This window comes from Atractosteus spatula, chromosome 15 (genome assembly GCF_055471065.1).
Source record: "Atractosteus spatula isolate fAtrSpa1 chromosome 15, fAtrSpa1.hap1, whole genome shotgun sequence".
In the NCBI taxonomy this organism is placed as follows: Eukaryota; Metazoa; Chordata; class Actinopteri; order Semionotiformes; family Lepisosteidae; genus Atractosteus; species Atractosteus spatula.
The window spans coordinates 10150556-10294734 of record NC_142720.1 but is presented as its reverse complement, the minus strand read 5'-3'; the positions used below and the strand labels follow the sequence as shown (position 1 = coordinate 10294734).

Sequence of the window (144179 nt, the reverse complement as noted above, 5' to 3'; positions counted from 1 at the left end):
GCCAAAATAAATTTGGAGGGACAGAAATACGCAGATACTGTAGATACTGTTTCTCCCCTGGCGTCACTCATTAATTCAAAAAATACTCTTTGATATATTTCTATACAGAGTCAAGAATTATACAAAACCAGTGATCCAGAATCTTCCTCAACATTATTGTCTGCAGAGCCACTACAACTCCACCAGGTCAGTCTAACTTTATTACTTATGCTGTTCATTGTACATGAAATGTGTCAGCAGCAACATACAGCCCACATAAATTCAGCTTCTGGGGGCTGTAGGACAGCTGTTTCATTGCAGATTGAAATTGCAGGTGTTCCCATGAGCTGTGCACATATCTGAGGGAATATTGATGGTGGCATACATTTTACATTTTAGATTAGTTGTCTCAACAATCTACTGAGCATACGTGTGTGGGAAGAGAGAAACTTTACCGAGGTTTTTTGCCCAAAATTGGAATTTGCAGCATTTTCTTAAGAGCACCATAGTGTAGCATAGTGCGTACTTAACTAAAAAATTAAACACTCAAGGAGAGCAAGGTGAAAATCTATATGTTCTCATAATGTCAACATTTTGTAAAGTGTGCAATGTATATATATGTATTTTTGGAAACTTTCCAACAGAAGACTTTGGAGTCAACTCAGTTTCTGTACTGTTGGTTTGATTGAAAGGCTGGGAAAATTTCCTTTTGAAAGTGGGCCAATAACTATTCTATTTTTTACAAATATGAGGTTTCAGTTTAAGCTATATTTATTGTAAAAGTATGATTCAGTATTTTTGTAAAAAAAAACAACTAATAATCCCCAGACATTATAATCCAGTCCACATGAGATCATACAGGCAATTTGTAAACCAATAAATAAGCAGGTTTACCCTTGAATAATCAAAATCACATAGTGGGTTACATTATATAATTTTCCAGATGATATGCTTTTTTTTAGTCCCTCATGGAGCTCTGATTTATTGTAGATGTTCTGAACCTGTAACCCCAGTCAAATTTAAACAGTAGGACCACACAGCTACTCTGTTGTCTTATGAGTGGCTAAGACACTGAGCTTGGGTTTGTTACACTGATTTTCAAACTGCCGCCTGCAGTTAAAAACAAAATCTATCCAGGCTGCTCTGGGTAGGAGAGGAGTGTGCTGTCACTGCAGTTGATTTTCTTGTTCTTTTAAGCTATGGATGAGGTTTAGCTAGATTGTGGTACTAGTAAAATCCACTCCCCCATCCCCCTGTTATGTGGTTGTCTCAGCTGTTTCATTTTGCTGCTGTGGCCTCCTTCAGCTGTGCACGATGCTTTAGAAGTGATGCAGCCTGTACTGGAAGCTACAGCCTCACAATGCAGGTCAGCTGTTTTGGCATTAGTACAGTAAGTGCCTGTGGGAGTCCAGGACACCTAGGTTTTCCTACTGTCTATTACAATGAGTGCATAAACAGAACGAGCCCCTTTAAGCCCTTCACGTGCAGTCCTGCGGCCACGTTCTTAGCACAAAACCATCCCCAATAACCAAACCAAGCACAACTCCAGCAAGTCTGCTAGAAACAGTGTTGCAAATTTTGAACACAAGCTTTTCCTGACCAGGAAGAGAATGCAATGAATGCTTTTTGAAGCATGTATCTGAATTCCCATACGATGGATGATTTTTTATGCTATAGTTGTATAGATTACAAAGTCCAGGAGATGAGTATGTGATTATACATGGAGAGGTTTATTATGGCAAGTACAGCTATCTCGGGTTTGAAAGCTTTTAAGATATACTGTAAACTAACACTTGTGTCATATTATGTCTAATAGTAATACAAATACTAGCCTAACATTGTTTTTCTACATATACAGTACAGCTCTAATAATACAGTATATGTACAACTTTTTAATTATACAGGGATAAAACATCCAAAACATCAAAGAGAAATTAACTAAAATTATGCTCTGAGAACCTCTGTAACACGTTTTATTCAGATATGGCAAATATTAATTTTCAGTTTTAATTGCAGTTAAATGCTAATAAGAATATGATCACTAATGAAGGGAAGAAAAAGGGTATAAGGAAAAATTGATAAGTCAATTCACTGGGAAATTATTTTCTTTATTTACCATGACAGACTGATTATAAAAAATGTTGTCATCTTTTCACATGTACCGGTAAACATGTTTGTCGATGAATAAATATTACAATATGTTGAGCTATGTACGAACAGAAAACCTTTTTTTCTAATTTTTGCCTCACAGATAATGCTTTCCATCACCACCTTGCCAAAATTGTTCAGAACGTCCTGTAAATATATCATACCTTGCTTTTCCATGATTGGTTTATGTGTCTTGGCTGAGATAAGACTGCATTTCTTTGATTTTTGTTTGAAGAAAGTTGCCCAAGGAAATGATTTGGTTAAGCCCAAGTCTGTGCACATTTTTAGTTAAATAAGGGAAGTGGTCTGATTGTCTTATGCTATTCCAGCTATTGGACCATATTAACTCCATAATTTTGTTAAACTGAAACTACTCATAGGTGTATCACATATTTCTATGCTTGATTGTAGTGTGTTATTTTTTAATTTAAAATAATGACAAACTCCTCTGTGGATTTATTCTATTTACATAAAGACTTAAGTTTTGAGAATTTTGACTGTGTGTGTGGGAAGGCTTTATTTCAACATACAAAAAGAGACTTAAGAGGTACCTGAAACATGAACTACGCACTGCTCACGAATATCTTCAGCTAACTATAGGAAAATGTAACGGTTCCAACGTAGAGTGGAAAACGTGTGTGCTGTCTATCATAAACTGCCTCACTTCTTTTTCAGTTGCTGAACCCGAAAAGATGAAGTTTCCTGAATGGAATTAGCAGGCCTGTGCCCATCAAGATGCGTTATTTGTTTGCTTGCAAATCAAGCCTTGCTACATCTGCTGTTCATTTCCAGATAATACTAAAGAACACACTCTAAGCTGTGTGAAAGATTGCGTGTCATGAATCCCAGTACGATTATGCGATGCAGCCCTGTGGAGGAAGCTGTGATGGGGCCCTATTACATAGGAAGAGCAGAGTAAGGACCTGATCCACATACTGTAGGTGACCAGTTATCTACACCGGCAGACGAACACAAGAACAGAGCAACTTTTAATGAGATGATAAGCTCACGGGCAAAGCTTGCAGCAGCTGTGGGGACAAATGGACAAACATGGTTGCCACTTAAAATTTACCACATGAAAAAAAGGAGTCCATAAACCTCTAGGTAATCCTATGGAGGTGCTTATTATGCAGTCTAAAGTTGGGGAGCATGTGGCAAAAATCAGACACACACAGACAAATCCCTGAGCCAGACATCCCCTTTTTATTTCCAACTACAGAGGCCGGGTGAGCTCAGTTTTCAAGTCGAGATGCTTTGAGTTCCAAAGGGGTACACATGAAAGAGCTCCTGCTTGTAAAAAGTGCCCAAGGATACACAGCAGCTCTCAATGTGAGGACAATTTAGTTCTGATGGAAAACCTGGATCAAAGGATTGAGCTCCATAATTGCACATTCCCCAACAAATGCTGTACTATTAGATGAGCAAGCCAGACTTAGGAGCAGTATAGAAATGTGGTGGTCCTCAAGGAGCTTCGTTTTTAATGAACTTGAAAGATAAAATGGTCAATTCAGCCATAATCCTAAGATGATTCATTCAGGAATGTCACTACATGCTCTTCTGAATGGCAGATATAGCTGAGATGCCTTGTGAATTTTTCTTTAATCCTATAATGAGCTTAAAAAAAGACATACCGAGGTAACGCACTACATCTGCATGCAAAGTGTTTAGTGAGTTTTTCCTACCAGATGAATATCAAAAACAACTAGACACTTAAAATTAAAATAAATAAACTACAATAAAGCTTTTATTCTTCATCTGATGGCATTTTTCTTAATAATTTTGTTATAAAATCACATCCCATGTACTATTTAACCAAACATAACTAGAGGGAAGCCCAAATTAAAGTGCAAAGATCATAGTATGACAACATGCCATTTATTACCTGATCATGATCCAGCGATCACTTTCAGAGAAAATACTGTAGCAACACCCGATGTGAATTTCCATTGGCTGAATTTTTTATTAAAGCCAAGAAATACAAGTCAACCTAAATTGTTTTAGAAACATGTTGACATAATAATACCAAACACACTTTTTAAAATTGCCTCTCTTGGCCACGTAACCAACAGGAAATAAATATTATTGGGCTTTCTTCTGAGGAGGGGAAAACAATTTATTATTGTAATGGCTAGAAAATTGTTCAGCATACTGCAATTTCATTTCCATCACTGAGATTATGTCAAACAGTTTAAACATTACACTTTCCTAGATGATAAGTCTAACCTAAGCAAATTCAGAATGTAGCAGGCGTGGGGCCTTTTAAAAATGACAAACATTTTTGGCTCTGCTGTACAGTTAATCCTCAGGAAACATAAGTATCTATGGGGGAGGTAAATAATCTATATAAAAAGGAAGAAGGACAAATAGTGTTTTTGGAAAAGAAAGCCTATTAAATAGGTTTGGGAAATAGAGGAGTATCAATTTCTATTGTGTGATCCAAGGTCCACCCTAGAAGGTCCGATTGCCCGCACCACATTCAATTCTCCATTGTCTGCTGAAACACTCCTCTCTGTCTTTCGTTGCAAAAACGCCAATTGCAAAAGAGCTCTGCTGTTTGGGAAATAATAAGCTGTAAATGGTCAAAGTAACTCTGTCTGAAAAGATACTTTTGAGTACTATTCTAAACTATTTCAAAAGCATTTTGAGAAGGTGTAGTGGTGCTTTAGCAAAAATGGGCAGCATTTCCAGTAAATCTTCAGGAAAAATAAATATAAATACTGACGTTCTATACTGTACATAGTGCAATATACTGTACTTGACTATTTTTTTCTAAGTCTGATCAATAAAATGCATAGTTTAAGTTGAGTATGTGCATGTGCAGTATGCATATGAGTTTCCATTTTCCATAGAGCTCACTGTTACCAAAAGCAATTTGCATAGTTTAATGTTGTGTCTAGACTGTTGTAAGATATTGTTTTTTCCTGTCAGTCTTAAACGTACTAGAAAGCAAGGAATAAATACAGCGCATCATCAGGGTGAGATGGACTTTATAAGGAGCAAAACATGAGGAAGCTGATAAGTACTGTAGGCAAGTGTCAGGAATCGTGATCAACAAACAAAATCAAAATGTTTAGCATTCACTGACTTTTAAACCTTTTTTTCTCTTTCTTTTTCTAGCTTAAAGTTCAGATAAATACAGTATATGAGGTTTCCAGACACACAAGCCGTGCTCCAGGTTTTTGGCCTTGAAAGTAGAAATAAAGTTTTCTGGCAAACTATCCAAAATCACCCAAGATCCTGTTTCTAATGCAGACATTCAAAACTTCATGTATAAACATTGAACACTGAAGGTTATGCATATTTGCATCCTTATACAGTCTGTTTGACAGAAGTTTTATCTTCATTTTTTAAAGAAATGGATTACTAAACATTTCTAAACAAATCAAAATGTCCATAAATCAAGACCAACCTAAATTACCAACTGGCTGACCACGTATTCAGACTTAAGGAATCCTGTGGACCACAAACTTAACCCTGGAGCAATGTTCACATTTTTGGAACAGAACTACTGGCCTTTCACAGTCTTTTTCAGAATGCTCATTTTTGTATTGAGTATATATTCAGGTACAGATTTTTGCTGTAATTGACAGCTATAGCATGGATGTTTGCTAAATTGTCGCATGAAATAAGTAGAAGTATTAAAGCAGTTTACAATGTATGAAAAATACTGTAGTAATACCATTTTACCATTTAATGCTATTGTCCATTCACCAAGTGTATCCTACACACTCAACATTAAGATGAACTGGTGTGATAGGATTTAATCAAATGAGTTTTAATAAAGAAAGCAATGAGAGGTAGTGTAGGTGGTTTGGGAAGCTTCCACTCAGCAGTGACCCTATAGCCAGCCATAAGGTTGACATCTATTCTCTTCTGCATCAATAGCACAATTGTTAACAGGCCAACATTTTGTTACGAAGGAAGCAGATACAACCCAAAAGAACTAAGATTTCCATTGTTCTAATTTAAATGTATGTCAAGAGAATTGTGATATTTCTTTCAATGTCTGGATATGATCCAGATATAAAAATTATTTTTTGTCGACCAGAAACCATAATGACTCATCAAACTATATATAACATGCTCAGGGGTCTAGATATTTTGGATGCTCAGGCAAAATAACCAAGTTTAAACAAACAGCTCAATATAATTTATTTCCATTGCGCTCTTTTCTTGCTACATGCAATACAGAATTGTACATTTTTATTCTGTTGTATTGAGGGACACAAGAAAAAAACTTTCAACAGCTGAGTTCTATATATAATTTGTCAAAAATTGTGAAAATTGGTTTCTGTGTCCTTCAGGTGGTTCTCTTGATAACAGGTTATCAAAATATGATGTTCCAAAGATAATCAATTTATGTTATCAACATATTATGGGTTCTGTTAATAGCAGGTTATCGATTTGATGTAAATTAGATGCAAAGTATTCATTATTTGGATGGTTATTAAAATGGAGTTTCATATTCACAATGGCAGTGGAATTGTTGTCTGTCCAGAAGCAGACTTTCATACATTTGGTTGAAAAAGAAATAAGGGAAATCATGTTTCATGTGTGAGGGCTATAGAAGACCTGATGATGAGGTTTCGACAAATCTAAAGTTTCCATTTCAGTTGTCAAATCAATCAATGAGAAGATCAAAAGGGGAAATGACACAAACACTTTAATGGTGTTAAGCTAAGAATCACTGAAAGACATGGGCTTTAGAAGGGTCATTAGCTTCGAGTGTGGCTATCACTTCTATTTCACATCAATCCTGCCGAAAATTTACCAAACAAACCTTGACAAAACTAAATGAGTCTCCATGTCGGGTGGCTTGAGTTTCACATTTAACCTTTTGGATTGAGTAAACCTGAGAACAAGCCCATCTGTCACACAATATTTGCTGGTGTCCCTGAAATCCCTTATGTTGTGTTTGTAAACAGATTAGGACCAATTTCAAACGTCCTAGTGCTTAATACTAATTCCAAATTAAATACTTAGTGTTTCATCCCAGGGGCAGAAACAAATTCTTTGTGACACAGAAAAGTACCTACAGTACTTTTGTCTATGATAGTATGCTTAAAGCAGGTAGATTGATAGGCATGGTTACAGCAGATAAGAACCCCTACTGTAGCCTCTAGACCTGATTAATAGAGTAGTCTAAGATATCACCATAACTAAAACGTATTAAATACACAGGCATTTGGTAGTTTATTTTAGAACTTCTGTTTCACAAAGTTCTTAATCTTATTTCATTCAAAATTTGCACCATCAGTAATTTATCTGACAAAAACATCATACAGCATGTTGTTCTGGTGACATCTACTAAAGCTGTCACATCAAAAAATATCCTGTATACAAGTACATGTGTACATAAGAACATTTCACTTGGAACAAGGTGACAGACAACGCCATTGTTATTATACTGGATTTTTCAAATAGCAGTAGTACTGTGACCCAAATGTACATTAGCAAGCAAATGGCAAAAGCGGGTTAAAAAATCCATGCAGCAAAGTATGTAATGTTATGTGTGATTACAATTTGCGATTACAATTTTACACTAAGCTAAAAACTTAAAACTGAGGTGTTACAAAACATGTACTAACAGATTAATATGGCAGTGAAGTTTCAGAAGTGCTTGTCTTAACAATTTCTATTTTGTTTGAAAGAACGAACACTGGAAAAATAATTTTCGTGCATGTGCTAAATATTTGCCAGACAATTACTGCTTTCACTCTTCCATTCCACAGTGAACGCTGTACATATGAGCAACTCCTGAAGCTATTTAGCTGAGCCCTTTCTCTCTCCTCAAGCAAAATCTCAAAGAAAGGGACAAGGAAAACAGCTGTTAGGAGTTAGCGAGTGGCACACTTTTTTCTTTCTTCTTCTCGTTTTGTCTGCAACGTGCATAAATCATTTGAGCTGTCCTGTGACAGGCCTGTGTTGGCCCTGTCGCTCCAGCAAACAGTCTGTCTCTCAGTCTCTATTCAGACAACTGCCTGGGAAACAAGGGAGGGGGCTTCAGTCGCATGGCCTGCATCCCTGTAATTCAATTAGAAAAGCAAGCATAAAGTCTATCTACACTCGGTGGCCCGTTGGGGTTCCAGAGCCTAATGAAATTATAATGAGCACGCTGACAACGGCGAGGGGGCTCATTGATACGTGTGGCCCTTTTTTAAAGTTTCAAAAGAAGGCGTAGTAGTGTGCGCCCTTCATACATATATACACAGTGGGAGTAAGGAAAACCTGGCTCCGGGATATGATTTTCCACCCCCACCATAAGCACACAGACAGCACATCGGGGCAGCAAGGGAATCTCGTGACATGCAGCCAAGCCTGTACCGATCTTGGGTCCCTCTGGACTTTTTCTTCTTCATTTAACGGAAACAATCACTTCGCACACAGTACATCTTCTCCCTTTTTCCCCACTTCGCACAGTGAAAGAGGAGAGGAAAGAAAGACACCAGATGACCCTTTCAGTGCCTTAAATTATTATGCAAGCAGCACAAGCCATTCTTTCACACACAGTCGAGATGCCAGAAGAACCGATGAGATGGGTGCCCAGACTACAGGTTTGGAAAATAAACACGCCATGTTTGTTTTTAAACATATTACTGCCTGGTGAATGAAAAGCCTTAAATGCACAAAGACAGCACCACCATATGTTTGTTTCACAAACTAAACGTAAAGGAATTGTGCAGACTGTACTGTACATGCACATCCTACAATGAAGAACACCTACAACTGGAGAACAGAAGCTTGTATTGGCGCAGTTATTTTTATAAAATCGGCTGAGCTGTCCTCTTTTGTTGCAAGCTCCAAATAATGGCTCCCAGACCATGACTGCTGTGACTTCACAATTTTCTCCACCTCTAAAAAAACACTCTTCAAAAAGAGACTCTCTTTGCTAACAGTCCCAATCACTGTAAATCTAAAGCAGCTCAGTGCTGTAGCCTCTGCATGTCAATCAGAGGTGTTTGTCTAAGATTTTAACACCACTTCCACAAGCAGCTCACACGACTGGTGAAAACAGCCTGTGAAGTGTTAATATGTTTATAGTCTCACGACTGCAGCTATGAAGTGCTCACAATTTTTGCCATGCATTTGATTCTCAAATTGATCCATTATGTGAAGCCAGAATGTTATTTCATTTTAAAAAAATCAGGAAATGCGAATGCACTATAATAAGTGCATTCATTAGCTTTTTGGTGACATTTCATTAAATTCACTCATCATGTGAAAGAAAGCGAAGATCAGTGCTGACAGATGGCGACAAGATTGTCTGCAAATTTTCTTTTGCGAGCCCGTTTGAGATCCTGCGGGTTTGTGATTGACACCAGGCTTGAGAAATAAGACAGTGAGTGAAATCAACTAAATTAATCACTAGCAGAGCTTGATTTCTGACATTTCTTTTTCATCTCAGGCAGCCTTTTTAGCCAAAATGGATATACATTTGAAAATGAAAATCTGAGCACTGTGCAGCTTTTAATATTATCCCTGACTAAAATAATTTAACTTTATTAGTGTCAGGTTAGTGGTTAGTTGGTTATTTATGCCATCTCACAATGTATGAGGGTTTTATTAGCTGGTGCAGCTCTGACAGAAGTCTTGGAATCTGCAAACACTGTAGAAAACGTCTGTGACCTTTATTTTAAGGTTATTTTATGGTATAGGTGTCTTTCATTTCTTTTGACATCAGTGTGCTAAAGCATCTACTTAAATTCCAGCAGCCAGTCTAGTCCTTCCAAGTTTCACTGAAGGTGTTCAGCACAGACCTCCTAACATGAAAGCCAGAATTACAGTATAAGTCTGGTACTCCACCTAATTCCCGAGTTACATTACTTCATTGTTTATGTCCGTGCTGGATAAGGCTAAAACTGTCCTTTTATTTCTTTAACGTTTAATAAATTCTAAAAATCAATAGGACAAAAATTGCAGGCCTACAACTGTAAATCGCTTGCCTAAAATAAGAAAAAAATTTAAAAATATATCTCATTTGTTTTAAAACAAGATGACTGTCATTTAATCTAAGAATGATTAATCACAATTGTATGCCAGAATTCCATCCCTATCACTGCATTTATATATTGTAAAGCTAGGCTGAGAAAGCACACTGTTAGGCTGCAATGGGCTGTTTATAGATAGATTTTACTTTCAAATTATAATGTTAACATCAGTGGGATGCCTGAATAATCTTTACATTTTTGTTTGGATTGCAAATATTGTAAAGATATGTTGTTTAAAAAGAACTGTCTGGTGTTTGCTCATTTTGAGGCATGCTTCTTCAAAACACTGGTCAAGAAAAAATCCTACATGGGAACTAAAATGTTTTGCTTGATGTTGCTGTTTTACACATTCCTTTATGATTCCAGGCTCTCTTTTGTGAGGCCAGAGCAAACTGTATTTTCTTTGTCTGTCAGTAATTGAAGAAATTACTCAATAGTGTCCTTCCAAATTGATATCTGATTTTCAGAATTCTGTTGATCTAGACATTTTTCTGCTTTTCAGAAGAACAAAAAGCTATGAAACTAATAGGAGACATGCCTTCTCATGTCACCACAAAGTCAGCCTGTATGCAAATGTCTCAGATAATCAAATGACAAATTTCACTCCACTTCAGTGTTTCCCCACAACATAAGGGATTTTTCTCCAAGCACAGGATATTGTTAACAATTGTGAAAAATGGTTTTCTCATTAAAGATTGAGCGGGTCACAGCCAATCCAGTTTTCTAGTTTCTTGGATTTTTGTATTCTTGGATGACGCATTAAAAGTCTACCCCCCCCCCCAAAAAAAAAAAGATTGTCCTGGCTCAGTACTTACATTTTTCCCTTAATAAAATAAATCTGAAACTCAACCAAAACAATAGCGCTATCTCTAAAAACAAACAATAGTAGTATTACTGTTCAGAAAACAGGAATCAGCTGTGCAAATAGCTCTACCTCAGAAGACACTTTAATAGAAAAATAAGCAGTAAAGCCCTGCAAACAAACTCATACATTCCACATTTCCTCTCGTCCCTATATCTTTTTGATGCCCCATCAAAAGGTTTTAAATGATCCCTTTAGCCATACCAGAACTCTGCCTGGGCTATCTTTTCCACTGTCAGCAGTCCAGATCTGAGCTGGCTTTTTTCCTTGGTGGTTTCTCTGCTCTGTGTCATAGTAAACTGACCAGTTTGCAGGGCCACTAAGGTCAAGGTGCTATCAGGAGTAAAGTTTCTTAAGTGCAATGTGTGAGCCACCATCTGACATTGTTTATAGATATGGTGAACCTCTTATTAACCACAGGATGGAAGTTAAAAGCATTGCTGGCCTGGTTTGGTGTGTTACTGTCTTAGATGATGTGTGAAATGAGAAATATACAAGACAAGCTTTATGTTAAACATGCAAAGGCATGCATTCAAGCTAACAGTCTTTCTCAGCAGTGTTATGTGAGCCATTAATTAGATTGTAACAGATAACAATCATCTTGATTATCAAAATGCTCAAAGCTTTAATATTTTCTAGTGCATTAATGATTGTCCTACATTTTTATAATCATATAGAATGATCATAAAATAGAAGTGATGGAAGTAATTGAAGAAACATTAGATTGCTACTAGAAGTTTAACAAACATTCCAAATCACTTATGTAGATCTAACAATAAAGCAATGTTAAATACAGTAGTAGTTAAAAAAAGCAATAGACTTTAATAACATTCCTATCAGCCTAAAACATAACGTGATAACAATTTCATCTGAAGTATAACAAGCCCAGACAGATTGCAAATGTTGAAATGTATTGTTTACCAAAGATGTAAGATGTATTCCGCAATGTACAAGACTACTACCCATCGCAAACAGCCACAATATATTCCTGTATAAAATATATATCCTAACATCTATACAAAGTATCTATATCTATCTTATATGGGGTAATAACAAGGATGTCACTGCACTCTGTCCTTCTTCAAACTAGGAAGCTCCAAAGTCATCCCAAGTATATTTTTGTCCTACTGTCCATAAATGGAACTAGTCATTTTATTGTGTTCCTTGAGATCCAAGTATATAAAAATTCCCACCTAACTTATCCTAGTCACAAAGACCTACACCAACCAGTTGTCAATCTGATTTCCCCTAAAAAGCATGCATAGCACACACTTCCATGCTTTCTAGTCTCCCAGAATGCATGCCAATGTGTCCTGCTTTTCCCTGGCATTTGTGTCACACTTGGTCTCATACTGATTGGTCTCTTGGCTCTGATACACAACACAAAATGTTGTCCATACAAAGAGCCTAAAAGAATCCAACCCAGACGGCCAGCTGCCCTCCACTGATTATCATTCTCTGAGGCTACACAAGCGGCCCATCTGCACATGCCTGTGGATGCCATGAGGTTGACCACATGGGCCCCTCACTGTTAGACCTCTGGGACAAGACTGAAAGACTTGACACAGCACACTGACCAGAAAATCTTTGAACAGAAATTCTTGCTGAGGGTGAGCATCAGACATCTGAGAAACACAATGAAGAGCAGATTCTTTTTCATCCTAAATGCAAGTGGGATAGTCCAAACAAGCACAGACCATGCAAAAGTCTGGACAGCAGGGACCCCTGGGATGTCACCATTTATTCTCTAAATATCTTAAATTAGATTTGGAGTTCTATGAATTATACCAAGCATCAACTTATCACTTATAACTGCAACCAAATCACAAAGATATTATAAGGAAAATTATGAAATCTTTTTTTGCAGCAAGTGCAAAGACATTTTATTACAGGGTTCTCTAACACTGGTCTAAAGAGACCCAGTATAGCAGGTCTTATAGGTCACACCTAAATTACCAGTCTTTAAAGAATTGGAGCAATTTGATTGTGATCAAACCATTAGGCCATTTGTTATATTAAATATTTGTAAGATCATCTGTGATCAAAATCAGAGCACCTTTACCTTCTCTTAATTTTAAAGACTTGTGTAATCGATCATTATCTCACAGGTATTTCTAATCTTTACACACAGGTTCCCTATAGGACTAACTGGAATGTTCCTTTCCAAGACCAGGGTTGTCATGTCATGTCAGCTCAATAAATCCCTGCTTTATTGAGCTGACATGACATAGTTAAATTCAGTATTCTTATTAACATTTGTCATCACCAGGTTGGTCAACAGGGTGTGTGCTGTGAATTTTACAGGCTGGTACCATGGATTATCACTCCTGGAAGCAATACAAGCTGTAAAGGTGCAATGCATTCTCTGCATCAGGTTATAGATGCTCTCCTGCAGGAATTGATCCCTCTCAAGGAGCCTGATGAACATCTACTTGTACAAAGGTCTCTGAGCCCTACATATGTCACACATCATCCCAGCTCATCCTGGGAAAGATCAATGGGTCTCAAATCTGACAATTAGTGGATCCACAAAATAACCAATGCATTCTTGTTTCGCATGGCAAATTGTTGTAACATGAAGAGCAGGAGGACATGGATTGCCTCACTGGGAAATTGTCACATCAAGGTGTGCTTGCAGGAAGGACAATGGTACGGTCGCAGGACGTGATCAGTGTAGTGCTGTACTATCACTTTGCCATCAATCCCTACAAGTGGAGCTCTCTACCAACTACATACTCCTGTTCAGAACATTACACTTAGAACTCCCCATAGATGGGTATGTTACACACAATAATTTTCATTTATCATGTCTGGACTACACTACACACTTTCTGTCTTTCAAAGTGATTTACACAAAACATTGATTCATAGAGAACTTGGCACCACTGCTGATGAGTCCACCTGAGTTGACTTATTCCAGCTTCCCACATACTGATGGGCACTAAAGTTCTTCTCTTATTAAGTGGGCATTTTGTTTCTTGATTTTCACCCAGCTTCATATTTGCAGGTCAAATCATCTCATCATCTATGCCCAATTAATTCTCTCAATAATGAGTTAATGTACACAATTGTGTATATCACTTACAGTACATGTAGTATGTTAATGATAAACCATTCAAATTAATGCCAGAAACATTTAATTAATCTCATATCTATATGTTTTATTTCAATCAAAACATGCAAACATAAATAGTGATAAGTATGATGTTGGCATACTAAAAGAAAGAAAACAACTTATTTCAGGGAAATCATATGTAAACTGAACTTCTGATACATCAAATATATTTGAAAAAAACATCAAAGGATAGGACTTTAGTTTGCAAGCTATCATAGTTTATGTTTTTATTTCTTTCAATTACAGGAAAGTGCTGGATGTGGACATTTTTCAATTATAAGAGTACGTTCATAATGTGTCAATCTAAACATATCAGTACATATTGTATATCATCAGCACATTTATCAAGTATCTGATGATAAAATTGCACAGTATCAGAAGAAAACTGGATAAGCATTGAATACACTTGCTTACTGAAAACATGCGCAGTTGGCCATTTAAAGTACAAAGTACTCATCCAATATGCCATTGCTTTTGGATTATTCCCTACTTATTTTCACCACCACTGCCATTGTTTGTTAAATTCTCTGGGTCTCCTTTCAATCATCAAAGCTATTGAGTTTATAGTTCTGCATATCACTCTGCACGGCTTCCAACATTTAACTTGAAATACAATCCATCATTACTGGAGCCTCTGTGTGGTTAAAGAATCACACCCTTCTCCATAGCCATATACCCTGTGTCTGAAGGTCATTTACAATTCTCCTGTTACACAAAAGAATCCTTCAAGTAGCTGTGATGATCAACTTCAGATCGTTAGACCAGAATGATTAGTTTTGAATGCAAACAGACTTAGAATTAATTGAAACAGTTCCTTCTAATGAGCACAATAATGAAAAAAGAAAGTTGAGTTCTATTTTGTTTTTCAGTGAGTGTTTATCATTTAACTGTACTGCAATAAGAGAAATAATAAACTCATTTACACTATCCCACTACACAATAAATGGCATACATACTGTATACCGGTAGACTTAAAAAATTTGGAAGGGTACCTCACAGCCTTAAGCCAGCTGGTGATGAAATGTAACCTGAAACGTGCAATTCTAACAGGTTTCTCAAAATTCATGGCTTCAGACTCAGTTTGGAGAACTAGCATGTTCTGAGACACATTTTTAAGGTGGAGAACAGCAAATTAAGAAGCATACTGTATCCCTTCAAACTTTGCAACATAAAACAGTTTCTTCCCAGAAATTTGTGCAACCTCAAGACCTCTCCGAAACTATTCACAAACAAGTCCCACAAACTGAAATGGAAAATCAGTTTTATCTAAAGGGAAACGAAATCTGGCGACAGGCTTCTCACAACAATGGAGATAAAGCCTTTCTATGATTTGTAATTAAACATACAAGTGAATAACAGCCAAAAAGCATCCAGATTTTTTTATGTTGTGATTGTATGATACCATTGTTATTTTGGCAGTTTAGAAAAGGCTTTCACATTTTTATGCTCACCTCCTCTTTAGAAAAGCATAAGATTTGGGGCCTTCTTTCTGTCCCACTGTGAATCATTTCTTTTTTCAGGAACAAAAGATGAGAAAAAATGAACTGATTGTGCTGTAAACCTAACCTTTTTTAAACTAAAGAGAAAATTGCAGCTGCTTATGTTCAGATTTTCACACTACATATCCCTTCAACCCCATGTGTTATTTTATCTCAATTAGTTGCTAATCATCTCACTTTGCAAATCCTCTGTATTTCTTTTTTACTTCCCACCCAGGAGTATCACTGCAGCTAGTCCTGAGGTTGGCAGCTACCCTGCATTTGTTTGTTACAGTCTTTCAGGAAACTCTTAAGCTGTTTTATCTCACTGGCTTGCTTTAATGTCTTTGAGAAACACTTTGAAAATGCCACAGGATCTCATAAATGAATATTCCTTTCCCAGAAATAAAGTTTGGCTAACTGTCTGAGTCTAGTCTCATATTTCATCTCACTAATTTCTTGGCTTCTTATCAAGCCTGGAATATTGTGATGATTTTAGTTCCTACTTTTCATTTCTCATGGCAAAACACAAAGTCCACAGACCAAAGTGTTTTTTTCCACATCATTTCCTCTAAGAAATGACAAAGCCCAAAACAATTCTTTATACTTATCGGAACCTTCAAATGTTAGCTAAACCTGAGACAGTGAAATCCTGATGAATGTGTGTGGGACTGCCTCTTCAAAGTTCTACAAGGCAAAAACATCACACGACAATTACTCATGAGAAAAAGGGATCATCTTCCGAGATGGACTGTCTATGTGTTTTATATTTCATAACAGTGCTGGTATGGTTATGTTTCAGGAAAAAAGACCACAAAACCCACCTGTGACTCATGAGGTCATCCATCTCCATACTAGGACAAACATACAGCAGATTTAATAAAAGCAGCAGGACTAAATGCATTCCCATTTAGGAAAATCTTACTCTCAGCACCACCCTAATTCCTGTTTCCCTAAGGTCTCTACAACAGTACTAAGTAAGGTTTGGATTTTAAAATATTTTCTGTAAAATAAAACACACAATGCATGCCAAAGACTACATGTGAACCAGTCCAAAGCTTGTACTGCTCGTTTGATAAAAGTTATAGCCAACTTTGTGAAAGGCAATCAAAACATAACATTGACATGGATTTGATCCCAATTCTTTTCTAGATCCTATACTTCATTTTTCTGTCTTACTGCAAGATCAATCAGCAATTTGTCTTAAGTTTCTAACTTTTTTGTTTGCTATCATTTAACTTAAAATGACAGACACAAGGCACATTATTTCTTATTATCTTGGAATAAAGTACTGCTGTATAAAAGTCACAGTTACAATTAAAATATTAAATAATTTATGTGTAAATAATATATTAATAATCCAGCTTTCAAGCCATAATGATTATTTTAAAAGGTAATAAAAACTTCAGATTGTATGGCCCTAGAGTGAATGGTGTTCATAATCACATACTAATGCCTATTTATAATAAAATTTTGGTGACGCACCTTTTTTTAATCTGTCTTGACTAGAACTAGACGTTTTCTAATCTTCCACTGTTTTTTTTTTCTTAGCATAAGAAAAATGCCAGAATTTCTTAAAGGAATATTTTCTTGACCCTTGACAGGTATAAGAATATTCCACCTGTTTTTAGTGACCCAAGTTCAGGGAGGCTACTGTATAACCAGAGATTAAGAATTTTTCAGTTTTTTTCAGATAATGACTGTGCTTAGTAGGACTCTCACAAACAACCTGTAGTGCTCTTTTGCTGGGATGATTATTTGAGCATGCTGTTGCCAAAGGAACAAGACTATGACACAGGATGGGTCAAATCACACAGCAGGACAGAACAGTGATGTGAATGTAACATGCATTCCTCCTTCCTTTATAGAAAACAAGGCCATTGGCACTGATTATTATTTTCAGAGCTTTTGTGTGTACTGTATAAGATATAAAATAAGGGTTTGTGTGTAATTTTACACAAAAGTATTTTTAGATCATGCTTTCGACACAGAACTAGAGGTGGTTATGTTATTTCCCATGATAGAGAGAGTTCCAAGATGCCAGTAGACTTTTCACTGAATAATTATCTAATTAAACTTCAAACTGTGAGCGAACTTCAAACTGGGTGTGTGAATTAAGATTTACAGTATTTTTACACCATACTTTTGTTTTGAAATCATGCATAATTTTTAGTATAAAATGGTAACCATTTTAGTTTTCTCAAATTAAAATTATCGGTTTAATTAAAACATTATCATTAAAAAAAACCACATATAAATGCAATAACATGTAACACTCCTGATTCAACATAGACGTTTCTGGGGGTGAAATAATAGTCTTGATCAGGAGGCAGGTAGAAGCTTGATGAAACCACAACGCCTACTTTTTATGGAGGTGCTGTTTTGTTTTAAAGGAGCACCACGAAAATGTTTTAAACACTCAATTACAGCCTGACATTACGGCTGTGCTTTTAAGTTGCCCTGAGAAAGTCCTGTTTTTACATCCTGCTGGGTCTGTAATTACTTGTCTACACAATCTAACTGCAATCAAAACTCAAGTGGAAGGACAAGGCAGAAACACAACACACTACCAGTGGTAAACCATAATTCTTCGATATTCTATACAGCACATGTACATTAAAGAGACAGATTAGAAGCAACAGAATGAGATCTCATTATTCTGCTAACACCATAGAACACAGGTAATGTTACAGTCTTAGCGTTCAGATGTTTCTGGGAAGCAGCTGCAATGCTACCCTGTTATGGAATTCTGTGCACTAATCATGTGTGACGTCCACATTTTCTGCACTTTTTAACATTCTGTCATAAAAAAAAAATGTTTCATGGATATTTTTAAGAAGGCTCGAAAATACAAAATTCTTCTTCATTGGGTGATTGTTGTTGTTTTTTTTTAACAGCAGCAAATACCATTCTCACGGCTGGATGGTCCTATCCATTAAGAGCAGAAGATTTAAAATCAACATTTCAGTAGCTTTAGACAAGCCTGGATTGAATAATTGATGTTAGAAGGTCTTTTACTTTAACCTGCTTGGCCAAAGGGGTGATACCTGGCTAAACAAACATGGTAATCGTTGTGAAAGGGAAGGAGGTACAGGTCTGCTGAGCAGTGATCACAGTGGGTAGGTACAGTAAGCCTGAGTTGTATTTATAGTTATGTGGTAACATGTGATTGTGTGCGGTGGTGAGGTTGTTCGTTTCTTCCCATACTTTCGATATTAACTCTATTTAAAATATAGACACCTATGAACAGCTAAGCTTGCAAGGTCACTCTTTGTCTACTATTTATTAAACATCCTTATCTCCATCATTGTCATCGTCATCATCATCATCATCATCATCATCATGGAAAAGCATGAGAAAACTAGATTGAGGGCAGAAATATTCAACTACTTCTTAGATTCATGGCTTTACTGGAGATTTCAATGAGGTTTAATCATGAAGTCTAATGAAATGGCTCTTATCAAATGCAAACGTACTGTAGCGTGGTTCTTAGACAATTCTGTTACAGATCAGACTAAAAAAGGAACAAAGCAGGAGAATCAGCCATACCTCCCATCTCATTTTTAATTAAACTGATGACTATTTATTTTAAGATGGTTCCAAAAAATAGGACAGGGGCAGTCTGTAGTTTGTCCATATTAAGCAATTATGTCAATGTGCTATTGACTGAAATGTTTTATATGTAATTAGGGGCATACATTTTTTTATCCTGGCAAATTACACTGCTTTTATTGCTGTTTTTAAAGAGAAATCCACTGTTGAAAGTATAGTAAGTGAATGTCATCCCTGAATAAAGTATTGTTTTTTACTTGGCATCTCATCATATATTTGATAAATGCACTATTATTAAAGTATCAGTAATAACAATACATAAAAGGATACTTTTTTCCACAATGAAATACAAGTAAAAATTATTCCTTATTACCTCCCAAAACAAAGAGCGACCTACAGTTTTGTTATTTATTCCTCAATGATAATAGAAACTTTAACATTAGGTATTGGAATACGTCTCAACGTAATCTTATCTTCTTATGTTGTTTTTGAAGTAATATCAAACTGTTGCATAACTCAATGTAATAAAGAGAGATTTATGAAGACTGAAGTGTAGTGCAGTTTTATAAACCCCACAGTTTTTATAAGATTAGTGTTACTTGAAGCAGAAAAACTGGCTCATTTGTTGATCATTAAAAACCAGTTTATTTGTCACATCTGAATGGATTCAGTTCTGGGGAAATGTTTAACTTTAATGTACTACTACAAAGATGGTATGTTTGCACTTGATTAGCTTGCCCTGTGAACCTGACGTTTGCAATAATAATAACATAAGGGTGGTCTCAAGCCTGTGACCCTTGACAGCGAATCTCGTGAACATACTATTCAGCAAATATCCTTTTGCAAATACAAAAGAAGCAATGTTTTTAATTACACAATTCAATCCGAAAGAAGAAAGCTCTTCATATTGTTAATGATTTACTTGCAGAGAAGTAGAATAATATAAATTCAGCTTGAACATAACTGAGAAGGTGCACCCGAATCGAATGGTTAAGCTTCAACAGAGAGGCAAGGTAAATTAAGCAAACATCTTACTTGTAATAACTTAATATTTGCCTTTAGTGTGGAAGCAAGCAAGTACAAGGATCATCACATAGAAAAAAATATTCAGGATAAAGTCAGTGTGTGTCAAAATACTGAATATATACCTGTATACAGAAAAGCAATAAGTCGAAAGTCTGACACATTAAGGTTTTTTTGTGTTAGTTGTGACAATCAAGAGTCAAACTGCAAAACAGTGAAAGATGTACTCAAGTGACCTTGTGACCTTCTCCCCAGGAGACATTTCACCTTTTTAAATAAGTGTAGTTTTTAGATATTTAGTGTGTTTGTGAATCACTTTGAACAAAATTCAAAGTTAAGGAAAAAAGAGAAATCCTTATGGCAGAACCCTTGATGAACATCCTTGAAGAAACACAAACAAAAAACAGAATCTGATTCCTGCTTCAAAGAACGTGGATTGTAATCACTTTTATTGCCATTTAGACAAAATGCTACAGGATAAAGAGTCTCCTTGAAATATGTTATCCACATATGCTGTGTAGGTTGAATCAAGCTAGAGAATTCTGTTTACTTTACAACAAAGTGGAGGGCTGCATATGATATTATTAAAACTGACAGGAGCATTTGGAAACAATCATCGAAGTGTCATGGAAAAACCGCTACGTCATGAACTGCAAGAGATTCATATGTTGCCAGTATCAATATTTTCATGCAAAGCTCATAATGTGTTTCACTTGACAACATATTTAAGCTCTCTTGCAGGCTATAGACATTCTTTCGGTGATACATCCCTTAGCATAGCACAAAGAAAGGTGATTCACACACACTTTTGCCTGCATTATCCTTTTAATAAAAACCTTAAGCACTGCCAAGAGAACAACACGTTTAGTACAAGACAGCAGTTCTGTTGATATTTGGATGTGCTTTTTTGAAACCTTCAGGAAACAAACGTAGCTGTGAATTAAACCCGTGCTGGAAAGAACTTCAAATATGTAATCTAGCCTATATGCTGAATGTTTTCTTTATAACATGCCTGTATGTCTTAGTTAAATAATGTAGGAATGCTAAAAATGAAATAGAAATATCAAAGACTCTTATTACAGAAAGGATAATTTTAGACTTCAAGTACTCTTCCATCGCTGAGGGCTATTTAGCTGCAAGGAAAGGGGGGAAGGGGACTCGTTTGTTTGACATTTCACAGCCAGTTTCTCACGTTTCCCACAGCTGCTGTACGTAGGCTGTCCTGACGGCACAAACCACTTCCCTGAGGGTGAAAAGCGCCGAACATTTCCCCTGGCGATCGTTGACTGGACATGGCAACAGACAGCCCACCAATGAACAGTCCTTAATGGACCTCCTAGGTAATCGTGAAGATTTTCATCTTTTCATTTCAACAGTGCTCAACGGAAAGCCAATCCACTGTTCCTCCTTTAAAAATGAATCTTTGCTTTTCACACCAGTGAGATCAGTTTTATAAGCAAATGTTGGGTATCGACAACTCCATAAATTCTTTCAGCAGTGTAGCAATGTAGTAGAAATGTGGGTCCCTATCACATGTCATGTTGCCTTTCTGAACCCTTATACACTCATGACAGTGAATTGGATGGATAATAAATCAAAGCTCTGTGATGGTGTGGTGGCTTCCCTTTATGTCTCCTTCATTGACACAGCTAGGCCTCCCTCGTAGGCTGGAGGACTCCACCCTGCAGGGCTTTTAAGCATTATTAAATATGGTCTAGAGTGAAAAGTCAAAGGAAATGAAGCCAAGTTCTACCGCCAATGAAGAACCTCCAAACCGCTTTCTAAGAGGCAGCCTACTTCCAGCTGAGAGAAGGACACTTTTACACTTCACTGGCATCTGTCACACATTGCAAACAAAGCGCAGAGATTCAGAAAAGAGTTACTGCCTTTCCCATCAGCAGGGCCAATGAGGTCTTTGTTGTTTTATGATAAAGTGCAGTAATGGTTTTTTCTGCGTTCTACAGATCTTAGAGCTCAAAGCTATATGGATGTGTACTATGAGAACAGTCTCAGCCGCATTTTTAAAAAACTATTAACTCTACTTCTGCTATCGTGTTGTTTTTTACGTAAATTGTCTTTCTGAGATTTTTTGCCCTTTGAATCATGAGCAAAAGCAAGGGACATGAATTAACAGCAAAGCTGGTTTCCCACACAGCTTTATTAATATAATTATTCACGGTTTGCCAGAGCACACAAAGATAGCACTTATCTTGATGAAGTGAATATATGCATTGAAATAGCTGCTCATCCCAAGGGAAACAGTATGTCATTTGATTTTTTTCTCTATTAAGTTAACATTTCTTTGGCCCCGGCTGGGAGATGCTTTTGCTGACTAACCCTGGGAAAAGAAATAACACTGCAACTGTGGAATTAGTATCCGAGAAATAGAACCTTTCTAAGATGAGCAAGGAAACAAGCACTGATACCACAGTTATGACAAAAAAAAAAATATACAGGGTTGTTCTTGACACAAATGTACAGAATTCAAGCAATGTTTCAAAACCAGAAAGTTATCAATATTTTTGATGTCATTGAAGTTTACCAGGGAAGAAATGTAACCTTGCACACCCCATCTTCCATAACAAATATATTCAGCTAGCTCCCACTATCACGCATCCCTACAATCTGTAGATTCCTTAGAAATATTCCACCTAAAGAATCATTAAACAACTTTGGACATGACTGCATTTACAGTCAATTGTAGATAATTGGTCAGAAAGCCCATGGACGAAATTGAACTGACACCAAAAAAGGATTAAAAGGGACAACATGACGCTAAGCCAGGCCTCATTCACAGTTTCTCCTTCTCAAAATTGTTGATGACATGATGATTACTTTGGAAATGTTTATTCTGTATACTCTCCGTTTTGTTTTGGTTTTTTAAGGTACTTAATACTGCATATGTAATGTTTGTATATATTGCTTAGATTTGTTGCATTGAGATAATAGTACATCAGTATAATATCCATTTCCTTTTAAACAACAAAAAAACTATTAATAAGAATGGTACATCACATATAACCTGCAATATTGTTTTTGCCATATAATGCTTGGGTATTCATCCTTTCACAGAACACAGTTCTCAGCTGGAATTTGCATCAACAAAACGTGACAATTTACAGGTACCTTGCTTTTTGAATACCTTAAAGCTGCAGTCTTGTCTCACATTCTAAATTTAGGCACCCCAAGGATATCCTTCACTTCACACTATCTGACCCTGTTCCCACCAAGGACTTGTTTACAGAATTGGAATATCAAAGATTTTGGAAAGGAAACCCTCAGCATTTGAGCTGCAGTAACATGAAGTCAAGCACACAACTGAAGCAACCCACCCTGGTATGTAACTCTGTTCTCCCAGACTAACAGAATGTAAAAGGCATCAAATTAGGTCTAAATTTAAGACCATTTATATAACATTATCTCCTGACCTCACAGCAGAAGACTGGGATACAAACAAAGCTACTGTGTCCTTTCTCCTCAAAGACTGCAGCAGACATGTTCATTTAACCCCAAATGACCTCATAAATGTCTTTGTTCTTTCCCATAAGAAGATAAACTTTTGCCAAAAGGCACAGAAGTTAAACTGCCCAAAACACAGCTTTAAAATGTGCGGTTGGAAGTACTTTGGTGTTTTCTGCCTCGTCACAGAGGACAGGTCTTAGACCATAATTAAATATGATATACAATGGTTTTTATAGCCCATTCTCCACACAGTGTTTTAATTTGAATGATGCCTAACTAAACTGTCTTTATTAGATGTGTGTCCAATATGGTGAGCATCTCCTTCAGTGCAATATGCATTCTTACACAGCTGTGTAGTTGTGTCAGCATGCAGGCTGCTAAAGAACAAATAAGAATTCATTACATGGTAACGAACAGAAAGAAAGACAAAAATTCAATGTTTTGACTGCTCAGTCAGCTTCACCTGAAAAAGGTTCTTTTGTTTTTTGTTTTGAAAGTTTGGGCTCCATTTTCACATATTTGTGGTTTATTACTAGCACTAAACCATACCCATGTTAGTAAATCAGCAACAGTAATGACAGATTCCAATTTGGTACAATAAAAGAGCTCAATATTAATCCCCTTCCTGTATCACATTTCTAATCTGTCATCTTTAAAAAGCCACAACCTGCAACAGCCAGACTGACAAGTTTTAGCCATTTTTGTTTTTACACTCTTAAACTGCCTTGATTTCTCTGCAAAGAGTTTCCGGTACAGAGGGGAAAATAAATAAATATATAACTGCTTAGGACAGAGAGAATTGTATATCGAATCCCTGAAAGGAAATTTCCCAAGGACACTTGAACAAATAGGCATTTTTAAAAGAAAAGGGAACCTAACAGCAACACTGAAGTCTTCTTGACAGCTAGATCGGTGGCATTCACTTCTGCTTTAATTTCAAAGAGACCATTGTTGTATTATTTTATTGGAATTCCACCTTCAGTTTAATATACCATCCTGGTCAAGCACTGTTTAAAAGAAAAACCCTTCTCAGCAAGACTTCCAAGTCACCGTAGATAAGGCACATTAGGCTTAGTCCCATATATGTGCAGCCCATCATCATTAACATTTGCCCCCTTCTCCATTTAAAATGCGGGCATATTTAAGGGAGGTTCTTTTCTTTCTCCAATCACTCATGGGGCCAAGAGTGAGCCAGACATTGATTTTCATTCATCTTCCCCGAGACCTTCTCTATTGTTGCCTCCCCCGGGGAGATTTATTTTTGTTGAATTAATTAGGACCTTCACGCAGAACTATTTGTAATGTAACACATTGTAAATTTAGGCTACACAACATAGTGACACATCTGGACTACTGTTTACTGGTTTGCTTTGGTACAGTTTCCTGAAGATTTTCCACACTTTTAACAGGCCTTGCCCTTATCATTCTGCTGCTAACAAGTTCTTATTCCTGTCTTATCCTACATCCTTCTCTTGTCTCCTTCTAATGCCACTGTTTGTGAAGTAAGTGATGTAGCAACTTATATTTCCCAGTGTTTATTGTTGTTGGCCACTAAGCCAGTCAGCAGACGCTTCTGCCAGGAATAATGACAAAACTTGTAAAGCCTATCAGTCCCCTACAATTTTCGTTAAAAAAAGGCAGCTTTTAAAAGAAATGTGACATAAGCTGTGAAACATGCCAGAAAAACAAGCCGTTTTATTCTCTTGAAATTTCTATACCTTATTATCACAGTGCAGTACTCCAAATTACCCAGAAGACAATGAACAGTGTCCACTTATTATGTTCAGTGCTGGAAAAAATGGTCAGTTACAATTTATGGATGTTAAAGGTGTGAATTTGTTTCCTGTTTAACATCCTTTTACGCTGATACTGGAAGAATACAGGCAAGCCAATAATATTAAAAAACAGAAACCAGGCTTGTTGCACTTACAATAATTTATTGCAGACTAAACCTTCTCTGTTGTTTTTTCAGTGACTTCATAAAATGTTTTTTAAAAATAATATTTAAGACAAGAGTCTGTCAGATAATCTCTATCACATGCTTGATATGTATTGAATTGCCATTAAGTAACCCGACGGTCTAATGTTTTAGGTCATTAGTAGATTGACTGGCAGCATGTAAAAATAAATAATACATATTTAATTGCTTATCCATGTCAGATGTTTCTTTGGTTTGTTGATATTTTTTCAGCTCTCTATCAACCAAACTGCTATAACACAGGGTGACCTGCCTTGGACTGGACTAAATGTTCAAAAGTAAAATCAGGCACACACCACACACTGTGAATGCCAATAAACCATTTCCTGTCTCAATTCTTCTAAGGCATCCATAGGCTTCTCATCAGATTGGAAACATTAGATAGTGCCCCTGCCAAAAAACACTTATTATAAACCACAAAAGTGTCCTCATGTGATTGTGCACAATCTGAGCTTTTTGTATTCTTTGATCACGCTTTGCAACAATGGCTCAAGCCGCTTGCCTAGGTATGATTCTGATTTAGCTTTTTTTAAAAAAAAAATAAAACAGAATAAAGATTCAACCTTGAGGGGAACCATCTCATTAAAGACCTAATCTGTTCCACTACATTCTTGTGAAAGAGAATGATCCAGCATTTGAGCATGCCTCAATAGTGAACGCTAATGAAACTGATAGAAACAGCTTAAGTAATAGGATTGGTATATGGTATTGAATGTCTGACAACAAAAGATATCAATCTCTATTCCGCCATTGAATCTTTGTTCCTGGCATGAATTTATTTAGTCATGCACATGAAGGCTTGTGGTCCCTGCTGGAGGAATGACAGACTGGGGACACAGAAGCAGGGCCATCTGATGAGCACAGAGAAAGCGACTGTGCCATTCAAAGAAGTTAATTACAGTGAACAAAAGCAGCCGACTATGACTTGTTGATCATTACCATAATCACATTACAGCACTGTTCTCCTGTTCCCACAAGATGAGACACTCTGCTGCTCTCCAGACCCTGCTTGTGCAGAAATGCACACACATTTCTTTCCATACACGACAACAGCACTCTCCTAAGTGCACAACATTTAATGTTGTTCTGTCAATAAGTTAATTTCAGAGGGCATGCAATGGGATGCCATTTAGCACGTTTAACCAGCAGAGCCTAAAAGCCTTAGGAGTTGGCTTGAAGTTGTGTTGCAAAGCTTTTCTTCGCTGTTGGTTTAGCTGTGTTGCCGAGATCTTGCAGTTGTCTGGGCTGCAGAAGCTTCACAATAGAGAACCAGGCAGGATATCAGAAATAATTGTCTTCAATTAATTGAAAGCTAATCATCAAACAAAAGGTTAAAAGAGGGATTCTGTTTCACCCTTCAGAACTCTGCAGGTGTCCTATTCTTGCTATGCAGTATGTAATACAAAATGTTTATTTAAAAAATCAACAGAGGTGGCTGAGTCAATATTTGCTTCATTTTAGACTGTAAAGATAGACACTTGCTTTTCAGTTTATATGGTTTTATATGGCTGTCAGAATAAACAGTATAGGGGTTTCTATGCATATGCCCCCTCTGCTCAATGCCTTCATTTCAAATCCCATCACAAAGCCAATGCAAAAACAGCGATCTGACAGATCTCTCCTTAATGTATTCAGACTGGACAAGAATGCAAAAAAAGGCAGAGCAACCCTCTGAGGAGGATCTGTTTTGGAACCACAACAAAAGGAACAGTTTCTCTCTGACTATACCTGACCTTGAAAGATTCCTATTATCAACCCTCTAGCATCCTTGTCTCGAAGCACAACATCGTGTTTGTCTTGGAAAAGAAACTGAGCAAACGCACAGACATCATATTATTTGTTTGTTGATCAAACGTGAAGACAAGACTGAAAGAAAATTGCTTGAGTCACACAAGTTTAAATAATTAGAACATCCCAATAGAAACTGCACGTTAAGAGAAAACCATTTTAACAATAACTAATCTACCACTGAATACAAAACTGAGTAACTATTTTGCTCCTTTTGGTTCAATAGTTTTACTCCTTGATTACATCAAACCAGAATATCTTTAATAAAAATACTATAAATTGAGTTGTTATAGGTCTCTATAAGTTGAGACCTTTATGCTTATTAGTTATTTATAAAGATGCATGCATATTTGATACATTGTATTGCAGGACATAGATTGTGATTTAAAGGTACTTTATTACAATCTTATCACACTATCATATAAGTTATGTTATAAGTAATAAAATTGATTATAGTTTGTTTTTTTAATGAGGCTATTATAAAGCTTTCCTGTAAGAAGCAGTAAATACTGTTTTTTTTACTTTCTCCTTTTTGTGCCCTGCTGTTTTGCAGCAGTGAGCAGAAGCTGACTTCTGCAGTGCAGAAGCTGACTGTTCTTTGTCCTCTGTAGGCGTTTTTGTTCCCTTCTGTCCAGGCTCAAGTTATTTCAAATCAGCCATTCACAGCAAGACCATCAGTCAGGGGTAATGCTGGAAGAGCTGCATCTACACCAGGCGAATCCCAAAACAGTGGTGTCACATAGATTCGGTGAATATCCAGTCAGCTTTATATGGCTCCTTAAAGGACTTTAGAGATCGACTTTGTGTGGCACAATTATTCTTAAATATTATGATTTTATTTGGCTCTGACACACCTATCTAAGGAGACTTACAGTGGTTAAATTGGTCTATATTTATACACAAAAATTAGTTTTAATTTATAAAGATTCTAATGATATATTTGAGACATCTGGGTCAAGTAGATTGCTAAAGCATATAGTAGCAGTGTGTCCACCTGTGATTTGAACCCACAATCATCTGGTTTGGGCGACAGAGTCCTAAGGAGTTATCCATATTTTCACGCAAAGTTGAAACCCATTGCATGTCACAGGTGCACCAGTTTCCTAGATAATATGCACTGAAACATGAAACAAGAAAACTGGAAATCCAGTTGCATTAATAGTGGATATAAACGTGAACGATTATCAAATGCAGAGAAATGTTATTCAGTGTTTGATGAAGCTAGCTATGCCACATCACTTCATCATGGGGAATAGATTAGAAATGACTGAATTTGTCTATACACTTCACTGACAAAGAGGAGAATATATACTGGTCCAGTATAGCTATGCTTACAGTTCTGAATGCAGTGAAGGTATGACATGTTGCATATACAGGACTAGCTGTCTCACCTGTATAAAGAAGAAGACTGATCTCAGAGTTGTCTGATCAAAATTCTTTCTATCTGTAAAAGAGATTTAATTTTCATTAAATTAAACTTCCATTCAATCATAACTTTTGGAAATATGGTTTGTTCATAGAGTAGATTTGTATTGGAGCAGGCCAATCTCCCTTAGCTTTGAAGAAATAAATTAAACATACAGTATATAATGTTCTTGATGTTGTCATTATTTTTTATTTTTTCTCCATAGTGTTTAAAACAGTAAACACTTTTTACTGCCTGTCCTACGCAAATACAGAGAAACCATATTTGAATAGTTCTCATAGGTTTATAATGTGTCAATAAAGCACAACTATTTCACAGCGATAAACAACCCAGATTGTTTCTCTTGCTAAACAGGATATCAGATTTCACAGTTTAACATGGTTCACCAGCTGCTAATTCACAGCTTTAGAAACAATACCTTTCAGGTAAAAAAGCCTAAACACTTGGCTTTGTGGGCTACCAAAATATGCACTTTTATTGACATAACAGCAATAGGGAAACGACACAAACAGCAAAGAGAATAATGTGAACCAGTTGATCACAGTCTTTAACAAATTTGACATTGTATAAGGAGGCCTATTAATAAAAGAAATAGGCACTATTTGACAGTAATCAGTTAAAGTATAAAATACTTATAAAATACTCTGGGGAGTTTTCAATCACTTTCAATAATAAACCTTTAAAAATAACTTCTCAAAGTTTTTAACAGTAGGAAAAAAAAAGTTAACAATAAGAAAGTAACAAAATTGCCAAAAAATAAAATCAGGAGTGCAGAATATAGAAGAAGACGCAAGGAGCAGACAAAAACAAAATGATTACTGTATGTAAAAACCTTTCTGAAGAAGAGAAGGTTTTGAGTCTAGATTGAAATGCTGTCAGGGAAGGTGACTCTCTGATATCTTTTGGAGATAGAATTCCAGAGCTCCAGGGCATAGCAAGAGAAGGCCCTGTCTCCCATAGAATGTAGATGAGCTTGAGAGATGAACAGGAGACCAGAATCAGCAAGGCCAGGAGTAGGACAGCAGTAAATCAGATAGGTGCTGAGGACAAGAGGACACCCTCTTTATCAGGGTAGGAGAGGGGTATTTATCCTTAATTCCAAGAGATTTTCAAACATTTTTGAGAGAGAGTAATACAGATATGGGAGACCTTAGGCTAACTGAGTAGTAAGTGTAGTAAGCTTAACTCAACTGGCAATTTGACTTTTCTACCCGCATCCAAGCAAAATTCCCTCAATGGAATAAAGACAAATATTCCTCATTTGGCAGAATACATCGCACATCAATGTAGGCTATTCCCAGCTATCACTTGACATTCCTATAACATTTTCTTTCTGTACCCAGAGGATCTGTCTACTTATAAATGCCCAGGCAGCCTTTCAAAAATGTCATCCGTAATGTAAACCACTGTATCCCTGCTAAATTCCCAGCACAAAGCATAACTACAGTAAATAACCACTTCTTCAAATTCAACCTCTACATTCACCTGTCCAGTAACTCCTTTGACCACAATAAAAAATAAAACAATGAGATTTCCCCCCACCTAGAAAACATCAAGCTCTTTGCTTCTGTAAGCATACAGCTCAGGTATTAGTATATTTGTAAGGACCAAAGTGGTGTTTTTTTTTTATAAACCAAAAAAAGTCTTCTTTATTTAAATCAGTGATTTTCAACCTGAAACCTGATTTTCAGGTTGATGGAGTAGAAAATAGCAAATTACAAAAATTAGTCAATGGGAGGCCATCAAAACCATAGACTTACAAATTGTAGATGAGTGTGTTCATGCATTGCTCAGAAGAAGGTGCCCTGGCAAACAGCACTGGTTTGGCTGTTAGATATGATTAGAGGAACAGATGCAGCAGCAGACTGTGGTACAAGTGTCTTCTATCAGATTTGATGGACTGAAGAATTCTGTTTTTACTGAGAAATGTAAATGAGCATATAATTCAGGAGTTGCTCGATGAACAATCGCGTGCGGGGTCTCAAGAGGTTTAAAATTTAACCCTAATTGACCCTAATTTTGCAGAGAATGGACATTTGAACGCACAAAGTAATATGAGATGCCTTTGAGCTCAAAATGGTTTGAAGCATGTGGAGGAAGAAAAGGAAAAACAATAGGGGGTGAGTCTTTTAATTTTAACCTCCTAAGACATGAAAGATCGGGTCCTTCTGTGCTATTTGAAAGGTATCTATAATGTAGTAGGAGGGTACACAGTTAAAGCATGGCTCTGAAGTACTTTAATTCACAAATGTCTGCACATTTTAGTTGAGTATTCTTGTTTATATAATTTTATATATATATACACACAACATATAGATTACATTTTGTCCATTTGTTTAAAGTCCTTGATTCAAAGGGAGATGAGACTTGCATTTTCTACCAAAAATGCATTTTTTTCCCAATTTTTTACAATTTTGAATTGTAACTGTTTACAGTTCAATAAACCCACCCGATATAATGAGATGTAATCCATGCAACATTAGGGTCTGTATCTGAAGAGATATTGCACTGTTTATCCAGTTTGTCTTGTTTGATTGTTTTGCATAATAAGTAAAAAGGCACAATAACAGAAATAAAATCTTAAAAAGATGCACACAGTTTAATGAGAGGTGTGTGGTTCATTGACAGACACCTCCCAAAAGACAGAGGGCTACATCGCTGTAACAGGCTCATACTGTAACAACACTGTTATAAGTGCTTTCATAAAATCTAGTGAATAAACCAAAATAACTATGACACAATGTGTTTGTTTAGATGTCCATAACCAAAGCTCTTGGCACTTAAAAGTAAACACTAGTGCCAATCTAGAGTCAATATTCTTGTAAAGTATACAAAATTACCATCCATTTTCTCTGAAGAAATTTGCTTCTCATTGTCAAATACACACCTAGCTCAGTACCATAGCTACTATAGTAAAAGAGAAGCATTTACTAGGGTCTCCTGTTTTTTTTTCCATTCAGATAAAAAGCCAACAGGCTCCATAGCATAAGGTCATTTTTATACCTCTTCTCCAGCAGAAATCAACCCCTCAGATCAGAAACAGGATTAACATAGAAAAATGGATGGCTACTGAACAAAATGGAAATTTGCAGAACTGTTATACAGTAACTTAAAGGTGATAACAAGGAAAAAACGTCACTTCACGACAACTGACAACAGAAAATACAATTTTGCCCTGTTTTCATGACTAATACACTAATACCATTTCACTGTATGACCAAGCAGCAGTATAATTGAAATAAATCATTAACTGATGGCGAAATATTATAAGGGTTGCTAATTACCTTTATCCCAGGACTTGAGAATCCCTGGATCAACAAGTTATTGCGCCACAACCACTAGAGGGCAATGTAGGTATGGAGGGCAGGGGCTATTTAACAGTTAATCAAATCCCTTTCCACCAGGGGCCCTGGTAAAATTCTATTGTCTGCTTATGCGATTGTGAGACCCTTCCTCCTTTCAATTAGCTAATTAAAGTAACTGTGGTAACAAACCTCAACAGTCAGATACACTTTGAGAGAACCATATGGAGGTGACGAGATAATCTGTTTGTCTTTCATTAGGGTTAGACAGGGGAAAACTCTTATACTGTAAACCCTCTCTTGGCTGAATCAATTACACTCACCGAGTAGTAAAACGTATTTTACTTTATCATTCCACAGACCAAGCTGTTCAATTAATTATTACTTTGTTCAGAATAAAAATATTTGATAAAGAGAATTACTGTATAGCATCATTTTATTATGAAGACAGCAGGGAATATTTACCAGAATGTCTGCAGACAGCCTGAGAAGAGATGGCCTTCTACAATTTAATTAGGAATAGCAGTATGTAAAGCAATAAACTTTAACAGGGTAATGTTTGGAAGAGCAACATATATTTTCCAAAATAATGTCACAGTCGTATTCCATCTGTGCAGAACTTCTGGAAATTCCCTTTAGAGATTTTATAAAATATTTTTTCATCTTGCATATGAATGGTGGTCTTCACATTGCCACTGGACAAAGGAAATGTCTACCTTACAGAGCTCACAGAAGGGTGAACTTAGCAAGTTCATAGTTTGGCCATACATGAAGAAAAGGTAGCTGCACTAATTTGTCTTGTAAGTTATGTGAATAAATAATGAGCAGAATTGATCAAAACTCTAAAAATATGATATGCCAGGCTTTACGTGTATTTCTGTAACATTGTCCTTTCATATTTTGAATAATAATAATATATAACTATTAAATAATTTGCATTCCTGTGAAGCACAAAATGTGGATATTTTCAGATCTATACACAACAACACATATATTTTAGGAAACCACCTTTTTGTACTGTATAGCATATGGCAATCTAACAAACGCTCTCAGTTTATCAAAAGATATAACCTGTGAGCTGTCTGTTGCTTTGCTACATCTTTTGCAAAGAAAGCCTGGAACCATATTACTGTGTTATTCAGCTTCCTATCTGGAAATGAAGTCGGCCAATATTGTCTTTTGAAATAGTTTCTTTAAAACACCCGCTATTAAATAGAAATGCCCTGACTGCAGGAGTAACAGTCCTAAGTACTTTCAAGTTAGTAGCCCGGACAATCTGTTCTCTCAAAATTATTGACTTAATCTGTTTGAACTTGAGCCCTACTTTTCCCTCATTAAACCTCCTTCTGTGGCTAAAACTGAATGTCGAACAATTATTGTAGCAACAGTTTCAAATGCCCATGTTTCTTTCAAAAGTTGATGGCTTTCAATGGAGCACGATTGGTAGACAGCAGCTGCTCTAATTTGAGAATAAAGACCATCGTCTTTGTTCCTTCGGGTCTCCCTTCCATAAAGAACTACCCCCCTTTTCCTTTTTTTTCCGATTCTTTTGAAACTCACATTAGAGACGAAGATCGACCCTTGAAAGAGTTGCACCAAGATAGATGGATCTTAAGCTCCGAACCCTTCTGCCGCTTTTCAATTGCAATTTGTTTCATTGATTTAAATGCTGGTCGTACAACAGCTGGGTCTAAGACCTGAGCGAAACGTGTGCATTGTCGGAGCCCTGCCTCTCGCCCTCAATACCTGGTCTTAGTGATTATTATAATACCGAGAACAATGGTTTTGAACGCATGTTCCCAATAAGAGGAACCCAGGCATTTTAAATCGGATTACGGGTGCGTTGGAAAGGGTCTAAAAGGGATCCGTGCCCTATCCTTACAAAGATCTCTGCGTTTCTCTGTTTTGGAAGAGTTAGCAATCAGTCCTTTCAAAAGTTGATAATTGTTTTAATTTTCAAATGTCCTAGATATTACCTAATAAATTGTTTTCTCGTTCTTGTGGAAATACTTTTTTCGAGTAAGTATAAAAATAGCTGTAGAGACAGCCGGTGAGTGCTCCGTCTAGTTATCTTCCTATTCCTTACCTAAAAACCAGGAGGTTATCGGGGTTAACATCTCTAAAATCTATATGAATGTATGTGGACTCAGTTATCACAAGCAAATATCGTATCACCTTAAAGCAAAACCTACAAGACAAAAACTTGCTTAAAAAAAAGTCTAGACAACATTTTTTTCAAACATTCCAATATCAATGGGTTTTAACTGTATGTTTTACTTTAATGAATATGTATATAATATATCCCACTGCACCACCGTACCGTATTAGGTACATCGGCGTGTGATTCATTGACTTAGTAGATGCAAACTCTGTCCCAGTGACCTCAAAGCGTTATCAAAGCGAGACACAGGATATTTAGTGTTTGTGGTGTCATGTATTTACAAAGCACGTCGTACTGAAAAAAATAGAGCTCGATGGGACTCCTACAGGAACACACCCACAAATCTCACATCCTCACATCTCTACAAATTACACTGCACATAGCAATGGGGTTCGGAAAGCGCTATAGGGCATCTAGATAAGCAAATACTGCATTTGAATTAAATGATAACAAAGACATTAACAAATATTCATTGAACCTTCATCCAACATAAGTTAAGATGAATACGTGCTACTACAGTTTGCAAGTATCTTTGTATGGTTTAATGGTGCTTTTGGTAACAGTCTACCTAAACAGGAATTTTTAAATTGGTGGTCTGAAGACTTAGTTGACTTAATTGGTTACATGAAATACTATATAGTTTTGACTGCCGTTTCACTGTTACCAAAACTACAAATATTACTTAGTACTTAAGATTTACTTTCTGCATCAGTAGTGACCGAAATATACTGCCGTTGGTAAACATATTACTGCCTTTGCAAGACTGGATACTGCTATATACTTTTACGAGTGTTGCAAAAGCAAATTTTTGTGGCTTGAAATACAACTGTTTAGAATTTATATAGAAATATTGTGCTTTATGTAACACCATAACAGTGCCTTTAACAGTTTGCTTTAATTAGCTGGATTTACAAGCATGACTATTGCAAATATCCAAATTAATAAGAGAAAGTACATACTAGTATGTGATTTGATATCAAAACAATTTAGTTTCAGTTGAGTCGGCCAGACATTACAATAATACACATATAAGAAGGATGATGCAAAAATTGAATGACTGGAATGCAATATATACTGTACTGTAGATTTTGTGAGGTTGGCAAAAACCAGTAGCGTACTTTGATACATTTACTTCAGATCAGTTCAGGGGAAGTTCAGTTCAGATCAGATCAGGGGAAGTTTTTTATGTAACCTTATGAAAATACTGTCATTTTGTGGCAAAACTATTTCTATACTTTTATAGTTAACTATAAATATTTCACAATATGTTTTCCAATTCAAATCATGCTAGAACTGAACACACCTGGTCTATGCATTTAGCTCCTTTTAGTTCTTTCTTTAATGAATGCTTAACAACCAAAGATGTGATGTTAACATATTGGTATTGTGCATTTAGGGAGCGAGAATACCAAGTATTTTCAAAGCCTTTTTTTCTACACAAACTGAGTTTTTGTAAAGAACACTAGAATATAGAACAGAAGCTCTCTAATTTTCCAGTCAACTACACCACATCCTAAGATATTAAGTCATATGCTGACCCAAAATCTGGTGTATAAGACATACAGAATTCTGATAATTGAATAATAAATAATAATAAAGCTATTGGGTCCTGTTTCAGACACCTTGAGTTCATGAAATGGAGATAAGAGCCATTACCTTTTTTTCTCTGTTACAAAATAATAATTGAAGACTTCAAAAACTGGTGTTTCCTGAATTTCTGGAATATGTTTTCGACATTCACATTTAAAAAGGCTTGAAGCAAACTTGACACCAATAATAGTGTCATAAACATGAGAAATTTAAAAAGTTCATAATTATCAAGGGCCACCTCACAGCTCTTTAGGTTCCTGGTTTGATTACAGCATGAGGCAACTTCCATGTGAAGTTTGCATGTTCTCTGCAGTTTTAGTTTGGGTTTACTCAGAGTCCACTGCTTTCCTTCTGCATTCTAAAGGCAAGCTGGCTGGGTTAACTGGAGTCTCTAAACTTTGGGTGTATGTGTGTCATGTGAAGGATAGGTGTCCTATCCCAGGATGTAGTCTCATCATTCACTCTATGCTTTTAAGATGAGAGCTAACTTCTGTTCCCCTCAGACATTGTAGCCTGCAACTGTCAGTATTTGGAGCAATAAGGACAATTGGCCATATTTACATACGAACAAGTAATAGGTTTATTCCATGCTGAAAAAAAGAAGAAAGAGAACACAACGTTTCGGCCGTGGAGCCTTCTTCAGGTGTGTCAATGTGTGACACACCTGAAGGTGTGTGACACACCTGAAGAAGGCTCCACGGCCGAAACGTTGTGTTCTCTTTCTTCTTTTTTTCAGCATGGAATAAACCTATTACTTGTTCCTTTGCAGCCTACGCATGCTGACGCAGCTACCCACCATATTTACGTACATACTGCTTTTAGTCCCAAAAAGATCCCAAAGTGCTTAATGTGTAGGAGGAGACCTGCTTAATCCACAATTGCAGTTCTCCAGGAGCCCCAGTACTTTGCAGATCAGCTACAGAATTGAGACATTGCTTCACCAGTTGAATAAGGGGAACTTTTGCGAAGCAGGGGGAATGGAGTAAGGAAACTCTACTTTCCTGAATAGTGCCATGTGATCTCTAATAACCCACTAGTTAGGATCTTTTTAACACCTCATGTGAAGGGTGGCACCTTCTACAGCACATTGTCCTCCAGTCACTGTACTGGGGACATTGGTTTTTGGAAATTCTCCTCCAGAAGGAAAAGCACCACCTACTGGTCCACCGACACTTTCAGCAGCAGTTAATTGGAGCTGGGATTTGCATGATAAAGTTGAAGTGAGGTGCAGGCACAGCATTTTGGTGAAATAAATTAAACATCCAAAGATCCTAAACATTGAATGATTCATCTGAATTTTCTCCACCGACCATACTGTACTTGACCCCTTATAGAAGCTCTCATGAGGCTTGTTCCGAGCCCGTTGGTGTACATCCTGCCATTCTGTGGGCACCATTTCACACCTGTGTTAGTCATATCCTGGTGTGGTTGTGCTTTGGCGAACAGATTTCTTCCTCTGTGTTCGCTTTGCAAAACAAGGATATTGCTTTCTCTCCCCGAAGACTTTTCTTTCTAAATAGCGAGCAGAAACGAGTTTAGTCTGGAAAAAAAAACTGGAAATAAACCTTCGGCGCTGGTTTGGGAACCCCCGCATTCTGTCTCCTGGCATTACTGGACGCTGTCCTATCTTGACATTATTTATAAGGAGCTGTGAACTTCTCAGGTCCAGGGAGGAGGAGGAGGTGTTGCGGTTTAGGCGTGGAGCACGGCAGCTGAAACGGCCGTACACATGCTGCAATAGTGCCTGTATCACACGCTATTCGGGATCTTCTAAGGGGAAAGGTGGAGGAGGCTGTGACGATGACTATAGGAATTGGTGTGGAGGCTCTTGTGTTCTACTGTCCTGTTCTCGCTTTGTTCTGATTTTGAGGAATTTAAGCCAATAAACAGAGAAAGCATTACCGTCTATTCCAAATTGATCCTAAAACCGCCTCGAGAGGAACAGCCTATAAAACATTATCACTTTTCGCAGACATATTTTATATCACTACCAAAACGTCAGGTTTGAGAATTGACTATAGAGGACTCAAAAGCGAGAGCATTCTGGAAGGGTTAGAAATGATTTGATAAGATTATTTTTTATCCCATTTTATTTCTCAGCAACCTGAGACCCTGTGTTGCTTAAGTTAAAGTGCGCCTTTTTTTTTGCAGCAGTAGCAGCAGCAGGCGATTTTGATTTTAATATACGACGTGCACGGTACCGCGGAGTCTTTAACGATTTCCTTCACTCGTTTAATTGAAAGTAGAGATTGTGGTCTTTCCTCTCAGATTCGACTGTATTTCTTGGTATTGTGCAATCATTTTTTTTTTCCCTGAAACGGGGGCAGGACCCGGGGCCGAAATATCCACCGCGCTGCAGCACAATAACACTCAGTCTTGGAAGTATTCCGGGTTTTCCTTATCTCGGATGCGGCTTATCTAATTTATGAGCTATACTCCAGTGCAAGACAAGGGGACTTAAAGACAGGGTGGGGTTTGCATCGTCCGACCTCCCCGTCTCTTGAATATTCACGAGACGCATGCGTCCTCACCCCCCCTCACTCCCCGGACTTGCTGTATAGATGGAACAGTCACTCGCAGACGGCGTTTTCTTAGCTCGTGTGTATTGTGTTGCAGCTGATTAGCAAAAAAAAGAATAAGAACAATAATAATAAAGGCTGCAGAAGGATAAAGTGATAAAAGGAGGCAGGCTGTTTTGCATTTGAAATCCGTGCTTTACTGAAAAAAAAAGTGTTGTTCTCCACTCGTGCATGTTCAAATCGGAGGAGTATATTAGAGCCGTGAGTCGGCCGGAGTTTTAGTTTCAAAGCAAGCAGCAACACCAGAGAGAAGAGGCATGATTTTAAAACGGAGTTCATTCCTTGCTGCTCTTTCTTTGCACGCCGTTTTATTTTGCTTGCGAGCCAAGGTACGTGGAAAGTTTCCTTGTCAAAGCTGGTTGCATTTCTGTGTACGGGATTCACGCTTAGCATTTTTCTTTTATTTTTTTTTCCCCTCATGTCTGGCTCGGAAAGTCCTTTTTTTTGACTGAAGACCGAGATTTCACTTTGCGCTGTCACCTGATTGTATTCTAAACAACTTGTATCGGCGGACATTTAAACTCGGATGGCTCTTTTTGGGGATATTTTTCTTTAGGGAAGACTTTTAAGGGGCTCCGTCTGAGAACGATTCGGATAACTTCTAAATCATGCGGCAAGAAGCAGTGCTCAGTTGTTAAAAAAAAAACGTTTCGCTTATAGTTGTGTTGCTTATTTAGACGTAACGCAGTTCTCGCACCAAGAACGTATGTCTAACCTGCTTTTTTAAATCTTTTTTCTTTTTTTAACAGGTGTCGCTGGCATCAGGGTCGTTCGAGCTACAGATCTTATCGATGCAGAATGTGAATGGCGAGTTACAAAACGGGATGTGTTGCGATGGCACTAGGAATGCAGCAGACCGAAAATGCATGAGAGATGAATGTGATACTTATTTCAAAGTCTGCTTGAAGGAATACCAGTCCAGGGTTTCTGCTGAGGGGGCATGCAGCTTCGGATCTGGATCTACGTCTGTCATCGGGGGAAATACATTTTCTTTGAAGAACATCAAGCGGAATGAGAAATCCAGGATAGTATTGCCTTTCACTTTTGCTTGGCCGGTGAGTGGATTGGTGTACCCATATTTCTTATTTCTGATAATGCCTTAGCTAATGGGTTATGGGTGTCGAGCGCTTTACCAACTCCCCAGTTCATTGGGGATCGGGGGGGGGTAAACGCTGCAGTTCGTTTTTTTTTTTCTCTCTTGCTGGTACATAGCCCGCGTTCGAGTTGCGGGGATGATCTTTTTTTTTTACACCTATGACCAATCGACTGGTTGAAAAGTCAACGCTTTGCTTGTGTGAAACCAAAGTTGTGAATTCGTGACGCTGTCAGGACGTTTTGTGGGGCTGATGTGTGTGTTGAGGGAGGTCGGACTGCTTGCGATCGCCAGGTAGCTAGTGAGCCGGAGCCCCAACATCACCAGCCATAGGTTGGCAATACAATACGTGTGCTGTAAGGTCGTGCACTACGGTGAGATCTTGTACTTTTCTCACCTAGGCAGCTTATTTATACACCCCCCGCAAACCCTGGTCTCAAGGACTATGTGTTCGCGATATTTTTATGATATCACAGAAAAAGAAAAGCTGCATTTTGAAGTCAAAGCCGCGTGAAGACAGAACAAGGTACTGCGGTTCTCACCCAGTCATGCTTTTATATTTTAGATTTGTATTTTTAACCATGTCGAGGTTCCTCTGCCGGTTGGTTAATGAGGAATTTCTTTACAATGAGTGGTCAGAACATGTGAATTAGTCAGCTCTGAACTGCGGAGGGTCAAGTCATTGGTGGCCCGACTAACTAATGACATAGCAGAACAGAGCTGATGAGGTACAGTTAGAAGCAGTTACAAAGTTAACGTATTTTTGCCATTTAAGCTTGGCATTCATTATTTAAAAACTTTGAAAGGCACCGAGTTTATTTAAAACGCGAGTTTTCGGTCCTGTTAGTGACTTTCAGCTTTTGCTGAACAGGGGGAAACCTAAAGGAAACGTTAGGACTCTAGATTTCGCAAAAATATCCCTGCATAATCATTCTGTCTGAAAAATACACAGCGTGTTACTTACTAATCGTAAAAAAAATAAATAAAAGGGAATTCTAGACTTTGGCGTGACCGTTTGCTGTAACTAAAATTTTCCTATAATTTTACGTTGTTGCAAATGTTTAACAAGCAGGGTTTGCCGGATTTATTTTCACCCGCCCCCTGTGTTTTGCAGTGTTAATGAAATGTGGGGTCTGGTGGTGCGAAGCGGTTATTTCTTTCAGTTCAGGCCCCGGACTGGTGGACTCGCTGAGGAAGTGGTGTTCAGGGATGTTTGCCTTTCGTGCAGAAGAAGTTAACTGCTCAAACAATGGCGTAAGGTGTTTTGAAACGCCTTTAGTACTGGGTTATAAAAACACCTGGGTTATCTGGTCTGAAGTTGAGCATACAATACAGAAGGAGGAAGCAACACTTAAGCCTTAGAAGCTGTAAACTGGGTTTAAATAGAATTTACCTCCAAGACCTGAGATTTTCATAGAGAGAAAGAGTGCTGTCCCCTGTGAGTCTAAACGAGAGCTTCTCGCCGACCTACGGGCGGCTTATTGCAGTTGTAGACTCCGTGTGAGTTCATGAATTAGTGCGCACACAAATTGCTTTGGTCAGATCGGAGTATTATCGCGGAGCGCGTTGCATTCTTCACTTAAGTCCTGCTGTTCACCTGAATCAAAAACGCGGAAAAGATACTTTTCATTGCCACCCCAAGCATGACTTAAACAGAGTATCGAATTTTCCATAGACCATAACTTCCTCGCTGTGTCAAAACACGTTTGTAATGCTATATTGTACAGGTCAGTCGCACCAACGTGCTACCCGCTCAGCTGGTATGTAATAGAAGCACAAGCAATAAAAAAAAGCCCACCGTTAAAAGGAGCGCGTCTGTAGTAAGGGAATGGTTTTCCATATTGCAAAAAAATTATAAGTGCTGTGTGCCGTTGTAAGGTTTATGCTGGTACAATAATGCTGCTTGGAGATGAAACTGCGTTTTTTTTTGGAGGGGGGGGGGAAGGGAGAGTATTTATCATCAAATCTATCAGGGGGTAACTTTAATGAGGAAATTATTCCCAACATTAATTTACTATTGCGGCTGGAGGAGGATTAGCTGTTGAAAAGATGCATTCCTGGCAATGAGATCATATTGTTATAAAAAGGCCTGTTTCCCTGGCAACTTTTTTTTTAATACCCCCCTTTTTTCAGACCTGCTCCAATATTCCTTTATTGAGGAGACTAATTAGACATTGTCATCTTGCATACTTCCTTTTCCACAGGACTTTTACCTAGCAATTTGGGTCATAATAGGCAACACTGGGATTGCCGTTTAATTGTCTAATTGGAAACTAGAGTGGATTTGGGGAGCATAGCAAACAAATATCGCACTTTTGAGAATGGCGTAAAAAAACAGCTATTTTGTAAATGCTTGTTTGCATGTGATTTTTAAAGTTGCTGTACCTATTCTGCCGTATGGGATTGTGAGTGCCCTAGTCGTGAATGATGTATGGGGCGGCGGTGGGCAGTAAATGGGCTAAAATGATTGAAGGCTTGAATAAGTTGCTAGGTAACAGACGAGCATGGAAAAGCAACTGAGTGCACCTGCAATGACTGGATTGATTTCAAGGAACCAAGTTCTAAAAGGAACCAAAACTCTACTGCTTGTTTCCTCAAAGAAGAAAGAAAGAGAATAAAAGGGGAAGGGGGAGGGTTTTTTTTTTAAGTCTATGAATTGATATTGGAAATAAAGGGTTGTAGTGGGGGGGAAAAAAAAGCTAACTCACAAGTCGGTGAAATTTTGTGCGTTCTGTGCAGCTCCAGACGCGAGCACCTCTGGATTCATGTCGCGTTTATTTTAATCAGAATTTTAGAAAGCGCCGCTGGAACACGACATTGTGCGCCTTGCAAATTGCATGTAATTAGTGGCGGATGAGGTTCAGGTGGGATTACCTGTTTAAAAATAGGACTTGTCTTATAATGTTGATGCTGGGGAAATCTAATTGCACGAAAACGGATTTTTTTATCTCAATGTTTAAAGAGTTAAAGGATGTTTTTTTTTATAGAGCAATCGAGCAAATTAGCAAAATTGTAGGTCTGTTTTGTGGCTTTGGGTGGGTGGGTCTAAATTTCCCTGGGAAAGCTGGTAACTCAGTCAATCTGTCCTCTCCTTACCCATTTTGTTTTAGGGTTTAATACAGTACAGTCTGTATAACAGTGATGATAAGATTTAGCTGTAACTGCTTAACCTTAAAATGCAGCCATGTTCAGACAGCACACTGTGAGGTTTCTCATTGGTTTGTATTTTAAATCAACTAAAAGACAGATATCTTCTCTCAATACTAATTTGGTAACAGCTTCTCTTGTTTCTCAGTTTTCTCTATCAGTAAGCTATCAGTGGTTAATAGCTTCTTCATTTGTGTATTGGAAACTATCTGAATTTTTTTAGGTATGAAACCTAAACCTTTTTTTGGTCACAGTACTGGCATTATGTAATGAAATTTGAATAAAGTGTAGATAGTAGTCACTATCTGACTTTGTAGATATTGATCATTATGTAAAGGCACTATGTCAAGTAATGTTGTACAGAAGCTTTTACTTGCAGCCTGTCTTGAAGATAATTTAAAATGACAGAGGAGTTTGTGTCTGAGTTTGTCTAGTTCAAAATATTTGCTGATATGCCAGTCATTTGTATTAGCTCTGTGCACCTCACTTGCATTTTCAATGAATTACTCAGTTACAGTTAGGTTTGCCTGCTGACAGCTTTTTGCACATATCCTGAAGATGTTTTCCTATGTCTTATACACAACTGATTTCAACAGCGAACTCTATAAATGCTTAACACTTTAAGAAAAAATGTTATTCAGGAAGAATAAGAAACGGTTCACGTTGGTTTCAAAGGTTTTACAATCCTTTCCAGCTCAGCCTGAATTAGTCAGTAGAATGGCCTCTTGTTCACACTTGCTCTTTGTGGGTGTTGTGCTTGACTGAACACCAGGTATGCCATCTTTTAACCTTAGTGCCTATTGTAACTGGTGTATTAAATGAAGCTATCAATGGGTTCTCTGAATAGGTAAAAGTAATAGAGCAACCAGGCAACCCCTGATACCTAGAAAATAGGTCTGTTGGCAACAGAGGATTATTCTTGTTCAGGTTAACATATTCTTTGGCACCCCATAAAATAGCATCTGAACACAAAGAATAACCATCAGCATCTTTATGTTGCAGATCAAATCAGAGCTTGATAGGTTTTGATTTTTGTGCATTTATGGCCCGTACATTTGGAGTTTGGAGCACATTACGGTCTGGCCACCCAGACAGAAGCAGTCACAGCTGATATTAACCAAGAACAATAGCATACCCAAACTGACTGCAGTGAGGATTACAGAACATAATGGGCCCCATCCAGAAATAATGCTACTACAGGACAAGCAACAGGAAGCAGCAGTAGACTCAGCAGAGATCGGCTCTCAGACAAACCATGACCTTACTTCACATAATGGCAAATTCAGCATATTACATATTCACAGAATACTCATTATTCCAAAAGGCCTGCCTGGTCAGACTTCAGCCCCGTGTATTCAATGCTACACACTCAGAGTTTGTGCAGTGGTATTTTTTTGTGGTTTTTGCCATTCTACAAGAGCAAGACCTCTGAAATTTAGGGCTGACCAGACTTGGTTCTGTGTCGGGGACAAAGCCTTGAAGAAAAGGATTTTGGCAGCAATGATAGCTTTGGTTTCACAGGCCATCCTTAATGTGGCAATAAAGTGTAATCTGTTGCACTCAATGTAAAAATGTGGTATTTTCTTTTAATTAAAAAAAATATGCAGAGGTGCAGTAGTAGTCTCCATAATTTTATTAAGCCACAGGGTAAATTAATTTAATTTCATTTAAAATATTTCTTATTCTGAAGAGCATTTTAAAGACATGATGAATGAGGTAGCTTTTCCTTTTTAAATAACTAGGCACATGAGAACTCTATAATTTGAACAGTTTTCCAAAATTATTATATCAGCCTGTTACTGCATTTGCAGGGACTAAAGATGATAAACTTTCAACCGTACGTAAAAAGGCAATTTGTTTCTTGCCTTAATTCACAATTTCATTTGAATTGAACCTGTTTTACCCTTGATCCCTAGTAATCATAATGTGTATTTACACATTGGTAAAATGTGTGCCTAAATAAATCTGAAAAGTTTGCAGTCGATACTGCAGCTCCTTGCCATAGTAATTAGAAAAGAGAGATAGACTTGGCAGTTCCATCACCAGAGTAACCTGCACATTTATTGGCTTAAACGGTCATATAAATAAATTGCTTTCATACAGGAGAGGCATCACTACCAGGAAAGCCTTCATTCCCATTACCAACATCTGAAATGACACCATCTGAATTAGCTGAAAGAGCTAGTCTGTCAAAGGCCGGGTATTCTGGCCAGCAGCTACTGCAAACTGCGTACCTGAGAGTATGGTCATGTCAGGAAGTGCAAAGGATAGTCAGAGCAGCTTAGTACCATTGAGTCTGCCATATTCATTGAGATCGAAGCAGGAGCTACTATAAGAAGGATGTGCAGGGATTACCTTGATAGGAGGTATGGGTTTTTATTTTCTGGGCAAGTGAAATACTTATTGCAATAGAAAGTTTGCGTTATTTGGCTTCTTTGCAAGAGAATCTGGAAGATCTATAGCATTTAACCTGGGCTTTTTGGTTATTCTGGAGATTTTCTTTCCAATACAGATATAAATGTCCACTTCTTACCTTCTTTAGGGGTGAGATGTTCAGTTCTTTTATCAGTCAGACAATGTCTGATAAAATGTTTTTTCCTTTAAATCAAAGGAGAAAGCAGGGTCAGTGCTGGGCATGGGAAAAAATGAACCTGGAGGCCACAGGTATTCAGAGCTGATAACCAGATAGTGAATTATGAAGTGAGATTGATTGGGGGGGGGGGGGGGGGGGAAACTTGAACACTTGTCTGTTTCTCTCCTCTACTAACAGAGTAGCCTGTCAGGTAGTGTTAACTACTTTTTTTTTTTCCACTGACCGCAGTTTTAGATTTGAACTGCGTGGTCGATTTAGAAAGCAGATTCCATGTTAGTGTGTTAAAGGTATAATTAATTCTTTTATTCAAGATCAATACTCAGGTGAAAGCCCTTTTTCCAATAGTCGTGTTCCTGAGCTATCTTCCAGCTAACTTACTGGTGTCCCCTTGACAGTAGACACTAGAAACGTGTCCAGGCTTGTCCACGCTTACTTTATCTTTTGAAGTATTTTCCCACAGCTATCAGTAAGTGAAACCATAGATCCAATCAACAGAATGTGAAACTTGTATTTAGGCTTCATTTCAAAAGAGGGTAGATGTTGTCAACCTTGTACCATATTCGGGACACTAAAAATAGTTCTTGTTGATTTACAAGCAAGACGTTGTGATTTGCCCATAAAAGCTTTTCATTATAAGGTAAACAGCTGTGATGTTTGTGGTATCAAGCTTGTAATAAGCTCAGCAGCATTACCGATAAATAAGAAAAGTTAAGCTTTCCTGCCGAAAATGTGCAAAACATACAAGGGTGTTAAACCAAACATTTAGCACTGCACCCCTTAATGGGAACACTAGTACCCTCGTTTGTGACCCTCATTGAAACAGCAGCAAGACTAGGTAACCGCGTGGTCTTGATTTAGCAGAACTACGAGCTCGGTGAAGGAGGAAAAAAAAGATCAGGGGGCAGCTACGTGCCACATGAAGAGGGAAACCGATGTGGAGACAAGATGATGAAACTTGCTATAGGTAGCTTCTGTTTGTTCAGATTGAGGAAGGAGGGAAAATACGGGCTGCAGGAACAGCTGGCAGCTTTCCAAGTTGGAATGGGGAGCAGAGAGCAGTGGAGTCTTCCTTATTATTTTTGGAATTCCTTTGAGCCCTTTGTGAGACCAGCATGTTGTGTGAATGTGACAAGTAGGTGTGCAAGTGGGTCCTCCATGCTGAAGAGTCCCGGTCTTACAGAGACCTCCTCTGCTCTAGGGCAGATTTGACAAAGTTCTTTTGTCTGTTACCTGATACTTGTGAGAGCAATGACAGCCTTAAGATAGACCCAGCGTTTCAAAGAGGTGCTGAAATAAAGAGACCCTCCTGAGATGGCCCTTCCAAGGTGTCCTCACAGACCACTTCTGTGCAGCCTTCTTCAGGCATTTCTTTGCATTCATGTGTGTGAGAGGGGGAAACAAAACTCCTGTTTTATTAGTTTTCAAGCCAAGCAGCAGTACTTTGTTTTGAAATGGAACAGCAATAAAAGAAAATAGTGAACGCTAGGTGAAGTGAAATAGCCGCAGTTCCACTTCTTCTCGGAATAGAACTCGGCATCTGTACGGATACGTGTTTATATTTTGGTGTGTGGTATTTCCGGATTAGGTACCTGAGAAGTATAAGCAGGCATTTAAGGGAGTTGAAATAAGTGAGATGTCTGTTTAGTCTGCCTGGATAAGGGGACTTGAGAGGCAAGAGGATCACAAGCAGCTAAACTATAATCTGTGCCCTCAGAATACATCTGCAGTGCCCTTTTTTTCCACAGGAAATAGTTTCCAACATCTTTATTTGCTTATAAAGTCCAGGTAATAAAGATTTTTTTTTCTTACCCCATTTCCAGATTTGTCTTTACAACAGGGGAAAAAGACATTAAGTTGCCTCAAAATAAGCTTCAAATTAAAAAATCCTAGGCATGCCTTAGTATTCACGTTTTCGAATGTGGGAACCTTCACTCCCTTATCTTCCTGAGAGGTGGAAGTGTTGCATATATCGCACCTTGTGGTTTAATCTATATGGAGATTGACTCCAATAGTGCAGTATTGACGCAATAAAATGTTATAAAAGCAGACTGCTTTCTGCTGGAATCTGAAGAGATTTCTTTTGGAGCCTGATGTCTGCCTTGTTCTTCCATAGAAAATGACTGTACATACAGTCTGGTGGACTTTATCTCTTCCAGTCACTCAGCTGTTGACCTGCCCCTTTTTTTTTCTCTCTTTCTTCAGAGATCCTACACACTGATAGTGGAAGCCTTGGACTTCAATAATGACACTACTAATAACAGTAAGTCCTTTTTTATGCAAAAAAAAAAACTTCTGGGTTATTTGGAATTCTATTTTTTTGTTTCACTGGTGAATGGGTTCCTGTGAAGAGCTCTATCCTGAAAGAAAGTGTGTTGTGATGGGGGGGGGGGGGGGCACCGATTCCATGCTCCCTACAGGTTCTCTGAAGTGAATCTTTCCAGGATCAGTTGCATTTTTCTGCGGCCCGCGGCCTGGGAACACACATTATTAACCCCCAAGCAGTTTCTGGTCCGGGCCAGGATGGAAGTCCTCCTTTTCCTGTCTTGCCCTAGTTCTGCCTCTTGGCTGTGTTAAAGAGAGCGTGTTGACAGGTGGGCCCGAAAGGGGGGAGAGAGAGAGAGAGAGCACGATGGAGGGGAGGAGGGGAGGAGGGGTGTGCGTCTCGCATGATTCTGAAAAATGTTTTTATACGGTTGATGAATAATGGCAGGTGCTGGCCAGGGCCATGCAATTATACAGCCCCTGCAACAACCCCTGGGCACAGCTGTATACTGTGTCCGGCCTTGAGCCCTGTTGCCTTTCGGTTTAACGTCCAGCGTGCTGCGTTACATGCACTCCCAAATTATTGACTCCACCAAGTGTTTCAAAAGCTGAGGCCGTTTTTAAACAGAGGCGCTAAAGGGAAATGAAGCTTTTTTTTTCCTTCTACGGCTTTGTGGCCTGTTTAAGATCTCCTTCTCAGGTTCCCTGGGCCTTTTATGGTGTAATATAATGATTTGATCCATTCTGAAAGCTGATGGTTAAAAAAAACGGTAATTGTTTAAAGGGAAAATTATCGAATTAGTGTGAAACTGATGTGTGTGTTTGCGTAGAGTGTTTTTTTGTATTTTACCTCTCTTGAAGAGCCATTAAGCCCTACATGTGAAAAGCTAGGAGCCAGTTGCTGGGGAGGAGCACAGTTCAGGAGTGTTGCAGCTTGGGCTTAGAGGTTTAGTGCTTTATGATCACACTATACTTTAGATGCAGGCAAAGATAAAGCCCTAGAATAGGAACAGATTTAATAAGGCTGAAGTTCTTGCAAGAGTGTTTTTTTAAATATACAAGGTGTCTTGAAAGATTAGCACAGATAAATGCCTTTTATGTAGCTCTGTCAAATATTGACTTCGCTAGTCAATATTTGACAGATACTGTATAATGACTAGCCAATACAATATTGACTCTTATTTTAATGAGGTAGTGTGTTGAAATGTTGGAATTTAATGAAAACCTTTCTAATCACAGTCTTAGGATTTGACTTGCGGGATGTTCGCATAGATGGTGATGTTAAAAACCCCAAATGATTAGCAGAAACTTTGTCTGTTTTGGAACATTCTGGGAACATTAAAATTCAATTAAAGTCCTCATATAAAGAACAAAGTTTTAGATATTATTATATAGACAAGTTTATTTGAAAGATTCCTCCCGAGTGCTAGCCAGATATCAAATGAAGGTCCAACATTTCTCAATGTTTCAGGACAGTTTAATATAAAGTATAACAGTTTGCTCACAGATTCATTCTTTTACTAGAGGGGCTGGAATATTTTGGATGTTTTATGATACATCTTCACCCTACAGTCAAGTGCTTCTGGCAGAGGGTAAGAAGAAAGCGCTAGTTCGCTTCAGTCGCAGGTTGCAGCCCTTCAGTGAAATACCACAGATGTGTACAGGATTCTAGACTAAAGTGAAATATCAATTTGGTTCATAATTTAAACTTTCTCCTTTTAAGGAAGTTATAAATAGCTTCTCTTCTGCTGTATTTTGTCCTGCATACAAAGTGGACCAGGCAGAAAACTGTCAAAAACCCATTTAAAGAGCAACTAAGGAAGATACAGTGAGGATCTAATTGCATTTGATAGATTTGCTTAGATCCCAGTCATTTATTAGCCTTTAGAAGGACCTTTTTTGGAGCTGTTCACCCCACTTAGCTCACCTCCTGGTTCTTGGAGTTTTTATATGTGGATCTGTTATTCTTTGGTGTGGAACAGCAGACATGTATTTATTGGTGAAGAGTAAGCAACAGTGTTTTGACATTTTTTCCTCAGAAGCTGCAGGCAATTGACATCTTGGTGCTCACTGGTGTGTAAAAAAAAACCATGCAAACTGCTAGAATCCTGCAGTAATCTGGCAGTCAAAAGAGTGGCCTGGTGTTGCTGCTCTGTAATTATTGGTCATTGTGGTCCAGTCTTGAATTTAGCAGTTGAAAAGCTTAGCCTTTGAAAACGGTAATACTAGCAACTGTAAACAGCATTCTTTGATGCAACCTGAATGTTTAATGAGCTGAAGCCTTCTTACAGCCTTTAGTAAGAATCAGTTTGTTTTTTTTTTCTATTTCCTTACTCTGATTCCAGTTTTCAAATTGTTTATGTCTTCGCACACAAGCAGATTCCTCTCTTTCGAACATCCAGTGGCTCATTCTGTTTTTTTCCCTGCTTTTTTGTTCCAGACCCTGGGGGAGAGCTGATCGAAAAGGCTGTGCACTCTGGCATGATCAACCCCAACCGTCAGTGGCAAACGCTGAAACACAACGGCGCTGTGGCCCAGTTCGAGTACCAGATCCGCGTCACCTGCGACGAGCACTACTACGGCTTCGGCTGCAATAAGTTTTGCCGGCCGAGGGACGAATTCTTTGGGCACTACACTTGCGATCACAATGGCAACAAGACCTGCCTGGAAGGGTGGTCAGGACCCGAGTGCAACAAAGGTACACCGATGTCATGCCTGCTGAAAGCATCACCCCGGTTTCCTGAAGCTGCGACCAGCATTTTTTTGGTCTCGCTCTGCATGGTAGAAAAAAAGTGAAGCACTGGTGCAGTGATTTTTAAATATAAATTAAAAGCACAGTATTAAATGAACAGGCCTGGCACAAAAAGGAATGATGTCAAAGTTTTTAAAGCACCCAGGGTATTTTAACTACTTCCCTTTTGACACTGGGTCTTAGACCAGCATATTTCATGCCCGTTGCCTATTTATAGTGTGGAGGTCTATTGTTAGAAGATGAATTGGTGGATTTGCTGTCGCAAGGCACCACCTACCCCAGTTAGTTTCCACCAGAATGATAGCAGAGCTCAGATCAATCTTGGATTTTGTAGGATTACTGTGCTGGTTAGAGATTAAAACATTCCCACGAGTTAGGAGATGTGGGGAAATGACAGCATGCTGACTCTCGCTGTGTTTGTCTCTCTTCGTTTCCAGCGATCTGCCGTCAGGGCTGCAGCAGTGAGCATGGCTCCTGTAAGTTACCCGGACAGTGCAGGTAAACAGCTCCTAACCCGACGGATAATGAACAGATTTTAATGGGGGTGTCCAGGGATTAACAGGAGATAGACGCGTGTTCATTCATTTCAACATTTAGAGTGTTTTTTTTCCCTGCAGCTGGCTATTTCCTAGTAAGCAAGTGAGTAATGGTCTGTTATAATTGACCGTTCTCCAGGCACTTTTCTTTAATCATTAAACATTGCAAGTCATTTTCCAAGCCTGTCTTTGCCCTTGATCTAGGAGTAATTCTCTTACCCAGTTGTGCAGCCCAGACTTGTAGAGCTCTGCATGTAAAGTCCATATTATTATAACCCCCCCCCCCCCCATTACACACCACCTTTCTCTTCACATTCAGTCCAGGGGCAGAACTCAAACATTTTTCAAAACGGGATTAGTGAGATCTCTCGGTTCCTTTTCTTTTGTTAGCCAGGCTTTGAGTGCTGAGAGGTTAATAGTGGGGATGGAATCTTGTCAGTAGACACTGATGAATTCGGAGTTTTTCTGTCGTGCTTTGATGTTGTTTCCATTCTGGCCATGAAACAATGGAAACCAGAGCTCTGTCATATACCCCAAGCAATTTAACAATTAGCATCATGGAGCTCGGAATTACTGCTCAGAAAATGGTTTCTGGTATGTTTCTCTCGAGAGCTGGCTCCACAGAAAAGGGAGCAAAACAGAGTCAGAAGTTTGAAATTTGAGTACATTTTCCCCTAAACCAGTCCCGTTGATCACTTTAAAATTTTACTTTATTAAGTGTTAATGTACCAGAGTGTTCTTAAGTGCTTCCTAAAGTAGTTCATTAGCACAATGCTGAGATTATCAGTGGAGTCCTGTAACACTAATTTTTACCTCTGCAGTTAGTATAAACAATCCTTGTAGGTGTAGCTACCTCATGCTCAGAACAACTGGCTTTGTTAGCAGTTTTTTAGGTGCACACCTAATACTTGCTGTTCAGACAAGCTCTAGTGCATTTATTTACTTAAGATGCAGCTTTCCCACACTGCACGTACATGGCTTCCTGAAGGAGTTACAGTAACAGGAACCACAACACATAGCCACTACATGTTTAGTGGCCATCATCAGTGTTTGGAGCATATAGAAAGTAAACTATACAGTTGTGTCGTACACGAGCGTCTTTGTATTGAGCTTAACTGCACAGTGTTTATCGCAGAGAGAAGCAACATGCTTTCAAGGCTCACATGACACAGCATTTCATCACTGGCCAAAGTGCCAAAAAGTTTGTTGGCCCCTTTCAAAGCCAGTTTCTGCCGACAAGACCAGAATTGCATATGATTCATCACCAAAGTGCAGCAGTTAAATTTCTCATGAGAAAACACACTTGTGATGTTATTGAATAACTGGACTGGCTTGTATGGGATTGCTGTTCTGGACTGTTGTCTTATTTTAAGGTTGTTTTCTTTCTGAAACCGTGCATAATTTCCTGCAGTTTGTTTAACTGGGAACTTGGTCGGACATTCAGGAAAAGAAAAATCAGGTTGAAGGAAGCTTTTATGGAAGATGTGTTGTGACTTTATTGTACGAATGACCAGGATTAAGGTCCGTGGATAGTGCTGGACCTTTTGTATTTTTATATGTTTGGCTCTTATCCAAATATACCAAAGGATTTAATATTTATAGCCGTCTGAAATATTTTAGCAAAACCTTTAATGCAGGGAATTTTAGAATACTGAGAACTCTTCTAGTTTCATGCATTGAGGATTGTCTTATGATGTTATAGAAAACAAGTAGAGGCTGATTTGAAAGAGCCTGTTCACATTCCTCCCTGGCTTTATTGGAGCATTTATTGCCCAGTGTTTTCAGCAGAAGGTTTATATTAAGTACTGACCGGAAAGTATTGAAATCAAAATTCTCCTAACAAGGGTTACTATACTTTTAAAACGGTGTCTGTAATAGAAGTAAATCCCTGGCTACGTTTTCCAGTTAGGTTTTCTCATTTTCTCTTCACCTCAGTGTGGAAATGAGAATTATAGGCCAGTAAAAAAAGAGTGATCATGGTTCAGTGATTAAGATGTTCTTGCTTAACAGTATTTAACACAAACCTGTTCTATGAGGTATTTCTGGGGGATCAATATCATCAGTGGTTGGACTATAAAGGGTGGTGGGGGAGATGATGTGTACAAAAAATCACATATCTTGGAGTTCTTAAAGCTAATGAAATCTGAGAAGCATTCATAAATATTATAATATAAGGGTGACCATAACTTGCGTGATAAAAATGCAGTTCTGAATAGTTTCTTAATGTTTGCAAATTGTGCATATTTTGGATGTCTTATGGGACACATTGAGGTTGCTGTTAAGCCTGCATTGTGACACATTAAAAACGGCGAGACCACATGCAAATACAGATGAGACCATTTCTGGAAGGACTCTAAATGTTGTTTTGTTATCGTGTACCATGAAGTATTTTTTTCAGCCTTAACTTCAAACTGAAGTATTTTGTGTAGATGAAGAATACAAAATTTTGTATAGATTTGACAAATCTCCAAAATAGTTAACTTCTATGGAACTTTGATTTGTCAGGCTTAGTTCTTCTGCAGTTTATGCGAATAGGCCTTTTGTTCTAAAAGAAGCTGTGGAATGTATTTGCCGCTGCTTATTCACAACAGTATTGATTTATAGTTTATTTTTTGCTTCATCAAGAGCCACCTTGCAAGCTTTTCATCAGGTTGACCAGTCTTTTTTTTTTGTCTTCTGGGGGGGGGGGGGTCTATCGTGAATAACCGGAGAGCCGGTACTCATTGTAGTTCAGAAGAATATGTATATTTTTTGTGCACTTCCACCCCTTTTGTGAACACAGGCAGTCTTTTGTCAAAAGATCGATCTGGGACCTTTGACAAAGGTGTTTTAGTGTTCTTTTAGAAAATCGAGCTGTATGAAACTTCATTTTTAAAAAAGATCGGAAGGCAGGAAGATGCAGGAAATGTGTGGTGGACGTCCAAGTGTCAAAGCCATGCCAAACTTTGTTTCCTTGCAGATGTCTGTACGGCTGGCAGGGAGATATATGCGATAAGTGCATTCCGCACCCAGGATGCGTTCATGGCACTTGCATCGAACCTTGGCAGTGCCTTTGTGAAACCAACTGGGGTGGTCAGCTCTGTGACAAAGGTATTAATCCTCTCTGATTCTCTTTTGCCCAGATTTGGATTTTTATGAGACGTATTTGAAAGTAGGCAATCCTTTTTTTTTACCATATACATAGAGTGAAAGTAAGTTTTAAAAATGACCTGTTTTCGTTTATTTCTCAGATCTGAACTACTGTGGGACGCACCAGCCTTGTTTGAACGGAGGAACATGCAGTAATACTGGGCCAGACAAATACCAGTGTTCCTGTCCTGAGGGGTACTCGGGAGTCAACTGTGAAAGGGGTACGTCTCTTCGGATCACCAAAAACTGTTAAAGATAGAAGCACTTTTGCTAAACATGGCCTTATATTGATTATCTCACGGATTTGAGTATTTGCTAGGGTCTTGACTGCAGCTCTTGACATACAGTACCTGTCGCATACGCAGACAGTGCTGGATAAAAGCAGTGGTCTGGCCAGAGTTTCTTTTGAGCCCCATGAACGAATCCATGGACATTTAAGACCAGCAACCAAGGTCCCATTTGTCGCAGGCACTGAGGGAGTGGAGGGATCCATTTGAATTTGTTGAGGAAGGAGAGTTACCTCATTATGATCATAAAAAAAAAATCTGAACAGGAATTGTAACTAGATCTAAGTCATGGACACCAAGACCAATGGTGACTTGCACCTGTTCTGTTTCAGATTCATTTTGTTTGCTCTTAGGATACATTTCTTGTTATTGTTGTTCATTTATATCAACATGCCAATTTCATGTAATGAGTGTGCTGTTAAGACTTGGAATTTGCCCATATTGAGGCATACAATTTTTTGGACTGCAATGATTGTATTCTTATGAAAACAAAAGTCCTGTGGCGCTGACGGTTTTATTGCTGGAGAGACACTCAAGCCTGAAATCAGAGTGGAGCTGCCCTTACTGCACTGGGAGCTTTGAGGAGTAATACTCTCAGGAGTATTAAGGCCCTTTGTCAGTGAACCACTGCGCAGGGTTGCTTGTGGGTTTAAAGTTTCTCCTGGGGTCATATCTTTCACACTAGCAGGGACACCTGCCCCGCAATCTCTGTCCCTCATACAAAAACTTCCAGTTACCTAAATTATTAATAAATGAATTGCTTTTTGTTAAGGGCTCCCATTGTAGCCGAGGAGAGTAATGAGATTTTTTTTTTCCACCCCTTCCCAAAGACGAATCCTCCCAACCCTCAGGCAAGTGTAAAGTAAGTCATGGCGCATTGGCAAGGTCATCTTAGCATGAAAGACAATTTCCTGCCTGTGTGAACTTGCGGACGGCTGATGAGAAGGCGATGGGATAAGCGCTTGGCTCTTCCCTGGTAACGGGAGGTGGGGCCGGAGGCTGATCTGAACAGGCCGTGGCTGTAGCCTTGTGCTCGGAGCTGAGCGTGGCGTTTGAAGTGGGGGAGAAAAAGACAGGCCAGGGCCTCAAAGCGAGCCTTTTCTTTTTCCTCTCTTGCAGCGGAGCGTGCTTGCCTGTCCGATCCCTGCTTCAATGGAGGAAGTTGTGTCGAGACGAGCTCTGGGTTCGAGTGCCAGTGTGCTCCTGGATGGAGTGGACCATCCTGCATGACTAGTAAGGCTTTTGCTTGATAATAAAAACATGCAGCCTTCATGTTCAACTGCTTGTATTTTTTTTAAGCTTTGGCAGAGTTTTAAACCTTTCCCCCTCCCCCTTCAGATGTCGATGACTGTGCCACTAATCCGTGCAATCATGGAGGTACCTGCCAAGACCTGGTTAATGGATTTAAGTGCAGTTGCCCACCACAGTGGACAGGAAAAACATGCTTGATTGGTAAGCTCTTCGGTTTTGTTTTCCGGTTTATTTTTAAAACGGTCTCTGTTTACCCTTTGTGGTTTTGCCCGCGACATAAATACCTATACGATTTCATTTGTTTAAGCTTTTTACTACGATGTAGCGTAATTACTAACAAATGGAGTGCCACAGCGGAACTGTTCAGAAACATCGCGCACAGCCAGTCGGCTCAGGCCATACAAACAAACACGTGTTGCTGTGGAATTTAAGGAACATATTCCGCTTGGGGATCCTGTGGGAAAGATAGGACCCCTTCGCATTCACTCCTCCAGAACAAGGAGTGTACAGCTGGACTCCCAAATCTCCGATCTCATGAGGAATGAGTTGTCCGCATTCTTGCAGTTGCCTTTTTAATCTGAATGACCGCGGATAGGGCACCCGAGTCACAGAGCTTGTTGGAGAAGCTTGACTGATTCCTTTCACACTTTAATCCGGTAATCCCCATCCACCCCCCTCCCTTCCCCATCCCTCTGGACTAAAATGTTTTTGTTTGTTTTAATATTAACATAAACTGCTTCTCACTCGAGAAACCAGCTGAGTTCAAATTTAAGATGTGCACCCCCGCCCACCTTCCACTCAATCCCAGAACCAGAGCTTTTATTGCTTAATTCTTCCTCCCCCTCAGCATTTCCAGCTTGTTATGGTCAAAGAACCTTGGGTAGAAAAGAATAAGGCTAAAGTTTCAATTAAAGCTACATTTTTTTTCTCATTTTCTCTCAATCTGAAGCATCCCCATTTTCCTGTTTTTTTTAAGATGCCAATGAATGTGACGGCCAGCCTTGTGTAAATGCCAACAGCTGTCGCAACCTGATTGGTGGATACTTCTGCGAGTGTATCCCAGGGTGGACTGGACAAAACTGTGACATCAGTAAGTCTTCCCAGCTCTCGGGGACACAGGGTGCCGTCGCTGCTATTGCTGTGGCACAGGTTAATGTCTAACTAAAGCGCTGAGCCAAGGAGTTGATGTTTTCCGAAAGGGAGTGGTCAGTCTAGAATGAAAATATACAATTTTATCAGAATCATTAGTCCGCTGTGCAGCTAGGCTCTGATAACGTGGCCGAAACAATCATGTGAAGTTCCAGTAACCAGCGTCGCAAGAATTGCTCAAGTTTCCCACCCTTTATAATAAGCTTATCTGAAAAGAAAGCAAGCAGGAAATCTGTCTAAAAGTTTATCTCGCTGGACCTCGAGAGTCCCTTCAAATCCTTGTGTACATCGCTGAAAAATGTATTGCCTGCTTCCCGCTGAAATGAATTGTTTCTGGTTGCAGACGTGAACGACTGCAAGGGGCAGTGTCAGAACGGAGGCACCTGCAAGGTAGGTGCCGTTTTTGTTTTCCGGTTGCATTTTTTGTTTTCTTGGCCTGGTCCATTTGCAGCCTGTTTAAAAATAGAGACCGTTAAGGCATGGAAACAGCATCTCTTGTTACCTTTGGAAACGCTCTGAACATAATGAAGTCGTAGTGGCGTTCCCTGAAAGTATGGAAAGGAGAGCCGGGATATGTATGTGGGTGCGCGCACGCGTGAGTGGGGGGCGAGCGTAGCCTTGCTGCGGTAGATTAAATTACCATAAACATTCCTGTCCCGAGGCCTTGCCAGGAAAATCTTTCTTAATTATTTTGGAACTGTTATTTTTGTTCTTTATAATCCTTAACCTCCCCCCCCCCCCACCCCATTTTTGTTTTCTCTTTCAGGATTTGGTTAATGGTTATCGTTGTGTCTGTCCAGCCGGCTATGCAGGCGAGCACTGTGAGAGGGACATCAATGAATGCGCAAGCAGTCCCTGCCTGAATGGCGGCCGCTGCCAGGATGAAGTGAATGGATTCCAGTGCCTGTGTCTTGCCGGTTACTCAGGCAACCTCTGTCAGGTAGGCAGTGGGGACATTTGTGCCCTAGATATCGCTGAACGCTTCCCTGTTTTTTTTTTCTTTTTCGTAAAAATCGCACACTGTTGTTCCACAAATTTCCCAAACTAGAGAGGTTTGTATTTCTGTTATTATGCTGAAATGCTGCCCAGGAAAAAAAAAAAACTCATTTGTGCTCTGTTCCTTGCATGATGACTGCAGAACAACAGTTTTTTGGGGGGATGGCTGTTTACTCCTCTCTAATTGTTCCTGGTTAAAAAGCATAATGCTCCAGTTTTGTGTTTGTAATAGCAGTGTATAATGTTTGCCAACTTTAATACCCTTTTTTGTTTTTCCTAGCTGGATATTGATTACTGTGAACCAAACCCGTGTCAGAATGGAGCGCAGTGCTACAACCTCGCCACTGACTACTTCTGTAAATGCCCTGAAGACTATGAGGGAAAGAACTGTTCGCATTTAAAAGACCACTGTCGTACGACACCCTGTGAAGGTATCTATCCTTCTCTGTGGTTCTGCAAAGTCCTAAACTTTAACTTTTTTTTTTAATTTACTGTAAGATAATATCTGAACAGGAGGTCCTGCCCATTCCACTGTCTGCCATTGTGTGAATCTGAGTAATGGACTGTCTCGCTGTTACGCTAATTTATAACATCCCTCACGGGGCTTGTTACTAGAGAAAGGGTTCATCTACGATTTCACTTTTTAAGCTGCAGTGCCAGTCTCTGTCAGCCCCCTCTTGAGCAATACCTTCAGTACCAAAAGAGTTTTTTTTTTTTGTTTCGTCAAAATCCTCAAAATCTTGCGAATGCTTAACAGCTCTGTGTGTGTTCTTCCTTATAATGGCTTGGTGGGCTTCCCTTTCTGTGTTATGTGAGCGACAGACTAGAGGTCAGACCAACCACAGAGCCAGATAACGACTGCACTGCTCAGAACTTGGCTGAGGTTGATGGTTAATACTGTCAAAAGTTTTCAGTGCTTGAAAAACGATCGTAAATAAAATCTTATTTATTATTATTTATAAAAAGAGAACTGCAGTTCATTTTGGGATTAAACACCAATTTCTAGAATTAAATAATTTCTTATGGACCCTTGTTCTATCTAGATTTGCCAAGCAAATGGATTTTTTTATATTTTACTGAACCTAGAGAAGACCTTTCTCAGTACAGATGTCGATGTGTGTGTTTTAAACTTCATGGATTTGCCACCTAACGCTGTGTTTTTCTTTTCCGGATTGTGATTGGTAGTGATTGATAGCTGCACAGTCGCGGTCGCCTCAAACAGCACCCCTGAAGGTGTGCGCTACATCTCCTCCAATGTTTGTGGGCCCCATGGGAGATGCAAGAGTCAAGCTGGAGGCAAATTTACCTGCGAGTGCAAGGAGGGCTTCACAGGAACCTACTGCCATGAGAGTAAGAAAGCCCCTTAATTCTGTTTTTTCCACACCCCAAGGCAGTGGCATGGATGTGCAGGTTAGGCTTCACACATGGTGATATCTGGCGCCCTTCAGCTTCAGAACCTTCAAGTGTGCTGTGGGTTATGGAACTCTTACCTTGAGTAGGGCACTTTGGTATTGCCTTGGCCTCGATTTAATCTTTTTCTAATCTCTCAGTCCCTGACTGGGACACCACCCAGTTTAGTACACAACACGCAGGGTTTGATTTCTTCGCTGAAGAGACCTGGTGAGCAGCTGGTAAATCTGGGATGAGCCGGTGCAGCTTGTTTTTCACGCAGGGGAGCTTGTGTCAGCCTTGAGATTAATAACTTCCCAAGCCTGTCAGTGTGAAAGTTGGCTAATGGGTTCTGACTGCGCCAAGAAGTCTGCCTTTCCACTTGCAGTTTTTTCTGTGGTTTTGGTGACGATCTGAAGTGCATTTGACTTTTGTGGGGTTGAAGGAGGAGGAGGAGGTGGTGGTGGTGAGAGTTGATTATCAGTCACCGTTAAAGGCAGTACTGAAAATGACAGGTTGAACACAGGAATTACAGTTTTGCTTATCCATGAAACCCATACAAGAGTTTTGTTCAGAAAATGACACATACTACAGTGTATTGTTGAGATTGTGTAATGAATTAATGGGATGTAGATTTTCTAGTGAGCTTTACTTCTGCTTTTACGGAACACATGCAGTTGAGGAGGTGTTTTTTTTCTTCCTTTACTTCTTTTAGATCAGGTACAAGCCACAAATTTAAACTCGGATACCTATTGGGGCCAAAGACGTACACTCATCTACTGCAGTGGCTCTCTTGTCAATCTAAGGCAGGCACCTAAACACATCCCCATCTCTTGCAGATATCAACGACTGTGAGAGCAACCCCTGCAGAAACGGAGGGACGTGCATCGATAAAGTGAGCATCTATCAGTGCATCTGCAGCGATGGCTGGGAAGGCGTCCACTGTGAGACCAGTGAGTTTTTATCCCATTTGAAATATGTAATCCAGGTGTACATAAATCTTTCACCGTGGGTTTTAAAGTCCTTAAGAGGATCTTGCACGTCCTTTGCTTCTGAAAAGGCCGCCGTTTCGATTGAAACGCCCCACGGCAGTCGACAATGACCTTAGCAACATGCCACAAACCTCCACCTTTTTTTTTTGTGTTTTCCTGGAAATAATTCAAAGCACCTTCACAAATTTGTTCCCCCCCCCCCTCCCCCTCCACGTTTCGCTTGTAGACATTAACGACTGCAGGACAAACCCTTGCCACAATGGAGGGACCTGTCGGGACTTGGTGAACGATTTCTACTGCGAGTGCAAGAATGGGTGGAAAGGAAAAACCTGCCACTCCCGTAAGCGCCCGTCCTCCTCCGCGGCCTCTCTCGTCTTGTCCGCCGGCGCGGGCGCGAGGAGACGGGGCTGACCGTAGCTCGTTTCTTCCAGGCGAGAGCCAGTGCGACGAGGCAACGTGCAACAACGGAGGGACGTGTTACGACGAAGGAGACACCTTCAAGTGCATGTGCTCACTGGGGTGGGAAGGAGCTACCTGCAATATAGGTACACTATATAACTACATATGTATATATATATAATGCCTGCTGGTGGAAAAAAACATTGTTTTTTAGGGGCTGGGTTGATGGCTGAAACTTGTATTGGTTATATCGCATTATATAATCCTAACCCTGTTATCAAAAGTACATGAATTGGATTCTCCTTGCAATAACCAGCTGCTGCTTCTGCAGAAAAACTCATTAATCTTTTATCTAGTCTGTTCAGATAAGTCGTTTTGGTGTCATTCAGCCAAATAGGAATGGGCGGTGTTTTTTTTTTCTTCTTCTGCTGGTGTTAGTCTCGTATCCTGATGATGATGATGAGATTTTTCCCGCATTGCAGCCAAAAACAGTAGCTGCCTGCCCAACCCCTGCGAGAATGGCGGCACCTGTGTGGTGAGCGGGGATTCGTTCACCTGTGTCTGCAAAGAAGGCTGGGAAGGGACTACATGCACACAGAGTAAGTGTGTTCTTCGGGGCTGCCTCAGAGCTGGTTGGCCTTCCTTCTAGAGAAAGAGAGAGAGAGAAAGGCTAGCTCATCCTGTCACCCTCCGAGTTAGCAAATTAGAATCAGAAGCTGAACTGGTTTTCCTGAGGATTTAGCCATCAAGTGAGCCCATGTCTTCGAGGCACTCTGTGTGATACAGTCTGGACCTGGCCATGAGAAAGTTGCAAATTAGATAAGTGGAGACAGATGTTATCTTGCTTTCTGCGCATTCTTGGCCTAACGGCGACATGTCTGCTTCCACTCATGTCTTCCTGTTACTTGCTTTACAAGGATTTCTTCCTGTGTACATGTGTTTAAAAATGTATTCTGAAAATTTTATGAAGGAGAACCTGGAAGCAATTTTTTTAAGAGGGCAAACACCGCATTTTGCAAACAGTTAATAATGTGGAATAATCAGGAACTACAACTTTGGCATCATTAAAAGTGCCAGTGGTTCACCCCATTGGAGTCACCCTGTGCATGCAAGACGCAACTTGTCTTTGTTTCTGATTGCTTTACATGTGTTAAATAATAACTTTCTCTTTTGCAGACACCAATGACTGCAGTCCACACCCCTGGTAAGTAATTCCAAAACATACTTTTAAGAAATTAACTCTGGTAAACAAGTCTCTCTGGTCTCTCAGCTAATAGTTCTTAGCTAACATTAAGTACACAATTGTGGATTGCTAAAAGTACACAAAATCTGTTTTTCAGCAATATTAAAGGGCTACTAAACACACACACACACATTGGTTATATGAAAATATTGCATGGTAGACTCATATTTGTAAAAAAAAAAGTGCTTGTGGTGAGAGAACAAGTCATTCAAATTCAGCATTTGTATTATGATGTGCAAGTTGTTGTCATAGCTTTGAATTCTTAAAAGATAGCTCACCCTGTCTGAGGACTCCATCATCATCTAAGCTTGTCTCTTCAAGACACTACTGTAAGAGAGCTTGGACTTTGAAGTCCAGTGCAAATAGTTGTCTTCCATATAAACTGCCTGAGCCTGAACTGTGCCTGACCTTTTGAGATTCACCTCTCTCTTCCGATGTCTCTTTCAGTTACAACAGCGGAACATGTGTGGACGGTGACAATTGGTACCGATGTGAATGTGCCCCGGGTTTTGCAGGTCCAGACTGTAGGATCAGTAAGTATCAAAGTTTAGACCACAGTCCCATCCTTTTTATTGCTCATTTAAAATACCAGCGCGTGTGTAGTGACCTAAACTAGCATCACTGTAGGGTGCAGGTGTCTTGAAAGTTTAATTTACATTATAAATGTACTTATAAATTGAAAGTTGTTTTTTTTTTTTTTACCTGATGAGTGATCCTGAGAACAGAGCACTTACATAACCGCAATCTCATGTAAGCTCTTATAAGTGCCCCTGATCTGCACCCCTGATCCCCAGTAGTATGTTACAAAGGTTGCCTCTGTCTGCAAATGGTACCAAGAGTTATGAGAGAGCCCTTACGTGTTCTAGATAACCCGGTCTACAGCGTACCACTGTTATTCCAGTCTTGTGCTTCTTGTTGACAGTCATCCAGAACATGGAAACTAGTTTTAAAACCGTGGGACCTGTACTTACCTCTGTTTCAGAAAGCATCCTGAAAATAGCATATTGAGAAAGTGGTTTATAAAAGTAGTGAACTGTGCCAAAACACTCCAAATTGGTTGTGCAATTATTGCACAGTTAAAGTTTGAGATGAATCCTTAACCACAAGAGAGATTTTTTCTTATGGACATTATTTCCATGAAGCTGTATGGACAGTATGGTCCTTGAACTGTTGTGACATTGCTCATGGAATCTGACAAACTATTCCAAAATTCCCACGAGATTGGAAAACGTCAAATTTATTTTTTTCTTTCCGCATAGCTGTTAATTGCACTGCATTTTCCAACACGCTCTAAAATAGGTCAAATTTCAACCTCTTAGACATTCTAGATAAAAATACGCTGTTTGAGTGGTAAAAGTTTCCAATTCACCCTGAGCTATTACAGCCCTAGATGGGGGAAGATTATCTGTACAGCTTTGCCTTTCAATTACATTTTTGTCAAAGAAAATATTTTGCGTGATGTTGAATATTTGGTTAGAATTTGCCCCTGGTAAGATGTAATGTGAAACGCTAAGTGCTGTCAGCATTTTTAATCAGATTGTTACTGGAGGGTCCACTGTACCCTGTATCTTATTTCAGTGGGAAACAATACAAGTTGGACTTGTTTTGGGCTAGCAGCTCAGAACAACATTGCAAGGAAGAGCTTCTGCATTACTGTGTACAAGAAGCCTTGTCACTGGAAATCAATCTGTTTCTGTACATTGTGTGTTGACAGATATCAATGAATGCCAATCTTCCCCATGTGCTTTTGGAGCCACATGTGTGGATGAGATCAATGGTTACCAGTGCCTCTGTCCGCCTGATCGCTCTGGACCCAGATGTCAAGAAGGTAAGCTGTCATTGTATCATGCATCTTAAAAGTCATAGTGTTTATTAGAGTTCTCGACTAGGTAAACTTGGAGATTTGCTTAAATAGAAACAGATTTGCTGGCAAATAGTTATTCCACCCTCAGAAGACACTTTGCTTGCCACACACCAAGGATTCAGAAACAACCTCTTTACATTACAGTAATCAGAAGGCCCTGTATTGCCAGTGGTCGGGTTATGTATGATGGGACCAAGTGGGTTGAAGACTGCAACACTTGCCGGTGCCAAAATGGAAGAGTCTCCTGCACAAAGGTACCGATTTTGTTTTCCTGGATGAACATAAAACTCTTCTGAAATGATGAGATAATCCGGCGGGTGTTTAATGCTCGCTGATCTATTTTTGCAGATGTGGTGTGGCCCCAAGCCCTGCAGAGTTCATGCTAAAGGCCGCACTGAGTGCTCCGCTGGTCAGACCTGTGTCCCCGTAAAAGCTGATCACTGCTTTGTGCCACCTTGTGCTGAACAGGGGCAATGCTGGCCTTCCGGACAGGAACCAGCTAAACCCAAATGTCATTCCAGCTCACAGTTCCTGGATAACAGCTGCATCAACATCATTTTCACCTTTAACAAGGAGAAAATGGAACCGGTAAGTCATGTGGGCAAAGATGGGATTTTATGGGCTCCTGACCCAGTAGGGTTTATAGGGATTTCAGAGCCAGGACTGTTAACACATGACTGCATGTCAGAATATGTCAAATGATTGTTTTCAAATTCTTTTTCACGGTTAATTTTTTGGCACTGAGGAGCTCAATCAGAAATAGTTCTGTGCGCTTAGGAGATGTAATTTATTTGATCATTAAATATGGTTTGCTTACTCCCATTGCAGAGCATCTTTGATGAATTTTGTTGACATAGAAAAGGCAGATGATTATAAGGACTTATATTAAATTTAGAATCCAGCTTTACTCAACAAATATTAAAAATGTTTGTGTAATAGGAATAAAGGTTGTTTTCCACGTGAATAATGTACATATCTGATGCTAGATGATACCTGAAAAAACTTTTAACCAAAGCTGTAATTTTAAAACTGCAGAACTGCGATTCTGTAAGGTAAATGTAAATATTTTACTGAGTTTGTGAGGTGGATCAAAGATGGTTAAAATAAATTTGAGCAAAACCCGCTGAACTAGACGGGAACATCTTTTATCATTGGGATTGTTCTGGTTAATCTCACATTCTTCCTGTTTTAGGGACTGACTACAGAACGCATCTGTGTTGAGCTGAGGAAATTGTACGTTATGAAGAATCTTTCATCTGAGTTCTCCGTCTACATGACCTGCGAACCTTCACTTTCTGCCAATAATGAGATACATGTCAGCGTAGTAAGTGTACATTTATTTTTACTATAATGATTACCTGCTTGGAATTCATACAAAAGTACACCCGTTACATTGCAGATGTCTGCAGTTCTTTGCCTTTGCAAAACCTGGAAAAAACTGGCAAAGGTTTAAGACGTGCAAATGAGCTCAAATGTATTTTTTTCTTACAGTCCACAGATGACCTACGAAAAGACAAGAGTCCAATTAAAGAGATAACTAATAGAATAACTGACCTGGACAGCAAGCGTGAGGGGAACAACACCATAATTAATGCGATAGGAGAGGTGCGCATACAAGATAAGGACAACAAACAAGGTAAGAAAGGTGTTTTTTTATAGAGGTTAATTGAAATGGATTTTGAAGATATAAGATAATGAGCATTGTGCTTGGATGTAATAAAAATTTAAAAAGTCTTTCAAAAGATGCCCTAGTATTTAATACTCCCTAGGATCCTTGTGCACCAGGATGGAACTTGCAGTTGCCTCAGACACTACATTATGGAAAAGCATTTACTTGGTTGAAAGGTAGCAGGTTGTATATGGGAAATAAATGATTATGCTAAACTTTGACTGGTGAAAACTTGGCCTTTTTTGATGTTAGGAATGCAAACAAAATATGTACATTACGCTATTTCTGTTGCAGTTTGCAACAGCTGTAAATGTATGTAAGCCTTCTCTTTTATTCAAGCACAAATCTCCTTAGAGCAGTTGGAGATTAATTAGGGTCATGCACGGATGACACACTCATGCCTGTGGCGCTCCGAATTTCAGACGATGATGTGTGTGAACATACTCCCATGAGTTAGGGAGGAGCCATTTTTATTTAGTTTGCGGTTTGCTCTCCCCCTCCCCCCCCCCCCCCCCCGCTCCAGATTACCTGGTGCCCTTGCTGAGCTCCATCTTCATCGTCCTGTGGATCCTGGCTCTGGTCACGGCCTTCCTGTGGTGTGTGCGACGCCGGAGGAAGCAGAGCAGCCACACTCACACTGCCCAGGAGGACAACACCACCAACAACGTGCGCGAGCAGCTCAACCAGATCAAAAACCCCATAGAGAAGCACGCTGCCGGCACCATCCCCATCAAAGATTACGAAAGCAAGAATTCGATAATTGCCAAAATTAGGACGCACAACTCGGAGATGGAGGAAGACGATACTGACAAACACCTGCAGAAGGCCAGGTTTGCCAAGCAGCCAGCGTACACACTGGTCGACAGAGAAGACAGATCTCCTCACACCACTCCCACAAAAAACCCTAACTGGACAAACAAACAGGACAACAGAGACTTAGAAACTGCTCAGAGCTTAAACCGAATGGAGTACATTGTATAGCAGACGGCACTGCTGCCGATGCATCAACACTCACTGTAGGTGATGCTCAGTTTGTAGTTCTTAAACTGTTGTGTCATATTTGAGTCTAAGGTTATTATTTACATAGAATCCCTGTGTTAATTTAAGTTTTGACAAGCTGGCTTACACTGGCAATGATAGTTGCTGTGGTTGGCTGGAATCCCAAGTGCTGCATTTCACATCTATGCAAAACTAGTTCCTAGTGCCCTTTTCGAAAATCGAGCTGCAGGTGTGTGAGTGGGGGTACAGTCAAGAGCATTCGGGAGCTGATCGGCCCATCCCTTGGCTTAAAAACGTTTTGCAAAGCGATTGAACATTAGAAGGGTCGCAGATGACAGGACGTTCCATATGGTAGTTTTGCAGCTACGTAAACCTAAATTTGTTTTGGGTTTAAAACCTACCTGTTTTCTTAGAAGAGCCCGGAGACTAGGCCTCAGCCACTTGACTGGGAAGCCCTTAGACCCCTACAACTCTTTGTGGAAAGAAATATTCTCAGTCTTAAATGGATTCCCTTTTTGGTTTCCACTGGCAGCCCCATGTACTGGTTTTGCTGACAAGAGTAAAATAGTCCTTTTGGTGGACACAGTCCATGCCCCTTAGGATTTTATACTTTTAGGTCAAATCTCTTAATCTTAATATGCTGGCAGGTTAAAAGAGCTACATTTCTTTAGTCTCACAGGAGATTGTCTTCTGAGTCCAGCAATTGTTCCTGTTCTCTGAATTCTCTCTGAGGTTATAATATCAGTTTTGTGGTATATAGTGACCAAAAAGGAACACACTGCTCCAAATGAGGTCTTACTAGTGCTCTCAAATTATGGAGCTTAAATTCCATGGGCTTACATCTCTTCCCAGACCATGGTTAGTTCTCTATATTGATTCTCTACTGTGTTTTGATGAGGATTATACTAGAAGAATCTACATAAACATGCAACCCCCTTAATGCTTAGCTTCTTCCAGCTCTATACTGGCATTAAAGGCTCTGGTTTTAATTAAGTATCAATATTTATTATGATATTTAGTAAATATGGTCAGTTTCCTGTTGGCTCTGTCACATTACAGCTGCTTAAAAATGTCGGCATTATGTGGTTTATAGCACATGCCTGTTGATAAACCCTTAAAATGTGCATTTCCTGTTTAACCCACATATTGATTCTAAAGTGCATGTACACTCTTGCTTCAATTCTCTACCTCGCAGGATAATTCTGACGTACAGTCCCACCCCTCCCAGCCCTTGTGTTCTGCCTTCTGCTTTAAAAAAATATGGAGAAATATTGTGTTAATCCCCATCAACCCCCCCTCCCCAGCCATACATATGGTTTAATGCATAGGCCTCAAGTCCTTGCATTCCATTTCTTACGCTTGTGCTATGGAGGTATAAAAATGGATGTTCTTTGTTTTACGTTTGTTCTTACTGCTGCCCTGGGCTTTCCTGCTCCCTCCAGAATTGGCCTATTGTGAGTTTCCTGTTCCCCCTCCCCGCCTAGTTCCCTAGTTTTAAACACTCCTCGGCTGCCCTGCGTAACTCCCCCTCTCTGGCCTGGAGTCTCCTGTCTCCTCTGCACAGAGGCTCGCACACACTACGCACACTGCGCCTAGAAGACATGAGGACACGTATCTGCTTCTTAACTCCTAGGAAAGCTAAACCTGAGCGAGGAAAAAAAGGAAAAGGTGAAAACAAAAGCACAAAACATTAGGTTTCTTACTGAGTTACAGTCATTTAAGTAAAGCTGTCGCAGCTTCAGACTGCCTGTCGGCTTTGTGTAAAACTCTTGCTGGTTTGGACTGGATTGCTCCCGTGGAGCATACTGGAAAACTCGGTAATCAACTTGGGGAACTATGCCTCCTGTAAGCAACTAGAGACAATTCCCAGCAAAGGCAATGGCTTAACTGAAATGGGGACAGATGCAGAACTGAAACGGTTTAAACCGTGATCGACAGTAGAAAAGTCCTTCTCCGGTACTGTATTCAACACAGTCCACACGTAGTCCTGTTGCTTTTACCAGAAAATAAATAGCATTTAGCATTTTCCATATTGACGTGGGCTTTTTATGGTTGGTGTACAACTAGTTCTGTATTTGAAAGTGCCTTTGCAGCTCCATACCACAGCAACCATCAAAAAAGTTTATTTATTTTTTATTATATTTTTTGTTGGGGGGTGGGGTGGGGGTGGGGGGGGTTCGAAATGTCAGCAGTTGCTGCAAATATGAAGAATTTAAAGTGTCAATTTAGAACGTTGTATAGATGTAAATATTTTTTTAATTAATCACTGTGTATATTTGATTTATTAACTTAATAATCAAGAGCCTTAAAATATCATTCCTTTTTATTTATATGTATTGTTTAGATTTGAAGGTTTTGATAGCTTTGTAAGCTTACAGCTTCTTTATTTTTGATGAAAATTTGTTTCATGTTGCCTAAATGCCAAAATTTGAAGTGTTCTAGAAAGAATAGTTTATTTTTTAACAATAGGATGGGCATTTTTTTTGCCCGGAAAAAAAAAAGGGTTTTGTACGTCAGATGTTTGAAACGATTTATATAGTATCAATTTTGCCAGGACATCTTTTTGTAAAGTACCTAAGGCATGTGAGAAAAAAAAGGAGAAAAGGAGAATGAATATAGTTTTGCTGCTTTGGGTTTTAGAAAAAGGTAGTGACAGACACAGTTTGCCATAAAGAAAACATTTTAAGGGAACAAAATAGTGTAGCTGATCTGTTGCATGTTAAAAACACAAAAGTGCAAGGTGTTTGGAAAGGAAAAAAGTACATTCTTGTAAAATCCTGTTTTTCCTCATTATATAATGAACCATATGTACATCTATTTTTGTAATTACTTTCTGCTTTTATTAGCAAAATGTAATAAGCTAGACAGTGAATACTTGAACAGTAGAACATCCAATGGAAACATTTTAGAACTGCAACCACACAAACGGCCTTGCCTAACTGAGGAATCGGTGCTTTTGCTGTGCATTTCTTTCCTTTTCTTAAGAGGCTCTTCAGTCATGTTAATCTCATTCGTTAACCCTTCAGATCCTGGAGATATTTTGTGTACATTGACATTAGTGTTAAGAACTTGAGAATGATTTTTTTTGAGGTGTTGTTCCTGGCAGTGAATTTTTTTGAAAGTAATATTTATTAAATATTTTGTACGAAAAGAGAATTAAGCTTTGTTTTCAGTGGATTTATTTATGGGGAAGGTCACGATTAATATATGCAGTAGACAAACAGCTGACAGGCCACGTGAATTGCATGACAGTAGAAACTTTGTTCAATCAGTCTTTTCTTCGAGCTCGAATCTATGCAAACGTGCAAGAACATTTAAAAGAGCTACACATAGCACAACTGGCATGGGAACTTTATGTTGCCTTTATAGACAAACAGTGTCAGTGTTTCAAAACTTGTACACAATCTTGTAATATTTAGTGACATTACCTCTAGTATTTACAATGGTATTAACTCAGTAGCTCAAAACTATATTTAAGTGCTCTAGTGCAACATTTTCTGATTTATGAGCTGTGAATTAATGAGTTAATCATAGAAACTTTCCATTGCTTAGAAGAATCTTAAAAATATGAAAGTAAAGGGTTCCTGAATGGTTCACCAACTTGAGACATGTTCAGATCTAGTCCAGAGGTTCAGAGGTTGACTTTTGGACTGTGCCATTAGCCAACACTAAATATCCATGCATGTGATGCCTTACATACAGTGCACAAGTGGATGAGTAAATGATGTATTGGGTGGGACTGAGACAGCCATTACTGAAATCCACAACAGTGTGGAGGAGTAGTCTGGACTAATGACTCGAGGTTTGTGGGTTCAAATTCTGTGTAGGACACTACTGTTTGTACACTTGAGCAATGTCCTTCAAAAATAACTTTCCTGTATTACAGAATTTTATTATTCTTTAGAATACAACATTGTCATGACCTCTATTAATTTTATTTTGTTGGGCTTCTGAATATCACAACAGCACAGGTCTCATCAAAGCTCTTTATGCTAAAGTATTATAAATATTCCAAAGGAACAGAATTAACTAGACAGATGACTGAGATTGTCAAGTCTGTCTAGTGCTGCCACAGTACTGGATCTTAACTACTCGCTGTCAGGTAGCAACAGGGTGAAGTGGAAGTCGGGACTCTGGACTTTTAACTGGAAGGTTGTGGGTTCAAATTCCACTCTCTCACCGCTGTTGTTACCTTGAGCAAGTTTGTTTTTTAAGTTTAGGATCACCTGGAAGCCTAAGGAAAGATACCCTGGTCAAGATATCAGTCCATCAGAGGCCACAAACACATGACTATGAGGTACACAATTAGAGACCACAATTAATCTCAAACTTAGACTAGATGTTTGTGCTGTGGAAGGAAACTGAAGGAGACGGAGAAAACCTTTAAGGATAATGCACCGATTATACACACAGAAGGCTCACAAGGCCAGATTTGAACCCAGGATCCAGGAGCTAGGAAGCGCCAATGCTAGCTGCCACACCTCCGTGCCACCCAGTTTGAAATCAGCTCACCTTTCATGATATGGTACCTGTTGTTTAAAAGCTTAACTGCTGGAATTTTGGATGTTGTCATTTCCTTTACTCTTTCGGTATTTGCCGATCTTGCCAACCACATTTCTGTCATCAGGATCGGTTAATCAACCAGCAATTAAGCTATACTTAAACCTATCATATCACCTTTAATTAAATGTGAGGTGTAAATAAAAGTGCAGTATACACACAACCTTACCTTCATCAGCGTGGGACTAGACACAGATTAAGACTGGGTTGGGTTATTTGCTTTCTTAAGTTGTCTTTAATTCTCCCTTCTGCCGTAATATTTCTAAGCACAACAATAAACGAAGATGAGCTCTAAAGAAAAGAACCTATGAAGGTCTGCAACAGATTCAAACCACCAGAACCTGACAAGATTTGTGATAAAATGAAGCTCTTCCAAAAACCGATATGCATTGCAGGGCAAAATAAAAATTGGTTTTCATGTTGGAATTTTAAAATCAATGTAATTAAAATTCTGAGCATTTAGCTCATTTGCACAAAATGTGAACAATCCAGTAATTAGAAGAATGTGAAGTTTCAATAAGAAAAGATAAATATTGGACAAAAAGGACAGAGTTTTGAAGAAAATTCATTTAAGAAATTAACCTGTTTTCCTACTCCTGTTTTATGTGGGAGAGAAAAACAATTGTTCACAATATTTTAAAGTAGTCTTACCAAAGCATTCTACAAATTTGACAATTTCCCTAGACATGAATTCTATAATTTTCACAATATATTCTAGATTTTTGTTGGCATTCTGGACAATGTCTAGACACCATATTGTCTGGATAAAGACTGCAAGGAGTCCACAAAACACATAAGATCTTTTCAAACAGATATTTCTTCCAGCTCACATTTGCTGACTATAGCAGAATCTAGATCATGTATAGAAATCAAAGAACAGAGGACCTAGAACAGATTCCTGTGGCACTTCACAAATTACCTCAGCCCAATACACTTTTCCACTTCTTATAACTCACCATTTTCTGTTTATTAACTAGTAAATAATCTGCACATTACCCTGGATTCACTGTTTTAAAATTGATAATAAAAATTCTGAAATAGATATGTTGGCATTACTTAGGTTTGTTACATATAATTTAACCTTTTTGAAATTCCTTATTAATTTAAAGATTATCTATGTTTGTTCTCAACATTTTGTCATAACATTGTTATTCCATTTAATTACCCTGGCCTATAATTCTCTGGTGGATTAACTACAGACACTTCTATTTTCACATCAAGCAGCAATGAGAGAATCTAACCTAAGTGGCTTTTACTCTTTTCATTATACAAAGATCCCATTCGATGATACCAATCATCTTTAATTAAAATTAATTAGTATACAATACAATGCAATAAAATAATTTAAAAAATTCAATTTAATATTTCAGTTTCTAATAATCTCAATATTTTATTTAATAAAGTGTGAGTATCATATTAGTAATCATCCATAACATTTAAGTAGCTGCTTTTGCTAAAATGTGATTATTAAAAGCATGGGATATTTTCATAATACACCCTACAGAAGGGGTGTGTGCACATGGAGCTTTTTAAAACAGCTCTTTCAAACAATCTCACAGACCTCAGAGTCCATTTCCATTTGGATCAGCTTTGGGAGTTTAAGGAACAACCCCGCCTTTGGCATCTTGTATTTCCGAGACCTTTCTGGGTGGTCCACACTGCACTCTGGAAGTTGCCTGATTACCTCAGTTCGACATCAACTATGCATTATTCACACAGGAATCCTCAGATTGTCAGTGATGGGAACGACCTCGCTTCCTCCATCCTTTGCCAAAGCAAAACCTCAAGAATTGTTCCTGCCTCAAAAGACATTTATCACAAGAGAGACAGTGGAGCAAGCACACGTGAACTTGTGTTCTTTTCAGTCAAGTGGTACGCCAGTTGGAAATAGCCCTTTTAAGAGTGAATGCATTTAATAAAATGAGCTTTTTTAGGGTTGTTACAGCAAACTGATGAAGCCTTCTTCCCCAGCCATCAGTCCCCACCTTTGGCATTATTTCCTGTTCTGACACACATGTATATTTGCACAAGAATTCATCAGAACGGGTGAGCTGTTGTAAAGGCCTATCCCTTTTGTCACTGGAAAAAGACCATTTAAAATATTGTCTGTCTCACTATGGAAATTGTACTGTGGAATTTCACTTAAAAACACTTCATAGAAAAGATTTTTCATGGTTTTAGGAGAACTGTGGCCAAGGTCATAATTATTAAAACATGATGGATCTGAATTTAAAACGATGTTAAAGGTTATTTTGTCATGCAAAACATTACAGCAAGAGGCGTTATCCCTACTGTCTCTTCCCTCAGGACTTCTTCAGCCGTCGTAATCTTGATTTTCTGGGCACATTTTCTACCTCCTCCTTTCTGTCTGAGGATCTGGAGCTAATATATGAATGAGAGGATACAGGCTTGACAGATAAGTCTTTTATGCTTGTGGTCAGCCTGTTTTGGTTTGTCTGCTCTGTGTTATTTTTTGTGAAGAGAGGTTTCAGGGCAGATTTTCCCAAAGTAAGCAACTCCTCATCCAGTGTGGTTTTAGCTGATTCTTGAGCGGAGCATGACTTGGATACCAATGGAGACTTCTTCATAGATGTTTGTATTAAAGACTCAGCAGAATCTGTTTTCATTATTACCTCACTGGGGGATACTGGAGCCTCTCCAAAGCATACTTTCTTGGCACCCTCTCCCTCTTCCCGAGAGCAGTGCCTTCGCCTCTTGCTCCTTTCCCGACTCTGTTTAGGTTGTGGCGATGCTGACTCACTGCTCGGAGCTGGGACCCCGCACTGTGGCCCTGCGCTCAGCTGCTCCATGAGACGAGGTTGTTTCTGGCTGTCGGCTTCATCTGGCTGCCTTTCACCAGAACTGCTTCCCAGCACAGAAGAAGGAAGCTGGGAGCTGCTTTGAACTCTGTTTGTTCTCCTGCACTTCTCCAGTCCTCCTGTGCCGATGTCCTGAACTCTGGGTCTGGCATTCCAAGAGCTCTGGAACACATCCTTCCCCAGCCCTTTCCCTGTTTCTATGACGACCATGGGTGGCTCCTCTCCCAGCTCCTCATTTCTCTCCATCTTGGCTGAGGGATCTGCCTTGGTGTTTGCTTGTTTTGCCCTGAGAAACGTTAAACAATAAACAGTGAAGCAAAGAATAATATACGTTTTTTATACTTCTTGCTGTTTAATGTAGGAGCCTTACTCACATTTTCTTCAGGGTGTCCCTCTTTAATATCTTGGGGCTGTTTAATGGATCTTCAGTTTCACAGGTGATGGGAAAATAGGCTGAAGTTTTTGCATCATCGTAGCCCATCTTGAGAAGACATATAACACTTGTGTAAGTGGCAGGTATCTTTGGTTTCTTAGGGAAACAGTAGGCACAACAGCCTTGAAATCAGAAATGAACGTAAGTAGTTCTACAATAACTGATGTTATTGTTTTTTGGAGAAATAAAAAACAACAGAAGATTCATTAATCTAATACATGGAAATTGATATTGGTCAAGATATCAGTATTACAGGTCCAATTTAGGCACAATTGCAGCTTATATATCATGTTATCATGCTTATCCTTCTCAGATTCTTTGTTCGGAAGCTGAATTTAAGAATCAGAATGGGGTTTCCCAGGACCATATTTTCAGTCCATTTTCTTTTGGTACAGTACATATCTACAATGTAGGAACTAAATGCAATAATAAAACCTCTGATAAGCTATTTTTCCTTTCCTAAAAGAAAAGGTTTTTTTCCTTTCTAAAAGAGTTAAACATCAGCCCGAATCTAATTACTGATGCTGTCTGATAGGTTTCTGCCCTGCAGTGTCAAAATCTATTACTTATCGTACAAAAAGCCCATTTTAACACCTGAGGTCACAGGCCTGTGCTGACTGCAAAAGCTTTGATTCATGGCTGTCATACTTTACATCTTGACTTCTGTAATACTTTTTACTTAATTCCTTGATCCCAGGATAAGTAGCCTCTAGCTTAATGAACGCAACCCTTAGTGCACATTCATTAACAGTAAATTAACTAGCTGGGCCTTCTACAAGTAAATGAACATATTACGGAAGGCTCCACTTAACAATTCTGTCTGATGAAAAGAACACTTTGAAGTCCAAAGTACCATTTATGAACCCAGGTGGAGAACATTTCAGACATAACAAATGGGTAAGGTTGTTGAACTCATAATCTATACCTTCAACAACTGACAGTGAAGCTCAGTTGACAGTGAAGTCTTTCACTGAGCAATAACAGAGCGTGCATTTGTGAGAACAGTTGAGGAGATTAATTGAAAAGTAGTTAAACTTGAAAAACTTATAATTCCGGTGCAAAGCCATAAAATTTGATTTAAGTGTGTAAGGGAAAATTGAACCCTCACACTGTGCGCAATTTACAAATATAGTCTTTTATTGTGTTCTGTTTTGTAGAAAAAAAAACTCATAATAACACCAATCTTTTGTTATTCTTTAATGCAGAAATACTCCCAAGAAGTCAGGTGGCTTCTTGCTATTCACATTGAAATGAGTGTACTGATTGTGACAGCGTTACAGCAAATCTTTCACTGTCCACTGTTGTAGTTTTTTTTAGCTGTTAATTCACTGTTTTTCTTCCCGACAGTGCATCATTCAATATAGCAGGTGGTTAGCATCATAAAAAAACACCAAATGCTTTCACAAGACTGTGGTTTTACATAAGAAAGGTTACAAGTTCTTCATTCAAATAAATTAGAAAATACAATATAATGTCTATTTTATTGCTTTTTGGATTTTAAGGCAAAAATAAGAAATGCACAATCTTATCACAAATGAAAAATACGACATATATCGTTTTCAAAATTGTAAAGGATGAGCTGGCTACATTTTAGTTCCGTTGGTTAAGCGGTAACTGTAAAACATAGCACAGGCTTTTGTAACCTTACGACAGCCTTGTGGTTTGGAGGGATGAATGAAAAAAAAAAAGATTCCACAGAGACACATCTTCTGACCTCAGAGCACACTAAAGCATGCCCACAAACACTGGAATTCACTGTATGCGTCTCTTAGAAAACCCAGCAGAAGGGAAGTCTTTTACAAGTTTTCTTTTGTTTTTAATGTGTTCATGCCCAAGTGGGTTACTCATGTCTGAGGGTGGTTGGGGCCTGTCTCACAACTCTCCCAGAAAGGCAGCGCATTTCTTTAATAAAGGAAAAGAAAGACCAAAAGTGTTGCATGGCTAACATCTTTAAGGTTTTTAAAAACCAAGCCTGACAAAAAAATACATGTGAAAATCTCTGTGACATATCCTAAGAAGTACAGTAGTTTCTTTCCTTGGAGCCACACCCTGCAAAAAGAACTGTATTTTGAAAACTGAACAATTAACATAAAGAGTATGACTCAGACTTTGAAAACTCTGTGGGAACCAAGAAGCCTTAGCTGTGAGGAATGATGTAAACTCCCTAAGGCTGGAAAAAGTCCACAATGGGAGGCCTGAAAGGGCCATAAATAAAAAAAAACAATAACCATTGCAAATGCCACTAAGTCTGTGCAAAAGTGTTGTTAAAAATTAAAGGCAACTTTGTCTTGTTGTCTAGTCATTTTTGTGAACAATTTAAGTCTTGTGTAACTCCTTTTAAACATCTCTACACACACACATTGTTTCTATTGAAAGCTGATCGCACATCAAAAAACACAGAGGCCATAAAACAACGTAAAGTCATGCTGTCTGACTAGAAGGCATTACAATAAAGAATGAAAGAGAAATATAATTTTGTTTTTAATTTGTGCTCGTCATGCCCAATAAACTTCCTTCCGTCTATGCCAGACAAAATGAATCTTCGGTTTCAAATCAAGGAATCTGGTGGAACATCAAAGACACTGGAAGATTTAAACTGCAAACGTTAACTTGCTTTTTTATTTCTGAGAGATGGGGGCTAGAAATTAGAAGGAATATCACTCGGTAGCCGCTTGTGATCCAAAATGTTTATCACGCAGGTTATTGAACAAAGTCTGAGAACAAAATCCATCCAGAAATGCCACACTTTCTCTGTACTTCAATGACCTCTAATTATATGACTCTCTCACTGTTATAGTGCTTTTATAAACTTATCAATTTCTTCCTTTCTTTCCTTTGTTAACAAATCAATTTCATCCTATGTTTACTCCCAGTTAAGTTTATGATTTGAAGAAGTGCAGCCTGGATGTGCAAGTCATCAAGTCAGTTACTCTTCACCACGGGTGTGTCCCTCCTCTGAGAAAAGCTCTGATCACTGAAGGGAAGACCAAGACAAATAGCCCAGGCTTATATTAAGCTCCTGTCAGTTCTTTTCTGATAGTTACTAAAGGGAACAATTAATGAAGCCCCCCATGCTCCAGAACCACACATACTTTAGGATCTTTCTGGATTTATTTTTGCTTTTTTCTACACAAATCCATGCCAGTTCTCTGACAAGACACACTTTGTCTTGAAAAATCCACTCACATGAAGTATTTCAGGACCACCTTTTATTTGCTTTTAATGCAGACATGAATTTTATATCGGTAAATTCCATATCAACTCAATTGCTTTTGGAATTTTATCTGTAACTTTGACAATATTTACACATTTTTCACAACTGTAGAACAGCTTATGGAAGAGCAATACAAAATAAACCTGAAATTAACCTTAACCTTACTTCTAACTTAAGCATCTCTTTATTAGATGCTATTTCTGAAAGACGAAGGTTTCGTATGCCTCCGCTATAAAATGTATACTGAATGGTGTGTGCACTGGCAATCCACCATAGACCAAGGGCTACCTGCTTTAATGCTCACTGACATCACTATGTTCAGTAAAGGTATACAAATTACTGTGAAGACCAAGTGAAGAAGACTGATTTCCCTTCAGATGTCATTATGTACAAAGTTTATACCCTCTAGTGCACTGATTTCTTGTCTGCGTACAGATATATAACAAACACATTAAGTCGCCAGAACAAACATTGTGTTTGTAAGTGCAGGCACACCACAATTTTAAATGATTAATATAAACCCAGGTCTTTAAACATTAACTACTGTGCCTCAGGTTCTCTTTGTGCCAGTCTTGGGGGCTGAGACCGCTCAATCCCCATGGCGCATTTTTATTATCATTATCATTTTGCATAATCATTTCATGTCAGACATCCAGCCTAAAACTAAAGCATTTGCCCCCAACGCAAAACAAGCCCTGACTGGGAGAAGGGAGAAGGCTGCAGATGCCAGCGTCCTTGGCTCAGTCTGCCAATGCCTTTGCTCAATCAGCACGCAGCCTTTCCCTGCTGGGCTAAGGAAACAATCCTGAAGAAAGAATGACATCACTGCCTGTCCTGTTGCCATTGATAGCAACAGAAAGAACTGTACCGATAGATAGGTGACTGGTGCATACAATCAGAAGTTAGCTCTGGACGTCTGCTTGAAGGCAGGTATCAGAGTCAGTATGTCAAGTTTCGTGTCTTTAACTTGAGTGCTTAGGATGTGGAATCTAACTCTCTTACCCAATTCTTATCTTCCTCTCTTGACTATGTCTTAGTCTAAGTCTAGAAAGACCCAGATAATGTGCTGCAGCTCTTGCACTACATTGTTCACTTGTTTTTATGTCTCGTAAACAGATGTAGGGTGCAATCAAGCTTCCAAACTTTGTGAGGTTTCTTAATTCGTACTGAGACAGCTGAACATTCCCAGGTCGGGAGAATCTCATAAGCAGGATCTACTCCTCAGTGCATGACTCACACAAGCAATGTGGAATTGGCTTCACCAGGTAAGGAAGACATTAAGACAAGATCCTGTATTTAAACACAGCTCTGTATACAGTAAATGTTTGTGTTGTCTTTATTTGTTTTGAAGTAAGAAAGGAAAGATCTGTTTGACTTTCTTATTTGCTTTTAAAAAGTTGTAATGCTAGATTTCCCCATCAAAAAGTGAACTCTTCACCCTTTAGCCATTCTGTTTTGCTTTTATAACCCATAATAAATGTAATTCCCTTCCAAAATCAGTTTAGACCTTAAGACCTTAACCTTAAAACTTAAAAGTTTAGACCTTAAGATCTACATTTTTTTTTTTTATTTAGGGAGGGATACACAAGAGACTCCTAACTGGCTCATATCCATCTTGAAATCTGTAAAATCTAATATTTTATCTGATGCTTAGTGGAAGATTTTACTGGAAGAATAAAAGGGTGGAGTGGAGGTTCGTTGAACAAAGTTTGTTAGTGAACCTCTTTGATTAAGCAGTGATCTGTCTCTTTTGACTTAGTTATAAGTTCTGCAGAGTTATTTGATTAGAAAAGATGGAAACAATATCAGTCTAAAAAACAAAGTGCGATTTTTTTTCTATAAAACAATCTCACTTATAAAAAAATTGGTTTTCCCTGACTTTTTCCCCTGTGGGACTGCAGATTAACAATATTCAGTGAACTTTGCTCCCAGGACCCACGGTCAGGCCTGAAAATGCCCTCTGTCTCAACTACTCCCCTCTGCTTGACCAAAAGGGAGTGAGCTCAACTTGTGACCCTCTGGAATGAGAGGTCAACACTTTAACACACCACTGTGTGTACAGAAATGCTGAGCTGCACAAAGTTAAAGCCATTTCAAACAAATCCAGTCACCGAGGCCTGGACTCACCGAAGCTTAGGACATGATCCTACATGAAAAAGCCGGTTCTCTGTGGGAAATTTTTATTTATTTTTGGATGTGGTTAGTTTTAGCACGATTTTGACAAAGTAAAGTTTGTGGTTTGGCATTGGAAACAGCTAATTCGCCTTCATTTATTAATGTATTTGTTTTTGTTGTTGTTATTTTCATAATTAATTTACCTCCCAAAAGACACTTTACGCCGTTTTGATTACTACATAAATGAAATTGCTCAAAAGTCCCTCTTTTGCAAACCACAGTTCAGGATATGAGTAATGCTTCTGCCCACTACATTGGAGACCAGAAACAAATAAGTATGGGAAAGTGATGTTCAGATTTTCAGTTTTACAGTTGTTATTTTAGAAATACATCACTTCATGTTCTTTGGCCTTCCCTGTTTACCTGATTACAGACTTATACAGTGAAGAAAATAATATTGTATTCAGTAGTACACCTTATTTAATTAGCACAGTCGGATCAGCTGTACTTTGTCCATCTACAGGTTGGCTCTCCCTTCTAAGAAGGAGTGGCTTAATTCATACGTACTGTAAACCAGCATTATTCCTCTTCAGCTGTGAAAAGTGAAACGGAACTGTGCTGTAAATATATGTCAATGAAAAAGTATGTAAAGAACTGCGTTATTCATTGAAACTGGCCAGTTTTAAACCCACACTGAAATGATAGCTATTTTCAATGGCTTTTGGATTTAATTTGCATGAAGTGACAAGCTAAGCTTATGAAATTTGCAAACAATAACGGTAAAAGTTTATCCAACAGCAGATGTTTAAAAAATATTTTGTGTAAGAAAAATATTATATTAATAACATATCATTTAATAAAAAATACAAAACCATGAGACAAATATGAAATAAATGAGGGAGATAAACAACTGTTTTGTCATGTGAAAAAAAAAGCTTGCTTGTCTGGTGTCTTTCCTCAACAAATCACCAGAGAGGATAAGCTAGTAAGAACTACACCACAAGCCCCACCACCCCCTGCTCACACAAGACAAGAAAACCACATCCTGAAAATGGGAAAGTTAACGAAAGCTATGGTTCCCTCAACTGGAAAATTGGTTACACAATCTGAACTTTTCACTGACGATTGCATTGCTCTAAAAATATTACAATTGTTGCTTTCATTGAAAGCCAAAGTAGAAAAAAAAACATCATTCAAAGAAAACAATAGTAAAAGCTTCCATTAAAAGTACCAGCAACGATCATGGGATACTCAGAGGTCTCTTCCTTTATGTCTATGCCAAGGTAAAAGGCTTCTTAGTGTTTCCCACCAATCCCTTAGGAGGGCTGGTAAGTTCAGCTGAACAGTCGATGAAACCAATGTAATGAAGTAGGATACTTGGAAGGGCAAAACCAGGACACAAATAAAACTAGAAAAAACAGAGTCGGATCACGCTCTGTGGATTTTGCATGTCGAGGTGCCTGGTTTCAAAACAAGTAGTATCTCATGACTTGCAAAAGAAAAGGGGTGTTATAGAAAAGGCAGTCTGCCATAGACATATTGTATTGTTTGCCTTCATGGTAACATTTTACAAAAGTGGTATAAGATGCAAAGGTCTCCTCCACATGTGCTCCTCCGTGCCCTAGTTCTGAGCAGTGGATTGTACCCAATACAATACCAAAGGAAGCAACATTTGATTACCCAACCAAGCTCACCAACCATACCCTAAACAGGAAGTGACTTATCATGTCATCATGTGAAGGGTGGTTCTTATTATGTAACAGAGCATACACACCGGGAGCAGGTTCAGCACAAGGACTCCAAAGGAGAAAGGGTTTGTTCAAGGAAGCTTGGCTCCATGTATTAGCTCATTACAAGACACTCAGTCAATGTTTGATCAATGTTGTGATTCTCATATCATTGTAAGCAATTACAATAACCTAATACTTTCTCTAACATTCAGAAGTGGTTTAGCCCAAGACTGACTAAGAGTCACACTGCCTTTGTAAGAGTAAGTGAAACGCTGTGTGTTTTGTTAAAAAAACCCGCAGCAGATAAAACTATTAAAAGCTGTCATAACATTTTCCAAAGTGTTATTAGTAAGTGAACAGTCCAAACAGCTGCTAATAATTGGAAATAACAACCCCATCCATTTAAGAGCATATTTTTACATATTTAAATGCTGTAGGTTCATTGCAGAAGATGACATTCACACATTGGCTTAAAAGCACATGCCACCCTGCGATTCTATCATCAAATGCTGTCTGCAATAAACCATAATGATCCGTGCTGTCTGAGTTCTCCAGCCTTCACTTTTTCTAAGCTTGCCTGGTGAGACCAACACAGCATTCACAGAAGAGCAAGAGAGGATGTTTGAGATGCTAGGACAGCAAAAAAGCAAATAAAAAAGAGACCAAAACTGAAGGCTCCCATGTGCATTTCTGAATTTAGAAAAATCCCAAAGCCCGTTCCAGAGATCCGATCGGGGTGGAATGACCCCTGGCGCCTTGGTCGTTTGTCCACATAGAAATTTCCCTTTCCCATCCCAAACAGGCAGAAGGGTCCGGAAATGACCATCCAGGCTCCAGGGCCACCTTGTCTAAATACCACCAAGTAACAAAACAAAATACAACTTGGCTGTACTGCGCTGTAATAATAAATAGCGCTTACTACATTTTGCCAAGAGACTGGAAAAGGAAACATAGAATGTAAACAGTTCTTACCACCACAGGGCTCTGATTTCCTCTGTGCTCTGGTACCTCTTCCGGAGGACTCACACACACTACGAAGCGCTCAGGAAAAACACGTAGCTCTTCATTTAAAATATAAGATCAATAATAATAACAAAATCAGTACTCGTACATTATTAGTTCTTTATCATTTGAAAACTTTTTCAAGTTTTTCCCCCCCATTTGATCATAGAATTTCTTAAGCTTGGTAAAAATAATTCAGGACAATAACAGAATTCCTGTTCAGTTGCCAAAATATACTGTTTTATTATAGATGTTTTCCAAATTAGAAGTTTCTAATTTAAATTTAATTAAATTTAAACACGACACCATAATGACTTCAGATAGGAGCAAAATAAACCACACTTTTATATAAGACTAATGTTTATCACAACAGGGTTCTAGTATATTATTGAATGTTGTGAATATAAAGCAAACAGTTAGTCAGCTTTTCTTCATCCTTAATTGGCCAGTTCTTGGAACAAGATTTTTTATTTTAAAACAGCCCAATTTAAATGAGTGGCACACAGCATTTTTTGTTAAAAAACTTGAGTAATCAAAGAACTTGTGGCAAAAAGCTAATTAAAACCTTCCATCGCCCATTAGTTACAGAAGTCATGGTCTTAAAAATAAGTTTTGGGAGGATAAAGAAGGACAAGAAATTCAACACATAGATACATATATGTCATTTGTGTATCTAATTGTACAGTATGTATCTAATAGTATATAGCCTTATGTGTACAGTATATGAATACTTCTTCAGTCAAGATCTTTTTAATGAAGCTGACAGACTGAAAGGGCAAAGTCTGCAAATACAGTATACAGTAAGTGTTCAGTCTGATTAACAGTATTTAGAAGACTGTTATGTCAAACAAGATAGTGGAGCAGGCTGTGGTTTTATGTAAACATAAAGAGAATAGAAAGAAAGTATGCGAGGTTAATTTTATTAAACCATCTGCATACAAGTGACTGAGTGGAAAATTCAACAAGCTCTTCATATACTTTTACAAAGAAGGACACGTTCTGGAGTGTCTTTCTCCATAGCAGATTTGCAACAATACCAAACATGCACACATTTCAATGACTACTTTGTTAGGTAAAGATGTTGGGTGCAGAAGTTTTAAATGCGCATACATACAGTATGTAGATAAATCAAATACAACTACTGAAATGAAGATAAGGGAAGGTATGTAATACTAGTACATGCATAAACAAACACAGAATCAGGGAAAGTTTTACAAGCGTTATGTCAGCTAAAAGGTACAATTTATAGCTCATCTAGTTATGTCAGAAACTCTATTTATATAGCTCTTTATAGCTCATCTACTTATGTATTCCCCATGTTGATGAAGTACAGAAAATGAAAAGGGTAGGAAAGCAGACCACATCCTAAGAGTTACCATCCATCATCTTACATACTGTTACAGGACTCATCACTCCAGTGATGACACAAGGGTCACAGCAGTGAGCGAAGGTGTGAACAAGTGGTACAAAAATATAAATGACAAATCCATTTAAAGAAGAAAACCACATTTTTAAATAATAACTTTATGTCAATTGACTGACAACTTTGTTCAACTAAGCTCCCCTTAAACAAATAAAAGACACATCACTACAAATTCATAAAGTCTTATTACAAAAAAACTAAACAGCTGTGTGCCAGTCATAGAGCTTATAATGATTTATGAAGACAATGGAGAAAAAAAAGGAAAAGAATTACTAGGAATAGCAGACATCTTTGTTCACTGATGTCCCTCATAGCAATAAAAGTCTTCTTTTTTTGCAATGCATGTGCATGCAGTGTCGTTTAATTACATACCTCGGTACTGGCGCTTCACGATGCACCTCAGATTGACATGCCTTTTCACAATGTAAGCTGCAAGGCAAAAATGTTCCCCTGCCAAACAAAACAATATAAGATAAGAACTGACTGCGGGACATAAAGAGTGACAGCTTTCTAAGCTGGAAGAAGAGGAACATTAGTGCTTATTACTGCATAATTTTAAAGATGTAAGATACTACAAACATATAGGTTACCAAGAGATTGCTACTGGTTAATGAACCACCCAATATTAGCATCTTCCCATAGACATGACAAAGAGATGACTGATAGTACTAACAGCAAAAACAGGAATAAAACAAAGAATATCAGATTAATACAAAAACATCCCATAGCATTCGAACGATGCTTAAAATTTCAAACATGCCTCACTGTTGCAGAATAAAAAAAGGAGAGGGAGACACAATAAGTAATATAATTCAACAAGCATGCCAATTAGCTTAACAAGGATACTATTGTTTTAACACATTTTGTGACATCCCAGCAGCAGAAATCAAACACAGTGTCATGATCCTGGGGGAACACACCCTGACAGTCTCAGAATAAAACACTCGCTCATGGCACATCTCAAAACCCAAAAGCCTAATTGATATCAAATGTTTGAAGAATCTCGTATTTAATTGCTTACTATATTTAACAGAACTGTCTACAATTACTTCTGTACACATTATTATTATTATACTTTAGTCATCATCATCCGTGATGAAAACCTGCAATTCCAGGTAATTCATGGTATCATTTCAGTATTTTCCAGTGAGAAGTTTGGGTTATTAAAAGATTAAATATTCTGCCCTTCCCTTCTTTAATTTTTTAAGAAGCATTTTCAAATCTCTGTTATTAAATATGACCTGTTTATGTTCATAATTCCTATGGGAAAAGACAATAAAACTACTTGTTTAGAGAATGATTAGGACAGTTCTTGGATTTGGTTAAGATTGACGTTTCTGAAATGAAGTGGCAATTGCAAAATGGAACTCTGTGATCTAAAAGCAGAAATAATGTTTTTTTTTTTCACATTTTACAGTAAATGCATTGTTTGCAATAAACTATAGTAAGTACATAGCTTTCAGTGAAAGAATGAATGATATAACCATGCTGAAATCTGAACCTGCATCTCATTTTGTCTTCTTTTAGGCCTTCTCTTGTTCCATGATTGTTCTTTATTTGTATGTGTTTTGTCTGTTTTTATTTAGCAACCAAGAGGAAAAAAAAACAATAAGGCCTGGTTGTCATTGTCCAAGGAATGTACACTCAGCTTGGTGAGAGCAGACCAGCACTTCCCAATCTGTTAGGAATTTGTACATGAGATAGGATGGGGCCTTCTAACATGCTATGGTTCATACTTAGTAATACTTTCTAAATATCTACACAAGATCATGAAAAGCCTCCAGCTCTAATTCTGTTTCCTAGGTTTTTGGAATTTCCATCTGTTTGACAGCTCCCCTCAAGCTGATATTGAAACCGTAATCGTATTGTAAACTCTGTTTCTTCATTTCATCAGAACCCACCCTGAGCTCATTTGACACAGCTGTAATTTTCACTCAGAACTTTTAACATACAGTATAAATAGCTCTTGGGCAAAAAGTATTAGGAATACTGGCTAATAATTCTAAAAGAAACAAGTTTAAACATACAATTCATATCTTCCTTCTAGGATGAAAAAACTCTCAGTTTTCATCCTACTTTTTCATTTTCATTCCATTTTTTTTTCATTTTCTCTACCATTTTTTCTTGAACCAAATAGGGTCTGAATCTCACAATTAAAAAAGTATATACTGCATATACTCATTTTCCTAACACTTTAGATTAGGGGTTGGAATATATAAAAATTGTATTTAACGGAGTCAATAACCTGGTAGCAATGAAATTATGCTAATGATTTATTGCGGATTTATAGTGACCTACTTTCCCTTTGTTCATTTTACAATGAAGTACCTACCTTCAAAAAGACAACTAGAATTCACTTTATCTTCTCTCATTTCCAATTTAGCAGAACTTAGCCATTTTCTCTGGGTCTACTTAAAATGTAGTTATGGTTATTGTAAACTACAGTACATACAGTATATCTCCAATCTGTTGAGAACAATTTTGTTGAGATATCTAGTTCAATACACAACCATATAAACATGTAGCAGTAAGCAAACTGAAGGCCTGAAATGTAAGTTAATTGGGTTCTGATATTAGTGATTAGCTTCACATATAAACTTAAGCAGGTGGCTCCATCAGCTTGCATACGCTGCAAAGGAACAGGTAAAGGTTTATTCCATGCTGAAAAGAAAACAGACAACGTTTTGGCTGTTACCAGAAGAAGGCTCCACAGCCGAAACGTTGTGTCTCTTTTCTTTTCAGCATAGAATAAACCTTTACCTGTTTCTTCACATATAAACTTAGCTTGAGAGACTGCTGAAGCAAAACACTTGACCAACAGTAAGTTTAGAGGGACATAATGGAGCACAAATATATACTGAGAACATGGATCACTACATTAGTATTAACTATAGCCAGATTATTAATGTATATAGCTGCTTTGATAGTGCAGACAGATAGGTAACTAGAAATAAAATAAATTTGTGTTTTCGTCATGGTTGTCTGCATACAGTATGTGCACACAATTTCAACATCTGGGGAACTGCAATGTTATGTACAAGTTCAAAGGCTTTGTTGATTTCCCATGCTTGCTAGGGTTATTTTAGCATAATGCCAATTACAGCTTATTAGAATTTATTTAAAAAAGAAACATGTCACAATTCCTTAACTAATGACATGTTATTACGGTTTCTGCTAACCACAAATTCATTGCAGGTACACAGTTAAGCCTTTGGCAAATGATTGACAGCTCTTCTCCCATCTTCCCATTCCTCTTTTCTTCTTTCTCATTACTGCAGAAACGAATCTAATTATCACAACAAATCAAGGAGCTTTGAATCACTTGGAACTACATGAGAGATCGTGGTTGATTCCTTTATTCTGATTGGAAATCTGACAAATTATTTAATGTTTTAATTATCATAAAATAGAAAAACTGATATTTTGCAGATTGCAGATCTTTGCTATACTGTAGGCAAAATATGTGTTTTTCACACTGACTGCCCTTTCTCGAGCCAGTTATGTCAGTGATTTTTCAGACCTGAATGCCACACATCAAAATGCATAGATTTCTGGATAAAAAAGTCACTACTTTCATATGCAATTTTGTCTACCCAAGGAAAAGTCTTTAAGGTAACCAAGGAAGGAAAAAAATAATAAAAGTGCATTTGCTAAAAGTTAAGATACTGCAGAAAATGGCACTTCCCCACTGTAAAGTACACAGTTTGGTTTCTGTATCAATACCACAGAATTATTTATATCTGTATTTTTAACATAAAGATACAATAAAATCTGAGTGTGCAGGGTTTTGTAATAAAAAAAGCCCACAAATAATAAAATGGAATCTTTCCTAAGAAAGCATGGATTGCAAAACTACTACAGGAATTACTGACTGCTGCCAGTCCTCAGCAAGGTTTACAGTGGTTGTTTTGTGTTTTTGGGGGTGAATGCCTTGTGAATTTTCCAATACAACTCCAGACTTAAGGGGGATCAAATTCAGTTTATTGAAGCTTTTAAAATCAGTTCTTATCACCCACGAATGCCTGATTTTTCAAGGAAGAAACAGTTAATTATAAGACTGCAATAAACTTTAAAACCATAACCGTTTAAGGTTACAGTGGGAACTAAAACATTCAGAGCTGGAAAAAAGAAAAAAAAACTCGGCAAGAAAAATATTAGGCTGTTTTATAAATACAATGACTGACAGGAGTCATGGAATTACTTGTTTGCTGATTTACGTCAGTAAATACTTTCACGTTAAAGAATCCAGATTTGTATCTATCTATTCTTTTTTCTACCCATTTCTGGCGACAGAGTAGAATGTGGTATGAGCATCTTTCATTGCAGACAAGTTTGTGTGTTTTTAAAGCTTCGATTTAGCCCATTGGACCCAAAGAACGTCCTGCATAAAGTGTAGAAGTATTTGTGTTTTCTTCCCTAGTGACTTGATCTTGCCAATTCCCAGGATAAGGCTTCATGAGATGTCTGGACATGAAGTTGGGAACTACTGAAGCACAAGTTAAGACATCAGCTGTTCTTCAAACCTTAAAAGTACTGTGCAGTTTGGAGTTGCTTTTGGCACAGATCCTAGGGCCATTACTAAGCAGTACATTTCTATTCCACAAACTTTGTTAGCCCCAATTTGGCAGCAAACGGGCCTTTTGTTATATGTCTGTGTGTCACATCATTATAAAAAAAGATTAAAAGCCATTCAAACACTTACAGTGCTCTTTCTGAACAATTCCATGTTCAAAGCATTCCTGTTCTATTTAATCTAGACAACAAGCCAGACAGGTAGTAAATGAAGCACTACTTTGCAAGAACAAATTTAGCTCTATAAACAGGACCACACTGGGAAGGGGATCTTTCTGGGAACGATGAGTGTCTTTAACTATAAAAACTAATTATGTATCATCAAATCATAATTTTGCCGAAAGACATTCTCTTATTAAAAAAGGAAAGAAGTAGATCAGTACAATTATCCTGGGTGCCACCTCATTTTTATTACTTGATTTTACCAGTGAATCAACTGAGAACAAATTCTCCCTTACAATGATGACTTGTAGACCCCTTTGTACAATAGGGCACTATTACTAGGCACAGTACCTTGCTCAGGGGTACACAGACTCAAAACAGCACACTTCTAAAATAAATTGTTGTAATTCTTCACTTCACATTATTTGGGACATTAATATTTCTATTTGTTTTGCATTACATTTTTTAACAACCCTTTATAGGTGAGAGTCCATAAACTGAGAAAAGGGTAGGTAACTTATCTAAGTTGAGTTTCCTATAGTACAAAAAAGGCTATCTTTGGGAACTTACACAAACATTATCATATTTGTTTTCCATATATTAATTAACTATTCCCACTTGTTATGAATCAGAGTTCAGGTGAGTTGTCAGATGATAACACTGCGACCTATTGTTAGGTATCCAGCTGTCTTTATTGGCCCTGTGAGCAAGAGATGAATCACATGCAGACTAGCTTCATCACTGACTGGGAGTCATGCTGGCGTGAAGCACTTTAAGGTGTATAATGGCACTTTTTTGACTTCACACTGTAATTATCAGTAAGGGTACTATCATTGTGCTGTGTCCACCTGAAGTAATATGTGCTCCTGTGCATTTGATTTCTTATTTGAGTGATCACTTGTCACTTGCCACATTGTTAAGAACTACAGCAGTGTGGCATCAGAGAATAGGAGAGCAATGAAAATAAAAAAAAAGTGACAGCATAATCTGCTTTAGGTGAGAAAGTGCTTACGACACAGATGAACAAGCCGCTCAGCCTGCGCACACAAGCAAATCAGTGAGTTAGTAAGCTAGCACAGACAGCACACCTGGACTTGACACCAGGTGAGGTGTTTGCTCAGAATGAGTCAGTGAACAAAGGAAGAAATACCTCATATACTACCACAAACCAGGACTTCAATACAGTGCTAAAAAAATAAGTGAATTATATTTTGGTAAAGGACTGTACTACTGTCTAAACCGGTAATGGTCTTAGTAAAGCAATCTTACCTCATTCACAAGGTTCAAACAAAAGTTCAAATCCGCATTCAATTGGATTGTTTATATAAACATTCTTAGAAATCAGAAAAGTGATTATTTTAATAGGAACACCAATCCAGGTTCTTTTGCCCTTTGCCATTTGAACAATGGACATATACCATATATATGGTATATTACATTTTAACAAAACCCAGTAACCAAAAGCAAGATAATATCTGTAGAGACATCTGTAGAGACAAATTGGTACCCTGAGGCATCTGTTGTGATGTAATGTTTAAATGACAATTTTATTGTCATGGACCAAGTGGCAGCTTGGCTATGTACAGTGAACATAAAAATAAACTTATTCTTGGCACTGTGATGCATAAAAACACACCAAATCAGTCATTGTCTTCTAAATGGCCCACTACTATTCATTAGGATAAATTGAGATGATCTGTTCTGAAAGGCACTAACCAAACAATCTGTCCCCTTTACAGAATTTATTTCTAAAAAAATTGCTGATTACAAAAAAAAATGCTGCACTATTTAGTTTGGGGAATAAGGATGCAATTTTTTCCAGGTTCTTTGCATAGTATACAATTCTCAGTCCACCCTCATCAATATAATGTTTCCTAATATGTACTTACATATTAGAGATCATTATATATATTTTCATCATCAGCTACAACACATATTTATACATGTTGCATTGGGAAATTCTGTTGTGACACCCCTTTACTATTTTGGTTCAGTTGTTTAGTCCAAAATCAGGACCAGTATGGCATTCTTCACCCCTAATTGCATTAAGAAAAAGAAAAAAATTCTACATTTTTCCCATGTACAAAAAGTTCAGAGGGAAACCACTCCTCAAAATGTTAGATTAATGATGTGAGGATTAGAACTAAGGACCAGTTTTGGGAACTGATTAATGTGCTGCCTGGATGCATTGGTCCTTAGAATCTGGGATCAAGGTCTCATTGACTCCAGACGTTTTCCTTTAAAGCCATTCGGATGTATGTTAATAAGCCTGCACGGAATAGGCAAAGAAGAGATCTGGCTTTATTTAGCAAGAACTTAAGAAACACACCTCTACGTCTGACACCTTACCTGGCTATGCAAATTAAAGCAAGCAAACAACCACTTGCAATAATAATAATAATAATAATAATAATAATAATGCAGTTGAATGATGTGCCTGACCAAAAAGACTGTCCAGCTCTAAGGAGACTTCAAGTGGGCTGAGTGGTTTACATATACTGTAGATAGAAGCTATAGTGTTTTACATTTCCCATTACATTATGAACTTTGTATCTCAAACACTGCATCTCTTTGATGCCCCTGTAAAAATAAAGCAAAAATGTTCATTTTAGAGTTACTGTAGATCTGCAAATAAAATTTGTTACGGAAATGTGACAGTTCTTAAAAGTATGCAGAGTTTGCTCTTGAGTGCTCCTTTCCCAAAAAGTGAAATAAAAACAATTCAGGTCTTTAAAAATAATTGACCAGCTTCTACAGTAAGTGCATGGTCAAGTTAAATAGTTAACCCGGGTTCAAGTAAGCATAAGATGTTTGCCCTTACCAAAATGTGGTGAGAGAAACTGTTGTATGAATACGTTAGTGCTTATGTTACCATTTTTGCTGTCTTAATTATATATAAACTGTGTGGTGTGACAGTGGCGGTCCATGTTATGGTTTGGTCCTAAGGGCCAGTTTTCTGACCCTCAGGCACAATGTGTGTATTTTAAAGGAACAGTTCTCAAGCTATAAAGAAGAGATTACTTGTCTGTTTTCACATACAACATTTGTGTTTTCTATCCAATGTATAGTTGAGAAAAAACACATTACCTAGTTCAATACATTACACATTTGTTATTTTATTTCACAGACAACTGATTTGAGCAATCTGATTAAAGAAGCATTCACTTCTTCATTGCACTAGAGGAAAAACAGTAGAATAGCTAGTAACTAAGGTATTTTAGCCATATCTGTAATTTTATTTAAATTATTCAGGACACAGAGCTGGAAATTGTTAAATTCAGTATACTCTTGGTAAAAAAGAATAAACTGCTAAAACAGATGAACAGTGCCACTAATTAAGGTCCTTTCAGAAGGCTAAAATCAACAAATTGCAAACAAGGTTGCCCTTCAGGTTTCAAAATATTCAGAGCAATTATAAAGTTGCAGTTAACAACAATTATAACAATTATAATTTAAAACAGAGTTGTGCCCATAAATACTGAGCATGAGTTGAGTCTGAAGGACTCTGTGTTCCTTGCAAAATCAACACAAGTTCAGCAGCTGTGGGTCAGCTGGGAACTTGCAGCTGGAGAAGTTAGTCAGCGGGGGGGGGAGTTCTGCTGTCCTGCTGCAGAGCCAAAAAGTGAGTCTTATGGCTGGATTTACAAAAGAAACAGCAGCAAAACAAAGCAAGGGGTTTCAGGATAGGCAGCACTGGGAAATGGGGAGGCTGAAGAGTGGGGGGCTGGGCCTGGGTATTTTTAACAGGAGCTCATGACTCTGATTTTGTTACTGCCAAGGGTTACTGCCATTAAGAGCATTTCTTTGCTCTTAATCTGTGTGCCCCTGCTACAGCTACGAGGCAGGTAATTCGGTTGCATGCTCTCCATTTACAACCCAGCAGTAAGCAGCATCAGGATTAAAAGCAAAAACTGGAGATCTGTCTCAGGACCAGTTTCTAAATATGATAGAACAGCAAACAGCAGCTTCTATCCTTACATTAGTCTGGCCTCCTGCTGGGACTACATAAATAGATTGAAAGGGGCCACATGAACATACACCTACTGTACAGCATTTTCCTCCTTAAAAGTGATTCTTTTTTTTTTAAAAGCAGCATACCAGCAGAACCAAGGGCATTTCTCTAATAATTTTAGGCTTTGCTATGGCTCCAAAAACTTTGAAATTGGACCCAATGGGGACCGATGGTTAATTAGCAAATTAGGAAATATGCTAAGATTCTAAAAATGTTTAGGCTGCAATGATGTGAGACTAATTACTTAATTAAGGATGTTGGAAAGAATTTCTCATTTTTGTGCTGCACATCCTCAGCATACTTCAAGGAAACAAATCTTATAAACACATTTTATACAGTAAAGCTATCCAGCAACACTTGTTTTCCACTAGAGTCACAGCCAAGCAGACTTAAGTCTTCAGAAGACTGCCAAGTGGAGTCTGTGGTACACTGTGCAATACTGGAAAGCCTTCTCCCACGGCTATTAGTGACCATTCATCTAGGAGCCTGGGAAAATGCCTTCGAGTCGCAGAGTTATCTGGAACAGCCTGGCAGGTGTTCTCTTCCCACTGAACTCTGGCACCTGCACAGTACTGCGCAACCAGAGACGTTTTTGGACAAGACACATCACCCCACCCGCCAGGACAGCGGTGTGGGGCACCTGGCTGCAGGCAGTGTTTGCGGGGAACCAGGTAGAAATCAATCTGAAACTTGCAAACAGTGCGGTCTCTTTTTAAATCCTGTGGAGGTGTGAATACGAAAGCTACTTTTTTTGCTTTTTCCAATCGTGATTAAGTTGTTCAAACATGAGTCTTATATCCAAAATTTCTAAGTTTTCAAGCTACATCAGAAGCCTTCTCCAAACAGACAAAATGCATGTCTTATTTTTATATTCTACATTTAAAAAAAGATGTAAAAATACACAATGGTACTTTTACAAGGAAAGAAAAAAAATAGAGAAAAAAGTACTTTACACGTATGTTTCTTTTCCAGCCTAGATCCTACTTGGACCGGAACAAGAAAACTAAGATCTTAATTATTTTGACTCTTCTGTGAGTTAGACATCCTGGTATGTAACTACAGGGATAAATGTGCTTTAAAGTCAGAGTGCAGTCCTCCAAGGCAATCTGAGCCGGGCAGACTATAAAACAATTGTTTGCTGAAATGTTTCCTACAGAAGCTGCAGGTAAACCTACTAATGACTGCACAGAAATTGTATCTGTTATTTACTCACCGTTGCCCTGTAGAATGCACTACCTTTCTATTCCATCTGGAATAAGGCCACACCAGTCACCGTACTCTCACTCTGTTTACTGTCATAGCGTGGCACTTAAGCATGAGATCCTTTTTTCAATGGAGGAATAAATATGCTGAACATGGTAAGTCAGGGTATGCAGGACATAGCCGCTGCTGTAGTAATTTAAATGATCTGTTCTTCAAGGGGACACCAGTTTTTTCCAGAATATACACACCCATAGACTTCCAGCTACTCAATGACATTTAACAGGAAGACAGGATTTGCCTTTTCTGTTCCATTCAGATAAATAAAAACACAGTGATGACTAATAACAAAAACAAATAGTTCTCAAATAGTTCTGCATTTAAAAGGAGAAATAAAGGACTCTGCAATTCAGACTAGTTTACTTTGGTTTCGTTTTCAGATAACTTTAACTTCTTTGTACTTATTATTACCTGCAATTTTAGCACAAATTCACATATGTACTGAAATGCCAAAGATTGTTAAAAGCTGCTGACTATTCGTTTGAACCAACAGCAGCCAAACTAATTACTGTCTCCTTATCCACCCCATTCACATGAGTGTCTCAGAGTGTCTGCAGGTTCCCTCTCATCCATCAGAGATCCAGCTTTATTTTAAAGTCCTTCTATACCCAGTTATAGTCCACAGATTAGAGATCAGGCTACACTTTGACCTGAATGCAGAATTCATGAGCTGCACTCTAAGTACTCAAGAGCTAAGCCTCCACTGACTTTTTATGGCAAGGTAAAAATGCAGCAGGAAGAGAACTTGGAATATTTAAAAGGGTCCTACATGCTTCAATATGAAGTATCTGACAGTACATTTTAACTTTCTTCCTCCGAGTTGGATATTGCAAAAGGAGAATTACTGTACTTATAATGCGACAAAAATGCTAATGAATACACTTCTTAAAGGGTTGGCTCAATAAATATCTCCTCATACAATGTTATTAAAACACTATATATCAACATATATTTGCATACATTTAATCGAATTTATATTCATTGACAAAAGTTGTACTCATTTAAAAAATAACTTAGACAAATCATAGAATGATTACATGTAATCATGTAAGTAAAAACAATAAAAAATCACCTCTATATCAGGACTCTGCTGAAGATGTCCAGCCATAGGTCTTGCCTGTGTGAGTGTAAATTCTACACATTTAAACACACACAGTACCTGCTTATAATATGCGCATGTCATTTACCACTGGGAATCCTAGTAAAAAAATAAAATTTCATTTCAGATTGTCAAATGAGTGTTTCTTCTCCCTAAATATTGTTTCCACATCTTCTGGTTGCTGCAAATGGTAAGCCTACAGAATTGATTCTTAAGAGATCAGCTACCGTTTTCTAATCAAGATATTCGTTCCAAGAAGGAGAAAGAAAAACCCCATGAAGGCTCATAACACATCGCTTTAAATTACATGCAAAAATAAAGGACATGTGCTCATGAAAATTTATTAGACAGCACACACTTCGTCCTGTAACGAACAGTTTCAAAATATACAGCTGGTTGCAGATGTCTGATAAGGTGCTTTACTTATATTAACTCTTGCCATGGTAACCCTCTGAGAAGAAACCTTACACAGAGTGTTTTAGCTGAAGGAGGTGAAAGCTATCATTTTCTTGTCAGCAATGTAGTTGTTAATGTACTGTACATTCGCCCTTCTCCTTGTGTGGAATGTGGTGCCACCACAGTTTGTGCTGAATGTTTAAACAAACGTAGGAAACCAGAAAAAAAGGGTCAAAACATTACACATCCAGGTCAAACTTCTGGATGCAATTAACTTCAATTCCTGCAATTATCTGTGAGAAAGTCACTTTTTTTCTTATTGGGTCATTTGCAGTTTGGTTCAGACTAACCATTTTCACCAACAAAGACTAGAAATAACATGGAACAAACACATTTCTTAATTTAAAAAGACACAACTGATTGAATTAAAGCAATGAGAATTACTTTCTCATACAGACGTGTTGAATCACAATCCGTCTGGCATCCCAGATTTATAAAACAAGTATTTCAGCAGTTGTATTGATCCATTTCGATTTATATATATAATTTATATATGTAAATGTATATACTTATAAAAAAGCTATATATTTAGTTGCAGTATTATTAATGAGTCAGTGCTTTCCAGATATGTGCAACTGTATTACAGGAATCATGCAATAAAGGTATATAATTGATTATATATAAAAATATTTAAGGTATTCATTCTTGCTTATATAGTCCATATCACTGAGTGATACATGTTTTCTACACTCTCAGATCCTAATTACTTCTAGCAGTTCACTATGAAATTCAGAAATCGAAATTTGAAAGGTTAATCTACACAATAATATACCTCTATACATTAAAATATTTATATATATTCTCGATCGGGGACTCCAATTGTGAAGAATGCAATGCAAAAACAAATTTTTCAGGACATGCATAACTTTCAAAAAATTAAACAAATAATTTGTTTCAAAGACAACATATGCACTGAAATGCTTGTTATACATTACAATACATAAGGACTCTCAGTATGAATACTGCAGTATTTGCTGGTAAGTTCTTAAAAACATAAAGCACCCTGTGGTTGAGTATAACAGGATTTCCCATCAGTAACAATTTTACCAGGAATACCAGGAGGCTCATTTTTTTAATTCTGGGAGAGGAGCTTTGGCAACTAACTTAAATAGCCTCACAAGTGCAAAATTATGACCACAAGCATCAGTTTTACTCAGTCTGGATACGAGTTGTCACAGCCAGTGAAAAACCCTGTTACAATAGGAATAACCTACCAAGTAACTATTTTATTTCATTAAGAAGGAGTTTAGCCTACAAATCCTATCTACACTTTTGGGAAAGTAGATTCCATCCATGGTTTTGGTTCTGCTCACTGCTTTTCAATGAGCCACTATCTTTATTTTCCTTCTACAAACTTGTCGATCCTTAACAGATGTCAAAGTAAATATCAGTAAAGCTTTTGTAACCTAAGAGAGCCTTTCCGTCTTAATCTCACAGATGGAAAGACATCAGACAGATAAGGGGGCAAATAAAACATCTTGAAAGCTATTCTAATGCAAGCTTCATTCATTCAAGCTGCCATTCAGGAGAGGAGAGAGGATATGTGGGAGTTGATTGCCATGTGTACATGTACATAGGAATTCTTATTTATACCGTTCTATCAGGACTTGCACAGTACAGCAGATGACACAGTACGACAGACAGCACCACACAATGTAGACAGTACATCACGAAACAGGACATAATAAATAGTGATAGTATTTACAGTCAATAAACAACCAGAATAATAAATACATGGTAGAGAAGAATACATATGTCGTAGCGAACAAAAATACATCATAGTTCAAGTTAAAAGTACATAGTGCATAGTTTAGTAAGCAGTTTCAGGGTTTCTCTGACTTTTCAATTGCCTGTAGGCATCACTGGTTCCTGAGGCTGTTACAAAGCAAACATCTTCTTAAATGCACAATCACATCTGCACGCAACCTTAATACGCTGTACGAGACTGCTACATAGTCCTGAGCATTTTGATTACAGTAACTATTGCTGAAAGGTAATGGATTCCTTCCAGGAGTTTAGGTGACAGCAGAAGAGAAAATTACACCAGTTTGTACCTTAAGGACACCAAACGTGTATGCTAAAGTTCCCATAAAACAAGGATCACACTAAACTGATTTGCTTCTGATAACTGGAAACAAGTTTTAAATGACAGCTTTCAAAGATATTAATTTTAATGTATTAGAGCTAAAGAAGGAATGCTACAGTCCAAGCTCCAAGCTGCATTCTTTTTTAAAAAAGCAGAGTGCTCAGTTATTTAGACATGTACAAAAAAAACTACAGGGTGGGAATCATTACTTGCCCTGTAATCCTATACTTGCAATAATGTTCTTAAGCTGTCAGTGTGTGTAATGTTTAATTGTAGCTAAGTAGCACCTGCGTCAAGAGCTTCCTCTCTCTAAACTTATCTGTGCTCTAGCTGATTATTCTGTAAGACTGCAATAAGGTAATCCTGCTTTAATGTAATGGTTCCTTTAGGAGGTGACTGACAATATTAGCCACCCTTGGCACTAAACTAATATCTATCTCCAACAAAATAATTTCCAGCACAGGTGTTAATATTCAGTAAGTAAATGCAATCCCCAGACATTTCTGTCCACTTAGTTTGAGGAGAAAATTACAAATGTAATGATGACTGACAGCCGATCAAACAGGGCAACAGCAGTCACACAACTGGAAGACACCAACATTAACACACAGTCAGGCCCAAGGTTTTAGCATCAGAACTGGGGATTATTCATGGTTACTACTAATTTATTGCAACACTTCATAAAAAGCAGTTCGTCACAAAAAAACAAAATCACCAAAAAAACTGACTTCTACATTTTTATGAGACACTGCAGTTAATCAGTTTCCTGTGGGAAATGAGTGATGATGAGCGATTTAAATGCAAAGGCTAATACACCTACTCAGGTATTCACATAAATTGACTCAAATCCAAAAAAGGCTATAATGCAAAACCAATATAAAAATAATCCAGATTGACACCAAGCCTTCCAGAAACAGAGCTGGAAAACTTAAGACACAATAAATAGTAGCAAAAACAGGAATCTAATTTCTCACTTCATACCAATAAAAATTGAGGTTATCGGTTATGCTGTTTCCTAACAGAGACTGGTAAAATCAAATTTCTATTTGCTTAAAACACCTGACACAGTGACGCAATGAAGCCAAAACGCAAAGAGGGTGTAAAGCGTAGTTTTAAAAATGATAAAAGAAATAAGTTACTAGGGTGTACCCATCTCCCCTGTTTCACATATTCTTCATATATTTAATGTCTTTGAGGAAATATGGCTTCTGTGTTTAATGAGGGGTTTTTTTCTAGGAGAAAAGTAAAAGTGCGTGCGAGGGATTACTTCTGGGTGATTGCAAATTGAAAAAGTGGAGCAGAGTCTATTTGTGTGACAAAGTGCTGTGAATGACTGCAGCCACTCCGCTAGCACACCCTTCGCAAAACAGGTTTATTTGCTGAAGCTGGAGAGGAGCTCTGACTTACACTAGGCCTGCCCCCAAGGGCAGAACAAATGAACTGCCTTACCTTTAATGCACAGTGGTCTGGCTTGTGTTAATTCCTTTCTTGGCTTGGGCTGCCCCTGCAGACGTCTGGCTTCCAAGTACTGCTTGACTCTCTGATCAACTGCGTCTTTGAGAAGCACACTGACCTCCTGAAGAATTATTACAAAAATAAACGAATACACAATTTGCAAAAGGTTCTCTCAGATCTCCAAATTACAGTTCACTAAAGTAGATATAATCATCATGCTTATCCTGCTTGTTGAACCACATTTTATTTTTATCCACCGATCTACAGTATGATATGAAAGTTTTCAAATATTTTAGAACCTGCTTTTGCATGAATGAGACACAGCCCTCTGGTATAAATTATGCCACAACTCAAATTCCCATCTCAAAGCAGACAGATATCAGCCTTTTACTAAACTGTGTCTAATTAGGCAGTAAAGACACACAGGGTGACATAAGGCCCTGGTAATATTTAAAACAGGCTCATACAAAAGGCAAACATAAAGTGACCTGGGAAAAATGGAACAAATCACGGGTCCTATAAAAGTCCCATTTGAATTGTTAAGAGCTGGGGGTGAGGTGAAGGGGGGTGAGATTATAGTTAGGCTCTTCGCAACAATGAAAACAGAGATCCAAGTACGTCATTGTAGTCTTGATTCCTCCCTGCAGCTAAGAGCTTTTGAAGTTGGCAGCACTTTTTTGTTGTACCTCCTTGTGCTGCTCAGCAAACCAGCTGGTGTCTTCGCTGGAGCCCAGGGGCAGAATATGAAGATCCACCAGCACAACGAAATTCCCACACTGCAAAACAAAAAAGGACAGCCACAGGTTGTTGTGAAGCGCACGGCCTGCAGACAATAAAGGAAATCACCATGAGTGAGCCGCTCTAGGCCCCGGCCTTCACAGCATCGCATTAACCCAGAGCAGCAGTCCTGTCCTCCTCACCCCTCTTTCTGCAGGCTGCACTGAGGACAGGCATGTCACGGTAAACCAAGAGATTCATCATGACTCAGAACAAAATGTCATCAAAAGGGAGGATATAAACCACAACTAACATTCTGGAGTCAGACTTCTCCAAACTCCACTGTTAAGTGGTGAATAAATCAGCTTTTTCTTTCTGTTACTGAGCACCGAATATGCTTGTGTAGACACAATATCCTACACACAAATCTTACACAAAGCAAAATTTTCCAGATTAGTGCACAGTCAAAACCACGTTTCTCTCTTCTTTTTGTGGGGAGGTTAGGAGGAAAGGAGGGGAGGCAGGAATACTTTTATACCATTACTGTAACATAATGAGATCAAATATCTTGCCAAGGTGTCAAAGTAACTGAACTGCACTTCAACCTGTACCAGTAAGAAATGTGTTTCTTAGTCTAACCTGAAGACTGTATGAAAGAATTAAATGTCACTTTTCATAACAGATTCAGACAGCTCCTTGCTTCCAAAAAAAAACTTTCAGAAAAGACAGTCAGATTATTTTAATCTTTCTCCCTTCCAAAGGCTGTTTGAAAATAAGATGGAGTGTATCCTAGAGAAAATAAAAGCTAACAGGTGGTATTGGATACTCACACACAATACCCAGGTAGTGTGTGATATGCAAGTCTATTCTACACAATACGTATCACAGAGGCATACTATAAACCTACAATCACACTCCATAACAACTGAAATCTGCTATAGTAAGTGCTCTTTCTCACACTAGACGTGAATTGTATTTGAAAAGACATGACCTCAAATGTATATATATGTATGTATAGCTACACAGTACAATATGCTGCATTGTAATGGAGGAGCACTTTATAAATAACACTGTATGTATTTTATTAAATATATATTTCTTCAGGGTAGAATACATTATCACAAGTTAAAATTCCTGAAGACCTGTATCACTGAGTCACCAACACTAAGTGACACGAAGAACAGATGCCAATATTGTCACAGCCATTGATGTTATTCATTCAGTTTATATATTGTGATACCTCCATCTTCAATCGCAAGTGTGTTGTCATTACAGTTGTTGAAAAAATCTATGATTTGCATGAATACAAGAATTATACAGTAGGTTTAACAGTATGAAGAAATGTGTATTCATGGAGCAGGTGAGATCACTGAGTGTCAACAAAGTCATTTTGTTTTTGTTAAAAAGCAGTACACTTTTATAACATAGCAGGACAACAAGGAAGGACAACCAAAAACCTACGTTCTTGTCCTTCTAATATCTTTAGTTTTTGTAGTTCCACTGGTTTTCAATACCATGCAAAAGATGCAGTAGAGAGAATTATTTTTCTTTCATTACAATGAAGCAGAAATCCAATCCAATCAATTACAAAGGCTTTAATGGGAAGGAAATCCATAGTAATACATCACAGTTGTGCCTTACATTACCTCTTTCAGTTCACAAATAATTTGTTTCAAAACATAGCCGATACTATGACCACCCTCCCCCTCAGTATGATTATATTTTCATGGAACATGAAAGAAAGAAAAAAAATCAATCATTAAAACACATGAACTTCCAGAACCCACCAAAAAAAAACTGTGGTGCTTAAGTCCAGCAAAAGTAGTGTGCAGCCTGTCTCATTAAACATACTCTACTGGCTGGGAAGCTGGCCTTTAAATTTCTGATGACTAAACCATGAAAAACAACACCTTTATCCTATGTAGGCGGCTGTTGGGGGGGGGTGGGGGAATTCCTCCAAGCAGAAAGCTTCCCAAAATTCTCACGTCTTCAGGTCTAAAGCATAAGATGGTGTATGCCAACTTTGTGCTCTAGAGGACAAGCTCACGGACGCATTAATCCATTAGATCATTATGTTGAAAGATAAATGTGTGAAAATGTTTGTTTTTCCTAACTATAAACACATCTCTATAAACGGCTGTATTTGCTTCCATTCCGAATTCACCATTCCCTTCCACAGCACAGACAATTCCACACATGCACAGCTCCCCCTTGTGGTCAAGACCCACAACTTCAGGTCATGCAGAATTGCATCCTTTTCAAACACTCATTATTCAGGAAACCCCAATTCAGTGATAATCATGGACTACTGAATGGTTGAAAGCAATAGCTAGATAATTCTTTTAATTTTTCAATTTCCTAAAAATCTGAAAAATAGGCCTTCCAGATGTGTGTGTTTCGGTAGTACAATGTATTGTTAAATCTCTCAATGAAGAGATTTTTTCAGCTCGCTTGTTCTCCCTTATCTTTGTCATGTCAGATGTCTCATGGCTATCTGCTGCTGACCAGTTGTTTCAGTTGAGTGGTTCTGAAAATTACAATGTCGTGGGAAAGGAGAATGGAGAGTGACTTAGCCTGTCAGTCAATCTGTGAAATGCTGACAATCGGGTTCCGTAATGCTTCTGGCTTTGTGTCTACAGCATAATTACGTTTATTTTTTAAAATAAGGTTTTATTCTAATAATCTAAAGATGTAAAAAAGTTCCCTGATTCTGTAAGTTGCAAAAGGGAACAACAAACATGCATTTTTTCAAAGGAACCCTGTTAAACTGAATGCGGTTTTAAAGAAATGGGTTAATATGTCTGGTGCTATTCTGTTTAGTGGATTCTGAAGTCAGGATGTGGAAATAAAATAGGATCAAAAGTATTTAAATATCCTGGTATACAATAGCTCACTGTCTGATTTTCAGTAGCAATGATGCATGTTGCTACTAGACTGAAAAGGTGCAAACAGTGTCAGCAAAATTGCACTAGCTTTGTTTGAACTGAACAGATCCAACTCATTACAGGAGCTAACCTGTAGGCTGATGAAATCTCTAGAACATGTCTATTGATTCAATTTATTATTTGGGAAGGATCCAAACAGCAACTGTTGGAAATGATTCTTTTTCTCACATCCTCACAGCGACGGGGAAGTCTAAAATTTATACACAAGCTGTAGCACTACATGATGGCCTGTTCACACACGGTGTGTAATTCGGTTTCCTTTTTCAGGAGAGGTTCTTTCTAATGTTTTTGTAAAAATAAACTTTGAAATTACAGAACTATTTATTTTTTAGGACTAGATGAAAACAATAAGATCAGCACTTTATTCTGAAGCAAGCTATGGATAGATACAGTCCTAATACCCAAAAAGTGGAAATGATTTTATGTGAACTCACACATCACTAAATAGTATTGTCAGTCTAGGGCCACACTCAATGAATTGGAGCTGACCAATGAATGAGTCACCATGCTAAGCACACAGCTGCAAAAGTAGTATTTGTACCCATTCTTTAACAGGGTAATTGATTAAATGTAATTAATAGCATTAGTTATTAGGTCTTACTATTAACATTATTATTAATAATCAGTATTAGCATCTTTTATAACAGTTTTCACTGTTACTGAAAACTGACAGTTGGGCTTTTTAATGAATAACTTTTTAAATAACTAATTTTAACTATAATGCTTATATTGATATAGTTTAGTATACTGTATATACATACATATATATTTAGTATATAGTATAGTTTATATATGTTACAAAACATATAATTGTTTGTTCACACAGTGCAGCGTGGTTCTAGGAATTGGTGATAATGTAAATGAACACAGCATGTAAAAGCATATACTATATTATAGACTGTGTCTATTGGCATTCATATTTTTTTCCTATTTAGAAAGTATCCCAACAGCCAATGAAAATAAAATATACAATGCAAAATATGGGGGTCAACGGAACCTCTTTTTTGCCTTTACATAAATAACACCATCAATTCTGTAGAACTATCACCTGATTAAAATATATTGCTTGAAACGATGTCCTGAAATAGAACTTCATCCTGACTTGGCAACTAGTGCGATAGAGTGCTTGGAGACACATTTGGCAGATAAGGCAGGAATGATATAGTTTTCTGTCTTGACCCTCATCAGCTCTGAAACATGGTTTGCCTTCAGACTAGCCAGAAGGTGTCTATCATTCAGTCCCTGAGGTCATATATTACAAACCACTGACCTCCACAAGGCAGTGCTCTTCTCTGCATTACTCAAGAGCTTTGCCTTTGGCTATACCCACATCACTTTGGGTGGCCATTCTGGGGGATTCAAGGACTCAATACTTTATTGCCATGTTAACAAAGCTGAAGGAAATTTCAGCGCTGCCAAGATAAAAACAACAGAAACAACAATTTTACACTATTTACACTAGCCCACATCACATTATTCAGCCAGTCTCAGACTCAAAAGTTTAAAATAAAAAAAAAATCAAAAGGACTTTATTCAGTTCCATAAGATGCTTGTATCAACCAAGATCTACATATTGACTAATGGTCTAATGGTCTCTAGTTGGGAGCTTTTTCAGAACTGAGCAGGACAACATTGGTTTCCAACTATAAACCAAGAACCTCAGACCCAAAGAATACTCAATATGAGACAGCAAACTCATCTTAAAAAAAACAAAATATATACATAACTACTTCTAGTCTACATTTTCATTGTCACTGGCTTGATTGACACTTTAATGTGTCAATCTTCATGCTTAATGTCAGGATTTTTGGAACCAGCGCTAGATGGTTTGTGTAGCCTACTAGTAGACAACTCGTCACAATTAGCACAGGCTCAAGATGCCTAAATTCAATGTCTTTGTATTCGGTGGCACACAGTATGGAAATGGCTTTTTCCCTGAACTCGGCTGTTGATGATCACAAAACCAATGTTCCTCTTAAGAGTACTGTGACTCACAGAACTCTCTGAGCTCTTGGCGTTTCAGAAATATCCGATTTAAGCCGCTGAGCTAACCACACACTTATTTCCTTGCATGAGTCTGGAATCCAGTCTCACTCTTTGGAAGGTAAGAAGGAGTGGAGCAGTGGGAGTGTCTGGCAGAGAGAACTAGATCAGAAGAGTACGATTTCTGATGCAGTGTGCGTTCTTTCCTTCCAAAGAAAAAAAACTTGCTGACACGCAACTCATTATGTGCTTGGAGGTAAGAAACCTGCTATTGAGAGAGACCATCTACAGTTTCACACCTCCAACTTTGAAAGCAATATTAATGGAAGTTCGTGTTTCACAGAGACATACAGTAAATGGGCCAATGTGGTTTTATTCCAAGTCCCTTAGAGAGAAAATACTGTATAAAGGGTGTGTGTGCAGATAAGAGAGAATAACTGCTACAGAATCCCCGTCCTTTTATTGTAATGCCTTTGTTCCCTGGTGCCTTGTGAATGAGCCTCTCAGTTTGCAAAGTACATCGGCAGGATCTCTTCCATTTTTCCTCAGTGAGTATCCGGTTAGCATGACCTGCCAAAACTGAAAATCACGACTGTTCTCTACCACTGAGTGTTTTCAGGTTTGTGTAAGACAGCACTTTCTATTTTTACTGGCTAATCAGTAAGTAAATAAATACTGAAGCAATTTCGAGACAGGGGCTCTTTTCCCTTTCTGCCCAACAATGGCTCTGGTCTCCATCACTCTCAGTTCCCAAGTGACTCTCTACCTTCCCTTATCTCTCTCCCAGCTTCCCACTGTCAGCTTGTGTTTTTACGGCCAGGAGAGCTAGTCTGCAGATGAGGCGTGCTGCTCAGTACCTCCCTGCCCTTTGCCACTGCTATCAGAAGTTTAAAGTTTTTGGCTGAGGTCGTATAGGAACCAGACCCAGTTCAGTGCAAGAGTACTTAGCTACAAGGCTAACATTAACCAGCCACAGATGTTTACAGTGGGAAAATAAAAGTGGCAGATGCTGTCTAACTCCATAAAACCAGGGTCTTGCTTCTCTCCACTGGGTTCCAGGTTTGGGTGCTTGATTTACGTCTGTCAGGATGATCTGTTTATGTCTGTGGGTGTCGCTGTTTTAAATGTTATGGATGACAGTTACATTTCTGTACTGTTCTTAGATCTTAGTTTTAAAAGATTTCCCACAGTATTTTTTGTCTGAAAAAGCAAAAACTGATACAGATAAAGGTTAACAGCTCCTAATTTATACAAAAACATTTTCATAAAAACATTTCAAACTGCATGTATACTTTTTTGAAGGTTTTAGCATAAAGTCTTTTTTATTCCAGTTTTTGTAAACTGACAGACAAATAGCTCACTGATCTTGCAATCAAATATTACTACAAAGGATAGTGGACATAACAATGTAGCTGAATTGCTAAAACAAATGGAAGTCCAGAAAAGACTATTTATGTAGCCCTAGGACAACGAAAGAGCAAAAAGACAAGAAGTTGAAGATCGACACTTATTATCCTAGCTGAAAGTTGTTATCGGTAAAGTTGTTTGCTTCTTTGGTGGACACATATAATGCAAAAGATCTAATCACTTGTGGCAGCTTTTGACAAACAAAACCTTGACAGACAAATAAATATTTGCCTATTTGGAATAACAGATACTGTATAGTCAAGAAATTATGATCCCTAGGCATCTGTATGCTGATTAAAAAGGTTATCAAATCCCGAGCATGAAAACAGACCCATTGAAAATGTCCACTTTACATGAAAGGCAGGCTGTTTACATGGATAAGCAGCCTAAAAACATTCCCAGTGTGTGGTCTGGCATAATTGTGTTTCTATATGAAGGAAAATGAAGAGAAGCAGCATGCAAACGTTTTTTAGTACTTTAAATTCTTCAACAGAAAGATTCTGACCAACAGATTCATTTACCAGACAGTTAAATGAATGTCACTGTCAAATTTACTTAAGAAAACACAGAACGGAACTTCCATCAGTATCTAGAGTAAATATCCTCACAGCTTGTTTGAAGTTCATCTAATATGTACTGCTCAGCATAACCAGATGACTCAAGCAACAAGATACTAACACCTGCTCTTATTACAGAATGTAATAAACCACCAGAGCAAAAGAATCTCAAAATCCAAACTCATAAAACAATCTTCAGGCGCTGTATATCTGACCACCCCACAGTATGTATTAAGCTGCAAATTGAAAAAGCACTTCAAAAACACAGGGAATTGTATTCTCATTTTTTATTTTTAGTTTAATTGGTCTTACATTGACTACTTCACCTATTTCATTTCAATAACATATCTCCTTAAGGAATACACCGCAACAGTGACTACTCAATACTAAACTTCGTAAGTCATACTGTATGAAATAAAATCCAGCTTAATACACAGCCATAGATGAAAGTATAAGTATTAAGGGGCACTGAACTTGGATTTCATTGTTCCTCAGGTATATAGATCACAGATCATTTCATGCTTAACAGTGATGTTTTGTGAATATTGTGAGATACTGCATGGGAACTTGTTCTCTGCATACTATTTAAAGGGTTCTCTCTTAAAAGTGGTATTTCATCTAGTCTTGAGAAAATCTACTTGAGAAGAAATCCCAAGCCATGTCTTTCAGCTTAAGCTGTAACTGGCGGCAAATAAGCTCTTGATTTATGAGACGTGACTCCACTTTCCCTTCATCCAGAATATGACCTCTCAAACAAACTTTTAATTACACTATAATGAAAAGGTACTGCAGTAATTCAGCGGAAGCAATAATACAAGTTTGGGGATGCCTCTAAAATTGCATTAACGAAATTGCACTACTGCCCGCTCATCTCTCCGAGCTCCTCATTAATAGCATACATCCCTCATCCTCAGGGGGACAAAAGTCCTTTTCTTGGTACATTTTTTAGCATTTAATTTGAAGTAACATGAGACAAATATCGCCACGTGCTGATGATAAAGCATTAATTATCAAAGCCTCCACTCCCTGCCCAGCGTTAGATGGAGGGGGATTGAGGCTCTCTTCTGCCCACTGGAACCCCACGTCCAGATGCTGAGCTTGGAGATCCCTGATAGCAGGATGTTTGAGATTCGGATTTGGATTTTATCTGCGCCTGCTCTGTTGCAAGGTCAACAGAAATCTGTTTCAATAGAGAAATATTAATAGCAATCTGCTTTTGCATTTTCCAAGCTTCATTATATGTAATGTCACGCTTGCCGGTGCATCCAAATACAATTCTTAACCAGATGCAGTTGCAGTGCGTTCAGAATACATAATGTATGTTCATGCATTTTAGTTTTGGTTAAAATCAGAGCGGCAACACCTGTTTTAGCTTTCTTGTACTGACTAGCGGTGGACTTTAGGATAAGACTCGAAATACTGCTGCTGACCTTCAAGGGCTAGCGTGATTCAGCTCCTGGCTGCATCAGTGGACTGCTAACCCACCCTACACCTGCATGTTGTTTCTGCTCTTTGGATTCCAGCCTTCTTTCAGTTCCTAACACGAGACTCAGAACACACTGCAGATCCTGCTTCATGTTCTGTTGCTCCAAGACTGTGGAATGATCTCTCTACTCCTATAAGACTCGTACTTTCAAAGGCTGTCTTAAAACTTTCATGCCTTTTTAAATCTGTGTCATTTACAGCTTTCATTTGGGTATACCTGTCTCTTTGGTTTTATTATACAATGCCATGAGATGATGTACCATGAAAGGTGCTATATAAAATAAAGGTTGTTTGCAACAGATGTAATTATAGATTACAATAATTATATTCATATACTGAAAGGCCCATGAGGCCAGGTGATCATATTTATTAAAATGCAAAGAAATTACAAAAAAGACAAGGAACACTGTTGTAGCAAATCTGTATATAAATTGAAATAATAAAAATTTCAACATAAAATTTTTTATGCACAAAACATTTCTTTTGAACTTACAGAACACAACTGTTTAATCAAATTCAATCAACACTTCCCCCTGCTGGTGAAACAACAAGAGGACTGTTGGGCGCTTCAGGGCTAATCAAAAACAGGCAAAGAAGTTATGATGGAAGAGCTCAGATTCTAGATGACTAGATGGCCCACAGCTGATTCTCTGTGAATATAAAACATTTCTAACCACTTTTAATTTGCACATTCAAGGCAATCTGCCAAGTAGTCTGTTAATTGTTCTGTACTGCATCCTCCAAAGAAATCTCATGCTTGCATTCCAGTTTAAAATTGAAGGGATATGTTTAATTTTACTTGACTCTAATCAACAATTAAGATGAGAAGCCTTTGAACAAAATGGGAGTCTGGCCTTTCTCAGTGATTCTGATTTAATGGGTCATGTAAGACAATCTTCAACCTAAAATATCACAGAAATGTACAGTTAAACTTTATGAGACAGAGAACACCCACATGGAGCATTTTGCTTAAAGTAAAGGACAGAAATTAATCCCACACAGAATTTGCAAGAGGTTGCTGTTAGATGGTAGAAATACAGAAAAGTATCCTTCTAAGTCAAGGTAAAACATACAGACCACAGTAACTACAGTATGGCCATCATTGCTCAGTGCTCAATAAAAGCCAGCGCAAACACCTGGACAGGTGGTGCATTAACATGCACACATTAACTGTGGCTCTGGTGTTGCTGAAATTCTGCTGGTCACATCGCTATTACAATAATGGAACAAGATGTTTACACATCATGCATTCATAAGAAGAACCTAGAACCAAGTGTGTGCTTGTTTTTTTACATAAAAGTTACAATAGGCCAGTTTCAACTGATAAAAACAACAAATATAAGATATAAGCTGACTTACTTATGCCCCTGATTATTCACGTGGGGAGCCCAGCCCAAACGCAGTGAGAATTCAAGCGCACGGGAGCCCAGAGGAATTGTAGCGCGAACACGCCTCTGCCCCCTGCTGGAGGCTACCAAGTGAAGTCCCGTTCCCCCTGACTGCCCTCATCCCCCCTCGGGAACAGACAGCAGCTTCCGGTCCCGAGCTCAGCCACTCCTGCTCAGGGAATCCCCCTGCCAGACGTCCGGTGAGGAAACTGCACTATGCAGCCTTTACCGTCCATGATTTCATCCGGTCTCCACTTCTTCACAATTTCTGTAAAAGCTGCTGGCACGCTATAATGTAGAGTGATGCCTAATAGGCATTTTCTTATATTAACACAGAGATTGAAAATAAAATACACCTAAGAATGCTCCCTTATATTGCAATCCAGTTTTTAAATACGTGAAGTACAAAGCCACAACAGAAATAATAAGCAGCTACCATCTAATAAGCCACTGCTAATTTCCTCAGAACTGATTGTTTTTATATCGGCAACATCTCAGCAATACTGCCTATTTTTATTATCAACAGTCAGGCAACAACTACAGATTGTAAAAAAAAAACATTTTCAGAGGAGATTTCCTTATATATTTTTTTATTTTTATTGATAAACTTAAAAAACTTTCCCAAACCATGAAAACCAAAGATTCATTCATCACAGACACCTTTGTCTCTTAGCCAGTACATTTTCAGAAACAACTAAACAAAAGCAGGCTGCACAATCTCTTTGATCACATAAAGCCATTATGAAGTCTTCAGCACTGAAAAGGGTAACGCTCAGAATAATATTTCCTCAGCAATTTCCAGACTTGTTTATGTTGGACTGCATTCACATCACAAACTGGAATGGCAGAGCCTAAATTGGCACACATGAAGAAAAGTTTTGAACCTTAGGGAAAACAAAAGTATCCCATAACTCTTTTTTTCCTTTTTTGTACAATTTTGCTGTACTGCTATATTGCTTTTACACTTCAGCCAAAATCAAAGATAATGGTAGATACATTGCTGATGCAATAGAAATAGAAAATTATAAGACGTATCTCACTGAGGACAAATGGACAAGATTTGTTTTGTGACAGCAGCCATTTGTTAAAACTGATAAATTACAAAAAATTACAAGATAACAATAATGTTCCATGTCCCAACCTTTAACAATTATTAATTTTTTGTTTTCATTTTGGCATTTTCTTAACAAAACAAATCCAGACTAAATGACATATACATACAAAAACAGATAAAAAGTTAAAAACATAAAAATATAAAAATATTATAAATTCTTTCATTTACATACCTTCACTACAAACTTGTTTGGGGACATTTTTTGCATGACATTCAGTGACAACCTGAAAAATAGCAAATAAATAAAACATAAACATCAAAATATAAATTGAACACCTTTACTTTTACATTGCTATGAGCAGGGTATGCAAAAAATTACATTTTGACAAATGACTTTCTGATTGTGCCCAAAGGTCATTTTCCCACACTCAGCAATGTCGTCACCTTCTATGACGCCTGATAGCAACATTTATCTCAGAATTATAAAACATATTCATGCACTAAGCAATTCCTCCCAGCACTTTCTTTAAAAATATTTTATGGATGATATCATAAAAGAAACATGCCTAAATTGCAAAACCTGTCACTGAGTCATCGCTCAAAGTGATACACAGCAATCCAGACCTTAATTACCTTGTGGTTCTGGTATTTAATGGTTGTGGGGAAAATCTGATAGATTGCAGAATGTTATTCTGCATCCGTCCCACAGCTGTCAAACACAACAGCTGTTCAAAATCAGCAGGGGCAAAGATGATTGTACAACAATGTATTGTACAAGAACTCCACACTGTTGCCCAAGTCTTATAAAGAAAACTAAAGAATAAAATATGAAGGTAGTTCACAGTTATCATTTGGTGACTGATGCAGCCTTCTTTAAAAACAAAAAGCTAGCGGAAATAAAAACCCCAGAGCATATCACACGTAGCTTTGGGCTCTCGTACGCTACTGACACGTGTCTTTCCTAAGATCTAAGATTCCAAGGTAGGCTGTATTTATCTTTCAAATAAAAACCTACTGTGGAAAAGTGCTGCACCGTCAACACTGCAACTTAAAGGATACACACACACGTCCTATTAAGTAAATCATGAGATACATTTCAGATTATTTGCATTTTGCTTATGGTCTTATAGTTTAATATTTGATAACACAACTTTTGCAATGACAATAGTGATGTGTGCACAGCTCCGGTCTCAAAATAATTTAAAAATGCTATTACCGATATAAATCCTTCCGTCACAGCCCAATGTGTCTTAAAACACTGCACCGTCAAAAAGCAACTTGAGAGCGCACGTATGAAAACAGTTATTGTGAACAATAAATACATGTTATGAGAAGGGTTTGCTTTTAAAAAAAACGTCTAACGCCAATAAATCCTCGGTATTCCTGCTAAATACGTTTATGTGTTAAAATGTAATTGTACATACAACATTCCATGTTCAAGTTAAATTTATTTTTTAAAAAGCATTGCTTCCAAACTAAATTTTAAAACAGTAATGAATATTAAGGCTCTTCGGGACGTGTGGGGCCGACAACCCAGTTGTATTAAGTAAAACGAGCAAGTACAGCTGCAATACTACACTTCATGGTTACAGGGATTCCATCGTAAAATGTCAACAAGATTACAGTGCATAGAAATGTGTGGAAACAGCTGTGAACTATCACTACAGTAACAATACAAGCCCCTTTTCTGTAAGAAACAGACAAGCAATTTTATTTTAACAATGTTTTATAATGCATAGCTTCTGTTTTTCCTTACATGGAAACTGCGTTATTTTAATTTTTTTATCGAAGCCGCTACGTACCGAAAGCAGCACAAACGTTTCCACGTTCTCTTTCCGCCATCAGGTTTGAATACAGGTCACGTTGGGGTGACAGAAGGACCCCCATAGGCGTCCTTGATGCCATAGAAACGATCGCTGAAACTGCAGAATTTGAATATACTTGAAGACGTTTGCTCGTTATGGTAACTAAAAGAACAAAAACGGAAGAAAAAGACGTTTACACAGAGTGTGAAGTGTCATTAGATGCGACTAGTTTTTGAATTGGATATGTATTTCAATGACAAACAATGAGTACTTAATACATGTTCATAGCTTGTATCTTATTATTCGTTACATTATATTACCGTCTCTTATAGTGCAGTGTTTGGCGCTGAAACATGTCTGAAGTAAATATTTGACAGGCATATATGTGGAAATTCGCAAATGAAAGGACCCAAAATGGCCGCCGTGTTTCTAACTGTAAGCTGCTGAAGGTGAGTCTTTTTTGTCACTTGTATTTGTAAGTCCTTACAAATATTTAAAATATTTTACTAGGTTTTGGTTTAATAATACTTGTTTACTACGGACTTTTTGAATGTTGATTTTTTCAGTTATCAACCGTAGCTATAGTTCACTCTTTAATCTTTCTATGAAATCATTCATTATGCAAGTGATCATAGGGTAAAGAGTCATGTAGCTAACGTCACAAATTAAATGGTTCTTTCTTTTAAAAAAAATGTTAATTTTGACCTCCCCATTTGCATGGAGATGTTTTTTTATATTTTGTTTTATTTTTGTTTGGTTTCTTTAAACTGTGTTTTAATTTATAGGTTCCAGCGTTACTATGGGACTAAGAAGTGTGTGGAAGAACTACAAAGTGCTTATTGTTATGGGTACGGGTCTTGGACTGATACACTGGGGTTGGTACAGCATCAAGTCAAATCCTATCTTCCACAAGAAGGAGGACAGTTACATGCCAGAGCCCGGCGTGGTGTCCTATGTCTCACAACAGCAAAGTCACCCAAAAGGAAAGCAGTAGAATACTGATCACAGGTATTGAGCGGTCATTTTTGAGCTCTGTGGCTCAAATGAAAATTCTGAAGTTTGGCCTGTGCCAGCCATTTCTCGTGCTGTAGGTTAATAGAATTGATGTTCATCTGCAATCTCGTAGTGAATATTATAGAAAACGTAATGGCACAAAATAGAATCGCTTTAACTCAGGCAATGACCTACCTGGAGAAGCTATTTTGAAAAAAATCTATTAAATCTGGAAGTTCTCTATTGTATTTCTTAGTCTAACAATATGTGTAATTTTCCCTTTCATTTCAGGCAGAAATTAATCTCCAAATAATGACAAAAAGATCCCTCGTAAAAGACTGCTAACATGAGCAATAGAAGTTGGTTGCAGAAGAACTGGCTGCTTGTGGGAGGACTTTCTTTTCTTGGTATTCACCTTGGGACATATCTAATGCAAAAGATTGTGAAAAGCTCGACTCGTTCGGATCTTGCATTGAAACAGAAGGATGTCAAGTAATGATGCCACAATCAGAAGAGCCCAACTAGACCATTATGTGCTGTTCCTTACTATTTAAGTTTAAATTAAAAAGGTTGTACTTTGAAATGGGACTATAAATGAGGTCAGACATAAATAAATCTGCATGGCCTTTCTGTAAATTATCCATGTGCAATAAAATGGCTTTGACTTAAAAAAAAAATCAAAGTCTTTAGTTTCTCTGATAGGCTAAAGCAAAGATGTCTCGTCTGTCAAATAAAAAGACCTCGCTCTGTACTTCTGAACCTTTATCAGATGATAAAGTGTGTCAGAAACTGGCAGTGTTCAGGCAGATCTTCACATCGTGTTTTGGTCCTACCGGCAGACTCAAGCAAATACATAACAATGTGGGAGGGCATGTCCAGACTACATCTACGTCAGCAGTGCTTCTGAAAGGAGTTTTCACATCACACCCTGTCCTCAAGCTACTAACTGCATCTGTTCTGAACCATATTTCTTGCTTTGGCGATTGTGGTTTGTTTGCAGCTATCCTTTCCTGTGCCCTTATCGAAAATGCACAAAGATTAAATATTGAAACAGGCATTACCCTCAAAGTGTACAGGCATCTCCTATGCCTGTGTAATGACTATCTGAACCAAGAGGAGTGTGGCTGTAGAGTAAGAATTGATTTTGGCAACAGTCAGTCTCTGCTGTCCCTGGCACGTAGTGTCATAGCTAGCAAACCGGCCTGCATGTTGACTTACAAAGAAGTGCAACACGTCAGCTCACTGGTGGTGCAGGCGTTCTTGCAGACTGTTCCCTGTGAGGCTGAGGAATATGTTTGTTTAGGGAAGGTGGTCTTCGTTTCTGTCGAAGGCCACAGAGCGATGGATTCAGCTCTGTTTCCTGGCCTGCTGGTAGAAATGCCAGAGATGCTGTCTCCTTCTGACCTGAAGAGGCTAGATCAAAGAGCCGTCACTCTGGCGCTGTTCAACACTTCGCTCTCAGGTGACCTTTCGGAGACGGGGGACGGAACGCTGGAAGTTAGTTGTGGCCTTAGCCCAGAAGCAGCCGTCCTGGAGCTGCTGCTGAGGATGGGGAAGCAGATAGTCAGTGACAGCGTAGCGCTGCTGGCATGTCAGAAGGTGGTACATCCTGTCTTGAAGCAGTACCTGAAGGAGCATCATGTGATCGTCATAGAGAGGTTGGGGATTTCACTCATGGAACCACTAAGTCAAATGACAGGTGTGTAATTCACTTGTAGGTAACTCAGATTATAAAGAGGAGAACATGGAAATAGCCCAGTTGCTTGTGTAGAGTATTATTTAAAGTTTGTAGAATTGATAGTTGCATTTTTTGTTGATTTGCAGAGTATTTTTTTCTCAAATATGATGGATATTGTTTTTAACTTTTAAAATATTGAATATGACTGGCTCTTAATGATTTTTAACCTTTGTTCTTGTGAAATAGGTGCCCTACCTATTGCTAGTTTTCAGTCTCCTGTTCCATCCAAGTGCTATGGACAGCTGAGCAATATCCTTGTGAAGAGCTTTGGGTCTAGACAGATGCTTAATTTAATCCCAGCTGGAGATTCAACAGTCTGCAGTCTGGGGCTGTGCAACAGAAATGAGACTACCCTTAATGAGCTCAAGGTAGGCTGTATTAGATTATTTTAAGAACAGAAGATGTGTACACTAATTGTTCCAAAACACTTCTTTTTTTACTTGAAGACATTTTGGTATCTGTCAAGACTATGAAGAATTCACGGTAGGTTTGAATGAGCTACAGTAGGCAATAAATCACAACTCAGGTGTTTTAAAATAGACATTTCTGTATAATCTGTTGCTTACTCTACCTGCTTGTAATGCTTTTGAGAAGACTTTGAATGAAAGGAATGGCAATGGCTTTCTACCTTTTATCATGCTACATACATCATATTACAATCAAAAGCCGTATTTGTTAAGATAATATAAATTCTGCCATTCATGACATGATATCTCCATGTTTTTGTATATTGGAGTACAGTAACTGGTACAGTCAGTACAGCAGGATGTACAGCAGCAAAGATTACATGTTACTGATAACAGAAACTGTTGCTTTGCTTACATTCTCAAAATGCATTTATTATATGCATTATACATATATTAAACTCAAAAGCGCATTTTAGATTTCTTTAAATCTAGCATTTTACAGCAGTTCCCTTACTTTAAACTCATTAATATTTTTAATTCTGGGCTCTTATATCTAAATGGCTTTTTATTCCAGTTGACGTGCCAAAATGCAGAACATGTCTTGAGGCTATCACTGAAGAGTCCCTTTGTGCTTTTTGGTGGAGGGTGTACAGAAACACATTTGGCTGCCTACATCAGAAACAAGGTTTGTATCTGGGGGAAAAACATTGTTGTGATGCTCGATAATTAAAAATGTACAGCCATCTGAGTGTCTGATTGTTCTCTCACATGGGATGTTGCGTTGTGCCTTGTTCAATTTCAGCTAGCTCAAGAAACCTCTGTTGATGTTGGAAAGATTTAGCAGTCTTCAAAATGAGCTTGAAATGTGAGCAGTGTGGCTGGGGAGTTGGATGCGATTCCCCCATTTCTTTTTGTTTAAAGCAGTGGACTCGGTTGTTTTTTAATGGTCTTTAGACCAGCTGTGTTTTGGAGACTGGTTAAATAAACACAGTCTCGGCTTATTATGGAGAACCTTATTTTAAAAAAAGCCGGGACTAGGTACTTTACATTTTTGCCATCAGGACGGAAATGTGATATGTCTGATAAATGCATGCATCGTGAAAAACTCGCAGGGAGAAAAGAGCTCATTTTGAAATAGGTTCCCTAATGTCTCTTACAGTGCAGCAGTGGTGTTGATGGTACGTTACTGGGGCTTGGCTGTTCACCCACCCAGTTCCAGATGGCGGCTGACAGCTTCTGCCGAGCCCTGGAGTCAGTGGGCCGATCCCTGGAGCACGACGGAGGGGAATCCCTCGTGGATCTGTGCTGTGGCCATCGCTGGTCCGGCCCCGGCGGCGCTGCCCCCGATGTTCCGTGGAAGGACGTGGTCAGCCTGTGTGGCTGTGGACGGCTGGACCGACAAGAAGGTCTGCAGTGGGTCATTCTTGGCGGGAAGGGCCCTTCGTTCTCTCCCACCCTGCCAGCAGAGAGCTGTGCTCAACACCTCGTGCTAGACTCCTTTCCGGCAAAGCTCAACGCTTTGCAGGTAGCCGTTGAGACGGCCAACCTCATCCTGGATCTCAAGTACGTCATACAAGACGTCAATTAACGTTTTTATGGTTGTATGTCACAGCATTTAAGCTGATCCTAAAAGTGCGTAAAAGCAGGAAAATTAAAAAATAGACCATACTTATATTTTCCCCACTAGAAGTGAAAACTTGTCAAGTTTCTATAATGGCACAGATGGAGAGTTACTTTTCGTAATTACTGGGTTTCCCCACCAGGTGGCATCATCACCCCCAGCTGTTGGAAGAATGGTACTGTACATTTGAATTTGTGAGCATTTTCAAAGGAGCAGACTGGGTGAACCGTGGCAGTTTGTAAATAAAGACACATTTTTGTGGCTTACCGTGCGTCGCTTCATTGTGTTCATGAGACCAAAGAGTTTAAGTCTTGAAAGAATTTTGTTTGTAAAACATTCCCACATATTTACTTTGCTTTTATTGTTGTGTCGATGAACACGATATCAACCAAACGTAATGCGTTTTAAAGATGTAGAATAGATTTTAAAACATAAAAATTGTAAATTGTCCGGTTTCACAAATTAATGCCTGGCCTTTTAAATCAACTAGTATAGTTTCCCACTTGGGATGGAATAAATGTTCTAAGATCCATAAATAGGCAGATGGAAACCTTATTTATTCACATTATTTAAAAGGTTAAGTGCAATGAATTAGTACCCGCATGTGGGTATCTTGGTTTCAGTGTTTTTCAGATACTAATGATAAACTTTCTTTGCACGAAATGACAACGAAAGCAAGGCACTAACTGGTTTAAGAAAACAATCCTATTGATGTTATCTAATATGTCTAGGTTTGACGCTATGTACTTAGTGATTCAGACCTGAATATCATAGTAAAATAATATGAACATCTAGCCCCTGTACCACAATGATGTATTATTACATGAAAAAGATTAATTCTTCCACTAAAGAGTGGGTTTTAAAATTATATTTCGGTCTTTTGTCTGGTTTACCCTCCAATATCTTCACAAGAGTTGCGTGTGAAAATGCTAGCAAATGTGCACTTATTTAACTTGTCAACATTACCTGATCCAGTCTGGTTTTGTGTATAATATTTATTATACAGTGTCAGTGTTGTGTGTAATATGTATTCACCCAGCCACAACAGACTATAGTTTTGCTATCTGTTAATAAAAAATGCAAAAGTAATCAGTAATGTTTATTTTTCCGATTGGGAAGATTGGCAAATGCAAATTAAAATACATCGCCCTTTAAAATATACCATTTAGTTAAAACCAAAATTCACCCTTAAAAATCGTATAATCTTTTAACACTTCATGATTTAGGCTAATTCCTGTTTTTTTTTTTTATTATGGATGCTCCTCACAGTCACAGTTTGACTACAGCAGTTAGAGAAGTGCTCAAGCCATTGGACAATGAGTAGCATTATTAAGTGACTACTTCAAAACGTTTTTCTGGCTTCATTGCTTGTTGGTGAATAACCACTAAAGACCAAGGTAATTAGTAACAAAATAGTGTTTTATGTGAAAACACCAAACGAATAACAGATTATCTGGCATAATTCAATTATTGAATATTAAAAATGGAGTTTTACACAGATTTTCAGGAATAGATCCTTTCAGATGGGTTGTCGTTCTCCTCAACAGGATGGGTTACCCCAATGAAGTCTGCTGTTTGAATCACCCCTCTTCTTCATATTAATTTGGGTTTGATAGAACTACCGATGTTTCATAAATAGTTCAACAAGTGGTAAGATACAGAGAAAATAACTAGAATATTCAGTAAAAATAAATATTATATTAAAACGTAAGTGCCGAGTAATCTTTATCAGTTTTTTTTCTGGTTTGTGTTTGTTTTAATCTATTTCTGTCTACTAAAATTTTATTCTAGTAGATGCTGCAGTAAACGACCACACACTCCAGTTTGGCAGCTGGACAGCGGCACAGAAGAGGCTGGAGACAGAGAAACTCATCTCCAATAAAAGGGGTTTTATTGTGTTTTTCTAGTACAGCCAGAGTGCTAGTCACCAGGGGAGAGAAAGAGAGGGGGATAGAGAGAGAAGATAACTGCACTCTCAGTTAGCAGGACATGTGGTGAAAGAGAAGATGGGGTACCCCCTTCTCTAGGGTAACCCACAGGAAGCAGAGGCAGGTGGTGTCAAGGCTGAGACTGCAGTAATGCAGTACAACATTGGGCAGGGGGAGCAAAGTTCTACAATATTTAAAATATTCTAAGTAAGATGAAAATTGATCTGTTAATATTTTGATTGAATTCCTGAAGTTTGACAAAACAAAGAATCAGTAAGTGCCTGATAAGTATTGTACACCCAAGGAGTCACCTTGACAGGAATCTGTAAAATTCCTGTAAAGTTAAACCTTTGAGGTTTGAGGTGAGAATTGAGGCTTACGCTTTTAACCCCTTACAAAGGAAACGAGTAAACAGCTCATAGTATAACCCACACACAAATTTCTTTGATTGGAATCTTATTTAACTATTATAAATTTATATATATATATAAGCCTCAGGAACCTCCTGTTTACCTTCCTTATGAAAACAGGAAACATGAAGATTCTTTACAGTAACAGAACATATTGATCCGTCTCATGTCTTCGTTATTCTCAGAACACAAACTGTTTTTCAGACAGATTGTGTTCAACTTTGTGTCCATATTTTCTTCATCTGCCAGTGAAGCTTCGTCTTGGAACTCTCCTCCTTTGCAAATGACCAGAGGAGCATCTAACTTCTTAGAAAATAAAGGGTATCAGAGCTTTCCTTGTCTTTGGATAATCTCTGAATTTCTGTAAGTAGAACCTGGAGGTGAGAGGAAAAAATACCAGAAGGCCTCAAACTTAGGGACTCAACGGTGACACACAACTAAAGAAAGATCACGGCATACTAGGGTGGAAATGACTGAAAGGTAGTTTTTGACACAACATGAGTCACAAAAATGAGAATCGGGGCCTGGAGTAGTGTGAGCTTGCAGAATTTGAACTTCAGTGTTTGGAAAAAATAGTGCATTTCTTAATCCAGTTTGCAGGTTTGTAAACTGTATGCATTCTCCCACCATTCGCTTCTATGGCCTGCCCCATTCATGTCCATTGAAGGGTCAATAGCTTTACCAGCCTGCTTTGCCCATTATACTGTATTCTACTCAGGCTGCTGAAAGCTAAAGCTCCAGAAAAAATGTGTTTGTGTTCTCGTGCATGACTATTCTGTTGCACTGAATTTGTACACAACAACCCTCTAAGAAAAGCTAAGGTAACGCTTTATTATGTCACAGATATTACAATATATTCTCCACCCCCTCCCCCCTCAGTACAAGACTTTTTCAGTGTAGGCACCGTCAAAGGTAATGTATTCCACATCAGCACTACAGCTCCCAGATAAAAGCAATATGCTTGATGCCAAATAAGTAAGATGGGCCAAACAGTCCTGTCTTGTTTGTACTCATACATTCATATCTCAAATCAAGGTGCAGGGGCAAAGAAAAACAGGGCTAGCAGAATTCCAGACGAAGCAAACAAGTATGAAACTTTTTCTCAGCTATTTCTTTCAAAGCAATGTTGGCACCTAATGTTTTTGTCTGTGTGACAAGCAAGAACAGGTTTAAAAGCCTTGTAATGTAACTCAGCTGTAACCTCATCTCAGCGTGCTCCACAGAATGTTGCCAGATGAACAGATAACGAGCAGGAAGGAAGAGCCAGGAGTTCCACCGAAAGGACACGCAGTATTAAGTACTGCTTTACTCCTCTGGAATTCTGACAGCAGATAACATCTAAAACACAGTACACGAAGCGTGTCGTCTCGTCTCTCAACTAGTCGGAGATTGGACGGATGACTTTGTCCTGGGGTACGTACCTGTGGTGGTGGTAGGCACGGGGCCCAATGGAGCAGGTGGTGAAGAAGGCAAAAGAAAAGGCTGGCAGAGACCAGGTCGCTATGGCATAGCCAAACCACTCTAAAATCTCACCAAAGAAGTTGGCGCCTGAGACATACTCAAACAAGCCACCTTAAAAAAAAATGAGGACAGAGCTTATCTGTTTTTGGCACAAGAAGAGACATTGCACAGCTTGCGATGCTGATGCTGATAAAATCAACCCACACTGTTGAAATGCAAACGCAAACGTACAGCATATCACCGAAATCCCCTCTACAGAGACAAAAAAACAGCATTCCACTTCAGATGGATAGAATACTTTGGAGCATATAGTGCATCAGCTGAATATAGATTCTGCAATGGCTATACTGGTTTTGTCTTGTAATGATGCTTTGCAATGTTCAGTGCTTAAATCAGAATTGGCATTTTAGAAGCACTAGATCTTGTGTGTCCAAAGTGTATGTACAAAGTTTTGCCACAGTTATTATCTGCTCCAGATATACTAGTGTTTGCACATTTGTATTTTTTAACAAACACGGTAAAGAGAAAAAACCTTAGGTTTCCTGAAATGCAGCCCAAGAGCAGCACAGAACTGCAATGATATAAATATAGCAGAGTCCACATATGTCCACATGCAGCAGGTGCCCAGGGATTAAACTGCTAAGCTGTTACCTCTTGGAATCTTATAATGGTCTTCTCCCGGTTTCCTCAAATTGCGCAGAATATGGTCACTGTGAATATTTATAGCCATGCCCAGGCCAAACAAAATTAAACCTAAAAAATTCAAAAGACTATAATTAAGACCACATTCTTAAAAATACATTTTTGATTACTAATCATTATTATGATAGATTTGGTAGAGAAGAACATAAAAACTCAATTAAATTTCTAAAGATTTCATTTCAACAACAATGACTAAGAGCTATAATACACTTCTTTTAGGGTTTCTCAGACATTTTCAACAAAGTAGGTTGGCCATTTTCAATCCCTGAGAAAGTCCAAAAATTACTACATTTATAGTTGGGACAATTAAACCCCTGAGCATTTATTTTACACATTGGTTTGAATTTCTAGTACTCAGATTGAAAGAGCAGATTCATTTTAACACTTAAGTCTTTCACTGTCTCATCTCCATACACGCTCACCAAGGATAAGTCTGATGTCAGTGAGCCAGGCATCATCATACTGTGCACAGTACAGCATGTAGTGGCCCTGGAAGAAGCCATTCACAGTGCAGAATATCACTGCTGATATCATGATGTGGAGTGGAAAGGGTTGACCTTTGTTGAGCAAAGCATAGATGAAAGTCCTAGCAGGAGTAAAAACAGAAACAAAGATTTTCTCAGACATTTGGTCATTGAGCCATATAAAGCTTTGTATTATCCCTCAGTAAAGACCAAAGCTTAAGCTTCCCGACAGAAGTCACTAGATTTTTGGTTAAAATATACTGGTAAAGTTTGGAACTTGGTTCCTTTTTGTCTTAGGAGTCAACTAGTTACTGTTTGGCAATGGTCCTTGGCCACAGACACCAGATTCATGAGGTCAGTCTTGGATGTTATACTTCAAAACATCATATTCTGATGATGCCAGAGTTTTCCTAGGATTCCCAGTATTGCCTTTTAATTCCCAAATTTGTTCTCCAACTACACATTTTGGTAAAGCTTGTTGACATCTGGAGGGACAGCAGTAATGCCATCAGCTTTGAACTTCATGATGATGCACAGCCAAATGAAACTGGCACTGGATCTTCTTAATTTTGAATGGCCTTCTCCAGAACGGTTGAGCTTGTATATCATTTACCTTGGATATCTGGACAATATTCTGTCTTCCCCCATTATGATGTGACGCTCCGCGTTTTGTTTCTGTGTTAACATCCCACATGCAAACAAAGGGGCTCTTAAACGGCACTCAGTTATACTAATACAGTCTGGAATGATTACACAACTTAGCAAACATTAAGCCTACTTAAAATAATTTCTCATAAGTAAACTACTCTATATTTATAGAGGGTGTAAATATGCATTATGCACCACAAATATGCACATATGGTTTCAGCTAAGAAAAAAAATTAAGTCTGGTACACTTATTTGCACACACAGTGAATACACATTGTTAGGAAAGAGCAAGAAAGGGAAATGCTATTTTTATTCATACAGTAGCGTAAAATAAAAAATAAAAACATTAGTAATATCTCTACTCCTTACATCTATCCATTCATTTTCAGTAAGAACTTTATACTTAGGCAGTAACTGTAAACTGAGTTGGAACTACATCTTGGGTGAGATGCCAGTCCATCACAGGGAAATTTAGAGATGCCAATTAACCTTGACAGGATGTCTCTGTATTGTGGAAGGAAAGCAGAACACTTGGACAAACCCACACAGAAACATGCTCACACAGATGACCACAGTCATTCCTCCTCTTAATACACAGGTTAAGAATTTCAATCCAGAAGCTCATACCTTTGAAAATAGTGTCCGCAGAAGAGAGAGAGCAGCAGTGCTTTCCCTATTGCAGAAGTCTCGTATCCTGCAGTGTACCATAGCAGTAAAGGCACAAAAAAAGCTGGAAACTCCTGCAAAAGCCAGGCAACCCTGGCTGAAACTGACTTACGAGCCCCAGATTGCTTTACATACCTGCCATACCGCCCAGGGGCTTGGGAAACTGTTTGTTTGTAGCTAAATCCAATGCCTCCAAAAATTAAGATTAAGCTATAAGAAACAAACAGGCTTTGGCAACAAAACATTCTTACTCCTAGTCTGAACCATGCAATTCAGATACTGAATTTATGGAGAAGTGGTTAAAGAACAGGGCCAGTAACAGAAAAGGAAACTTGAGCAACCTTTTATGTAAGAGATATGGGTCCAATCTTGAGTAACCCTCTCAAGAACCCTGTTTCAAAGCCAGGCTTTTTATTTGTCGCTAAATAGGTTTTCAGAAGGAGACATGTGACATTTGTACATTAGTACAGCTTCCAATTCTATAAAATACATAAATACAATTGCTTACACATACAGTAACTGCTCTTATCCTGGAGTGATCGACCCTCGCAAAGTGTATCGTGTTGCCAGGTCACTCAAAGACAAGTTTTGGATCAATCGTAAATATTATTACATGAGGGGGAAGATAAGGACTTTGTTTTCCCATGAAAATTACAATACTCTCTTGTCTCAGCTGTATCTCCCTGCAATGCACAACTGGCAGCTCACTGAAGCTCAGCAGGTGTGAGCCTGGTCAGTACCTGGATGGGAGACCTCCTGGGAAAGCTAAGGTTGCTGCTGGAAGAGGTATTAGAGGGGCCAGTAATGGGTGCTCACCCTGCAGTCTGTGTGGATCCTAATGCACTAGTATAGAAGAAGAGGAACAAGGAATGATGGCAGCTCTTGGAAGAACCAGGCTACTCTAGCAGGAATTTTCCGGGTGTCCTTTGAGGGCACAGCATAGCGCCCATAAGGAGTCCGTGCAGATCTCTGCCGGAACATATAGCCCATCCCAAAGAAAATCAAAAACCAGCTGTAGCCCTGTGCTAAGTTCTCCTGGCAGAACATCTTCCCACTGAGATGACTGAGTGAGAATACAACTGGAGTGAAGAGAGTATTTACAGTGGTTCACACACGCACTGCCCTGCTATGAAAAAAAGAGTGCCGTCGGCTTTTCAAATCCTTTTCAGGGCTGAAATTTGAGACAGCTCCTCTGATGACGCCACTCAGTGTGCCAGAGGCTTTCCTAAGCTGTTTTTTTTCCTCATACACTTGTGCAGGATAAACTTTTAGGATGCCTTTGCTTGTTTTTCAAATGTGTGCAATGATGAGAACATGAAGATTTCAAAATGTGAGAATTTACACTGCAGATATGTCATTTTATAGTATTTTACTAGTATAGTGATGGGGACACTATACTGTAAAAAGATGCTGTCCTTTGAATGAAACATAAAACCAAGGTCCTGAATCTCAGTGGTCATTTAAAATCACATGGCCATTTCTTAAAAAGAGTTGGGGTGTTACTCCAAATCTCCCCCTGGCTTTTATCAATCATGGCCTCCTAATAATCCCCACCTATGAATTGGCTTCATCACTCCTCCCCACTAATAGCTGATGTGTGGTGAGCGTACTGGTGCACCTGGGCTGCTGTCGCTTTATCCAGGTGGAGAAAAGTCCCCATTACCTGTAAAGTGCCAGTGGGCTTTCCAGAAAAGCGCTATAAAAGTTCATGGGTTAATTATTATCTAATTGTCTCATTTGAGGATTCACAATGGCCAACAGACAATCCAGGTGGCCAAACAGTTTTAGTCATCTTTAACACGGACTAAACCAACTGGTATGAAATTGTTAAGCTATCCCTCTTAGAGCACCTCTGGAGAAGATGGTATTAAATGCACAGACACGGAGAGGCAAGACTGAAACGAACCAGGGAAAACAGGAGGGAGTATCAAACGTGTATCAGAAACTCTTTTCTGAAACTGTCACTTAAACACAAATCTCTTGAAGAGGGTTAATACTTAAAGGCAATAGCTAGTATGATTAAATATCTTTCGGTAGATAAAGGGCAGGCTGGTCTTGGCACAAGTAAACTGTAAGCTGGGTGCAGGTGGAACCTGGGTACAGGTGCAGCTTACAGTTTTAAAGTTAAGAACCTTTACTCAGACAAACTAAGAAGCATGCATTAGCATTAGGAAGAAATGTTTAACAGAACAATCAGAATCAGTGAAACATAATAATCATCCCCTTGCAGTAAGAATTTAATACGCTTGTGCTAAGAATTGTGTATAGAGTGACTCAATTATGTTATAAAACTGCTGTAAGCCCCAGAGTGCATTTATCTTACACAAACACAACAATGAGGAAACTGGCTGGGATGTTTCAAATGGTCTTTGTTTGGTTTTAAGGAGGTGAGACAGTCTTTGGTCTTTGTGTTTATCATAAATGTTATCGTGTTGCTGGATCACTCAAGCATGTCCAACCATTATGTTCTCTCACAGTGTTGTTTCTGTCTTCTTTTCAGAAACAGCAATCTCACACAGAACCTTGGCTTTTTTTAAAGGTCACCCATTTATGCTGAAAGTGACACTGGTTTTATTAAGAAGACTAAATTGTGGTTGGGTGGGAGTAAGGGGCAGTGTTGCCAATTTCTTAGTAGAGCTGTGCTCTTCTTGTGAGCTCCTTAATTTGGCACCATGGTTAAAAGGATTGAGTGCTAACTGCTTCCTCCAGTTTGCATTCAGCTGCAGTCTCCCATGCACCACATATAAAATGTGGACATGTACATAATGTAGAATGCAGAATCCAAAATGTCTGATTTAAGTTTTTATTTAAGAACTATGTACAAGATTTTAATTTGGCGTTACAATGAAAAAAATGTGAAAAGCAAACTGCTTCTTCCTTCCATTTGCAGCCTTCATGTATTTTATGAAATCATGTTTTCACACTCGCAGTATGAAGGGAAAGTATTTTTCCAAATAAATAAATGCAGCTATTCTTTCAATCTGTGCTTTCAATCTTCATACTTTCCAAGTCCCCGCGTCACTGTATTGTATAAAGCGGTTTTGGCAAATGACCCGACTTTCCTAGTCAGTAATATTACCTTGTAGACCTAGACGAATGTAACTGGAAAAACATTCTAAAATAAATATATTTTCCTGCACATTTCTTGATTAGTGGTATCTGTTGGACTTTCAGGTTCAGCTTTACTAAAACTAGGGAAACTAGGAAAATGAGGCTGCACAATCTACAATCTACAATGGTATTTTTATGTGCTTTAGAGCCCATGGCAGTGCCCATTCACCAACTCTTCACAGAACAGACCCCACTGAAGATGAGAGACATCTGAATGAAGCACACTTCACTGAGCCCCAAGGTGCTCAGCTTGCAGAGAATGTGAATCCATACCTGTGAAAGTAGTGCCCACAGAACATCAAGAGGAGAAGGTTCCTGCCTGTTGTGCATGGCCCATGTGCTGCATAGTACAGAAGAAGAGGAACAAGGAATGATGGCAGCTCTTGGAAGAACCAGGCTACTCTAGCAGGAATTTTCCGGGTGTCCTTTGAGGGCACAGCATAGCGCCCATAAGGAGTCCGTGCAGATCTCTGCCGGAACATATAGCCCATCCCAAAAAAAATCAAAAACCAGCTGTAGCCCTGTGCTAAGTTCTCCTGGCACAACATCTTCCCACTGAGATGACTGAGTGAGAATACAACTGGAGTGAAGAGAGTATTTACAGTGGTTCACACACGCACTGCCCTGCTATGAAAAAAAGAGTGCCGTCGGCTTTTCAAATCCTTTTCAGGGCTGAAATTTGAGACAGCTCCTCTGATGACGCCACTCAGTGTGCCAGAGGCTTTCCTAAGCTGTTTTTTTTCCTCATACACTTGTGCAGGATAAACTTTTAGGATGCCTTTGCTTGTTTTTCAAATGTGTGCAATGATGAGAACATGAAGATTTCAAAATGTGAGAATTTACACTGCAGATATGTCATTTTATAGACATCTGTTGGTAATTGTTCAAATGTTTTTGTATTGAGATGACCAGGGGAAGGATCATCCAGGACAGGTATTTCAGGAACGACCTATTTAATATACTTGAGTTAGACCTGAGCAAGATGGCTGCCAAGATAAACCTGCTGACCCACAGATGGAAAGGGCATATTCTGAAAAACAATGAGACACAGGTGAGTCTCGTCAGGAAACAAAATATACAGTATGTGCCCCGGAAACAATGAACCAGGGCTGAAGCCAGTAGGTGAATGCGTTTTGGAGGAGATAGAGGAATCAGGTTAGTGTTTGTGCGGCTTGAAGAATAATGGATTAACGGAAGAGATAAAGGATTACAATTTAAGGTTGGTGATTTGGATATGACACAGATTTGTGGTACTTTACGGATTTTGGAACTCGGATTGAATAAGGATTGAGAGAACGGACTGCAGATTGGCTTGGAAGACGGATGGACTGAGAAAAACTTCTTTAAGGGATTACCCATTGTGGCCTATTCCTGTTTGAGACTAACAGGCAGAAAAGATGTTGCTGACAAATGGCTACATCCCGGGGGAGTCCTCTCGGAAGGAAAGGTGGTAAAGCTCAAAAAGAGTTCAGTCTCTAAAAACAAGATTCCAGCAGGCATGATGCTCACACAGGGGACTCTTCACTCCTCCGCATCCAGGAATGTCACACTGATCTCATCTACTACGCTTTATTTACACATCTTTTCTTGTAATTCTTTGAGCTTCAGTAATAAATAAGAAATAAAAATCATGATCTTCTAAAAACAAGGATTTAAGGAAGGATGCGTTTAAAAAAGGTTTGTGTCTGAAACATCACTTTGCTTCATGACGTCAACATCAAACTTGTACAAATCCTGAAATCCTACCAGCAGATCAAAAGATTTGCTTAACATCCTCCATGGCATTTAAGACTGACGCTCTCGTCTGACGAAACAAGACACCTAAAAACATCAGGACTGCACCATCTCTAACCTTGAGCAGCCTCCAGAAAACTCACAGTTTGAGATCTTGAGATTTAAATTGTCACTTTTGAAGTAACAGTTCAATATTCATAATAACAACTTATCAAATATGCTTGGGTGGTGCACACAGGATGAACTACAGAATGTGTATCTACTCAAAGAACTAAACACATATGTTCAGTCACATAATTGCCAGGCAGTACATTATTTCAACAAAAAGAGACCCCTGATATTACTGTAAGTGATAGAAGACAAAGATAGAAAATCTACTCTTTCATGATCAGGAAGATACTTATCCTGTTGCCAGCTACATTAAACCAAATGTTTTATTCCTTAAACACAAGGTGGAAAGCAGGACTGAGAAGACATCTCTGTTCTTCCTCTTCACAGGATACCAATATATATACCTAACCAGCACGAAGCAGCAGGTCAAAACCCATGTCAAGGCAAGAGGAACATACAAACTCCGTTCAAATGCCCAAGGTCAGAATCATAGCATTGATCCACAAAGCTGTAACACTGGCAACACTAACCACCATACTGCACTCAGAAAATCTCTAAAAAATATATACTGGAAAAAAGCCAGAAATGTGGGGTACATGACAACAGACTATAGAAGACTTAACTGACAGGTCACAGCACAGGAAGACCCCAGGACACTGTTCTCATCAAGGCTTTAACTCATCAGCAGGACCACCAGAAAACCCATTGCCAGATAATCAAGTCTTCCTACCTGCAAAACTCAAACTTCATATGTTATGATTAGACACCATGCAAGAGTGTTGAAAATGTAATTTCGCACAGATATTAGTAAAGAGAAGATCACTCTGGGAATGAAAACCAAGAGATCAGAGAAAGCATCAATAAACACCCAACTGACAACTTTACAAAATTGCATAATTAGAAGAATTATTAAAATAGTAATAAAGCATAACAAAACATCATAATATTGAACACTAGCCCCCCTTAAACAGACGCTCACATAATATTGAATGGTCTGGTGACAATGATTCTGTCAGTTTGTTGTCTGAATTACTTGTATTTCAGAAGTTTTAAACATGTAAGTGTGACTCAAAAGTCAGGTTGCAGAAGGGAGCACATGCGTGGGAGAGCATATGCTTTTAATTTATCATGCACATAAAATAAATGACCATCAAATTTCAAACATTTCACAATAACTGCAGAAAACACAAGATGATCCCAGTGGCATATTTTGAAAAGCAAGCAAGGCAGGCAATGAGATAGGGGTGGAGTTCTTATGAGCCTATGGCTTGTGAAGTGATTCACCCAAGGGGAATATAAAATAGGACTCTCGCACATGCTGACTAGCATATTACCAGAGCAGATAACGAAAAGGGGAATAAAATATATGTAAATGCTCTAGAAGAGTTGGACTAGGAAGAGCACCGTTAGTTCAGAAAGTGTGATCATGCATTAGTAGTGTGGTGTCACCGGGGGAAAAGTAGTAAACAAGATGTTACTCACACCACACGGCTCTTCTCCGTTACTTTTGTCCGATTATTTGCCGAACCCAATCCGTAATCCGTTCTCTCTGTCCTTAAACAATCCAAATTCCTAGGTCTGTATATATACACACAAATCCACTCCGTATCCAAGCCGCAAACCGTAAATCGTAATCCGTAGTCCTTTTGTAAGTCAGTCTATAAAGCCCCTGATGTTTCTTGCATTATTTAGCACAGCTGGTTAAAAGGAAAACTACAGACAGTCTAAACTGATGATTTCCATGTTAACTCCTGAATTCTCCTCCTTTGCACACATCTAGTTCATTCAAAGAACTATTTAAGACTAACGCCCCTTGGATGCTCATTAATTTGCACAAAAAGTATTCACATTCTTCAATGACTTTGACTCAAGTATGTGACAAACACAAAGTCTAGCAATTCACACATACTACTTTATTAGACAATAATTCTTTAAAACAACATACCACATACGAAAAATTCTAAATTTAAAATACCACAAACTGCAGTAATTAATTGTAGTGAGATTTCAGATTCTTTTTATTTTTATGCAAGCAGTGCATTCATATATAAATTACCTGGAATAAAAACATTTGAGATCTTGAGAGGAAAAAAATGTCATATAACGTTTCTCTAATACACAAGCAGTTGGTGTATAGCTTCATTTCAAAGCAGATGTTCTTTGGTGATCTTTCCTGCAAATGTAAATTATTTCTACCCATATTCATTTTCATGGTGTTTACATTATGTAGCTAGTCCAACAAGATCATCTAAAGCAGACCACCAGACCATTATTATATAGGGGAATTAATGAATGTGATACCTCACCAAAATACCAAAATGTCTTTCAGACAAGCTGGAACTCGATGTTTTCCATAGGCTGATGGTTTGCAGAGGAGAAGAGAGAAATGGCTGACTGGCAGAAGATAGACAGGATCTGGAAAACAGGGCAGGAACAGGACAGAACAAATCCCAGGGAAAGGAGCTGGCAAGACGGGATTCCATACAGGTTTGAGGTCTGGGGCTTCTTGTGATTCAGGTTCACCGGTAGCGAGACTAAATGTCAGAGCTGAGTGTATCAGGAGCTGAATGACAGAGCACCTTTCCAGTGGTGTTTCGGGAATCAAACAGGGCACCCAGATTAAATTGAATGGATGATAGGGTGCTGGCTGGGCAGGGGGAAGGTTGAACAGAAGGGAACTCCAGGAGAAATGTGCTCGCTCATGGGATTGCTGCAGTCTCTCGTGGCAGCCGTGGGCTGTGTGCTGCCACCAGTCTGGGCGTGACACGTTCTCACTGGGTTAGGCAAACATATAGGAAAATCTTAAACGTGCTGCTTCAGGCATATTTTCTCACTAGCAGAAACAGATGACTCCTCCATATGCCCCTTTTGCATAGTATAGATGCATACAAACTATAGCCTTCAGCAGCAAGCATATTAGGTAGATACTTTATTGTCCACAACTGTGGAAATTTGTCTTTGGCTCCTTCCATGAGAAGTACATCAAACATGTACAGAAAGCTAAACATAAAAATCACTTAGGTCATATAAAATCAGATACAGGTACATAAAATCAAAACAGTACATGACAGATTAGTTAATTGAAAGTGGGAGGGAATGCTCCCCACCGGGCAGAGCAATGGCACTGTGGCTAATGATCTACAGCTGTGGCTGGAAGGTTGCTGGTTCAAATCCCAAGGTTGGCAGAGGACTCCTACTCCGTTGGGCCACTGAGCAAGGCCCTTAACCCCAATTGCTTCAGGGCTGCTGTACAATAGCTGACCCTGCGCTCTGACCCCAGGCTTCTCTCTCCCTGTCTGTGTGTCTCATGGAGAGCAAGCTGGAGTATATGAAAAAGACAAATATCTAATGCTAGACATTGTATAGGGCTAATAAAGTGATCTTATCTTTAATTACCTTCACTACACAGCTTTATTGCACAGGGGACTTCTTATAAATGCTTTTGCTTGACTTTGGTGCCCTGAACCCTCTCCCTGTTAGGGGATAGTATTGAGGACCCTATGCAGAAAACCTGAACGACATCCAAAGGAGTAGTCAAGAGAGCAATCCGAGGTCCGAAAGCCGTAGGTAAACAAGCCGGGCAAAAGTACAGAACGGGAAGCAGAGCCTTAAGCCGCAAGGAAGCCAAGAGTCACAGCCAGAGCGATCAGTAAAGTGCCAAAAGCAAAACCAGGAGACGTAGTCGGGGAACAAACCAGGGTCAGGAAGCCATTTACCAAGTAGGAAGTCCCAGCAAAAGAGATAGCAGCTCAAGCCAAGAAAACCCTTATACTGAGCACTGAGGAGTGTGTGAAATGGGCTAACTGGGAACCGTGCTGGAATGCGAGGTGGAACGACGAGTCCTCTGGGGGCGTGGCGTTAACACTACCTGACGGGAGAGGTGCACATTGAGGACAGAGTGGAGGGGAGAGACCAGTGAAAATCCTCGCCCTTCTGAGAGCTGAACTCTGGCACAAATCACCAGGCTGGGCCTGCTGTTTCCCAGTTCTCTTCCCTGTCACTCTCACAATGCTAGACATTGATTTTATCTTCCACCCCCAGATGTCCGTGGCAAACTGTCATATTAAATGTCAGGATACTCTCAACAAGGCTTTCACAAGCCTTCTCTAGGACACTTTGACTAACATTAAAAGTCTTCAGCCTTTGAATTAAAACCAACCTCCGATTTGCTTTCTAAAAATATTATCTGTAATCTGTATTCTCAGTGTAACGTGATCAACGTGTGTTCCCAGATATTCAAAATGCTCCACAGTCTCTGCAGACTGACAATGAAGTATTATTGGTTGAACAGGTTGCCCACAGACAGTTTCAACACTGATAAGATGCTCTTCAGTTTTGGTCACATTTATTTCCATTGCACTGGATTGGCACCAGGTACTGATAAACTCAAGGTAAATTCGCTCCCCTAAAGGTGATTCTTTGTGTCTCCTTGCCCTTTCAACAAATGAAACCATACAACTAATGTGAATCCAAAAAATAATTATTTCTAGCATAAAAGCACGACTGGCAGGGGGTCTGTCTCCTCTTCTCTATCCCCTGAGGGCCTAACCCAGCCGTGAGGCAGCGCCTCTCAAAGTGACTCTCCGGGAGTCAGGGGGAAGCTTCCTCTTCTTCCTCTACCCCTGAGGGCAGGGCCCACAGTCACGAGGCAGCGACTCTCTGCAAGTCAGGGGTGTTCATGATTTCATGCCCTGGACGCTGCCAAGTCAGCCAACCCAAAAAGATTACTCAGTTCCCAGCACAGTCCAGGTGTTAGTTTTCTGTACTTTACTAACCCCTGCTTCTCCCCATGAAAATTCTTTCTATTCTGCTTTGAGTTATACTTGGATACCTTGAGCAGCCTTTGTTGTCACCATCACCTTTTTGAAAGTTGTGGTTTAAAATGACTTTATTTCAGATGATGCTTTTACAAACCTGGTTATCAGGTTATAAAAAATGAGTGATGCCATTAATGTTTTTTAGTTTGAAAAGCAAATGTGAATTGAGTGCAGTTTATTTTATACCATAAATATACTTCATATGCCTTTGTTATGGAAAAACAGGAAATCACACATTACTTAGTGTTTAATTACTTTTGAATTGCAGACCTGCGCTATCAAACATTACTCATTTTATTATTAATTAGTGCTAGGAAATTGAATTGTGTTTACTTAACTGAAATCCTTGCACAGGTCTGGATTACTGTACTGGAATAAAGCCAGTCTGGGAATATCTCAGAACTGGATTGTTACACAGGGCTGTATTTACTGGAATAAAGAAAGCCTGTGAAGATCTCAGAACTGCACTCCTGCACTGTTGTAATTACTGGAAAAAAAAAGGACTGTGAAAGTCCTGGAATTGGTTGAGGTTTAGGAACCTCCAATGCTCCTCAGAGAGGAGTTGTTTAAAAAAGAAATACACAAATGAAACAGCTATTGAAAATGACGATGAATCATATGGAACCACTTTGGCCAGTTCAGGGAATTCCAAGTGATAAAACAATAATCTGTCAAGAAAACAACTGCTCTTTGAGTCAGGAAACGTCTTGGGAACACCATAAAAAAATCACTTTTATGTGCTATATACTGTACGTTCGTACGTTCCTTTCAGAAGACCTTTAACATCTAACGTCTATAATTATACATTACAAAAACTATTACAGCATGATAGTGTAACAATTAGGGATCTGCCCAATAATGCATTATTCTGAGAAATATCAGCTACAGCTAATCCACATTATAGATAGGATGCACCTTTTGCGTTAAGAGGAAGATATGTTTTTTTTAAGTACAGCTTTTGTCATTTTTATTCAGAACATCTGCCACCTGCGTTATTTTTGCATTCTGGATCAGTTTCAAATGTAGCACAAAATGAAGCATAACAACATTTTGGAAACTAATCAACTTCACATTTCCACTACATGAAAGAAAAAAAGGGCAGAAGGCAAAGAGGGCTCACATGAAGAAGGTGTCTTACAGTTCTTCCCAGTTGCTAATGCACTGTGACCAAATGCACACATAGAGCGATCTGATATCAATACAAAATTCCCGGAACAATGCACCAGCTCTGCAGAACTGAACGCACATTCTACTTGTTTCAACTCAATTTGCAATTCAGGTTGACTCATGTTGCAAAACACTTCACACAATCCTCCATGTATAAGCCCAATAGTCATTGTAAGAGCACTTGGGCCATGACTCCTAATCCGTGAATCACCTGGTCACACTCAAAGTGACAATGAACTACAACAGCCCTCACCTGAACAAACACAATCAGTCAAATAGTTTCACTCAGTTCTCCAAAATAAAAAGGGCTGTTGTGTGAAATGGGCTAACTGGGAACCGTGCTGGAATGCGAGGTGGAACGACGAGTCCTCTGGGGGCGTGGCGTTAACACTACCTGACGGGAGAGGTGCACACTGAGGACAGAGTGGAGGGGAGAGACCAGTGAAAATCCTCGCCCTTCTGAGAGCTGAACTCTGGCACAAATCACCACGCTGGGCCTGCTGTTTCCCAGTTCTCTTCCCTGCCATTCTCACAATGCTAGACAGATTGATTTTATCTTCCACCCCCAGATGTCCGTGGCAAACTGTCATATTAAATGTCAGGATACTCTCAACAAGGCTTTCCCAAGCCTTCTCTAGGACACTTCCAAAATAAAAAGGGCGCAGAAGTGGTCAGTACAGAAAACAATGGAGCAACAAAGAGCATGTAGAGCAAGAGGTAGCGGAAGAAAGAGAGGAAGAGGAAGACAACAAATTTCAAATGAAATAAGAGCCGTTCTAATTGATAATGGGAACAACCACGGAATGAGTATGCGGGAAGCAGGATGGAGAGTGAAGCCCAATCTGAGCCGGTTCACTGTAGCTGGAATCATCTGAACCTTTAGGACTGAGAACAGGTGAGTGGGTAAAACTTTAAAGTAACTTGTGGGATATTTGGCTCTCATAGCAACACACATAACAGCGTGACTTGGTGTAGTTTGTATGAAGAATTCAGAGAAGACCAGAGGCTGGTGGGCAAAACCAACTGCTTACCTCCCAACAAGAGGCTGAAATAGTGAACAGTAATGGCAAATAATGCCCTAAGACTCAAGAAATCCAACGCCACATACTAGAGGACATTGGAATGTTTCACAACAGACGTATATCCATATACACCACTGATCGCGTGCTGAGAAGGCACAGGATGTCTATGAAGCAAATATATCGTGTGCCATTTGAGAGAAATGGTGATCATGTGAAAGATGTGCTACTTATATGTGCAGGTAAGCTATAAATTCTCCATCCAGTAGTAAAGTAGTGTGCACTTGTCTTGCACAAAGGCGTAGGGAAGTAGTGTTACAGTATACAGTACTATAAGAGAAATGCACAATATCCTCATCACTGTACCTTCATGATTATGTCTTTATTCAGAGAATCTTGGAGCTTGAAGCAAATGCTGCCCGAATGAGTTAATCCATGTTGATGAGGAAGGGTTCAATCTGTCTACAAGGCAGCGATGGGGAAGAAACATCACAGGGCCGAGAGCAATGGTGGAGGTCTCAGGCCAAAGGGGTGGGAACGTCACCCATTGTGCTGCAATCAGTCACCATGTGGTTATCCATCAGCATGCAACTCTTGGGCCTTACAACTCAACACATCTGCTGGCATTCCGCTGCGCTGCGCTGCATGACTGATTGTTCCAACTCGGGGCTCCAGACATGACTTACTGTACATGTATTTTGCCATTCGGGACAATGTAAGCTTCCAACATGCAGTGGTAGTCAGGGAATGGTTCACCAACCACCCTCAAATCCAAGTCTTCCTTCCACCATATTCTCCATTCCTCAGTCCCATTGAGAATTTTTTTTTCTGCATGGCGATGGAAGGTTTATGACCGTAGGTGTCAGGGAAGCTATAGGTAGAATTGGAGGATCCTTATGCATGACCGGAATCCCACAGAACGCAGAGTAGGAAAGGGACGATCCAAAAGACAAAATCCAAAGGCTAGGTCGATAAGGGAGGCAAAGGGTCCGGTAATGGGAGATATCCGGAAGTCAAAATCCAGAAGGCGAGGTCAAAAGGCGGAAGCAAAAGATTCGTAATGGGAGATCAGTCAAAAGGCTAGGAAACGTGCACTGGAGAATACTAGAAGAGGCTTCTCAATAGTGAGCGTGGGAAAGTGTGAGGGGAGTTTAAATACTGAAAGGAAAGGGGTGTGGTTGGATAATTGGTTAGGGAGTGAGAATTTGAGGAATCTGGTGCATGTGAGAATGTGATGGGTTCAATCGGGGATGAGATTGTGAAACAGTGGTTCTGGGAATGCAACGTCGTTTGCAAGGGAGAATGTGGGGTGTGACAGGGATGGAACAGTGTTTCCAAGATAGAGTGTGGGGCATGACAGTAGGCCTTAAGAGCAAGTCAGTCTGCTCCAGGCAATGGAAGAGGCCTGTGATGTTCGTGCAGATGCTTGCTGGATTCGTCATGCTGCTGCTTGGCCCTGGAAAATATCAACTGTGATGTAGGTGAAAACCTGTGGCCAGATCCACAAGACAGACAGGACAGTTTCTGAATGCAGCATTCTTTTGTTGCTTTCACACAATAGTTGTGTTTGGCAGTTTACCAAGTTTTTCTTCATTTACAGAAAGCATATTTATTTTATTGTAATTTGTGTAAAAATGAACCGTCTAAACATTTATTACAGTGAGGTTTTTTTTCCAAATGGTTTTGTTCAATTTATTGCGTTCCTACATGCATTTCCCCTTTTGATCAGAGAATTTACTTTTTTTGACACTGTTTTATTGTTGCTTTGTGAGAGTTACACATGACATAAGTGTGTGGCATTCAGACCTGATAGTTTGGTTTTGAGGGCCATGTATGTAGTTTTTCAGCCATTATGTGTTTATTTTTCACTATGTGTTAGATTTTGCAGATGTGGTTATTTGTGTATTGGCGACAGTGTCAAAGATTTTGTGATATTGGTGAATAGTTCTGAGACTTGTGTAAGCAATTGAGAAACTGTAAAGAAGATGGGGAAGAATCACTGTAAGAAATTATCAGTTTCTAACAAACTACAATATATCAAGCAGGGTAGAAACAGGAAAGCAGCACTGAAAAATGTTACTCAAGTGACAAACTTGAAGATGTTTACTTGTCTACCCTCAAAAAATAAAGGTCTCAGTTACCTTTTTTTTCACTATTTGTGCAGTTTGTTGGTCATTTCATATTTGAAGGTTTGAATTTTTTTATGGCTCAGGTTAAGCAATGTTTATAAGTAATGATGTCTGGGATATTGTGGGCTGGATTGTTACATCTAGCAGCAAAACTGTAAAGTATGTACTATTGCAAATACAGATATTTCTCTCAATTCCCAAAACACCAGGTGCAGGGAAAAAATGACCTTTACAGAAAGGATTTATCTTTGGCACGATGGCTGGCAAAAATGCTGCCTCATTCTTGCTCACAGCAGAACAGAATTCAACAGACTTCAATTCACAGTTCAAAAGCAATATTTTTGAAAGAATATTTCCATACCTGGAAAAGTGAAATTGAGACGCAAATACAGGGTTAGAACAAAAACTTTTGGGGACAGGTCCCAAAACGTCCACCCCAAGCTGTGTAAAATCTCCGCTATACCAAACAGTAAATGTTATTTACAAACACAAATTTTCCTCCTAAGGAGCACACAACAACAAAAAAAACTACTGCACTTTTCTGCTCTTTTAAAACTCAGATGACATACTATTTACCCTCAAAGCTTGCCAACTTATTCCAAAGTTTTTTTTAATGGCTTTTAAAGCTCAAGAATAATTAATTCCTTTTTAAAGGAAGTGACTTATTAAGCAGCATGTGTGTAGATCCTGTGGAGAGAGGTCTGTGCTGGAAAGGGACACATGCTGTTCGGCTGTTTTTGTTAAATGTCTGTTACTGTTTTTTTAATCTTTAATTAAATGGTCTACAGGTCCATTGAAATCAAATTTGCATTTATAACAATTTCAGCAGTTACCCATTTAGACAGTGGGGTAATCTGAGTGAAGTACCCCATTCAAGGGTACAACAGCACTGCTCCACCAGGGATTTGAAACCGCAGCTTTCCAGTTGGCAGCCCTAAAGGGGTTTGTAACAACTTTTCACTTCCTGAAAAATCTATAAATATCATGCTGAGGACTTCTGCAGCCCTTCTCTGCCACATCTCCAGCCACCCCTCCTACCTCCTCCCTCAGCCAAGCCCTTCAAGACAATGTCTGACTTCTTTGTACATATTACTAATGCATTTTCTTATCTTATTCCTTGTGAACCCTATGCTGTCAACACACCACTCACAGAAATCTAACCTTATTCGACACATGGAGTTTGCTGCTGGTCAAGTCAAACTCATCAGGACTTCAATGTGAAATGAACTGCTTGTCTCTGTAAGAACTAGCCTTATGCTTCTGAGAATGTTTCTCGGTATTTGGTCTTGATTACCAGGTAGAGAACAAATTTCAAAACAGCCTCAGAGCTGGAACTGAAACATTGCATGGGTCATCATTGTCATGATAGCATAGAGTCTAATCAAAGAAAGGTTGTAAGAAAGTCAAGACCATTTGGGCAAACTACCTTGTTTTGTTGCGAGTCAGGACACTGTATGTGTGGTTCAGGTAAAGACAGAAAACATATTGGAAACTCAGTTTATGTTACAAGATGAACACGTGATACAAATATGGGATGCTGTAATTTCCATTTACCTTGTAATGCATTTTCTTAAGTGACACATAGACAGCCTTGCAGAGCAAATTGTTCCTCTGTCACAATGTGCGGAGGTTCTCTGGATCTGTACTCAAACCCACAGCTAGAGTACATCTTAGCAGGGTCCCTGTTTTCATGCCAGCTATAAAACACAGCCAAATTCTATTCTGAGATCTAACCTCAGGTCCTCAAGCATTCAGTATATACCAAAAGAGCCAACTTGCTCAGCACTTTGGATGACTTCATCAGATACCCACCATTCCACTTAAATATTCACTCAGTAGGTTAATTCTATATCTGCATGGATAAGCTGATTTCTTGTGACTTCAGAAATGCATTTTTATCTCTAAAGCAAGGCAAACGTTCTCCTTCTGCAAAATGAAAATGTGATCGGCTTTGAATTTAACCGTGTAATGTTACTGAAAAGTGATTTTTTGAAGTACATATTCTATATTTTGTACATAACCTAAGGCAGGAATAACTGCAAAATGAAATGTATTGAAAGAAACAAAGATACATCTGTTCAAAATAATCACATATTGTTCTTCCATTCATGTTCTAAGTTATTCATACCCTGTAGATAAATTGACATTAAATGTAAATTTAAGCATCTAATGTTAATTAGTAACCTTAAACAAAGACTCAGAAAGTTTACGTAAGTATCTGGAAGTCATCATTGCTACTCGGTATTAAATGAGGCTGAACACAAGCAGAACCTTAAAATAACTTCAACATGGGAATAGTAAGAGAATTGTGTTACTTTAAAGATTATCACCCTCAAAAACTCTAGTAATGGCCATAAGAAATTCTTTTGAGATATCCCAGAATCAACTGTGCTGCCCATCCACAAGACAGTCAAGTTTAAAGAAATATCTGCAGCCCCACCTGAGAGAATATAAGAACGTTTCATCTGTATTACTGTTAAAATAGTAGTTTGGGAGTGATCAAGGGGGACTTCATGAATCTGGGTCTCTGGCACAGTTCTCTGACAACATAAAAAGAAAACTCATGAATTTGCCAGACAGCAGTTCATTGATTTCCAAGTCAAAGGGGACCACACAATGTGGCTGGATGAAGCATAGATTAAGTTTTTGGACAGTTCGTCAATATAATTAGCATGAAAAATTCTAAAAAAGAATGTCATCCCTGCTATGAAGAGTTGAAATGGATCTGCACTATCTGTAGTTTTTTTGCATCCTGACATTCCAGAACATATAAAGATATTCTATACCAAAACCTGTTTCCTTCTGCTAAGAAGGTCAAGCTTTCTCCTAAAAGGAACTTCTGAGATTTTAATGATCGGAAGGATGTCTCCAAATCTACTACAAAATCCGCAGGAGATATTACAATGATAATGATTACAAAGATATTACAATCAATGTTACTGATTGGATATTACCATCTCCAGACTACACTTCAACAGAACATACTGTAGAAAGCAATGCACAAGGCATATATTCTAAAGGGTGTGGAGAAGTTTTGCATTAAAGAAAGGTCAAAAACCTCGACTGTATCATGCCTGAACCGATTAAAAGGCTACAGGAAAAATCCTCTGTTATCAAAACCAAAGAAGGAACAATGGAATACTGTTTGTTTTTATGATTTCCAACACTTTTTCCATTTTTCACATTTTAATTTTAATTATGCAACAACTGAATGCATAATAAATACGTTGCATTGTATCAAGAGTATGAATAATTGTGCAGCCAGTTGTATTATCTAAGTAATTTTACAAAGGAAGTTTCTCTGTTTCTTTATGACAGCTGTGCTATATAGCTAGAACCCACTTTTAACATGCTAGTATGTACAATACTTTGTTTTATTGTACAACACTTTGAGATAATGCAAAATAAAAGCAACTATATGTAAAATATAGATGATGGTGTTAGACCAAAACATTTCCCATGCAAATTCAGGTAAAGTACAAATGATAATGTAATGCAAATTGATTTTTCATGTTATACAAAAAACATGAGATTTTAAAAAATACCAAGTGAGATTAGATCCAAATATGTACTATGAAAAGAACATAGACACAGCCCTACAATACATCATAAGCAATATGAATGTTATTAAAATGACAGAAACATTTTAATAACATCCCTTAATAACATTCACATTATAAGCATAACATATAAGTTATGCTTGTGCTATTTACCTATAGCATTACTACAGGTTAATTCTGTAGTGTGATGGACTCATTCAGGTTTTACTGTGCGCAAATAGAGGACAAAAATCACATTCTTTCCATCACCTTAGAATTATTCCTGTTAAACGATAGAAGATACCATTGTTTTCCATGGAATGTTTTATATTTTTATGTCTACATTCAATTTTTTAATTATGTTGTCTTTCAGAACATCTTGAACTGTTTAGGTGATTAAGTGAAGATAGGTTTCAGGGGACTCTTAATTATATTTTATTATTCTGTTGTTTTGAATTGTTTGAGTTCCACTAGATTTTCCTTCTTGAGCTACAATCCCAGAAAATGTAACCTACTTACCCTTTACAGTATGCGTATCTACACCGTCTACCACATTGTACATAATCACCATCCCCCCTAACGCTCATAGCTCATGTCTTTTTGTAAAAATGGGAAACTGAGAAGATCGGCGAGTTATTAGTAACAGGTGCTCTGTTATGGTTTTTAACTTTACAACCTTCAGTTTTTCACAGTAAAATAAAGAATAGAATGTACTTTTGCTAAAGAAAAACTTCAAATCTGGTGAATATATTTTTCCTGTGATTCTTTAGTAACATAGTTCTAGTGAAACATTTCAAATGGGTTTTTGTGTGTATTCTTTGTGTTCAACAAATTGTACAGTGTAAAAAAACCTTAAGCACTTTAATTGCATCTGTCTGTAACTTGTTAAGTGAAGCATTCTTCAGAGGTGAGAAGTCTTTCAAACAGAGGTTGAGCTGGTGATAGAAACTTAGAGTGGTGAGAAAACACTCCACTGCTGAATTATTGCATTTATTCTATTCATTCTTCATACCTTTTCCTCATGTAATTAATTTCCCTTTGTTCCTTGTGCACACCGACAGGCCTCTAAACCTTTTTTCTTTTGGTATTGCTGCAGGAGAGCAAAATGGCAGATCACGCTCTCACTGCATTCGTTAGCAACCTGCCGCATGTGGTCACCTGATCAGTCCGCCACAAGTCATTGGTCACCTGGTGCTGCAGTAGTTCTCAGTCCTCGTCCTGGTGACCCACACACCCGTTGGGTTTTGTTCCAGCCAAGGCCTCAGTTACACACTCAAACCCTTCGCTGACTTAATAAATCATCAGATTAATCTGAACTGTTTCCAGCTCTTAAACATGTTGGAGCTTTGACCATTGTATTTTTTAAGTAAAATAAAATCCCACACTTGTGACTAGAAACAAATTGCAAATACAGTTTTCAATTGGACCAACTCAATCAACTCAGATCAAGTAAGTCTTCAATGCTCCAATGAAGGTGAAGCACAAACTGGTGTGTGGGTCACCTAGACTAGTATTGGGAACCAGTGCAGTACAGGTTACTGGGAAAGGTAGAAGGAACAAGGGTTTGCCGTCTTGCTCCAACACCACCACCTTGTTGAATGTAGTTACAAAATGCAAGCACAAAATTGAAATTTTGATAAATGATGAATTTTGAAAAAATATTAATATTGGGGCTTAAGAAAAATGTTTAGCAATTAGTTCCTTAAAAATCATGTTCTTAAAGTTTCCCAATAGCTTGAAAGTTGAATAAAGACACAGAGATGGAGAGACAGTTGAACACACTTTCTTGCAAGTCAGCCATGGTTTGTGCTGAATTGTTCTTATATCTTTGAAGGCTGTCTGTTCATCACTTACCCAGAGACATAGCAATGCACTTTGACTTCTGGTGAACCTGTATTTTCTATCCTTCTATCTGTGATACCCCACTAAAGCTAACAGGATCAAATAAGGATATAGCCACTGGGTCAGTTGACCTGTCTGAATGATGAACAACTCAGTAAATTATTTTTCTCTTTCGCTGGAAGCAAAAAAACAATTGGATAATCCTTTTTATGAATAGATTCTTAGAAACCATGTTCCATTTAAAAAATTTGAAAAATCCATCCGTCCATTTTCAATAAAATCTCAGTCCAAAACAAGGTCATTCTGACTTAATCTAAAACTTACAATGAGGAACACATTTACTGCGAGCAGCTGGGCTTTCAACAGCATACAATGACTGAAAACAGATGGATAAATGGATTTACTTAATGTGCTTATTTTCGTACAGCATGTAGTTTTGGACAGAAAAATGACAAGGTATAATCCCAAGAAACATCCAGATGTGAGCCGATCATTATTTGTAAGATATTTCAAAAAACACCTAAAGAATTTACACTAATTTTCATTTGGATTTTAACATTGAGCCTTGAAACGTCTCACATTGTTTAGACTTCCTGTAGATGGTAATGAGTACAGAAAAAGATGGAAATTACAAAATGTTTTTGAAAGTCCAAACTTTTATGAGCATACTATTTTGAAGTGGGGAGAAAAGTGAATGAAAAGAAATGGTTTATTCCTGAGCCATGGGTTCAAAGGCTACTTTAGATTTCAACTGAAAGTGCTAAATTTTAGCAGCTTATTGGTCAAATTAAAAGTATTGTGGACAAGCATTATTTCTCCAGCAAGCAATTAGCAAAAAGATCAATGGATCATCAAATGGTTCAATGGTTCATAGAGGAAAATTTATTATTCTAGGGCTGAAAGCATATTGAACCCCTAAATCTAAATTATAACCTTCAAAAGATGGTTTAGGTGTTTAATACTACTCTGCAGTTCAGGGAATGTTTTGCAATCCCCCTGTAAAACGCACAGCAATCTCCAAGCGCCCCCTACTGGCTGCTGTAGCATTAAAAAAACAAGATGACTTTAAACTATGCAGCAATTACAAGTGATGGAAAGCAAAGCAAAAACAAAGTTAAAAGCCACAAGACAGCGACTTATAGACTCCCCATGCAAGTGATATACTGAGTAACAGAATTGCATTCAATTTCGGCATGTTATTATCCCCTGACAAATTAATGTCCCAAAAAGCCTGAAACACTGATTTAATAATGTATAAGTAAATTGAGCCAAATGCGTGACTTGCCCTTTATTATCTATATGAAGTAAGGCATCCAAGAAAATATACTTATAATGTCCTACAAACTTAAACAGGAAAGACTTTAACATATCTTACTTTTGCAGTTTTTGGAATTTCCAGCTCTTTTCAAAGGTTACCACTTAACTTCCGTCTCATTTAATACACGATCAGCAAGTCTGCTTTAAATCTAAACGTAGCTTCTGAAGTGAACTCAATTCCCAACATTTCAAAAGTATAGAATTGTCACACTGTGATTTCTAATTGCTGTTTACTATTGGTCCTCATTTTAAATGCCACTTAATCACGAACATGGAGCTATACAGAAGGGGCAGAACGTCTGAAAAAAGAATAATTGAAGAAAAGACACCAAGAAATGTATGCATTTCAGCATTTTACTTCAATTTTTAAAACATTTGTAATGAGCTATTAAGAATATCTGCAGAGCATACCGGGTGCTTAATTTAACCTGAGAT

At 38.5% G+C, this 144179-nt stretch overlaps 5 protein-coding genes, 1 long non-coding RNA gene and 1 pseudogene across 8 annotated transcripts; 5 read left to right on the top strand and 2 right to left on the bottom strand.

The window, feature by feature from the left end:
• Positions 1-38448: 38448 nt before the first annotated feature.
• On the top strand, positions 38449-69332 carry jag1b (jagged canonical Notch ligand 1b). Its single transcript, XM_088934337.1, has 26 exons — positions 38449-38760; positions 39181-39486; positions 47467-47524; positions 49967-50224; positions 50716-50776; positions 53774-53904; positions 54045-54164; positions 55350-55463; positions 55569-55682; positions 56458-56571; positions 56974-57020; positions 57397-57570; positions 57907-58057; positions 58812-58976; positions 59855-59968; positions 60234-60347; positions 60439-60552; positions 60889-61005; positions 61583-61610; positions 62097-62182; positions 63364-63477; positions 63658-63767; positions 63862-64101; positions 64706-64837; positions 65005-65149; positions 65706-69332. The coding sequence occupies exons 1-26, from the start codon at positions 38689-38691 to the stop codon at positions 66161-66163; spliced, it is 3657 nt and encodes a 1218-aa protein (XP_088790463.1). The 5' UTR covers positions 38449-38688; the 3' UTR covers positions 66164-69332.
• Positions 69333-72591: 3259 nt separating this feature from the next.
• On the bottom strand, positions 72592-111946 carry slx4ip (SLX4 interacting protein). Its single transcript, XM_088934318.1, has 8 exons — positions 111918-111946; positions 110348-110399; positions 99266-99355; positions 98574-98700; positions 83850-83927; positions 82025-82113; positions 73935-74041; positions 72592-73846 (listed from the first exon to the last, which is right to left on the bottom strand). The coding sequence occupies exons 2-8, from the start codon at positions 110381-110383 to the stop codon at positions 73045-73047; spliced, it is 1329 nt and encodes a 442-aa protein (XP_088790444.1). The 5' UTR covers positions 110384-110399; positions 111918-111946; the 3' UTR covers positions 72592-73044.
• Positions 111947-112315: 369 nt separating this feature from the next.
• On the top strand, positions 112316-116942 carry mkks (MKKS centrosomal shuttling protein). The gene is made up of 6 exons (XM_088934332.1): positions 112316-112369; positions 112706-112928; positions 113205-114612; positions 114838-115019; positions 115633-115743; positions 116218-116942. Exons 3-6 carry the CDS (start codon positions 113628-113630, stop codon positions 116644-116646), a joined length of 1707 nt encoding a protein of 568 aa, XP_088790458.1. The 5' UTR covers positions 112316-112369; positions 112706-112928; positions 113205-113627; the 3' UTR covers positions 116647-116942.
• Positions 112720-113590, top strand: LOC148820003 (uncharacterized). The gene is made up of 2 exons (XR_016094220.1): positions 112720-112928; positions 113205-113590. It is a non-coding gene; the product is annotated as an uncharacterized LOC148820003 (long non-coding RNA).
• LOC148820004 (uncharacterized) lies at positions 113260-113590 on the top strand. Its single transcript, XM_088934336.1, has one exon. The coding sequence runs from the start codon at positions 113260-113262 to the stop codon at positions 113407-113409; it is 150 nt and encodes a 49-aa protein (XP_088790462.1). The 3' UTR covers positions 113410-113590.
• Positions 116943-118548: 1606 nt separating the features above from the next.
• On the bottom strand, positions 118549-126715 carry LOC148820001 (3-oxo-5-alpha-steroid 4-dehydrogenase 2-like). Of its 2 annotated transcripts, none has more exons than XM_088934334.1 (5): positions 126343-126715; positions 121603-121766; positions 121130-121231; positions 120439-120589; positions 118549-119391 (listed from the first exon to the last, which is right to left on the bottom strand). In XM_088934334.1, exons 1-5 carry the CDS (start codon positions 126615-126617, stop codon positions 119325-119327), a joined length of 759 nt encoding a protein of 252 aa, XP_088790460.1. In that variant the 5' UTR covers positions 126618-126715; the 3' UTR covers positions 118549-119324. The 2 variants fall into 2 exon arrangements, with proteins under 2 accessions (XP_088790460.1, XP_088790459.1); XM_088934333.1 differs by lacking the exon at positions 126343-126715 and adding an exon at positions 122920-123241.
• A 7496-nt stretch (positions 126716-134211) lies between these two features.
• LOC148820000 (uncharacterized) lies at positions 134212-137068 on the top strand (annotated as a pseudogene). Its single transcript, XR_016094219.1, has 4 exons — positions 134212-134793; positions 134885-135140; positions 135255-135295; positions 135327-137068. The product of XR_016094219.1 is annotated as an uncharacterized LOC148820000 (transcript).
• The last annotated feature ends 7111 nt before the right edge of the window (positions 137069-144179 follow it).

What these genes read in the sequence shown, in the direction of transcription:
- LOC148820004 (XM_088934336.1), top strand. Translation starts at nt 113,260, where the DNA reads ATGAGCAATAGAAGTTGGTTGCAGAAGAACTGGCTGCTTGTGGGAGGA.
- slx4ip (XM_088934318.1), bottom strand. Translation starts at nt 110,383, where the DNA reads ATGCAAAAAATGTCCCCAAACAAGTTTGTAGTGAAG. An exon ending in CAAACAAGTTTGTAGTGAAG is followed by an intron (nt 99,356 to 110,347) that starts GTATGTAAATGA and finishes TTTGTTTTGCAG; the next exon opens with TGTGGGAATTTCGTTGTGCT. An exon ending in GAAATCAGAGCCCTGTGGTG is followed by an intron (nt 74,042 to 82,024) that starts GTAAGAACTGTT and finishes TGTCTTCTCAAG; the next exon opens with ATGGGCTACGATGATGCAAA.
- LOC148820001 (XM_088934333.1), bottom strand. Translation starts at nt 123,203, where the DNA reads ATGTTTTGTTGCCAAAGCCTGTTTGTTTCTTATAGCTTAATCTTAATT. An exon ending in TGCGGACACTATTTTCAAAG is followed by an intron (nt 121,767 to 122,919) that starts GTATGAGCTTCT and finishes TACTCCTGCTAG; the next exon opens with GACTTTCATCTATGCTTTGC. An exon ending in CGTGCCTACCACCACCACAG is followed by an intron (nt 119,392 to 120,438) that starts GTACGTACCCCA and finishes TCTCACCTCCAG; the next exon opens with GTTCTACTTACAGAAATTCA.
- mkks (XM_088934332.1), top strand. Translation starts at nt 113,628, where the DNA reads ATGTCTCGTCTGTCAAATAAAAAGACCTCGCTCTGTACTTCTGAACCT. An exon ending in ACCACTAAGTCAAATGACAG is followed by an intron (nt 114,613 to 114,837) that starts GTGTGTAATTCA and finishes CTTGTGAAATAG; the next exon opens with GTGCCCTACCTATTGCTAGT. An exon ending in CTACCCTTAATGAGCTCAAG is followed by an intron (nt 115,020 to 115,632) that starts GTAGGCTGTATT and finishes TTTTTATTCCAG; the next exon opens with TTGACGTGCCAAAATGCAGA.
- jag1b (XM_088934337.1), top strand. Translation starts at nt 38,689, where the DNA reads ATGATTTTAAAACGGAGTTCATTCCTTGCTGCTCTTTCTTTGCACGCC. An exon ending in TATTTTGCTTGCGAGCCAAG is followed by an intron (nt 38,761 to 39,180) that starts GTACGTGGAAAG and finishes TTTTTTTAACAG; the next exon opens with GTGTCGCTGGCATCAGGGTC. An exon ending in AGGAAAAACATGCTTGATTG is followed by an intron (nt 55,683 to 56,457) that starts GTAAGCTCTTCG and finishes GTTTTTTTTAAG; the next exon opens with ATGCCAATGAATGTGACGGC.